Source organism: Cibotium barometz, chromosome 22, assembly GCF_041138505.1.
Source record: "Cibotium barometz isolate CiBa-2024 chromosome 22, ASM4113850v1, whole genome shotgun sequence".
In the NCBI taxonomy this organism is placed as follows: domain Eukaryota; kingdom Viridiplantae; phylum Streptophyta; class Polypodiopsida; order Cyatheales; family Cibotiaceae; genus Cibotium; species Cibotium barometz.
Window position 1 is genome coordinate 22,293,184 of NC_141067.1, and position 144,179 is coordinate 22,437,362.

At 42.3% G+C, this 144,179-nt stretch overlaps 1 protein-coding gene across 1 annotated transcript; it reads right to left on the reverse strand.

Moving 5' to 3' along the window:
• Positions 1-24,473: 24,473 nt before the first annotated feature.
• MAD1 (mitotic checkpoint family protein) lies at positions 24,474-112,583 on the reverse strand. Its single transcript, XM_086816524.1, has 17 exons — positions 112,318-112,583; positions 97,928-98,027; positions 73,106-73,266; positions 72,810-73,007; positions 72,347-72,439; positions 71,897-72,019; positions 70,630-70,877; positions 70,379-70,550; positions 69,017-69,166; positions 67,650-67,727; positions 66,791-66,941; positions 32,779-32,854; positions 31,996-32,065; positions 31,769-31,900; positions 31,648-31,686; positions 25,185-25,291; positions 24,474-25,068 (listed from the first exon to the last, which is right to left on the reverse strand). Exons 1-16 carry the CDS (start codon positions 112,510-112,512, stop codon positions 25,202-25,204), a joined length of 2,076 nt encoding a protein of 691 aa, XP_086672650.1. The 5' UTR covers positions 112,513-112,583; the 3' UTR covers positions 24,474-25,068; positions 25,185-25,201.
• Between the last annotated feature and the right edge of the window lie 31,596 nt (positions 112,584-144,179).

The following is a 144,179-nucleotide window of genomic DNA, read 5'->3' on the forward strand; positions in this document are numbered from 1 at the left end:
CATTTCTATTTGAATCATTGTAATATAACCATGTCATTATCCTAGAAAGATATTAAAAAGAAAAAAGTATAAAAACCTTCATAGAGGAAGTTGATAGTGATATGACATCAATTGTACATAAAATAATGATGTTGACATCAATAGAAAAGAAAAATATTTTGTTATTTCTATTTGAAGCATTGCATTACAATCACGTCGATTGTCCTAGAACGAAATAAAAAGCAAAAAGTACATAAACCTTCATTAGAGGAAGTTGATGGTGACATGGCATTAAGGACATTATATATTGGGCAATATCAGATTATAATATGTATGTAATTTCAATGCTACGTACACATTATCATGTAAATTTGCCAAATAAAAAATTCACATTTAAACGCAAGGGAGATAAGATCCAACATAAATATATTTGTTTGACTACACAAAGTCAAGTAGAGGGACAAATAGATGTCATTCTAAAAAACAGTCTTCTCATTAATACTGTCATTCAATTTAGATACCAACTAAAAGAGATCCTTTTCATTGAATAATATTTTTACTAGGTTCTCCTTTTTTAGAGTGGGTTTGTTGTATAAACATGTTACGGTTCACATCCAGCCCAAAAATACACAAATATACAAAATATAGGTGCTTACATGCATAATATAATCTACATGTAATTTGAAATTTCAAACATGTGCATGCTATATTCTTTCCCGTAGTCACTCTATATCACTATATGTAGTAGTGATTCCTTAGTCACTCTATATCACTATATGTAGTAGTGATTCCTTAGTCTTAATTATAAACACTTCCATATGTCCAATCTTAATGACCAAATGCTTGAAGACAGTAGTTGTCTTCAAAATTGCTAAATCTATCCTCTTAACTACTACCATATCCGATATGCCACTTCTATACCTTGTTTAGACTGATGGGTTGCATCATTTTCTTGTTAGTGTAATCCCTTTTAAAACATAAATCCTTCAACCACCAGTGCTTCAATCTCATCCAAAGCAAGGTTTATACCTCTTTCAGCTAGCCATATAAGTGGGGGTATTATAGGTGATTGACAAATAGTATTACATGCTCTCCAAGTGTGATCCACCTCGCCCACAATTTTTGATGTTTTTCTTACACTTGCCATCTTGGCACCCTTGGTAGGTTACCTTGCCATTTAGAGGTGTTCATCAACGTATAGCCCATATTGAGTCATGGATATATCATTCTTAACAATTTCCTACACCTCATCTTCAATTTTGCAAATACTTCTTCTTATTGTGTTTAATGTATAGCCTATATTGAGTCATGGATATCATTCTCAACAATTTCTTGCACCTCATCTTCAATTACAAATCCTTCTTCATTGTGCTGACCACCTTGTGTAGCTATAGGAATGGGGGGTGAAAAGTTCAATCTCCTAATCTTTTTCTTCTGTGGCTAACCAATATAGTTTGGTTTCTCATGCATTAGCATACCACTCACTGCTTCTCCCACTAATCTAGTGATTGGTCAAGCCTTCTTTGTGATTAACTTTGTTATTGTAGGGCCTTCACCATGATATTTACCTTGCATTAAGGCATGTTTCTTTGTGGATTGTAAGAGAGAATTAGCGAGATGTGAAACAATAACATCATATAAACCGATGGTTCCCTTGAAACCCTCTCCTATCAAACCAACTTGCATGTTTGATTTAAGCTAGATTTGTGGTTGGAATATGTAACAAAGTGGTATCATCCACGTTCTACAAAAAAAGATTAATATAATGTATAAGGATCCAAAGGGAAGAAGTATTACTTACTCCTACAAGGTGCTTCCTCAAATGGGAGTTTCTTATATGCAACCAACCAGCAATCAATGGCTGGTAAGTTTCCATCAGACAACTTTCTTGTTCATCCACCATAATCTAGTGTAATTATACTTTGAAAGTGTCTCTTCTTTGATTGCTCAATGCACAATGCCAATGACGATAAAGTTGCTTATGCTCGTCCTTGAGAATTCTCGACTACATATTGAACTACATGGATATTTAAGCTTTGTTTCCCACTAAAAAGACATGATCGCTCACGACCTTTCAATTTATTTTTTGGTACATTTTTGTAGATTGCCTTTACTACCCTCTAATTATCTCCTGCTTCATTAGACATAAATCTATAAAAAATTGGTATAGGAAAGTCTTTATGTACCACCACATTATTGATAATCTCCTAGAATAAAACTTGTGCATCTGTATCTATTTCATTTTGCAACAAGGGAAGAAATTGTCAAAAGCTCTTGCAAGCTACATGTCGTCATATGACAGTTGTAAGGAAGTAAACAAATTTTAGGAGTTCTACAAGATCATCGTGTACCTTAGATCATACACATGTGCAACCGTAACTAGGCATGTTCCCCTTAATGTACCATCAATCTACTCCTATGTAGGTCATTGTGGGCATACAATAGTACATTGTATTGTCACAATCTAGTTTTATAGTAGAAGCAAGCTAGAGAGCCATATCCATCCAATGTTAAACTAAGCAAGGGAAGGTTTTATGTGAGCTTTCCTGTTATTTAAAAAAATAAAAAGTTTTAATAAATACTTTTATCAATTAATGTTTATTAAAATTGAATTAAGATATAAAGATTACCAATCCATGATGTTCTATTGGGTGTGTTGCTCATAGTCGTGCTTCCATACAAGGTATAAGTGTACTCAAACAAACCTCCATAATAACTCTTCCAGACTATTCTGGGAAACTTTACATGACTCTCCACAAGTTTTAGCCAATAATGCCCATCGTGTGCTTGCCATTATGTGCTTGTTTCATTCCTTACATTGGAGAGAATGAAGAATCAACTACCCTAGGTAACTAAAAAGACACATTTCCATTATAAATTTATGGAATCTCATCCACTTATTTAGTAAGTGTGCAAGCTAATAATATTTTATGAACACTTGCATGAGATTCCATAGAGAATAAGTATTTTAACACACTCTTCTGATAGGCTATCTCTATATATGCTTTAGACAATGTAGGAGATTCTTCTATTGTGAGATCAATAATCGGTTGCTTTGGTATACATTGTATTGATACTTGACTTCCCTACTAATGGAATCATAAGGCATTTTGTTGAATCAAGGATATAATATGGTTCCTCTCTAATAGGTCTTGCTGATTGGATTGGTATAAGATAATTTACACCATTCTCCTTTGGTTTGATATATCAAATACCTTTAATTTCAAACTAGATTGGTTAGATGAAATTCCAACATAATCATCCGATTGAAAATGCCCTTGCACACGCCTAACAATGGGATCAGATTCTAAACCCCCAATAATAAACATGAAATGTTATGTTCTTCATCTCAGTAAACAAAAATAAAAAAAGAGGAGAAGGAGATGCGTATGTTTATAAAGTATTGTTCAACCTAATAAACAAAAACACAAATCAAAAAAAGAGGAGAAAGAGATGTGTATGTTTGTAAAGAAACACACAACCTAGAAGTACATAGTTATAAATAGAAAAAGAATTTAAGTTTACAAAAATGAATCCAAAAAAATAAAGAAAGAAAAAAAAGAAATTTAAAATGTATAAAATAATATATAATAATTGACAATAACTAAAACATTCTTTCAATCATTGTAAGTGATGTCATCGGTATAAGAGTCCAAAATTCATTTTAGTGAGAATATTTGATATTAAATGTAAAGATAACTCTGATGTAATTTAATATTTTAATTGTAAATATAAATTATTATTTATTTTTAATATAAATTAAATAATTTATTAAATCTATTTTGTAGTCTTATTATATATTGGTTTGTGGCAATATGTAGTTTTTTAGAATTCAATACGCTCTCAAGTCTAGGTACTTCTCTCTCTCTCTCTCTCTCTCTCTCTCTCTCTCTCTCTCTCTCTCTCTCAAGTCTAGGTACCTCTCTCTCTCTCTCTCTCTCTCTCTCTCTCTCTCTCTCTCTCTCTCTCTCTCTCTCTCTCTCTCTCTCTCTCTCTCTCTCTCTCAAGCGAGAGGGGTGATAAATTGGGAGGGGGCGGGTGCTAGCTACCCTGAGAGGGAGAGAAGGGTGTAACAAAGTGGAATGGTCTCATATGAATAATGGGCCCAAGGCCAATTGACCATGTCCATGACAACACTTATGATAGTGTGAAAGGGGGTAATGTATATAGGCCACATACACCATATTTTTGGTACCTTTTGATAATCATGAATACACAAGTCTCTTACTCTCTCTTCTCTCTCTAAACTTAGGTTAATCATCCTAATCTAGACTAATCTAAGGTTAATTAGGCTAAATCTAAGCTAATCTAGATACTACTTTTATCATTGCTATTAGAGCCATGTCTTTGATCCATTTCCATCTTAGTTTCAAGAAAAATTGAGGAATTCTTGGATTTCTTGATTTTCTTGATCAAGAAATGGAGACATGATGATCTTGTTTGAGGGGAATTGATCTTGCTTGAGTGGAATTAATCTTTTGATTCACCCTTTTCCTAAGTTTTGGGGCCATGGATGGCAGAGGACCAGATTTTGAGGGATCCACCTTTATTTTGGGGTGGATCTAAGTTTTGGGGCCATGGATGGCAGAGGACTAGATTCTGAGGGATCCACCCCTATTTTAAAAAAAATCTTGGGACCAAAATTGGAGGAAAACTACTAATCTTGATTAGGGGATTAATCTAAAATGTTTAATCTTCCTCTTCTTTCTTGCTTGATCTTGAGGGAAAATAGGGTTCAATCTGGCTAAAATAGAAGCAATTGACATAGGGTTTTGCTTAAGCACATCAAGATCTTCCCAAGGAGCCCTTCAATTCGTGTTTCACAACCATCATCAATGGGGAATCCGGGTTCCATTCGCGTTGAGTTTCCTTCATTCCACACCGATTTTCACCTCAAGTTACAAGGAGAGGTTTGATTAAGCTTGGAAAGAAGCTTAACCAAGCATTTACGACTCTCAACTTGACATTAGCTGTAAACAAGCCAGTTGGAAATAGTGTTTTCACGGGATCTTCTTCATGGTAATCTATCGGCAACCTGAGCATAATATCAAGGTTTTGCATCATCCATATCACTTGGCAAAGGTTCTATTGTGGGAATAAAGCCTTACTGGCAACCTAGAGCATCGATTATGGCCGTTTTTCTTACATTTTTCCTTCTCTTGTCTGCATGATTTAGCACCTAAGGAGGGAAGTGGATTTCTCTCAAGCATTCTACAAGGATTAATGCTTAAAGTGTTCTCCTACATGACACAAGGCATGCAATGTGTGATTAACATGTTTCTTTGCTTAAGACTTATAAAAGGGGTTGTAAATTTTTCTATTAGGGTTTTTTGTTACCAATGGTGAGTGGTTACAAGTTATATTGCAAGAATTAAGGCATCTAGAAGCATTAGGAGAACCCTAAGCAAGATTCGAGCATCCTTGTCATTTTTGTGGAAGCAATTTGGGGATTTAGTTCTATTTTCAGAATTTCTAGGCAATTAAGGATCCCCATGGTTTAATTGGTGGCATTGAACTCCTTTTATCCATTGTTTCATGCCATTGAAAAGTTGTAGATGCCATTCATAGCCATTTTCATGCTATGAGATGTCACATGACATGCATGAATCATGCTATGGATTCATATGAGTATGGAATGAAGATGTATGCCATTGATCATGTGATGAAAATGATATGAGGTATGCTATATGCTCTTGTGAAGAGGCACATGTTTGAAGGGCAAGTGATTGAAGTGGTACTTGGAAGACATCTTTATGAAGTTCACCCTTGCAATCCTCATCATCATCACCATTAAACTCTTGTATTGATGGAAATTAGCATGCATCTATAAGTGCCATTTGTAAGTGAATTCTTACTTCTACTATTCTGTTGCAAGCTATTTTCATTGTAGAATCTAGTGGTAGAGGAGTACCTTGGCATATAGGAGGAGAGGCCAAGGGGAGAGTTTGCTTGAATCTTCCTTGTCATGAGTGCCTTGGTAAAGCAGTAAGGAAGAGGATTAGGTAAAATGGTGGTGAAGACTTGGCCCCCAAGCCCTTGCTCTCGGATTTCAAACTTGAGTAAGGGGGTTAGAAGAGCTTGGCCAGGAGATCGGCAAGCTTCAAAGCTTTACATCGACTTCCAAGTGCTTATAACGAATGTATTTTGTTGGGCAAAGATTTGGCAAGCATGGGATATAGTGTTGTAATTGAATTTCAATCGAGTTTATATTGAGATTTTGTTGCAAAAACAAAGAAGGTGCTGTCAATTTTTTTTCTTTCCAAAAAGCACTTATGCAAGGCACTTGAGCTTACATTTGGATGCCAAGATACAAGTTGATATGGTTCATGCCTTTAAATGGGTCCGAGACATTGCTAATGCAAAGGGGAAGTGCAGATAGAAATTGGAGAGAATCTTGATAATTTTCTACTACATCACTAAACCCCAATTTAGTCCAAGAGGGTTAGGGATGCTTTCAACCTGTTTGTATAGCTTCATTCTACTCTCCAAGGGCTACGTTTAGAGCCCTCAAGTGTTTGATTTGGACTCTGTTTACTTCTCCAATCGGTAAGTCTACCCGCAAGACAAAAGGGGTGCCTAGTTAAAAACAGACTTAAGTGGGAGATTTGAGCATGTTGGAACATTGCACACACCATTAGCTTCCCGAAAAACTAAGGGATCTTGATTTTGGCACCGTTGACTTGGTCAACGGTCATAATTGACCAGTCAAAAAGATGTCAAAACAAAGGATAGTTGGTGGTCAAATGTGGCCAAGGCATTGACATGGATGCGTAGGGCTTGTTGAGAGAATTCCATCAAGCTAAAGACTTCCAAAATCGGCCTCCATTAAATCAAGATTTGGTCACTTTGGTGAAAAAGTTGACTTTTTCGAAAAAAAAACACATCAAAACAAAGAATAGTACAGGGTTGACTAGGTCAAAGGCAACTACATACATAGATAGAGCATTGAAATACCTCTCTATAGAGCCAAAGATCATTCAATTTAGAGTTTGGGAACCCTTCCAAAAGTCTTTTGAGTAACTGAGATGATGCCGAAGGCCAAACTCAACAAGGGGAACTACAAGGAAGCTCTTGAGTACGAAGCGGGCACATTGGAAGCTAGGCAAGAAGCAAACCAGGTTGCTCAAGGAGCTTTGCAAGAAGAAACTGGTGGCAACACCAATGAAGGAATGCATCAAGAGGCAAATGTTCCACAAATACCTAAAGAAGGTAGGGACATGAACATGAATATGTTTAATCTCATGCAAACTATAATTGAAAGGATAGACCAGAGATTTCAATTCATGGTGGACATGTTTGACTCTATGAGCAAGGAGTTGCATAATGGGATCTCAAGCTTGAGGCAAGATACGGATAAAATCAAAGAAGATTATGGTGGACCTATGTTCCATCCATATGCACCAAATGATTTTCCACCAATGGGGCCACAAGCTTATGGATCTTTTGTGGGACTTTCACATGGAAATGCTGGTAGTATGCACCATGCTGATGGGAATCATGGATCTATTCTTGGAAATGACAAGATGCCTCCATCATTGATGCATCAAGGTGGAACAAGTATGCTCGGTATGCCTATGCATGGTCCTATGAATGGGGTTTCATCAATACAAGGGAGAAATGTGGACAAAAGCAAAGGCATAGTTTTGGAAGAATCAAGGGTGAATGGAAATTGAAATCATCCACACATGAGCGGACAACACTTTGATGAGATGGGTCATCATCCACACATGAGTGGGCAGAACTTTGATGAGATGGGTCATCATCCACACATGAGTGGGCAGAACTTTGATGAGATGGGTCATCATCCACACATGAGTGGGCAGAACTTTGATGAGATGGGTCATCATCCTTCACACATGAGTGAGTAGTCATCACTTTGATGAGATGGGTCATCATTTTAATGGGATGGAACTTAATCATGGTAGATCTCATCACTTCAATGAGTTTGGGGAAAATCATGTTAGACCAATGGAGCATCGATCACATGTTCATCATCGAGGTGGTGATGTGAAGATGAGTTTAAGGGAGTGAAGGACAAGTTGACTTCTACTAAGTTCAAGGGTGAAGGCTCAACTAATGAGGAGTTTGAAGAATGGATTGATAAGATGGAGCTTTACTTTGAAATTAGTCCTCGTAAGTGATAGGGCCAAGGTTTTGTTTGCTACTTTGCATCTAGAAAGTTATGCCCATGCATGGTTGCGGCACTTGAATGCTCATGGCTATTTGATCACTACTTGGGAGATGATTTCAAGAATGAGATGAGGAGAACCTTTGTTTCATCCCTCAATAGATCAAGGATGGTGGAGAAATGGGATGATATCTCACTCAAATGGGTAATGTCAAGGATTATGTGCACAAGTTTATGAAGTTTTCACTTCATCTGTAAGGCTTGAGTGAAGAGTACAAATTGAGCAAGTTTATCAAAGAGCTACAAAACAACATCAGGGTTGATGTGGATGCTCAAAGGCCCGACACTATCAAAGGAGGCCATGATTCTTGCAGAGATCTATGATGCAAAATATACACATGCTAGTGTATCAAGGCATGGATTTAGGGTTGATATTGGCACTTCAACTTTGGGCAAATCTTCAAGTGGAGTTGCTTATCGTACGAGTCCTCCTAGATTCCCAACCGTCTATGATGGAAGAGGTGGAAGAGGAAATTTCAGATTTGGTAACTCTTTTTCTTAACCTCCAAATGGTGATGGGGATCAAGTTGATGGTGGCGAAAGAATCTAACAAGAGCAAGGTTTTGGGAGAAGATCGTATTAATGACTTGAAGGAAAAGGGTTTGTGCTTCAAGTGTGGTGACAGATGGAACAAGGATCATTGGAAGGTTTGTAAGGCCAAGAAGATGACCCTAAGTATGATTCTCATTGAACCTTGCCATGAAGACATTAAGGAGGATGTGGATGAGTATGAGGAGTTCTTTGAAGATGCCAACAATGAAGTATGTAGAGAGGGATGGTGAATTTCCTTTTGATCCGGGTGGATTAAAGGAGGGAGATGACTATGATGATGGGTTACCAATGCCTATGTGTGCTTATCATGACAAAGACAATATGGCTACCCTATGCAATATCTCAAGTGATGCCTATGTTGGTTGCAAAGGAGCCAATACAGTAAGGTTGAAGGCATGCATTAATGGAAGGGTGGCACATGTCTTGATTGATAGTGGAAGCACACATAGCTTTATCAACACCAAATCCATGTGCAGTCTTAAATTATAGCCTGTACCTCTATCTTTGTGGCATGAGATTCAAGTGGCTAATGGGGCAAATATGGATTGCACAATGGTATGTAAGGATGTGAGGTTGATTCTCACAAATGATTACACTTGCAAGGCTCATTTACTTGTATTGGATATGAGTCCCATTGACATTGTTTTGGGATGCGATTGGTTGGCAACTCTTGGGTTGTTTCACATGAATTTAAAGCAAGGGTATATGAGTTTTATGCATGAAAACCATGAGGTTACATTGATCAGAACTCATGTGCCAAGTATCAAGATGATCAATGCCACACAACTCAAGAGGGAGCTAAATAAGATGGGATACATATACATTTTACAGCTTTGCAAAGAAGAAAGCAATGAACAAAAGGGTGAGGTTATGCATAAAGGTATGAAGGAATTGTTGAAGAGTACGAGAATGTGTTCCAAATGCAAAAGTTCTTGCCGCCCCCCACAAAAAAGGGAGGTGGATCATGGGATAGAGCTTGAGCCGCATACCAAGCCCATCAACAAACTACCTTATAGATTGTCAAAAGTGGAGAAGGATGAAGTGGAAAAGCAAGTGCAAGAGCTTATGAACATGGGATGGGTTACTAAGCAATCACCATTTGCATCACCCGTACTCTTGGTCAAGAAGAAGGATGGCACTTTTCACATATGCATGGATTATAGGGATTTGAATAAGTCTACAATCAAGAATAGATTCCCCATTCCATGAATTGATGAATTGCTTGATAAGTTGAAAGGTGCATGCTTCTTCTCCAAGATTGATTTGAGATCGGGCTATCACCAATTGAGAATCAAGGAAGGTGATGAGTATAAAATGGCATTTGGAACTGACAGAGGTCTCTACCATTATTTGGTTATGTCGTTTGGGTTGTGCAATGTGCCGGCAACATTTCAAGCTTTAATAAACAAGGTGCTTGGACCTTTCCTCTACAAATGGATGCTTGCATTCTTTGATGATATCTTGATATATAGCAAAGGGGAGAAGGAGCACTTGATACATGTAAGGGCTATTTTGGATGCTTTAAGAGCCAACAACTTATCTACAAAGGAGAACAAATGTACATTTATGACACAAAAGGTTGAGTATCTTGAACACTATTTTTGGAATCATTACTTGTATGGGAGTAATTTCTTTGTAAAGAGTGATCATAGAGTGCTTCAATATTTCTTTGTAAAGAGTGATCATAGAGTGCTTCAATATTTCTTTTCTCAACCTACACTCTCTCTCCCAAGTAAAGAAGGTGGGTGGTTATATTGCAAAATTATGACTTCGAGATCTCTTACATGAAAGGGAAAGAGAACGTTGTGGGGGATGCATTGTCACACATATGGGCATGTAGATGCATGGCAATATTGGAGGTACATAAAGATTGGATTTTGGATATCCGAGAGAGTACCTATTGGATGAGGAAGTGGCACCAATTTGGCAAAAATTACAGCAAGGATTCCATGATGATTTGCTACATTTTCAACTTTGTATTGGACTCATCTACTACAAAGGCAAAGTCTACCTTGTGCCTACATCAAGCTACAAGAAGAGGGTGTTAGAAGAGATGCATTCTTCTCCATTATTGGGGCACATGGGGCTGAGAAGGTGCGAAAGAGTTTTTATTGGAAAGGAATGTGGAAAGATGTGTATACTTTTGTGACAAGTTACTTGCCTTGTCATCAACAAAACAAGGATCCCAGGCATAAGCCCAGTGGTTTGCTTCAGCCTTTGCCTATTCCCGATGGTAAACGGACACAAAACTCCATGGATTTCATCACGGGGATTCCTCATATACAAGGAGGGGATGGGATAGTATATATGTGGTGGTAGACTGCTTGACAAAAGTGGCACATTTTATTCCTTCCAAGGTCAAGTTTTCAGCATCTATGGCTGTTTGCAAAACAGTTTGTGGATCATGTGTTCAAGTTACATGGAGTGCCAAAACAAATTGTTAGTGACCGAGGTGTTAAGTTTATGAGTTCATTTTGGAGGACATTGTTTGAGATCATGGGGACTGTTTTGACACCTAGCACCGCCTATCACTCCAAAACTGTTGGACAAACCAAGAGGGTAAACAAGTGGGTGGAAACTTACTTAAGAAACTATTGCCATGATACACAAGGTGTTTGGGATGAGTGGTTGCCGCTTGGCGAGTGGTTGCCGCTTGGCGAGTTTTGTCATAGTAGCGCGTGTGCATCATGAGACCATTGGCATGTCACCTTTTTGAGACACTCTATGGGTACAAAGTGAATATGCCAATGATGGTTCAAAAGCAAGAAGGGGTGAATCTTAATGCAAAAGAGGAGATGGAAAAGTTGGATGCATTCTTGCAACAATGCAAAGCTAATATGAATCAAGCTCAAGAAAGAATGAGACATTATGCTAATGCTCATCAAAGGTCATTGGAGTTCATGGAGGGTGATTGGGCATTTTTGAGGATTCCCAAGACAAGATATGGTTCTCTCAAGGGCATGACAAATACCAAGTTAGGTCATCGCTCCTATGGGCCATACAAGGCGGTGAGGCGTGTTGGTGAAGTTTTTGATCAATTGGCACTTCCACCAACCTCAAAGATTCATGATATATTGGATGTATCACATCTCAAAGCTTACCTTGGGCTAGAGGTGTTTGTGCAAGATAAATTACCTCTAGTGAATGAGAAGGGAATGATTGAGTATGTGCCAGAAATGATTTTGGGTACAAGAGAAAGAGTCCTTCGCAATCGTACATTAGTGGAGTACTTGGTAAAATGGTGAGGGCTACCTAAGAAAGAATATTCTTGGTAACCCGTCTCTACATTGGAAGGATGTGAAGGGTTATTGGATGCATTTTGGAAGTTTAACGAGGGTAATGAACAATGAATTAACTTGCTGGAAATTACCATAAATTCACTATGGACATCCCTATAACCTTGGAAATTGAATGCATAAGGATTGGAAGCTACTCAAGGTTCTTATGCCATTATGGGAAAGAACTTATGGCTTGTTTTGAGGACTTATTGAGCAGTTTATAGCCATATACATGCGATTTTGGTCTCCTATACATGGTGTGAGTATGAGCTTCAAGTTTGACATGAGTCCATTGACATATACTCCATCCATGAGGATTGTAATTGTATATATCAATGGTTTGGAGGATAAAATCTTTTGGGTGGGGATGGTTTGGAGGATAAAATCTTTTTGGGAAAGAATTTATGGCTTGTTTTGAGGACTTATTGAGCAGTTTATAGCCATATACATGCGATTTTGGTCTCCTATACATGGTGTGAGTATGAGCTTCAAGTTTGACATGAGTCCATTGACATATACTCCATCCATGAGGATTGTAATTGTATATATCAATGGTCTGGAGAATAAAATCTTTTGGGTGTGGGGATGGTTTGTAACAAAGTGGAATGGTATCATATGAATAATGGGCCGAAGGCCAATTGACCATGCCCATGGACAACACTTATGATAGTGTGAAAGGGGGTCATGTATATAGGCCACATACACCATATTTTTGGTACCTTTTGATAATCATGAATACATAAGTCTAAAATTCTCTCTTTTCTCTCTAAACTTAGGCTAATCATCTTAATCTAGGCTAATCCAAGGCTAGCTAGGCTAAATCCAAGCTAATCTAGATACTACTTTCTTTTAAGGGGGTTGGTAAGCACCTACCCCCTCCCGATCGACCGGTTAGAGCCCTCCCGCGGGGTGTGGCTACAATGACAAGGAGGAAGGCCTCTCGATGGTTGGTCACAGGAGGGGCGACCCTCTCTCCCTCTTGATTGTTGGTCAAGAGGAGGGATGATCGACTAGCCCATGTCCGATAGGTCGAGAGGGAGGGAGGGAGGGCTGGGGCCAACCGATCCACTATCCCTTCCTATCATTCGATAGGGAGGGCTGGGAGGGTGGGGAGGGGCCGGTTGAGATCGTCCCTCCCTACCGAGGCTACTGGGAGAGGGAGGGAAGGAGGGCCAACCAACCAGTCCCTCCCCATTGACAAAAGGAGCCGGGGAGGGAGGGAGGGGTGGCGCGAGAGGCCGGTGCGGGGGGGGGGGGGGGGGGGGGGGGGAGAGGAGGCATGGGAGGGAGGCTAGGCCAATCGACTAAGAGGACCCTCCGATGGACAGGGGGAGGAAGGCCTCATGCGGGGGGGAGAGGGAGGGGTGGACTGATCCAACTGCCCCCTTGCCCATTCCCCCTCCCATTATACATATACATACATACATATATATATATATATATATATATATATATATATATATATGCTTATAAGACTTCTTTTCGTACACAAATGAAACATTATGAGTTTTTAGTAATGCCATTTGGACTTACTAATGCACCGGTTACATTTAGTCGTATGATGAACGGTATATTCTTGGAGCACGAAAATTTTGTAGTTTTCTTTGTGATGACATCTTAAGAAAAGATGAAGATGAGCCCAAGAAACACCTAGAAATAACGTATTGTGTCTACCGAAGGAATTCGTGTCGATCCCAAAAAGATAGAGACCACTAGATCATGGCCAAGATCAAAGAATATTCATGAGTTAAGATCTTTTCTTGGTTTATGTTCTTACCCACTTACCCACACACCTGTATTAGCACTACCAGATTTCATTAGACCATTTTTTGTGGTAGTGATTTGACTGATGCTAGTGGACATGGTATGGTGCTGTGCTCATGCAAGAGAATCACCCAATTGCTTTTGAAAGTAAAAAATTGAAACCATTTGAACTTAAATATAGTACCTAGATAAAGAATTAATTGATGTTTTTCATGCATTAAAGATTTGGAAACATTATCTTATGGGTTCTAAGTTTATTATTAAAACTGATCAACAAAGTATTCAACACTTGCTTTCACAACCTTTAATATCAGATAGACATATTAAGTGGGCATGTTTTATTCAAAGTTTTCAGCCTACTATCCAGTATAGACTTAGACATGAAAATGTTGTAGTTGATACTTTGAGTAGGAGACCTACCATTAATAATATATTTGATATTGAAGGTATCTCTTTTAATAACATGAAGGAAACATATGATAATGATTCTAATTTTTTTGATGCATACAGTAAGTTGAAAGATAATGATTGGTTACCACATTTCGATTATTCCTTTAATAGATGGCTTTCTTTTCTACCAAAAGAGATTATGCATGACTAAACCACTTAGGAAAACTATTATTGAAAAGTTTCATCAATCTTCTTTTCGTTTGTAATAGAGGAGCAACATCTACTTTGCAAATAGTTGCCAGAGATTTCTTTTGGCCTACTATGCACAAAGATGTTGCTAAGTTTATTTCATAATGTCATGTTTGCCAAAAGATTTAGATTCATAAAGGAAAGAATTTTAGTTTACTTATGCCTTTGTCTATTCCAGCAAACCACAGGAACAAATAAGTAGAGATTTTATAACTGGATTTCCTTTGACTTCTAACAAGAATGATATAATTTGAATTATAGTCAATAGATTTAACAAACATGCTTATTTCATCGCTTGCAAAAAGACATTGACTTTATATCAAGCTGCACATATGTTTATTAAACAAGTGTTTGTACATCATGGTTTACCAAAGATTATTGTTTTAGATAGCGATATAAAGTTTTGTAGTGATTTTTTGACTACATTGTTTGATAATCTTAGAACAAAACTTGATTTCTCTACTGCTTTTCATCCTGAATCTATTGGACAAATTAAAATAACAAATAGCATAATACTTGATTTGCTTAGATCTTATGTCTCATCTCAGCCTAAGCAGTTTACATATTTTACAATTTACATATTGATTTTTCTCTCACTCTGCTATTAAAAGAAAGCACCATTTGAGATAGTCTATGGTGGTAAGGCTTTGCCTACTCCTATGACTAGACTTTCTCATTCTCTATAGAGGCTACAGATTCCTTTGTTAGAGACTTTAACCAACTTCATAAATTAGTAAAGTCAAGCCTTCAAAAAGCTCAAGAGAAATACATGAAGTACGCTAATCGTAAACGCAAACATATCATCTTCAATGAAGGTGATTATGTGCTTCTTTGTATTGAGAAAAGGAGACTAAAACCTGTAGAGACCAACCTTGTAGTTAAGTTAGCTCCTAGATTTTACAGACCTTTCAAAATAATAGCAAAGATCAATGATAATGCATATAAGTTGGAGCTACCTTCTACTTAGCATATTCATAACTCTTTTCATATTAGTCTTTTGAGACCTTTTAGAGGACCTCCACCATCTTATCTTACGTTAGAACAACCTCTTGAATTGGTAGATAAAGAAGAACATCTTGTGCTTGAGTATATTTTTGACCATGAGACCACCACTACTACTCACGCGGCGGCGAGTAACACTAATGTTAAATACCTTGTGACTTGCAAGAACCATCCTATTGAAGATGCTAAATGGATGCCAAAAAAGTTATTCCATTCTTATTACCAAAATCTCATCTACTCTTTTCATCCATGCACTTGAGGTCAATTGCAACCCGAGAAAGAGGGAATATTAGTTGTAACCTCTTTGGGGACGCCCATTATTTTAATTCAAAATATTTTATTTTGGATGCACCTTTTATTTATATCATTTACCAGGATTAATGCACCTTTTATTTTATTTTGGATGCACCTTTTATTTATATCATTTACCAGGATTAATGTGTTTAATCAAGCTGTGTGTGTTGGTATGATATGGTTAAAATTAATGTGTTTAAGCAACTGTGTACATTGACTATTATTATTTTGGATGTAGGCGAATAATGAGTGGTAGATTATGTGTTAATTGTTGTGGGTGGAACATGTGTTGGACCACTATGAGATATTTTGGAAGACATGTGAACACCTTTTATGGTTTCATGTTTAGGTATCTATATTTTTGTAAGGGTAAGGCCTCATACCTTTGTACATATCAAATATTATTTTTATACTTTTGGTAGGTCCAAGACTTTATATTAATGCTTGCTATATTTTTGTAGAGCTTGTACACTCATAAACTCAAAAGCACTTTCTTGTGCTTTGTTTTTGGAATTATCTTTTTGAAAAGCAAATGTTTTTTCTAATACATATATAAATATGGGAAAGTGGTACAAGGGTGACACTCTACCCAGAGAGATTCAACCCACTCGTGTGTTGATGGTGACCTCTATTCTATTCTCCATCTCTCTCTTGTTTATTTAAGTTGATTTATTTAAGGTTAATGCTTTCAATTTATGCAAGTATATGTTATGCTCTATTTTTTGTGTTGAGAAATTAGAGTTTCCTTGTCCAAGTGTCTTAAGGTCTTGACATTTTGTGACCTTATCAACTGCCATCACTTGTGGCTTTTTTCTCTTCTAGTTGTGCCTACTACACCATATTCACTCTCGATTGATTGGTCTCTTCGCTCTCACCCAACCACCCTTACAAGAAGATTGGAGAGTTGTTTTTCCTATTCAAGAAGATTGGATAGTTGCTTTTCCTATGACCCGGACATCTATAGTAGTAGCATAAATCTTTGTCCGATGAGCCATACCTCCTTCTGCCCTGAACTCTTTCGTAGTACAATCTTTGCACAACAGTGGTGGTGGATGATTATTGCATGCTAGTACCACTTGCTTCACTGCATGGCCTCTATTCTTTCCATTGTATCTATAGTTTGTTATCATCATCATGTGGTTCCATTTTAGACATATTTGGCTTGTCAACTTGGCTGTGCACTCTTCCTTGAGTTGCCCTTCTTGCCTACATCACCTATAATACACTCCTTCCCAAAATCTGAACCCATTCAAAATCCTAGCACTTTTTGGGGTAGACTTAGATATGGTTTGCAAGGTCTCTCATCTCATGGAGGAGTAGCACCTTGCTCTCTACATTCACCATTCGCTTCTTACCCTTCTTCTTTTTGAGGCTGTCTGATTTGGACTCCTCTCCCTAAGTTGGCTACATTAGATATGTCGGCTAGGGAGAGGCTGTGTTTGCATTGAATTAGAGTAAAAGAAGAGGTTAGATTGTTTGAAACTCTTTGAAGGTACCTACAAGGTCATTGATGGTGATCTAGGCAATAGGTCATTCCATGGGCTAGGCTTATGCCCACCATAGGTCATTAGAGATGTACCTAGAGGATTGTCTCATTTACAAGGTTAGTTGTAGGTGCATGTGTTCATGCATGCTGTGGAGATGCAAGACGTGAAAAAAATTTGGTGTCCTTTGTGAAATGTACAAGTGATGTGCATGGGCGATGGGAAAAAGGTGTGTGTACTCCTCCAATCCTAAAGATTTCTCTAGCTTAATTGTTTTTGTGAGACTCTCTATATTGTTTTCCTGAAAATTAAACATCCCTTTTCATGGTGGGGAGTCGGGGTTATGAGATGCTCATGCACGGAATTGATTTTTTTCCAAAGCCACAATGGACCTAGGCAGCCTTGCGTAATGAAGCAAAAAATTAAAAATAAAAATAAGGAATGTTTGCTTTTGATGAAGATATTGAAAAACTTGTACAAGGCTGACAAGGCCAAGAAGAAGAAGTAGGTAATGGTCAAAGGGTCCTTGGACAAATGGAAGAGCCCCGATCTCTAAGCACCAACCTTCTCTCAATTGTCTAACCTTGTTGTTAACCAAGCATCTACATAGTGGGATCCATGGAGCTAACTTCTCTTTATTCACTACTATCATCATCTCATCAAGAATTTCCCCACCTTTAGTCCTCTCAATGGTGCTAACTTCTCTTTATTCAATACTATCATCATCTCATCAAGAATGTCTCCACCTTTAGTCCTCTCAATGGTGCTAACTTCTCTTTGTTAACTATCACCTCATCAAAGATGTCCCGACCTTCAGTTCTCTCAATACAATCTATGATCACCTTTGAGCCCTCATCAATTCCATCCTTCTCTTTATGTGTAGAGATAAAGAGAAATTGATAGAGCATCATTATGTGGTGCAATGTATTTATCAAGGTCACAACTAAAGGAATATCCACATGAATTCATTCAATCTTATTGGGTTCTAATGGGGCCTCATCAAGTTTAGAACCCCCACCCCATGTTTGAAGATTGAGGTAAGTTCTCTCTTTGGTTCTTGAAAAATAATGACACTCTTTTGAGATATTGTTAATGGTGGTGGGAATTAGATGAATGCAATGTATTTATCAAGGTCACAGCTAAAGGAATATCCACATGAATGCATTCAATCTCTTTTGGTTCTAATGGGGCCTCATCAAGTTTAGAACCCCCCCTCACCCCCCACCCCATATTTAGAGATTGAGGTAGTGCTCTCTTTGGTTCATGACACTTTTTTGAGATATTATTAATGACAAGGCAAAGAAGAAGAAGTAGGTAATAGTCATTTAACAGTCCTTGGACAATGGAAGAAGCCCAATCTCTTAGCATCAACCTTCTCTCAATTGTCTAACCTTGTTGTTAACCAAGCATCTACATAGTGGGATCCATGGAGCTAACTTCTCTTTATTCATTACTATCATCATCTCATCAAGAATGTCCCCACCTTTAGTCCTCTCAATGGTGCTAACTTCCCTTTATTCACTACTATCATCATCTCATCAATCAAGAATGTCCCCACCTTTAGTCCTCTCAATGGTGATAACTTCTCTTTGTTAAAAACTATCATCTCATCAAAGATGTCCCAACCTTCAATCCTCTCAATACAATCTATGATCATCTTTGAGCCCTCATCAATGCCAACCTTCAATCCTCTCAATACAATCTATGATCATCTTTGAGCCCTCATCAATGCCAACCTTCTCTTTATGTGTAGAGATAAAGAGAAATTGATAGAGCATCATTATGTGGTGTAATGTATTTATCAAGGCCACAACTAAAGGAATATCCACATGAATGCATTCAATATCTTTTGGTTCTAATGGGGCCTCATCAAGTTTAGAACCCCCCCTCCTACCCCACCCCATGTTCGGAGATTGAGGTAAGTACTGTCTTTGGTTCTTGAAAAATAACAACACTATTTTGAGATATTGATAATGGTGGTGGGAATTAGATACAAAAACTATCAAACTCATATAGATTTATTAGTGGTGGATACAAGGTCAAACACTTATAGGAGCTATTATATGGCAACCTTCAACCGAATTTGGTAAATCAATGATGAAACCTTCAAGTTAATATCCAAGAACGTTTATGTAATTTTTATGAAAATTCACTTATGGACTCACCATTTGAAAGTATTGGGGACCCTTTTGCCAACAAAATGATGCCCAAGTAGTAACATGTGGTAAAAGGGATACATAAGATTGATGGCTAACAAGAAATGATACATGTAAAGGTGGAACTTCCATCATTCCCTAAGTAGTAACATAAGGTAAAAGGGATACATAATGAGAGAGAAGATTTATGGCTAACAAGAAATGATACATGTAAAGGTGGAACTTCCATCATTCCCTTAAGAACAACATAAAGAGCTATATTTCATTCAAAGGAGCTAGTAAACCTCTCTCTCTCTCTCTCTCTCTCTCTCTCTCTCTCTCTCTCTCTCTCTCTCTCACACACACACACACATTACACTATGACCATTATTAGGTTTTTTAATAGATTTATTAATCATCATAAATGAGGTGTTTCTAATCCATACCATACTATGGAATAGATGGTTAGGCTACTTTAATTATGCTTTACTGAGTGTAACACCAAGAAACCACATTCAAGTGGCTTACATTGTTTGTGTGACCTAGAATGCTTTAATTAATAGATGTAGAGGAGGTTATGCCAAGCTAACATGCTCAAAAGTGGCAAGGTACAAATGTGGGAGTAACACAACACACTTTGGCACTTGTGCCAAATGGCTAAGGTGGCTAGCATCATCTAGGTCAACAAAATGGTGCCCATTTAAGCTCATCTCAAGAGGCTAGGTAGCATGCATAATTAATTTGGTGCTCACTCGCATTTTTGAGATGCTTCTACTTTGTAGCCTCTATGAACCAACTCTATGAACTTTTGTGTGCTCATTGAGCTAGCTCATTACTCTATGGTTAGTAGCAAATAAAATAAAGTTTATGGACCTTCCCTCTATAAATATGCACCATCATATTAGTGGGGGGTAGTGGATTACAAGGGAAAAAAAGCTATGACAAGGACCTTAGGAGGAAGGCATGCAATCTACAATGAAGAGGAAGGGCACAACGGCCTAGCTAGGGCCATGATTAGCTCAAAGAATTTAGTGCAAACAAGGATAACTCTAGCAATGCTATGAGATCAAGATACACCTCTAGTCTTTGCTTTAGTAGAATGTCTAGCAATTGGCAAGTTTTCATCGCATCTAGTTAAATTACAAAGGGTTTGAGATGTAGAGCTGGGGCTTTACAAAGGTGGCCATATTGGAAAGTTTTCACCGATTGGTTCAATTACAAAGGGTTAAAGACATTGAGTTGGGGCTTTACAAGGGTCTCCATATACCATATATTTATAATACTGCTTATTGTTGATTAGAAAGTTAGGAGTTGAGAGGTGTCTCCTTGAGGCACGATGACAGTGAGACGACAAAGGCAACACATAATGGTAGTGTATTATTTATGGCTAAGAGATTAGTGCCTATATTAATATACATTTTAATGTTTAGACAATCCTAATGAATAGATTTCATTTGAGATGAAATAGGACAAAGAGAAAGAAGCAAGGTGGTGGTTCATGGTATACAAGGACGATATAAAAAAGGACCCTTTGGTGCAACCAAGATAAAAACCTTAACCTAAACCATTTTATAATGTGATTGATATTATAACGAACTTGCCATCAGAGAGCAATCTGTATTCTGCTTATCATATTGCTTCAGCCAACCAAAATGTGACTGAGCCTACCAATTATGTGATGGAAATATTTTATTTGAGTTTTCTCAAATTGAATTTGGAGAATATGGAGATCAAGTTTGATGGCCATGTTTGGAGGGAGGTGATTACTACACATATCTCTAGCTTTAATGGAATAGTGCATCTTAGAAGATGTGGAAGTTACTTAGTGTGTGAATAGATCATACTTAGTGTGTGAATAGATGTGGAAGCTACTTAGTGTGTGAATAGATCATACATGATTTTAGTGTGTCTGTCTTTGCTTGTGAATGTAGACTATTAGTGGAAGGAGCTATTAATCCCATCCCAAAATGGGTCAACAATTTTTATGGTCCACATCTTAGCCCTCTCCAAAATCTTGGTAAAACCAAGAGTTGCCACACTGCCCATGTCATGTCATGGTTCACACACCAAGGAAGAAATTGATGGTTGGTAAACATATGTGCCCAACATGCCCCTTCTACGAGCCTAGAAACACACACACCTGTATGCTAAAGCAAGTCCCCACTCTACCTAACCAACCCTCTAGTCTTCCATAAAAGATAAGATTTGGAGAGTTGAAGATAGGAGGAGCCCCTTTACACTATATACAAACTTTCATCTTCCACATAAAACCTTCCGTATCATCCAAAATGGAGTTTGTAACACTATACACACTAGGACCCAAAGTTTAGTACTATGGATGAGAGGTAAAATGATAGATAGAAATAGGTATAAGGTAGCGTGAAAAATAGGCATAAGTAGAGTCAGCATACCTATCTATGTTTTAAGCTACATTGGCCATGTCATATGGGATTACGTCTTCCACAAATGTCAATGTTAAATTGAATCAGAGAGCGGGCTAGCGTAGCAAAATACAAGGAGAAGGTTTAAGGATAAACCAGAGCAGAAAGTGTATATTCTTAGGGTACAATATGGAGTCAAAGGGTTACCAACTATACGACCCAAAGGTAAAGAAGATAATTGGAAGCCGTGACGTGGTGTTCCATCAAGTGGAGGAGAAGGCTCCATCCACACTATCCTTCAACAAAGAAGTGGCCTAACAGGCACAACCACCAATACGAACTCCACAAGAGGTGAATTCATCAAGTCAAAGGGTTCAACTTTTAAGAGACATTTGCATAAGACGATTAAATGCCATATTAATAAAATTTAAGGCATTGTTTATAGAGCCAATTGACGAATCTAAGATGGCCATCAAAAATAATGGCTGCTTCCATGAGCCGCCAAGGTTATTACTATATGATCAATCTAGATAAGGTCTATGTGGCAAAGCCACGTGGGTTTGAGATACTCGGTTTAGAAAACAAAGTGTGTACACTCTGGAAGGCATTGTATGAGTTGCCCCTCGAGCATGGTACCAATGGTTAGATGCTTTCTTTGTAAGTATTGGTCTTTCTAAAAGCCCATTAAATGATGTAAATTTGCATATTTTCTTTGAGCAAGGCAAGTACATGATCATTGTCCTATATGTGAACAACCTCATTATGGCAGGGAACCATAAAGAGAAGATCTGAGAGATATAGGGCCAGAGGCTTTGGGGGTCTTGGTGGTTTCACTAGGTATGTCACTAAAGGTTATGGTAAACCACTCTCTTTTGTTCTCATCAACATTTTTTTCTCTAATGCTCATGGCTCTCCATGCATTGTCGAACTTCATGACATGCACATCAAGATCTTTAGTCTTCTTGCACTTGAATCTTGGGAAGTTTGCCTTCTTGCTGGTTGCCTTTAGCTCTTCTGGCTCACCCTCGAAGGCTTCGTCATACTATTGATCTTGCTGATGTACTTGAACTTTGTCAACATGCAGTTGATTCAACCAATCCTCCTCGAGATTGTTAGCTTGCAAGACAGTCCCTCAACATTGTTTGGCTTACCCTTATGTTCATGGAATCTACCAATGACTTGTGACCAACTTGTATTGTTCATGGACCCTACTAACGACTTACCCTTATGTTCATAGACTCTGCTAATGACTTTTGATCAACTTGTATTGTTTCGTTACTCTTCACTGCCTTCTTGATTTACTTAGTATGTCGAATACTCCCGAGCAAGATCACCAAAAGCGTTGGGGATCAACACAACAAGATAGTCAATAGGCTGCAGGCCCGACACGGGTTTTCAATGCCTAAAAATGCATGAGCACAAACATGAGAGGGGATCAAGAGAGTAGTAAAATGCACTCATGTGATGAACAGTCAAACATTACAAATATAGAATGGAAGAGATTGAGAGTCAGATTGGTTTTTATTTCAAACTAGTGCATGCTCATATACAAGATGTTTGCAATCCAACCAATGCTCTACTATGAAGAATACTCTAAGCTCTAGGCTCCACTCACTGCTACACTACTTAGGACTGTATATATGTCTATCAAAACCATTCGTTTCAGGTGACCATTGTGGGGATGGACTCCAACAACAAATCCTATTATAAGTCGAGATCTTGCCACTTGCAAATCTTAAGGAGAAAAGTATAATCCCATCTAGCATGATGTCAAAGACACCACAATGGCTTTTTAAGGTGAAACAAAGGTCTCCCAAACCCTATCTTCATTCACCTCATCAATAAGCTCTATTCAAATATGGACTATAAGATTGCTCCTTGATATTAAAATCCACAACCTAGATTGTAAAAAAAGGGGGTGAGATTCAAGTCAAGGCTTACAAAGTGAGGTGCATGATAACTTTAGTACCACTCCAATGGTGCAAAGGACCAAAAATTAAAATCTCCATGGGCTTAGAAAGTGACATCTGACAAGAAAATTGAGTTGATCTTATGTGGCAAGATTAGAATAGTGATAGAATGAAAGCAAGTGTAGGAGACACTATAGACTTGTTCTAACTTTTCTAGGGTTGGGATTTGAAAAGCAAGAGCAATTGAAGCTCCAAGATAACAATGATATGTAGGAACGAGGAGATAAAGATATGGGCAACCTCTAGAGTCTAGGCTCCCTACAATTAGGGTTATTGGTTGATGGGCCCCACTCAATATATAGCACCATCAGCAATAGGAGAATTTCAGGTGGTCAAAATTATTTTTCTCATTGAAGGAGAAAAAGGCTTGCCAATGGTAGGCTAGAAAGAATGCAAAGTATGTATCACTACTTTTGTAACACTATTAGAAAATAATACTTGTGGTGGATGGTCATAAAAAGCCAAGTTCATATCTTGTACCACATTTAAAGTCATCAAATCATGAAGGAAAAGCACCTTCATCTTCACATGTAAAGGACTGCCAGAGAGCATCTGTGGTAGATTTCAGACATAATCAACCAGAAGAAAAACCAGTCTTCCAAACAAATATCCTTAAAAGCTAGGTTGTTTCAACAACCAATCACTAGTCTTTGATGCCCGTGGTTAGGGATCAATCACTTTGTGTCATTGAACTTGCTGTCTAAAAATTGATGCACTCTCTCATTTCAATTCCAAGGAAACTGGCCAAAGTGTTGTAAATTATATCACATAATCTTCATGAAGAAATACAGGAAAGAAATGAAAAAATTGAAGCAAAAAGGTCTTCCAAATGCTAACAGGAGAGAAATGGTGGTGTTGTTTACAAAATGTAATGTCAAATATCAATGATAGTCCCTCAATCTAGCATCTCAAATCATCAGGAGTGTTGAAACAACTAAACTTTCACAAAAAAGCTTCCACATTTTCCAGGATGTTCTCATCATCACCGAGATCACCTAGGGTCATGCAAGAACATTCTGATTGGTCAAAATCTGGCCCTTAATTTCCATCAAATCAATCACTTGCATAGCTACCTTGTTCATTATGTATATTGTGGACAATTGCTGATAGTATTGCAACCTAGCTCCACATTAAAGTTCAACAACTGATTGGCTACAACCATTGTAACCTAGCTCCACGCTCAAGCTCACCAACTCATTAGCTACAGCCATCTGCACCAGAGCCTGAGACTTTCTATAAACTCTACACACGTATATGTTTTTAGATTTTTTTTAGAAACAGTGCATGTGCTAGTATGCACGTGCAAGGGAAACTCAAAATAGCCATATTCGTATGACGAATTGCCTCAAAATCTGCATACAAAAGATGATTCTCTGTCTTCAAGGTGACAAACAGGAAGAGCCTGTATGAAAAAGACACTCTGCTGTGTTAATTTTGACCTTGCAAAGCTCTCTTTGATGACTAAACATGCAAAAACAGTGCCAATAGAATGGTTAAATTAATTATTACAAATCTTACCCCTTTTCAGAACTTGATCAGCTGAGGGTAGTTTTATTGAAGAGTTCCGAAGTCAAATTTGCTGTAAATGCCGGAATCGAATTGAACTTTTTCAAGTAAACATCCACCTGACAAGACACCAAATCCTCATTTGAGTTATAATGGAGGATCACAGTGCAGTTCTTATTTCTAATCAGCATCTATGCACCCACAGAGCCAGAGGGCAATTTTGGACTGATATTGCTGTGTCCCTTCCTACCTTGGATTCTTGGATTATTGGAGGATATTTCAATAATCTTGAATCTCAGGAAGACTTGAGGGTGCAGTATCTGGATAGAGGGGAGCCAGGCAATGGATTCTTTTGTTGGGATTGCAGCGGCTGAACAGGAAGGTCGGGATCGATTGACGTTCTCGACACATTGTTTGGATAGTCGGCATGAGACCTCCTTTTGCAGACTTTCTGGCAGTCTAGCATTCTCTTGGGGCTTTAGGCAGGCAGCTAGAGAGATTGGACAGATTCTATGTAGATCACTGGGCTGTTGCCAGAGGTGGCTCCATTAACATTCAAGCCAGGACCACTATGTCAGATCATGCGCCAGTTCATTTACTGCTTGACCCTCCCTCTGTGTCCGCCTTGTAGGATCCCTGATAGTTTATTCCAGCACGGGGAGGTCAAGGAGGCGCCTAAGCACGGATGTCACTATCACATGTCCTTCTTGCTAGTCTTGACATGTGTTTTCTTGATTTCTTAATTCAAAGAAGATTTGGTGACTATCAAGCTGGAGCTCTCCCCCCCTTGAGAGACTGCACCTGCCCACCTCTCCCTATCTTGATTGTGTGCAGCCCCCCTTTCATCACCTCGCTCCAGTGCCCTGCCCCTGTTCGCCTGAACCTGCCCGCTCACCCCCCCCCCCCCCCCCCCCCCCCCCGCCACGCCTTTCCTTGCACACCCCACCCACCAGCACCCCCCCCCCCCTCTCACCTCTCCTCCTGTCCGCCGGCACCCCCTCTTCCGCTTTCTGCCAGCGCCCCTTCCCTCCCTCTTTGCCCTCACATCCACCTCCCTCCCTCTTCGCCCTCGCATCCGCCTCCCTCCCCTGCTCAGCTGACTCCCTTACCGCCTCGCCTTGTTCCTTCTCCGCCTCTGACCCTCCCGTAGCTTGCCTGGCTATGAGCCGTCACCCCTCCCTTCCATGCTTCCACCCCCTCCCCCCTCCTAGTCATTATGGCTTTCAGGAGTTTTTTTAATCTGTGGCAAGTTTCGGCATCTTCTAGTCTTGAACCCCCAGGAGGACTCCACGGCAGCCGCTCTGCTCTGTCATCCCCAACCCAGCCCGCCATCCCTTGCGTCTCCTTCTCAGAAGAGGATCTCCAACTCCTCGCTTCGACAAACGCTTCTTTGGAAGCCTCCACCTTGGTATGCAAGATTGTGGATTGCCACCTCACACGCGGGCAGTTTTCAAGGATTTGTTACAAGCAAGCCTTGTTGGCACGACTGGAAAGATCATTGACATTCTTCCCTTGGAGGTACTATCAGGTCGAGTTTGATTCACTTGTTGCAGTTTCAGACAGAGTTGCAGCAGCTAAGCCCCGTCGCACCACGTACAACCTAGGCCTTCTTTGCAAGGTGGCACCACGGCGTCTGACCCTTTGGCTAGCGTCTCAGGCTTCCCTGTGACAATCTACTTTCCAGGTCTAAGGAAGTAATACCTTCCTCTCCCCTCAGTGATAGGTGGTGCTATTCAGAGAGTGATGGAATTCCCCCCACTGCTGCTTCGGTTCTTGCACGGACAGCTAGGATTCCATCCCTTGATATCTGCATTGCCTCCCCAAACTCAGTGCCTCACACCATTTCGCTACCTAGTCTACAAGGGGATCTGATTTTAGTACTCTAGCCTCCCAGGCCAATGTTTCATCTGTCGCTAGATGGGACACCTCGTTAGAGTTTGTCCTCGTTAGCAGTCCAAGAGGTCGCCTCCAATTAGCGCCCCCCTCCCCTCCGGGTCCCAACTCAGACCCTCCCCAGGGGGATGGGCGGGGGGGGGGACAATCGCCAAATACGAGAGCATCAAGCCTCAGCCTCGGTTGAGACCAACGCAAGAGAATGGTAGACCACTAGCCCAAAGCAGAACCGCCAACCAACTCCGAGAGCAGAGCGGCGCTGACAGGCGCGCTAGGCTGGCAAGATCCAAGAGGATACGGTTATATAAGAGAACCCTTTCAAGCATTTATCTCAACAGCCCCTCAACGGTGATGCCCCCCCCCCCCCCCCCCCCCCTCAATTCCTTCAAGAACCCCCCCCCCCCCTCCCCCCCTGGAGACCGTTATCTCGCCGAGATCCCCTCCAGGTTTTCAGTCGCCAGACCCGGGGTGGAGGCAGACGGCCAGCTTAGTCCACTGTTTGATTCATCGTTTTTTGGAGCTGGCAGAGATCACCATCGGTGCCTCTTCAGCACGGGCTTTCCCTCCCAAGTCACCAACGGCCCCCCCAGGGTGTTAGGACAACCAATTGACTACATTTTTTCCGGTATCTCCCCGTTGAAGGATCTAGTATATTCAAGGAGACGGTGGCTCCCATTCGCATGTGTCATGTTGTACCACTTCAGATCGTCCACCCCAGAGAGTGGCGCCATGATCTCCTCCTTCCCACCGAGTGCAACACAGGGGATGGACTAGAGCACAAAGTCAATGTCCACCGCTATACAAGGGCATGCCATGGAGCTTTCACATCATCTACACGACCTACGTACCATTGATGTCCTTACCCACCTCTAGCCTTTGGCTTGGATGGAGTTGGACGGCTCCGGGCGGCCTTAGGGATCAGGCAGAGGAGATGGTGTCCTTCAGCCTGAAGGTGCTGCTTTTTGTGTTTTTTCATGTTTCAATGGCAGTAGCACTTCCCCCCTCCTACAAATACCTGCACTATGATAGGTGGAGTCCAAAGTATGCATACTCTAGCGCTTGAACAGAGTGGATCCACATGGAGGCCAAGATACATGCCCATCTGGCGCAGCTTCGCCCCAAGACCGACAGTGATTACTCTCCATCGAAACCCACGCCCAAGACTATTCGAGTGGAGGGCAGTTCCGACGGTTCCGACAGTTCAGCTTCCCACTGCTCTTAGTTATGCAGATTGTCTCATGGGCATTCATGGTTTGGGGGGCCCACAATGCTTTCAGAGGCGTGGTTCCTTAGAGAAGCTCCACAGAGCAATAGTTGGTGGACATTCTCTTCATTCGGGAGCACCATCTTTCAGAGGGACGTACCCGCCGTTGCAGGAAGATCTTGCAGGGCAAGAGTCACACCTTTTGGTCCCACTCTTTTGGCCCCTCTGGGACACAGGGTGGAGTATGCATTTCTGTCAGTGAGCAGCTTTTGCCAACAGCGGTCGACTTAGGCACCAATGTCACTGGACGAGCTCACCGGGTGACCATTAGGATTGGAAATGACTGTGTGGGCTTCTTGAATGTATGCACACCGACCGTTGTAGTAGCAAGTAGAACCACCTTCTAGAGTACAATTCGTCAGCCCCTGCCGTCGCAAGAAGATTTCTGGTGTATGGGTGGGGATTTTAATATGCTAGAATCAGCCAATGACAGACTCGGAGGTAGTGTGGCTACAATATCAGGTACAAAGTACTCTACATGGGAGGAGTTGATTTTGGCTCTCAGGGGATAGGGCCCTTAGCATCTTCCAGAGTTTAGACACTCCCCAGAGTTTGTGTTTCTCGAGATCTGACAAGAGGAGTATTGGCCCTAACCTATCCAGATTACATCAGTTCTATGTAGATGAGTGGGCTTGTGGTCATGGTGGCATGGTGGTAGACTCAGGCACCATTGTCGCTGGACGAGCTCACTGGGTGACCATCAAGATTGGAGAAGACTATGTGGGCTTCCTGAATGTATACACACCTAACGCTGTAGTAGCAAGCAGAACCATCTTCTGCAATACAATTCGTCAGTCCCTGCCCCTGCAGGCGGATTTCTGGTATATGGGTGGGGATTTTAACATGCTAGAATCGGCCAATGATAGACTCGGAGGTGGCGTGACTATAGTATTAGGTACAGAGTACTCAGCATGGGAGGAGTTGATTTTGGCTCTCAGGGGATAAGGCCCTTGGCATCTTCAAGAGTTTAGACGCAGTCCCAAGAGTCTGTGTTTCTCCAGATATGACAGGAGGAGTACTGGCCCTAACCTATCCAGATTACATCGGTTCTATGTAGATGAGTGGGCTTGTGGTCATGGTGGCATGATTGGTGTTTGGCTGACACTACTTTTTCGGACCACGCACTGGTTATTCTCTCCCCGGATGACCCCTAGAGGGAGGACATACATGTGAGTACCCGGATTCCTCATAGCCTCATCTAGGACCCTGAGAAGCATCCGCCGTAGGCGTCTTGGACGCTGCAAACCTTGGTGAGATTAGCAGTCTATTACAGGAGGCAATGCAGAGCAGATTGGCTGGCTTCCGAAAGCAAGAGAGTATCGCAAGGGTCTTGCTTCTCTACGGCAGCTTTAGGAGAGTGCCTAGATAGCTTGTGGATTGAGAGTCAACTGGCCACCCCCCGTATAGAGATCAGATCCGTAGAGGAGCGGCGGGTGGAGTACGGATATTATGCCATAGCCCCTTTTTGGACACAGGAGAGGGAGACAAGGTCACTAGATATCTCTTTGAGATTGCAAGCCCACACAAACGGAGAGAGGGTATCCGGATGGATCCATTGTTACAGACCCCCCTCATATGAGAGCCATCGCCACAAATTTCTTCAACACTCCTCATGGGTGCCCCCATTTCCTCATAGGTGCTAGATGCGCGTGAGAGGGTGTGGCAGCATACGAGAGAGGTGGTCCCTCATGCTCTCAAGACTTTCCTCATGACCCCCTTCACATCTGAGCAATTGGCAGAGGCTATGACGGCATTACCTAGGGGAAAATACCCGAGAAAGGAAGGATCTCCAGCCGCCTTATTTGTACATCACTGGGATCTCATGAAGGCAACCTCAGGGCTGCCTTCAACGAGATAATGGTTACAAGAGCCGTGCCTGAGAGATTGTCTGAGGGTTTGATCCACTTAGGAGGGTGGTGATAGACTGTAGATTCAGCACTGGAGACCCATCACCCTCCTAGGGACTGCCTACAAAATTCTGGCCAAGGCCATCAGCTGCCGGAGACTACAAGCCTTGCTCCCCTACTTGATTCAAGGTACACAGACAAATTTTGTTCAGAACAAGGCATTTGCAATGTACACGCCACTCTTTCTCATACCCAATACATAATATTACATAGAAATCCTTGGAATCCTTCATGTGAAACAAGATATTTGGAGCGGAAGCATCATCAAGCCGAAGGTGAGCTGCCAAGCTGCCAGCTTCTCATACATGTTTTCCAAATTGCCATTAACCTCATGAGAAAGTATTCACATAAGCATTAGCTTCTTGTACAAGCCCCTTCCCGGTGAGCATTAGTGGCATACCAAATGTCAGGTCCCACTTGGATAAACACCACACATAAGCACTATCTTCTTGTACAAGCCCCTTCCCGGTGAGCATTAGTGGCATACCAAATGTCAGGTCCCACTTGGATATACCATACATTGCAATAAAGAAGCCTCACTAAAAGGAAACTTTTGGTTTTTTCTTTTTTTTCAACTGGCCTTTGGCCCAAGATCCTCCCATAGTTACCAAATTTCACCGTCCATAGACAGCCGTCCGTAGGCGCTTATTTATCCACCCGTAAGCGATGTCGCAGAGGAAGCACCAAGGGGGGTTTTGAACCTAGGACCTCTTGGTCCTAGGCAAACACCTTCACCACTTGAGCTATCACCTCATTGGCAAGAAACTTTTGGTATTACAGTACCATTTTCTTTCTTAGGAGGGTTTTGGGTCCCTCTCAAGTTTTATTCAATACATTACATAGGTTAATGCTTACAATTACAAGAATACATGAACAGGTTGAATGCAAAGTATTTCCCGCACAAGGGTTCAGGTGCTTAGTGATTGCATAGGGATTCTCTTCATTCTTTGCATTGATAGATTCAATGCCACCATACTCAGTTATACATCAGTTCCAAATTATGCAGTCACTCTCTCTTTAGTATGTTAATGATGTTCTCATGATTCACTTTGTGGAAGATGCCTAACGATTGATGGCTTTCTTGGAAGAGTTTTGTACTCATGAGCTCATGGTCACTACACAAAACACTAAGGAAATGTTTACTAGAACCTTGACAGGCCCTTTCTCAATCATACTGTACCAAAACCAGGTAGTCAAATGGTAAACACCTTGACCAATTTATCAGAGTGGAAAAGAAGTTGGGGTTGTGACCCCAAACCTTCATGAAGATGCCCAAATGTACAGTTTGAGAGTTTCTATGTAAAGTGGACCTGCAAAGCTAGATTACACAGTTTTATGTGCATAATTTTATGCTCCAACATGCTTGAATGAAGGTGCTTGATAATAAGTGGGAGTAGGTCAGAGGTCTAACCATCCTTGATAATTCTGGGGAAGATGTGTATTCATTTGCCTGCAAAGAGCAACATTTAAAAAGGTTAGCAAGCAAACAGGTTATGAATGTTGAAGTAATTAAAGCCTTAAAGCCAGCTTACCAGAAGGTTCATATGGTTGGATTCAAACTGAAATTCTATTGTTTCATCTTCACTTTGTGCATATATGGACTGAAGAGTGAACAGCGTGACTGTCATGCCAGTTGACAATTGCTGCTCCTCACTCATTTCAACCTGTGAACACAATAAACAAGGCACTCAACTCAAGCCAAGCAGTGCCATCTTAGATCTGGCTAGCTCAAAAAACATGTGCACACAGCTACTCTTACCGTGTATCCAAACAATAAGCAGCATGCTTGCCTGAAAACAGATATCTTTTCAGCAAAGACTTTCTTGTACCTGCACAAAGATTATCAAGTCTCAGTAATGAACAAGCCCATTGGGAGGTCTTCAGAAGGAAATTGATTTTGCAAGAAACCTCCATCTGCATCAGTGAGGACAACAACTCATACAGAGGCACACTAGAGCCCGTTAGTTTGAAATGCCCATAATGATGGGAGACCAGACACCAGATCATCAGAAGATGTCCGATGATTGGGCAGAGCTGCTATGCTGTATTGTTCAAACCGTAAGGGATTGTGTCAATGGTTAAGCGTGATGTATTCACAAAACACATGCAGATTAACAAGGCCTTCTCAACCTATCTTCCTTGATGCTTGCTACTTTCCTCCAAGTGGATGCCCCTCTTTCAAAAAGAACATCAATGACAAGTTGCTAATGTACTTTGTCTATATCAAAGCGTTGTGTCCACACGAACACAAGGGGAGGTATTTCTACTGGGGGACTTCAATGCAAAGACAAACTGATCAGTTGAATCACTTGGCCATGATAAGGATGCCTTCAATTGATCCACAGGAGACCAGGTTATAGATGATAGAGAGCACATGACTGCATAGCTTTAATCAATTCTGGCACTCAAAGAGTGATAGAGCTGGAGCATACATCACCAAATTGAACTGTGGTAGGTACAAATTCTGTCCCATGGTGCTCATGAAGAAAACAAGCAGCTACAAGAGAAATAATGAAAACCAATGCAGTCTCATCACCCTTACCTAGCCTCTCGTTTCTCAAGAGAGTTGACTTGCTCCCGTAACAGTGACAGTTCTGCATTTCTACTAGCTGTAATCCCTGTGAGAAATATAAGCAGCATGAATGTAACAACCGTTTGCATTGCACAAACACACAGATCATAATAATCTGTCCCAACACCCAAACATAAATCATTACAAGTGGCGTACATGTCATGCATGTATAACAATCTGCATTTCCAAGATAATCAACATAGCAATAAAAGTATAAGCATTTTGTCAGCGAACACTCGCCCAAGAGAATATTGTGCCACACTGCCCAAAAGGGGGTGTGAGTTCCGATTTGACACCTGTACAACATGACTCAAACAATAAAAAAGTGTAAGCCTTTTCTCCTCCAGAGAGGAGGAGAAAAGTGATTACACAGAAAAAGAGTCTCTTAATGAGCAAAGCTTTACTTTATCCAAGTACAAGCTCTTCACTAGGGTTTTGAAAGAGTCCAGACTCCTATGTAGTGACCCAATGCTAAATTATCATGAGCACAGGAGTAGATAGATGAAGAAGACAAAATAGAAACATTGTATGCATATGTTGCAAATGTGCATGCCTGCATAATTAATTGAAAACCATAATGAGAAATCCACAAAGTGGTTTCCCACCACTCTCCGCATGGTCAATGAATCATCCTAGAGAAGGAGGTCCGATGCCATAGGATGCACTAACTTAGGAATCAAGTGAATCAAGCCCTTTGAGAGCCTCTCTGGCATGGCACCTGTGATCATAATCTCATTGAAGACAGCTCAAAGGCCACCTTCCATGAGGTCCCAATGGCGAAGAAAGAAGGAGACTGGAAGCCCGTCTGCCCCTAGGAAGTGCCGTCAATCCCTCTGCCAACTCCTCAACAGTAAATGGTGTCAATAAGAATGACCGAAGAGAAGGGGGAACCACCTCCTTCGTATGGCGCCAAACCCTCTCGCGTGCATCCACCACCTGTGGAGATGCTGGGGCACCTATGAAGAGGGATCGAAAAAAGTCCATGGCAATGGCTCTCACTTGGAGGGATGTGAAACAATAGCTCCATCCGAGCCACGCAACCTATGAATACCGTCTCTCCTCCTGTGGGGGCCGGCTATCTCAAAGAAATCCCCTGTGACTACGTCGCCTGCCTGAGTCAAGAAAGAGGCCCTGGCATGATACTTGTACTCCATCCTCCCCTCCTCTATGGATCTAATCTCTGTGCGAGCGGCGGCAAGCTGACTCTCGATCCACTGGGAAGAAAATCCAATCCCGCCCATATCTGCTCTATCCTGTTGCATATCTCAGGGTCCTGAATGAGGTTGTCCGGAATCCTCGAGAAAAAGTGATGAAGCCCCATAGACATATGTGGGCTGGTTGACCCTTAATTTCCACCTTGCTTGGAGCCCCTACTTTCGCTTTCTATCTATGAACTCATAAAGCAGCCCAATGGTACTCCCCTCCATGTTAGTGAGCTGAAGGACGCTATACATGGGCTGAAGTGCCTTCACAAGCCCCTCTGCATCCTGCCACCAAGTATCTCTCATGACCATACAAGAGAATGCTATAGACTTGGGCTCATCCTTGTCCTCCCATGTTGTCCACTCACGACACACAACAGTGCGCAATAAGCCATGTCGCACTCTCACTAGTCTCTCTACCATAATGAACATATATGCAAACCGAGTTTTGGAGGGCTTTAGAAGCTCAAGATCACTGCTGGCCCTGTACATGCTCAAAACCTTTGGCCTCTTTGTGACAAAGTTCACCATGCAAGATGCAGCTGAAAATACATGGCTCATCCAATCAAGCTTTCCCACATCCTCAATCATCAAGTCAAGGCTATGTGATGCACAAGGTGTCCACACAATATTGGGGAACTCCTCCTCTAACATCATGCCAATGGATACACAATTTGACCCATTGTTCGTGATCACCTGCACAATGCTATCAAGGCCAATTTCATTGATTGCCTGGCGCATGTGGGACATAATAAACTCCCCTGTAACCACTGTCCCTACCATCGATGCATCTATGGCATGAATGAACATTGTGCCTTTGCAGGAGGACACAAGTATGTTGTACACATTTCTCTTCGGCACATCTGTCCATCCATTACAAAGTACAACCATACTTTGTTCAAGTGGCCTTGAGAGGCTCCATCTCCATCTCCACAGCCAGTTGCTCCTTCCGAAGCTCAGCAGTGCGCAATGTTTCATACGAGGGACCATCCCACTCACACCCAATGTGGGAGATGCTCTGATTGCCTACTTCCATCGAGGAGTCCTGACAATGTGGAAGGACAATCCATGTTGAATAAACAATTTCATCAACTCCCTTGTTGCCTCTTAGCTAGAACCACCCCTGGTATCTCCTTCTCCGATAGTGCGAGTCCTCTTGAAGACACTTTGACGTGCTTCACGCTCTCCCAGATTGGGAATATCCTCGAGAGGGATACCTACCTACATGGCCTTCCAAGCCTCTAGGCTATCATACATTTCTTGTGGCACATGCTTACATGGCCCAATGCCAAAACCCTTTGTTTGTGATAAATGTGCCTTCAACCTGGTGACACTGCTGCCATGGTGCTTATCTACACAAAAGTTGCATTTTCACTTTCCGGAGCCCGAGCCACCATATCTAGACTCAAAGGTGACATTGTTCCAAAGAGAATCACCTATTCCAGGCCCACAAGTGCATCACCTAACATAAAGTAATCTCATTTTATGAATTTAATTGTCATCTTGCAAATTGTAAAAACGCTCCAAATTCACCCTATATTGCCCAGGGCAGGTAGCCTTAGGCCTCAATAGAGCAAGGAGAGGAAGATATGCAATAAATATCAATAAAGAGAACAAAATGTGCTTCTTTGTGAGTTGTGCAGAGAAAATATACATAAAGCAAAACAAAACATTATCCCTTGAAAAAACCTCCACAGGGCCCAAGGACACCGAGGAGCACAAGGGTTGATACAGGCACTGATTTATTAGCGAGCTGGTACACAAAACGACGAGCAACGTGTAGGCGGCCACCACTAGAAAACGCGCACCGAAAAAAAGGGACGAAACGATGAAACTAATATATATGTAAACACTCTTAGTAATGATGGGCTGAAATTTTTGCAAGAGTACAATGAGTTCTTCTTATCAAAGATACACTATCCTGTACATATTGTGTCCAAAGATGGAGTGCGGATGGATCCTGCAAAGATTGATCCAATTCAGAATTGGCCTGAATTAAGATCAGTGCATGAGATCCGTAGTTTTCTTGGATTATGCTTTTACTACCACAGGCTCATTTAGCACTTTGCATGGATTGCTTCTCCATTGCATGACTTGACAAAGAAGAAGAAGGCTATATTTAAATGGATTGATGCACAGAGAGATGCATTCCTCAAATTGAAAGATGCAACTACACATGGTCCAGTGTTGATCATTACATATTTGCAAAAGCCATTCACTGTGGAATGTGATGCATCTGGAAACTGCATACGAGCTATCCTTAATCAAGAGAGACATGCTATGGCTTATGAGAGCCATAGATTGCATGAGCTCTGTCTTGGCATTTATGAGAAAGAGGTCTTGGTTGTAATTCATGCACTAACCATCTGGAAACATTACCTTCTTGGGACTGATTTCACTGTGAAGACTGATCACCAGAGGTTGAGGTACTTTCTTATCCAAACAAAATTGTCAGAGAAGCTCTATGTGTCAAGAAGACCATCAAAACTGAGCATATGGTTAACATATATCTTGCACAAGTGTTCAAGCATCATGGAATGCCGAAATCCACTGTAGGGGATAGAGATCCCATGAGTACAAGTCTCTTTTGGCGGGCCTTGTTTGATAATGTGGGCACCAAATTGAGCTTCCCATCGACTTATCGCTCTCAAATGGATAGGCAAAGTGAGGCTACAAATTCAACCGTATTAGACCTCTTGAAATGTTATGTGGTGGATCAAAAGTCTTCTTGGAAGAAGTACTTACAGCTTGTGGAATTTGCATACAACAACACGGTGCATGCATCTACAGGAAAGGCCCCATTTGAGATTGTTTATGGTAAGGCGGTTTTGCCACCCATCCTTCGCACAAAGGATGAGATGTTTGCAGCTGATGAATATGTAGGAGACTTGGATATTTCCTTTACTCAAGTGCAGATAGCCATTGCAAGGTCACAAGACAAACATAAAAAGGCTGCCGATAAGCATATAAAGCAATTTGATGTCAAAAAGAATGATTGGGTATTGCTGAAATTCGAGAAAGCAAGACTTGGAAAAAAGCCTGCCAAAGAGGGTGCATACCCTAAACTTGTAACCAGGTACTATGGGCCTTTTTGAGTAAGCAAGAAAATCAATGAAGTGGCTTTCAAATTGGAATTGTCTAGCCATTGGCACATACACAATGCTTTTCATGTGACTCTCCTTCGCAAGTGTAGACACATACAAAGATATGGTGTTATAGGGTAGACTAGGACTTAGTCTATTTTTCATGTTCTACTTGGGTACTATATATACCAAGTAATTTGTATCTCATTCTATCGAACATCTATTGGAGCTTTCCTGTGTGGAGCACATTCGTTCACTTGTGTTCACTACTTGTCTCCATCTTGTTCCTTCATGTGGTATCAGAGCTCCCGTCACTAGAACCCGGATTCTGCCTTGCTTCCCATCACCCCGCAAGTTCCCCAGTGTTCCAGTGGTGCTCGTGATCCTGTTTCCAGCCGGTTCATCACGAAGGTTGCTGCGTTTCTTCTCTTCTTGAGGTTGCCCAGCATTCAGCCCTCTTTCTATGCTTACCAAGAGCAGGTCTGTTGTTTAGTTTGCGCATTGCCGTGCACGCGCGCGCGCAATTTACAGATTGTTTGGTGGAGTTAAGCTCCTAGAATCAATCTCAGTGATCTGGAAGCTGTGTAGCCAAGTGTCTTGGTGTAATACCCCCCTTCCGGAGAGCTGTTCGTGCACTCAGAATTTCATTCTGAGCTAAGCTTCAAAAGTTGGACTTTTGTGGACTACGAATTCTTACAGTATTCAACTAGTCTTTCTTCGTGCTACTCTCGTCTCTTTTAGCCTCTTGTTCAGCACGGCTTTGCTCTTGGTAAGATTCTACTTCTTCCTTACAGGAACTCGGTGAACAGGTACCTATTGCTTGGACAGGGGATTACCAAAAACCGAGCACGGAAAAACCGAGCGAGGACCCAAACCGAGCGGCAAGAGACCGAGCAAGCTCTTTTGACAATGTCATTCAGAACTCGTAGTCATATCTTAAAGTTTTAGATTCTCAAAGAAAGTGCATACACAAGCCTAGTAATGGAACCTCACAAGAACAACACAGCAACAAGAGACCGAGCAAGCTCTTTTGACAATGTCATTCAGAACTCCTAGTCATATCTTAAAGTTTTAGATTCTCAAAGAAAGTGCATACACAAGCCTAGTAATGGAACCTCACAAGAACAACACAGCAACAACTTACAACATAGCAACAACTTATTGACATTAGCAAAAGAAACTTATAATGTCTCAATCAAGAAAGCGCAAACATAATTCAAAATGCAACTCTGTTTTAATGAACCAAAAAAGGAATGACAACATATAACCATGTATAAGACACTAGAAGAAGAAATTACAGATGTCCGAAAAGTTACTGACTTATTTATGGCGCAAACCTAATTTCTTGCTTTACATAATTTCTTGCTTCCCTACAATTTTCGCATTTCCGCAATGGATCAAAAAATCCAACCAAATGCCAAACATCCCTTATACATTCCTTCTATATAACACTAGTAGAAGGAATATTGCGGTGTCCCGAGAGTGCTTGACTAAGCTCTAACTTTGTAATTGCAGCTTGGTGCATAAATTTATGTATTGCAGGTTGCAAACCAAACACCCTAATGAACACAAAATATATATGCTCACATGGCACGTACGACTCTTTTTTCAGATTCCTCAAAGCAAACTCTGGACAAGAGCACCTTGGAAATTCGCATACATTAACCGCAAAGGAGATTCCAGATTTCTTTGAATCAGTTGTTGAAATCCAAAAAATGTGTGACTCTGCTTGACTTACAACTGTCTCACACACTACCTCTCCTTCCATTATAAGTGCTCTGTTGATGCAATCTTGGCTTGCCTTGCTTATCTTCTCCTTCCATCTTACAATGCGGCCATCACCTCTGCTGGTTGGGCGAACATTGCATGGTGTTGTCTGAATAGTGGAAACACTGTGTTTTACACTCTCCAAAATAAAACCCGCGTTGATGAGTTTGGTTGTCTCTTCCGTAGACAAACATGTGCCTCTAGCAACCTTCCAAAGAAGAGGAGCTGGCCCACAAGACTTCTGAATCTGCTCATCCACTCTAGCTGAATGAATTACACTCGATGGACAAAAGTAGAACATCTGCCAACTCTCCTTATCCTTATAAGGTCGACGTCCTTTGAAGCAAGGTGCAGGAATACTGAAACCGATCCCGTCAAGTGGGAAAGACTCAGTTGGACACCTACACGTTTAATAGCACAACTTTAAAACCACAAAAATGAAATGGACAACTTAAAACAACTTGAAATTTAAATGAACAGAAATGGAAAGATGGACACCAGCACTGGGGCCGGAACGGGCCGACCCCCCCCTCAATATATGATATATTTATTGGGAGTATTTAAAGAATACAATGCTCCATGGGTTCTGAGAACCAGATGATGTCCATGTACATATGAAAACAGTATTAAACAAATAACTCGAATTTCGATGTAGAAGCTCGAAGCAGATTGACCACTAGTGTGGTCCAATCGCTACGGTCCTGTGCTTTCACTGGACTCCGCGGAGAGCACCACACTGGTGTTCCGAGACCACGCACAGACAGGCGCTCTCGTACTAACGCCTGGCTCTCCCGATCTCAGCACCTTTGGACCGAGGTTCGCCCATATAGCTTGGACAACCCGGCACCGAACGGGTGTAGGCCGAGCAGGACGAATCTTTTACCAGATTTAAACATATAAATGCTTTACTCAAATCTGAAAATCACTTACTTGTAGATGGTTGATAGGAAACCAATACTTGTGGTTTGCTGAGGATGAAACCACCCTTGTTGAAGAAAGAGTAGCCTCGTAAAGACTCACCAAGACAAGTACCACTGATGAAGATTCAGCCGCCTGAGAGTATGGGAGAAACAGCCACTAGGAAGCGCCTGGTTGCAAAGAGCCGGCTGGCTGTAGGATTAGAGGCGTAGCCCTCAAAAGGTGGCAACTGCTGTGCAGGGTAGTCAGCCGCCCGTTGAAGAGGGAAAAGAGAGCAGTTTGCAGCCTGCAGATTACACCAGCGCACAGTAGAGGGTAGCGCAGCCGGTAGGTAACTCCAGCGCACAGAGGGCAGCGCAGCCTGTAGGTAACTCCAGCGCACAGAGGGCAGCGCAGCCTGTAGGTAATTCAACGCCAGCAGAAGAGATGGGAAGAGTCGCCTGTAGAGGGGCAGTTGCAGCCAGCCTATGGAGGAGCAGCCGCCTCTTGTGTAGCTGTAGTATCCTGAAGCAGCAACAAGGTGAACTCCAGCCGCCAGGAAGCCAACGAAGGTGACTCCAGGTTGATGATCATGCGCCAAATAGAAAAACGATGCATTTACACTTGAGAGAGAGGGATTTCTTTAATAAAATTTAAGTGAAGGTTTCACTAAAGTTTTCCCACGCATGCATGAAGGGGACTAGTGGGGGTTGGTGACCATGCCCACCCCCACACTCACCTAAAAGTGAGGCTCCCCACCTTGGCCCCAAAGTGGGTGCCCAAAGGGGGTGCCCACTTTTAAATAAGTGTGGACCCCTAACCTTATAAATCAAAGGGTTAGTATTTAAAACATTAAAACAAACATGTGCGATATACTTACCACCTGTTCACATGCACTGAAACTTGTCAGAATACAGGGCACACTTCACGACTCACTGGCAGGCGTCCCCGCTCAGTAAGTAACACGTCAGGCAGGCAAACACACGAATACATGTCATGCGAAAACAGTTTCAAGCATACAAAATATGTGTGCATGTGCAAAAAGTAACATGGACATATCTCCCGTTCATGGAACATGTACAAAATATCTGTCGGCACAAAACTGGCACGACATAAAAACATAAAATCCTGGTCTTCCTATGGAGTGACAGTCCCATAGGTAAGACACAGTTCCAGGCACGAGTTTCCCTAGGTGTGACAGTCCCATAGGTAAAACACGGCACGAATACTGGCTCTTCCATGGCGTGACAGTCCCATGGATCGAACACAGTCCAGGTCATACACGGGTGGCACTGATCTGGCTCCCGTCCATACGACACCATCCTGCTAACACACGGGTGGCACCAGTCTGGCTCCCGTCCATGTCAGCAAAATACTGGCCTCTTCACACGAGACACTCGCCTGGCCTCAAGTGAACGAGACGCAAAAATGTGGGAATGGACCAAATGGTCGGCCAATTGGTGACAGTTACAGTCCCATAGGTAAAACACGGCACGAATACTGGCTCTTCCATGGCGTGACAGTCCCATGGATCGAACACAGTCCAGGTCATACACGGGTGGCACTGATCTGGCTCCCGTCCATACGACACCATCCTGCTAACACACGGGTGGCACCAGTCTGGCTCCCGTCCATGTCAGCAAAATACTGGCCTCTTCACACGAGACACTGGCCTGGCCTCAAGTGAACGAGACGCAAAAATGTGGGAATGGACCAAATGGTCGGCCAATTGGTGACATCCCCCCGGGCTTCTAAAGAGTTGACCTCAACTTAAAAGCCTCAAGATATGCCTGCAACAATTGCGGATAATCTGCAAAATAATCCTCATTTACCCACTTGGCATCAATAGGCAAATAATTCTTAAACTTCACAAGGTATCTCCTGGAAAGCTTTCCTGCAGGTAGCTTTCTCTCCTTGTGAAAAACAATCTGTTCTGGCTGGAGGATCTCCTCAAGCTCTTCAATTTCTGGCGGATCTTCTGTGACAGGCTCATCAGGATCTGGCCCCACATATTTCCGAAATAGACTCACATGAAAAGCATTGTGAATCTTCCAATGACTAGGTAAAGCAAGCCTGTATGACACTTCATTGATCTTGTGAATCACCTTGAAGGGTCCATAATAGCGAGGAGAAAGCTTAGGATATGATCCTTCTCGTCCTGGCCTCTTCCGAAGCCTAGCCTTCTCAAATTTCAGCAATACCCAATCACCTTCTTTGACTTCCATGTCCCTTCTATGCTTGTCAGCAGCCTTTTTATGCTTATCCTGAGATCTTGCAATGGCTGTCCGCACCTGACCAAAGGCAACATCCAAGTCACGAACATATTCATCAGCTGCAAAAATCTCATCCTTTGTACGAAGGATGGGTGGCAAGACCACTCTGCCATAAATAATCTCAAACGGAGCCTTTCCTGTGGAAGCATGGATTGTATTGTTGTAAGCAAACTCAACAAGTGGAAGATACTTCTCCCATGCACTCTTTTGATCTGCTACATAACACTTCAATAAATCCAACACAGCTGAATTTGCAGCTTCACTTTGGCCATCCGTTTGGGGATGATAAGCTGATGAAAACTCAAGCTTAGTACCCATATTATCAAACAAAGCCCTCCAAAATAGGCTTGTAGTCCTGGGATCTCTATCCCCAACAATGGATTTAGGCATACCATGATGCTTGAAAATGTTAGCAAGAAAAAGCTTTACCATATGATCAGCTTTAATGGTTTTCTTGACGGGCAAGAAGTGAGCTTGCTTGCTAAACCTGTCCACAATAGTCCAAATAGCATCATTCCCATGCTGGGATCTAGGCAAATCCATAATAAAATCCATCGTAATACTTTCCCAAGGTTGCGAGGGAATAGGCAATGGCTGAAGCAAACCTGGAGGCTTTTGCCTGTCAAATTTCACCTTTTGACAAGTAATACATGCACGCACATAAGCCTCAATATCTTTACGCATGCTTGGCCAAAAGAAATACCTCTGGATCATGCGAGTAGTAGGCATAATACCTCTATGACCAGCATAAGGTGGAGCATGACATTCGTCCATAACCTTTGGACGCAAATCCTTCACCACACATAGGCAATTATCCTTCATGAGATAACCCTCATTGATAACATAAGAGGCATGTGAATGACCAGCCATCAAATCAGTCCATATATGGCAAAAATCAGCATCCAAATGATACAAATCTCTCATAGCAGATAGATCTCCATGAGAGGCCACTGAGACTGCAGCAATATAAGGCCTCCTAGATAGTGCATCGGCCACCACATTTTTCTTTCCTGGAGTATGCACAATCTGAAAATGAAACATGGAAAGAAAATTCGCCATTCTCATTTGCTTCTCTGAAAGCTTGGTTTGAGATAGAAAGTATCTCAAGCTTTGATGATCTGTCTTGACCACAAATTCAGCCCCAAGAAGGTAATGTTTCCAAATCTTTAAGGCGTGAATTACAGCCAAGAGCTCTTTCTCATAGATATCCATATGAAGCTCAGCATCATGCAAACGACAACTCTCGTATGCAACTGCATGCCCTTCTTGATTTAGGACAGCTCCTATGCAATCACCACAAGCATCACATTCAACCACGAATGACTTGTGCAAGTCAGGAACAATCAATACTGGACCACATATGATCGCATGCTTGAGCTGCAAGAAAGCATCCTGTTCCTTTGAAGTCCATTTGAACACAGTTTTCTTCTTCGTGAGATCATGTAGAGGAGTGGCAATCATAGCAAAATGCCTTATGAAACGCCTGTAGTACGAACATAATCCCAGAAAACTACGTACTTGATGTACGTTTTGCAATTCGGGCCAATTCCGAATAGTCTCTATCTTTGCAGGATCCATTGTAACTCCATCTTTGGATACAATATGTCCCAGATAATGAATCTCTGAAAGGAAAAACTCACTTTTCTTGGCATTGACGAAAAGTTTGTGCTTTCGCAACTCTTCGAACACTGTGACCAAATGAGTTCTGTGTTCCTGCTCATTCTTGGAGAAAACCAAGATATCATCAAAGAAGACTCCTGTAAACTTGCGATGGGATCGGAATATCCTATCCATCATACGATTAAAAGTAGCAGGAGCATTGGTGAGACCAAAAGGCATTACCAAGAATTCATATAATCCGAAGGCTGTCCTGAATGCAGTCTTATGGACATCTTGTGGCACCACTCGGATCTGGTGATAACCACTCTTCAAATCAAGTCTGCTAAAGCAAGCTGAGCCATCAAGCTTATCCAAGATATCATCAATACGTGGAATTGGGAATCTGTTCTTGATGGTAAGCTTGTTCAAAGCCCTATAGTCCACACACATACGGAATGATCCGTCCTTCTTTTGAACTAGAAGCACAGGAGAGCAGTAAGGTGAGGAACTGGGCTGAACCAAACCTTTCTCTAAAAGCTCGTTTACCTGCTTCATAATTTCTTCTTGTTGTGCGGCACTCACTCGGTATGCGGGTTTGTTAGGTGGAGAACTACCTGGCACAAGATCTATGCAATGATCTTCGGGCCTTTGGGGAGGTAGTTCACCTGGCAATGAGTCAGCAAAACAGTCTTTGAATGCATTAAGAAAATTCAGCCTATCATTAGACATAGCATCCACATTTTGATGATTTGGCACAAGATTATCACGCACAAAAATCAAGTACGCTGAAAGACTCTTTTTCATAGCTTTATTAATCTGGATGTGTGATACAACTGGGATAGAATCCCCTTCTTTGCCAGCATCAATAAAGTGCATGCGGCCTTTATGCATAAAAGAAATCATATTGGACTTGTAGTCTTTGCGGGGCTCAAGCCTATGATGCCACGGCTTGCCCAACAATGCATCACATCCATTCAAAGGAGCAACTAGAAAATGCTCATTATCTAGATAGCCCTGAATATGAATACGCAACTTCCCAATCAAAGGGGTAACCTGCACCTCTTTGCCAATAAATGCAGCTTCAGCTTCAATCTGAGGTCCCATGCTTTCAACCTCAATTCCCAATGCAGCTGCCATTTGCATAGAGATGAAATTGTCAGTTGCACAGTCATCAAACATGAAAAGTGCGGGCTGATCCTTGATTTGCCCCCAAGCCTTGCAAACCATTCTCTCTTTAGCATCATGACCTGTATTACCTTGCACATCAGGAACTGCATGAACATTTGCTTTGGTGTGCTTGTCCTCGTGCTTTGGTTTGCGATCTGGGCATTGCCGAAACATGTGGTCTTTGCTACCACAAGAAAAGCATTTTCCATCCTTAGCATATTGCTCTCTTTGCTCCGGAGTTAATCCAAATTTGTTCTTTCTTGGGCCCTGTTCTTTATTTTCAGCTTTACCACCCTTGTAAGGCTCCCGAAAGCTCTTTTTAGATGGCTGTCCGCCCTTTTGCTGATTTGGGACAGCCTTGTCCTTTGCTTTGGAACTTCCTTGATCCTGCTTGATCTTGAGCACCAATTGCTCTGTAGCAAGGGCAGAAGCTGTGAGTTGTTGCAACGTATGTTTTGGGTGCAATTCAATACCCGATCTGTAAGCAGGTTGCAATCCAGAACGAAACTTCCTCTTTCTTTCCTCCTCAGAGATTAGCATGAAGGGAGTCACTTCCAGCAACACTTTCCAAAATTTGTTCACATACTGTTGCACACTCTCATTATCTTTTTGTTCCAGCCTATCCCACTTTTGAGTGAGAGTTTGCTCTGCATTAGGTGGCAGGAACTGAGCATAAAATCTGTCTTTGAATTCCTTCCAAGTAGAGATGGGATCCTTGGTGATCTTTTCGGTGATCCACCAATGGGCAGCAGTGCCTTTCAGAAACATGCTAGCATGGCGCACCTTCGACTTTTCTGTAAAGTCTTCATCGCTAAAAGCAATGTCGAACTGTGCCACAAACGCTAACACCTTAGAAGCATCGTGTTCACCATGAAAGACATCAAATTTGACAGATTTATCACCTGCTTTGAACTCCTTGAGCTTCCTGGTATGAGGCTCATGGTCCTCTCTTTTTCTTTTCCCCTTATCCAACGGGGTAGCCCTGTCTGCATGGGCTCCATGGGCCGTCATAGAAGCTTCATGGGGCACGGTGGCATGTGCTCCACGAACTCGAAGCTCAGATGCATGTGACTTACCTGCATATGGCATGGTCTCTCCATGAGACAACTCAGAAGGCAAAATTTTTCTGGAAGCAGACCTGTCACCATGAGATACATATCTTGCATGCATGTGACTTTCGTGCCCTCCATGAGCACTGGCATACATATTTCTGTCAGGCTTAGTGCCTTGGGGAGAGGATGCATGTCGAGAGGTGACAGTCACCTCTTCCTTTTGCATATAAGATTTCAGCCTCTGGGATGCAGGATCTCCATGCTTCAAACGAGGTGGATTTCTGAATTTTAGTTCTCCGTCATCCCTTTGCTATCACCTTTGCGAAGGAGATAGGCAAGTGCCAACTCTCTTGGTTTCTTGCCCACTTCACGAGCCATAGATTCAAAGGTTACATCAACCATAGCATCTGCCTTCCTGGCTTCAATAGCACTTTGCAGATGAGGATCTTCATGCAAAAACTTCAATTCTTGCTCTTGAGCCTGCAAAAGTTTTCTCATATGTTCCATTTCAGCCCTCATAGCATCAGGGTCTTGTTCAAGCATAACTGTCTTTCCTGGAGACAGTTGACCTTTGGATTCACTATCAAGAACCCTTTCAAGAGGCTTGTGTCTACCTCGCAGGGCATCAGACCCACGAGAAGCACTAGAGGGACCCCTCGAATTTGGTACTTCCAAAGGGTTGCCTTGGCTGTCCATTGTGTTCAAAGTTTGCTAAAAGCGGGATGTCCAGTACACAGGTTCGTTTCCCTACTAGGAAGAGGGAAACAACCGTGCTCTGATACCAATGAAACCGATCCCGTCAAGTGGGAAAGACTCAGTTGGACACCTACACGTTTAATAGCACAACTTTAAAACCACAAAAATGAAATGGACAACTTAAAACAACTTGAAATTTAAATGAACAGAAATGGAAAGATGGACACCAGCACTGGGGCCGGAACGGGCCGACCCCCCCCTCAATATATGATATATTTATTGGGAGTATTTAAAGAATACAATGCTCCATGGGTTCTGAGAACCAGATGATGTCCATGTACATATGAAAACAGTATTAAACAAATAACTCGAATTTCGATGTAGAAGCTCGAAGCAGATTGACCACTAGTGTGGTCCAATCGCTACGGTCCTGTGCTTTCACTGGACTCCGCGGAGAGCACCACACTGGTGTTCCGAGACCACGCACAGACAGGCGCTCTCGTACTAACGCCTGGCTCTCCCGATCTCAGCACCTTTGGACCGAGGTTCGCCCATATAGCTTGGACAACCCGGCACCGAACGGGTGTAGGCCGAGCAGGACGAATCTTTTACCAGATTTAAACATATAAATGCTTTACTCAAATCTGAAAATCACTTACTTGTAGATGGTTGATAGGAAACCAATACTTGTGGTTTGCTGAGGATGAAACCACCCTTGTTGAAGAAAGAGTAGCCTCGTAAAGACTCACCAAGACAAGTACCACTGATGAAGATTCAGCCGCCTGAGAGTATGGGAGAAACAGCCACTAGGAAGCGCCTGGTTGCAAAGAGCCGGCTGGCTGTAGGATTAGAGGCGTAGCCCTCAAAAGGTGGCAACTGCTGTGCAGGGTAGTCAGCCGCCCGTTGAAGAGGGAAAAGAGAGCAGTTTGCAGCCTGCAGATTACACCAGCGCACAGTAGAGGGTAGCGCAGCCGGTAGGTAACTCCAGCGCACAGAGGGCAGCGCAGCCTGTAGGTAACTCCAGCGCACAGAGGGCAGCGCAGCCTGTAGGTAATTCAACGCCAGCAGAAGAGATGGGAAGAGTCGCCTGTAGAGGGGCAGTTGCAGCCAGCCTATGGAGGAGCAGCCGCCTCTTGTGTAGCTGTAGTATCCTGAAGCAGCAACAAGGTGAACTCCAGCCGCCAGGAAGCCAACGAAGGTGACTCCAGGTTGATGATCATGCGCCAAATAGAAAAACGATGCATTTACACTTGAGAGAGAGGGATTTCTTTAATAAAATTTAAGTGAAGGTTTCACTAAAGTTTTCCCACGCATGCATGAAGGGGACTAGTGGGGGTTGGTGACCATGCCCACCCCCACACTCACTTAAAAGTGAGGCTCCCCACCTTGGCCCCAAAGTGGGTGCCCAAAGGGGGTGCCCACTTTTAAATAAGTGTGGACCCCTAACCTTATAAATCAAAGGGTTAGTATTTAAAACATTAAAACAAACATGTGCGATATACTTACCACCTGTTCACATGCACTGAAACTTGTCAGAATACAGGGCACACTTCACGACTCACTGGCAGGCGTCCCCGCTCAGTAAGTAACACGTCAGGCAGGCAAACACACGAATACATGTCATGCGAAAACAGTTTCAAGCATACAAAATATGTGTGCATGTGCAAAAAGTAACATGGACATATCTCCCGTTCATGGAACATGTACAAAATATCTGTCGGCACAAAACTGGCACGACATAAAAACATAAAATCCTGGTCTTCCTATGGAGTGACAGTCCCATAGGTAAGACACAGTTCCAGGCACGAGTTTCCCTAGGTGTGACAGTCCCATAGGTAAAACACGGCACGAATACTGGCTCTTCCATGGCGTGACAGTCCCATGGATCGAACACAGTCCAGGTCATACACGGGTGGCACTGATCTGGCTCCCGTCCATACGACACCATCCTGCTAACACACGGGTGGCACCAGTCTGGCTCCCGTCCATGTCAGCAAAATACTGGCCTCTTCACACGAGACACTGGCCTGGCCTCAAGTGAACGAGACGCAAAAATGTGGGAATGGACCAAATGGTCGGCCAATTGGTGACAGTTACAGTCCCATAGGTAAAACACGGCACGAATACTGGCTCTTCCATGGCGTGACAGTCCCATGGATCGAACACAGTCCAGGTCATACACGGGTGGCACTGATCTGGCTCCCGTCCATACGACACCATCCTGCTAACACACGGGTGGCACCAGTCTGGCTCCCGTCCATGTCAGCAAAATACTGGCCTCTTCACACGAGACACTGGCCTGGCCTCAAGTGAACGAGACGCAAAAATGTGGGAATGGACCAAATGGTCGGCCAATTGGTGACAAATACCCTTTAGTGGCCCTTCCTTCTTGTCAAGAACGAAAGCTCCACAGCGTTTGGCTCTCCCTTCCAAAATACCCCAGCATGTAGATTGACATTTGGGTGGTGTACTCCGGATAGCCCATTCTTTCACATCAACCTCACTCTCTTTTGGGGTCCCATGAATGCATGAAGCACCCCCTTTTGGTCTTGGAACATGAATAGTAACGTTCTCATATTCTGGCCGATGACTATCTGTATCAAGTATAATTTTTGCATCCATTTTTCTTCTCTTGCGCATCACACTTTTCAGGACTGTCCTCTGAACATGTGGAGCAACAATATCTTGTTCCTCCAACACTGTTGATGCAAGGTCCACAAGATTTTTTTTTGCTCGAACCCCTTCGTCTCCGGACATAAATCTTTTCTTAATTTGATTTAAACCCAGCCCATACCTCTCATGTGTTCCTGTCAAGTAGGCCTTATAATGGACACTTTGCAAGACTGACATGGCAAGGTCTCCAGAGCTGAAGCAGAGAACAAGCTAACTTGTTGAGCGTATCCCAAAGCTGCTCGCATGGATGCATGCTTAGACTCTGAGAGATTAACCGTAGGCACAAATGGACCTCCACCCCCTTGTGTCAATACCCATTTTGCCCAGTGAAATCCCCGCACCTCCCACCAAGATAACCATGTCTCTAATGAATGTAGCTCTGTCTCATGCGCATGTCCCAAACTCCAAAATGTAACAAGTTTGTCCTTTGCTGATGCGGCTGACACTTCACTTGGTGCATCTCTCCATCGTCGACACAAATCCTTATGCTCTTCTTGAAATTGTGGTTTGATACAAATTCGTGTATGTTCCAGCATACTCTTTTCCCAGTGAAAAGAACACGAGCGTTCCTTGAACATCATCACATTCCTTTTACCTTTATTGAAAACAGTACGCACTGCAAGCCAATTTGCTTGTGCCTCATCAGCCATGAAACCTGCAAACTCTGCACTCTCAAATCCACATTGCTGCAACCTTTCATTCATCAAAGTCCAAAATAAAACCTGTGCATTTGTATTCTCCACCTTGAACTCACCTACTGCAATTGTAAGCAATTCTCTGACAAAAGGGTGGTATACATGTGCACTCATTGTGGTCCAGCCACTTGTCCTGTGCACATGATCAAAGTGGACAAATTGTTTCTCTAATGGTCCACATGGCCTCATTTGATTAACCAAGTCGATCCCACTTCCAGGACCCACAGAGGACATCTTAAATACATGAGGCTCCACATTGCTTGCCAGCTAGTTTGGAAATAAGAGGCTATGAAAGAAAGGGTATCGCCTATTTGTTTTCTCCTTAAGATCCAGTAATGCTTCGAGCCCAAGAACCGATCCCTTCACATTTTGACGGGCAATATCCATGGATCTCTGAATCCTAATCAAATACCAAAAGTCAACCATTGCAACATGTGAGTTTCAAAAAAATGTAAACAAAGTTTAGACCTAACCTTTTTCTTTGTACAAGTGGTGTAACTCTTTCCAGAAGCTGCTCGACCCCCAAATCTCCCATATCAGGAGTGATATCAGTGTCATCAAAGAGCATGTCGATAATTATATCTTGAGCTACACCTGTCTCAACCTTTTTACACTTTGCATATAGGTCATGGGAAGCTCTATCTTGCACCAAAGTATGCACAAAAGTCTCATTTGTTTTCGACACCCCAACTGCCACCACTGGATGCCTGTGACTACCTTGATGTATGACACATCTTGTTGTAGTAGTTCTATCTGTAGGGTAGCAATAATAAATAGAAGACTCACACACAGCCAAGCATTCCGGTAAAGTAGAGCAATGTCGACAAACTAAAGTGCCGGTTTCAGAACTTAAAAACCCAATTCTGGGCACCTGTTTAAGTTTTCCCTTCCATTAAGATTGATTGCTTCCCTTCGTCCGCTCATAATAAGGGCACTCCACATTACAACATCTTAGATGCCCCCCACAAGAACTACGCCTAACAACACCATCAAAACATTCCTTTGTACATGTGTTATACTCCACCCACCCATGACCATCATATCTTTGCTCCATCCCAGTCATTGGCTTACCTTGTGGTGCAACAGGGAGCTCAAAAACAATATCCCCATCGTACTGTGATGGAAGTTCATCAACTTTCCGCACTACACTGCTTTGATTCTCCATGGATAAGTTATTAGTACCTAAGGAGAAGTACTCTTGAAGCTCCTAATATACAAATAAAAATAAATACATATATAAATAATACGTAATATATAAATAATACATAATATAATACAAATAATAAATAATAGATAATATAATAGAGATTTATATATACCAATAGAGATTTATATATACCAATAGAGATTTATATATATAATATAATAGAGATTTATATATATAATATAAATAATACATAATATAATATAATAGAAATCTCTATTGGTATATATAAATCTCTATTATATTATGTATTATTTATATTATATATATAAATCTCTATTATATTATGTATTATTTATTATTTATATTATATTATGTATTATTTATATATTATATATATAAATCTATGGATTTATCGTCTTCCCAGTTCGCCTCCGCCAAGCGTTTTCTCCGTCCAAGCTCTGCATCCGCCAAGCGTTTTCTCCGTCCACGCTCTGCATCCGCCAAGCTCTCCGTTCCCAGGTAAGCTGCGGCCCCTTCCATCCCTTCCCGTATGGGCTTTCTTGCCCTTGGTGGCAAGGGGCTAAGGGGATTATGTTGTTAGAAGAGGATGCAGTTGCTTGGATTTCTACTTCTTGTTTGCGTTTCCTGACTGCATGAACACCTTGGTAAAGAGGGCCGAGAGAAGAGCCGAAAGAAGAGCCGAGAGCCGAAAGAAGAGCGTGTATTTTAGCATGTGTGGGTCTTAGCCCCTTCCCACAAGGGCAAGAAAGCCCATACGCCAGCGTATGGGCTTTCTTGCCCTTGGTGGGAAGGGGCTAAGACCCATACATCCTAGATCTCAAAGGTGGTGAGATACATCCTAGACCTATACATCCTAGGCGATGCCTCATAGAGGCGAAGATGTGTAGTTAAGCCATAAGTGATAATGGATGCTGAATGGATAATTTGTGGAGTTTCTTTGTTGGGAGATTTATGGGAGAATTAGAAATGGACATGGGGAGAAAATTAGTTGCAGAAAATCCCTCTTAAACAGGGTTGTTTTTGTGTATTTCAAGTCTTGATTTTGGAAGGTATTTCCAGAGATTTTTGTATACCGTAATACCTAGCTATATGCCTTGATGTGAAGATAGTTGGAAGAGTCAGCCACGGGCTTTGGTGATGCATTACTCAGCCCGATGTCATTACAAAAGTCAACAGTTGACTGCAGATCCGCATGCTCATAGGCAAATTTGAGTGTTAATTTGGTTAACTCAGAGTGTTCTTTTATACATGTGAATGGATAGGCTGATGCACAGTTATATATACAGTTGATATGAGTGGTTGCTGAGAGTTTGGTATACATTACTCACCTAAGAGAAGACTGTAAAGTCAAGGGCTTGCGTGTATTGTAGGGGCTTGCATAGCATGTGTGGGTCTTAGCCCCTTCCCACCAAGGGCAAGAAAGCCCATACGCCAGCGTATGGGCTTTCTTGCCCTTGGTGGGAAGGGGCTAAGACCCATACATCCTAGATATCAAAGGTGGTGAGATACATCCTAGACCCATACATCCTAGGCGATGCCTCATAGAGGCGAAGATGTGTTGTTAAGCCATAAGTGATAATGGATGCTGAATGGATAATTCGTGGAGTTTCTTTGTTGGGAGATTTATGGGAGAATTAGAAATGGACATGGGGAGAAAATTAGTTGCAGAAAATCCCTCTTAAACAGGGTTGTTTTTGTGTATTTCAAGTCTTGATTTTGGAAGGTATTTCCAGAGATTTTTGTATACCGTAATACCTAGCTATATGCCTTGATGTGAAGATAGTTGGAAGAGTCAGCCACGGGCTTTGGTGATGCATTACTCAGCCCGATGTCATTACAAAAGTCAACAGTTGACTGCAGATCCGCATGCTCATAGGCAAATTTGAGTGTTAATTTGGTTAACTCAGAGTGTTCTTTTGTACATGTGAATGGATAGGCTGATGCACAGTTATATATACAGTTGATATGAGTGGCTGCTGAGAGTTTGGTATACATTACTCACCTAAGAGAAGACTGTAAAGTCAAGGGCTTGCGTGTATTGTAGGGGCTTGCATAGCATGTGTGGGTCTTAGCTCCTTCCCACCTTGGTGGGAAGGAGCTAGGACCCATACATCCTAGATCTCAAAGGCAGTAATGCTCTTCCATCTCGGCCTCCGTCTCCACTCTTGGGTGGTGAGATAAGACCTGGATCTGCCCCTAGCGATCTGCACGGCTGAGGGATTAGTGAATCTAGAGAAGTACAAGGCTGTTTAGGTTACTTATATTGAGTTTGCCAGTTTCTAAGTTCTATGTTTCAGATGTTGTTTGTTTTGTGTTTGATTAATGTCTTCCTAGGTTTCTAAAAGAAGACATAAAGAACAAGTATTGTCTCAACCCGCTAGCAGCACTATGCAGTCCATGTGTAGTGAGAAAGAAGAGGAAGGAGAAAATGAGGTGGTGGAAATTATGAAAGGTGGAGATGTATTGGCTAAATGCAGGGTTTTGGATGTTTCAAGGTGCCCACCCATTCCCCTTTGTAGGATGTTTCCATACCCTAGGGTTCGAGGTTTGAGAAGCGACACTTCGCTACTCAAAATAGCCTTAGAGAGTGAAACTTACTGTCCAGAGAAGGGTATTTTCATTGTCTCTGTTGTCTCCCCTTGTGGTGTTGCAATTCCGGTGACAAGTGAGATGAGGGCTTCATGGGATGCTCACTGGCAGGCTATAGATAAAGAGTTTGAGAATGAGTTGAGAACCAAGAAGGGGTTGTCTTTTCTTTCCAATAAAATGTTCTATGTGTGGGAGGGGAACCATCGCACAGTGGCTTGGATGGAGCTCATTACAGAGAAATATAAAAATGATAAAGAATGGCATTTGAGGATCTTTAGCACTGTTGTTGATCCAACTAGACTCAGTGAAGTCTCCTTGCTTGCTGGCTTTCTTCGCATGAATGAGTAAGTTCCTCTCAAAACACAATGCGCATGTGATCCTTCTCATTAAATGCATTTGTATTAAAAAAAAAAAATTTTTGGAAGCTTGAATGAGCATGCAGTCATAGTCACAAATCTGAAGGATACATTGGTCAATGCTGCAAATATTTGTGAGTGTGACATTAAATCCTATTTACAAGAGCAACCTGCTAATGTGGCTAAAACCTTGGAAGCCAAAAAGAAGCTTGAATCAAAGACTTCACCCCCATGGTATCCGCTGGCTAGAGAGGATTTGGTCCAGCTTGTTTACCAGGTAGATATATATTTGGGCTCTTTCTTGTTATGAGAGGATTAGAAAGTATGGCATGCAATGATTTCCCCAAAATTTTGTAGGTTGAGTTTCAAAAGGAAGTAAGGACCAAAGTAGCTGAAGTGACAAAAGGTCTAAGTACGGAGGAGAGGGCTTTAAAAGAAAAGGATATCTCCACTGAGTTGCGACGAAAGTACACTGATCGTATGCAAAAAGTATTGCAATGTTTGATTTGTTTAAAATTATTATTGTTGTGTTTGTCTCCTACTAATATGAAATGGTTTTGGTGTATTTATTAGGTTTTGAATATTATTAATCCATCCCTTGGCAAGGAATGGAGAGAAACTTTGTTTTCTCTTCAATTTGATGGAACGGACACCATTGTGGGTATTGAAAAGTTGAATTTGATAGCAATCTCTTCTGTCAGTGCGGAGAAAAAGATAACTTGGTTGAGATTGCTTGAGAGTTCAAGATCTGTTCGCAATACCCATGGTATGCCATCAACAAACACAGAGTTCAGAGCGTAAGAGTTTTTCACTTTTCTAGCTTTATCTCTATGCTTCATAGAAAAAAATTGTCTTCGCTTTGCATGTTTTCGTGCCTTTCATTATTTCTATCATTGCAGGTGGTTGTCGAGGAAACTGTTGCTGGACATGATAGAAAAGAATGCACTTTGTTCTTTGGAGCAAGAGATAAGAATAGCAGCTACCACAGAGCATCCAATTAATTTGCCCGATGAGCCATCTCTTCATGATTACTTTGCATCCATACGATATGAGGGTAGAAAATATATTTTTGGCAACATTAAGAAAACTGGTGCTAAAGAAAAGTCCAAAAAAAGAGGGTCAACCTATTCAGTCCCATCTTGATGCAGCCGCTTGTCGGTTGCTCTATTGGTTGGTTTTCTATTTTAATGCCTTTTGTTTGACATTGCAGTGTGTAGTTTGTGTTGGCTTGGATAAATTATCTTTGAATATTCCAGGTATTTTTTGCACTTGAGAGACCTCAAGCTGCTTGTTGATTTGCCCAAGGCTTGTAAAACATGGGTGGATATCACTAACAAAGAGTCCACTATGTATGAGGAGAATATGATTGCTCTCTCACCTTTTGAGATTGAGACATGCCCTTGGTGGATTGACATGCCCTCGCCCCATGTATTGCCAAGTGAGAAAGCTAAGTTTGAGGAATGGCAAAAATCAAAGGGAAAGGGTGCAAGTGGTGGCTGTCTGAGTCAAGGTAAAGTGGCTTCCACAACTGTCTCCTCTCTTTCCTTAAGCTTTACTTTTCTAACAAAGAAGTGGTTTTGAAGGTGATCAAATAAGGGGCAAGGAAGCGCAAAGGGGTGAGCATGCTCAAAGAGGCAAGCAAGCTCAAAAGGGCAAGCAAGCTCACATTAGTGAGACACAGAGTACATGTGACTTTTGCTTAATTCACTTTGCATATTCATGTCTAGCTATCTATGTTGGATACTTTATATACCTTCCTTGTAAAATAAAGATTTATGTTTCTTTGTTTGTTTTGTTTTAGATCATGAAATTTTTGTTGATGACAATTCACCACCACTCGATGTTGGTATGCATGGTAGCTTTCATAGTGGTATACTTCTTTTTATGGATATACGCAAGTCGATTGTTTTGTATGTTATGCTTGTTGTTCATTCATTATACTTGCCGTGATTATTTAGGTCCATCCTCACGTCCTAGACCACCATCCCAAAAAGAATATGTGCCACTCTTGTCCATACAAGGGGGGGCTTCTTTGGATCGCTCTATCTTTTCATTTGGATGTGGAGATTATATTTCTATGGGTAAGGATTTTGCATCCTCTATTAGGAATGAGGATTATGCAAAGATCCATACATTTTTTTCTGAAAACAATAAATTGGGGGTTGAGTATAAGAAAAAGAAAAAGACGGTGGCATGGGCTGCTGACTTTGTGCTCTTAGATCTGCCCATGGACTCTGCACATGGACGAGACGGTGTTCCATTGTGGAACAAAGTGTTGGAGAATCATATTCGGCATGGGCTTGGAGTGGCAACAGCTTGTTTGGTGGACTCAGGATGGGTTGTTTGTCTTGCCTCCATTTCAGGTGATTCTTTCAGTCAGAAATATGTAAATAGGATTGTTAGGTACTTGTGAATAAGATTGTTAGGTAATTGTCAATGTTTAAAATGTATTTCTTTCTGTCAGGGGACTCTCCCTCATGGGTGGAGAAATATGCCCCGCGGTGTGAGCTGGAGATTGTGCGTAGATTCATAGTTGAGGACTTAGCCTTCATGGATGAGGTTACGATTGAGGGTATTGCCGTAGAGGTATTTGACATGGTTATTGACACTTAGTTTTCTTGGTGCTTTGTTGTTCTTGATTAGTTTGTGACATGTCTCTATTTTTTGTCATTATTGTGCGACAGATGGATGCCTTCTACTTGTACATGCTACGACGTCGAGACTACATGGCCTCTTTACGTCTTCAGGAGAGTGCTACATTACGACATGATCATGGTGTGCAGTTCTCGCGGCATGTCATTCGTCACTATTTGCTAGATACTGCGAGGGTACTGGAGGTTGGCGAGGAGGCACATTTGAGATCAGGTGTGCAGCGAAGTGTCGGATTTGTGCGATGCTTTCTAGAGGCTCTTTGTCCTCCCAAAGGATTGGCTTTGGAGATGGGTAGTGGTACAGCCCCTTTGATGCGTGCATGCATCGCATCTGGCCGCCCCTGTTATTCTGTTGATAGTGACCCTGACATTGTTGGTCGCATTCTACAACCTTTGGTAGAGGGACCTTCTGCAGGTACTAGAGATGAGTCCAGCTCAGACGAGGAGATTTCAGAGAGTGACCCAGTGGATGATGCATATGGCTACCCTTTTGATTAGTATGGTTACTACTATTGACTTATGTTTTGTCATGGTTTGTTAAGGTTACTACTATTGACTTATTTAGGACATTATATGCACTCTAGAAGGATGATATGCTTTTGTGTGAGAGTTTTTGCCATGTGCTTTGAAACGTTAATGAAATGCGGTTTATAAAATTCTTATTGTAGTGTACTACCATGTTATGCGGAGGAAGTTGTTGGAAATAAGTGCACACTAGGTGTACTATTTCTCTAGTCTAGTCTTTGTGTCTTGAGTCTAGTGCCATGTGGCACCTCTACATTTATCCCATAAGTGAGTCTACTCAATCTTGTACTTCTCACCTATCTCTCTCATATTTGTCTATGCTTTCATGCTATCTACCACCATTGATCACCAATGATGTAGATCATGGGATAATATCATGTCTATTTGTCTACATGGACTTATCTGAGTCCCTATCCAAGAGGCACCCCTGCATTACCCACTCTAGCAGGAGGATTGACATTGAGGAGGGATTATCTATCTAGGTCCATCTCTTTGTCTATCTACAATCAGTCAGTCTCTCTGTCTATGTGTCTACCCTGTGTGTCTATCCTGTCACATGTCTTTGACACTCTATCTATCAGTCTATATGCCTCTATTTTGTGGATTAGCTACCCACATTCTCTTGGCATTTTTCTGTCTATGTCCCCATTTATCTTCTATTTGTCAGTCTCTCTCATGTCTATCTGAAAGTCTCTCTCTCTGTGGGACCACTCTACTGGCTGATTGTCTCTCTCTCTCTCTGTCTATGATCCACTCTTGTCCCTACCCTTGTGGACCCATATGAGGATATCACTTGAGGAGGGGTGTCTCAGGATCTTTTGTCTCTCATGTCTTGTCTCTCAGTCTATCAGTCTTTATGTCTGTCTTTTAGTCTTGTCCATCTTGTCTTCTAGCTTGTCTCTCAATCCTTGTCTAGTCTCTCTGTCTTGGTCTTATCTTTTGTCATGTCATAGTCTTGTCTTTTTGTCTTCCTCCTAGTGTCCACTTAAGGAGGGTGTTGGAAATAAGTGCACACTAGGTGTACTATTTCTCTAGTCTAGTCTTTGTGTCTTGAGTCTAGTGCCATGTGGCACCTCTACATTTATCCCATAAGTGAGTCTACTCAATCTTGTACTTCTCACCTATAAATTGTAGGTGTCACATCAATAATCAATCAATCTTGTGTCTTGTCTACACTCATCTCAAGGTATGTCTAAGCTTTGTGTTTCCTTTTAGTCTTGCTCTCATTTCAGTTTCAGTTTTAGCTTTGTCTCTCCCATTTTTTCCAGCAGAAGTTGCAAGGGAGATGAGCAAGGATGCCTCGTATGATACAATCAAGACAAAAACCAATAAAGGGAGAAGAGTGGGATGTTGTTTTGTAGATGATGAGTGTGGAGAAGAGAGGGTGTGAAGTGTATTGAGCTTTTGGTGTTGTGTTAAGACAATGACTATTGTGCTAAGACTATGAGTATTGTATGGGTTGGTTTCTCAAATTTGATAACCTCGGGTCTTTTAATCTCTATCATATGGTTTAATTATCAAATTTGAGCATGCATGGAGTGTTTTTTTATCGCTTCAGGTCGTGGTGTTGTAAGGTTTGAGAGTTTTCAATAAACAAGTAGAGTAGATAAGAGGTGTGATTTTGGTTCAATAGTGGTTGAATTCTATCACTTCTCTTCGTGTTGTTCCTTTTTACTGCTCCGCTCGGTCTTTGCATGCTCGGTTTTCTATCTCTGCTCGGTTCATGCATGCTCGGTTTAAAGTTAAACTCGCTTGCACACAGTTGCCAGCTTGCAATTTCAGATTGTGTTGGCAGTGATTGAATGCATTATTGCACTTGAGGTGCACTTTCAGATTTCAGATTTGGGTTGCAGAGGTTGATGCCATTTGCAGTGATTGCATAGAGCCTGTTTGCTCTGGGTTGCATTGTTTTTACTTGCAGGTATTTGCAGTCAGTTGTTTGTGAAGTCACCATGTCTCTTTCAGAGAGTTTTGGCACCATGACCGAAGGGGATAAGTTGGAAGGTCCCAACTATGCATTGTGGTCATTTATGCTGCGGAATATTTTGGTTGGCAAGGGTCTTTGGGACATTGTGAGTGGAGATGAGACTAGGCCTGCTGCAGCATCTGCTAGCACTAGCTCATCCACTACAAGTCAGACACCTTCTACTCCTCCTGCTCCATCTACTACTCTTTTGGATGAGCAGAAGAAGTTTGATAGAAGGGATGCCCAAGCTTTGTCACTGATTGCCCTCTCAGTGAAGAGGCACATTATGTCAACCATTAAGTCTTGCAAAAGCGCCAATCCTGCCAAGGTGAGCAAGCACTTTTCGGAGGGAAGGGCAAATTTCAGCCCAAGGGAGGTAATTTTCAGAAAAAGAACAGCCATGCATATCAGCCCAAGAATGAGGGGAATGTAAGCAATAATGCTAGTCAAGGACCAAAGAAGAAGGGCAGATGCAATTACTGCTAGGTGCTAGGTCACTACATTGCAGAATGTCCAAAAAGAATCGCAAATGAGAAGAAGAGGCAAGGTACAAACAGTAATTTTGTTGCTCCGGCTGAAAACTCAAATGCCTCATCTCATGCTCATTATGCACAGAATGACAAGGACTTTGCCTTTGGTGTAATGGATCATGAGATCATTGACACAAGGGGGGAATGCAGTGATTGCAGTGCACATGCCCATGCTCTTATTGAGCCAGTGCCAGAGACACTTGATGCATCTTTGGCTACCACTGACACATGGTATTTGGACAGTGGTGCATCGAGGCACATGACACACCACTATTCCTTTGGATGGTTCAAGGAAGAAACAATACATCCGTAATGTTTGGTATGTGCCGGATTTGAAAACGAATCTCATTTCAGTTTCTTCGACCAACACACGTTGGTGGAGTTCCAGGATGGCCAATGCCGGATCAAGGATCCCAAGAAGGGCTATGCTATTGTGGCTACAGGTACTTATGAGAAAGGATTGTACAAGCTTGATGCTCAGCCCTATACTCAGCATGCTATGGCTGTATCATGTGCTTCTTAGGGTGATTTATGGCATGCAAATTTTGGCCATCTTCATCACAGGGCATTGACCTACTTGTATAACAACAAGATGGTCATTGGGATGCCTAAATTACAGCAGCCAGCTCATGAAGTGTGTGAAGGGTGTGCTCTTGGAAAATTACACCACCTACCTTTCAAGAAGGATGGCAAGGGTGATGTCAAAGCAACAAGAGTATTGCAGATAGTGCACAGTGATGTGTGTGGCCCCATGAATGTGACTACTCATAGAGGGGCAAGGTATTTTGTTACCTTTATTGATGATCATTCTAGGTTCACTTGGCTTTTCCTCATGAAGCATAAATCAGAAGTATTTTATTGGTTCAAGATATTCAAGGCTATGACTGAGAATCAAACCAATTCAAAGATACAAACACTTTGTTCAGATAGAGGGGGAGAGTACACTTCAGATGCCTTTGAGGGGTACTTGCAGGAATGTGGCATCAAGCATCATTTGACAGTGCCGTACACACCTCAGCATAATCCTATTGCCGAAAGGAAGAATAGGACACTCATGGAGATGACTAGATGCATGCTAAAATATAAGAAGATCTCAAAGGGATTCTGGGGAGAGGCCTTTACTACAGCCACCTACATTTTGAACAGATGCCCAACCAAGGCTTTGGTTGATAAGACTCCATTTGAGGCATTTCATGGGTACAAGCCAAAGGTTCATCACTTCAGAATTTTTGGATCGGTTGCATATGCTTTAGTTCCAGCCCAACATAGAACAAAGCTTGATGACAAGAGTGTCAAATGCATATTTGTGGGATATAGCCTTGAAAGTAAAGGATTCCGTCTTTATGATCCTATTACTAGAAAGGTTATCATAAGCAGAGATGTTGCTTTTGCAGAGAATGAAGTAATGCAGCCAGTCAATGTGGACTTGCCACCATATGATGATGATGTACCTCTTGATATAATTCAGTTTGAGGATGATGAAATGGGTTCTCCAAAGGTTGCTTCTTCTTCCTCACCCAGTTCAGCATTGGTGCCACATGTTGAGGGTGTTTCTCCCTCAAGTGTTCCAGATGGGCAGCCAGCTAGTGGGGACGGACAGCCACGTGTTCAGCCACATGTTTGGAAACATTACCACTGTCGTGCAAAGGATGCCACACCCAGTGGTACAGCCAGTGGTAACGCATAAATTTCAGTTCCAAAATGGGCACGGTTGACACTTAGAACACCAAGGATCAGCCAGTCTTAGGGAGAACCAGGACAGCCACAAAGAATGCCCCATCTCAGGTGAATTATGCATTGATGGCCTCAGTGATGGATGCTGAATTAGAGCCTCAGAAGTTTGAGGATGCAAAGGGACATCCCACATGGCAGAAGGCCATGGAATCAGAGATTAGTTCCATTGAGAAGAATGCCACATGGGATTTGGTTGATAGACCAATTGGGAAGAATGTTGTTGGCACAAAATGGATCTATAAGGTTAAGTATCATGCAGATGGTACTGTTGAGAAGCACAAGGCAAGGTTGGTTGCCAAGGGGTATGCTCAAGAAGAGGGAATAGATTATGAGGAGACTTTTGCTCCGGTAGCCAAGATGACTACCATTCGTTCCGTCATCTCTCTTGCTGCAAGTTATGGTTGGCCCGTCTTTCAGATGGATGTCAAGACTGTCTTCTTGAATGGAGATTTGAAGGAGGTTTTTTATGTGCAGCAGCCCCAAGGATTTGAGGTTAAGGGACAAGAGCACAAGGTCTGCAGGCTACGCAAGGCGTTATATGGGCTCAAACAAGCACCTCATGCATGGTATCACAAGATACATCAGTATTTGCTGTCCCAAGGCTTTGTGAACACACATACAGAGTCTAACCTCATGTTCTACAAGAAAATTCAGATTTGCTGATTTTGGTGCTTTATGTGGATGATATATTACTCACTCGAAGTAATACACAGCAAATTGCAGCCATCAAGGCCGCCTTATGTCAGACCTTTGATATGACAGATTTGGGTTTATTGCATTATTGTCTTGGCATTGAGTTTTGGCAGACCCAAGAGGGGATATGCACGTCACAGACAAAGTATGCTAAAGGTCTCTTACAGAAGTTTAAGATGGAAGAATGCAAACCTGTGGACACTCCATTGGAAAAAGGCCTCAAGCTTACAAAGCATGACACAGTTGAGAAGTTTGATGGCACACTTTACAGGCAATTAGTGGGGATCCTCATCTATTTGTGCTCTACCAGGCCAGATATTGACTATGCTACAGGGTTGCTTAGTTAGTTCATGCATTGTCCCACAGTCACACATTGGAATGCAGCCAAGAGGGTTCTTAGATATCTGCAGGGCACTCTTTCGTTTGGATTGCATTATGTTTCGGCTTGTGATGTTTCTTTGAGTGGTTTCACGGACTCAGATTGGTTAGGGGACATGGATGATAGAAGATCAACAAGCGGATATTGCTTCTCATTGGGTTCAGCATGCATATCTTGGCTCAGTAAGAAGCAAGACCGTGTTTCTCTTTCCTCAAGTGAAGCAGAATACAAAGCCGCAAATGCAGCCACTACAGAGGTTATGTGGTTAAGGAAGCTTATGTATGATTTACATCATGCACAGGATGGTGAGGCCAACTCTATCTTTTGTGACAGTATGAGTTGCATTGCCACTGGGAAGAATCCTGTGTTTCATGCCTGCATGAAACACATTGAGAATCATTATCATTATGTTCGGGATTGTATACAGGATGGCTTCATTGACCTCATCTATTGTTCCACTGAGGACAATGTGGCGGACATCTTCACTAAAAGCCTGTCAGCTCCACTTTTCATGTCATCGACATGGCTTGGGGATTCGAGATATTATAACAATATCAAGGGGGTTGTAAAATGATATTGTTATTCATGTGTTACCCCATAGGTTGCTATATCCTAATGGATGAATTTGTGCAACCATGGTACTTTAGGTGCCCTAGGTACTACTGAGACGTTTCCAGAGTACTTCAGCCATATCTTTGAGGGGGGATTTGTAGACACATACAAAGATATGGTGTTGTAGGGTAGACTAGAACTTAGTCTATTTTTCATGTTCTACTTGGGTACTATATATACCAAGTACTTTGTATCTCATTCTATCGAACATCTATTGGAGCTTTCCTGTGTGGAGCACATTCGTTCACTTGTGTTCACTACTTGTCTCCATCTTGTTCCTTCAGCAAGTATGTAGGACCGGAGCCCAATGAACCAGTCATTCAGGATCCACCAAAAGTGGATGAGCTTGAGGAGATTTTGCAGCAAGAACAGATTGTCACAAGAAACGCAAGCTTACTCGAGGCAAAGTTGTCATGCGTTACCTTGTCAAGTTCAAGAACTATCTTCCCATTGATGCTAAAAGGGTAAATGAAGAGTTCTTTAGAGATTGTCCACACTTGCTTCAGACGTATTTGAATTCTTTTCAATTGTGGATGACTTTTTAGAAGTCGGGAGGGATGTGTCACCATTTGACCAACCAACTAGTCTACCCGTGCTTTCTCATCATGTGTATCCATTGGATTGGCGTCCGTGGCTGTTGTGTAGGGGATTGATGCCACTCATGTGATACTGTGGATTTGACTTTTTGTTGGGACTTGTGCCATATGTACATGCTCGAAAATGCTTGGAGGATTGGTGTTCCATTGGATCTGGTACCTCGTGTACTTGCTTGGAACACGTCTATTTTGATAGTCTCATGAATGGGGATTGTCCATACTAATGGAGCATTGCATAACATCTTTATGTGCTTGTTTGCAAATTGAATTTGCATGTTGTTTTCATGCTTGCTTAGCCAATGTGTAGTTCTTGGGTAAGGGAATGCTCGCTCGTGAACCGTGCACGTGAAACTATCGGCTGACATGGTTATGTCGCATGTGACAGGTGGTAAGTATTGGTCAAAACCTAGCCTTAAGAACTAGCATTAATTTATAAGTGAGTGTATACATACTTTATTAAGTTTTGGACGACCAAAACTCAATTATAGATTATGACTAGCCTTGTGTTCGCACACGCTGATGTCCCGAGAAGAACAAAATTCAATGTCCACAACCCAAACCTTATCCCCTTTGTTCAAAGAGAGCAAACAGCCATGTGTCCATCCCATCTTGTACCCCAACTCACTTTCCCTCTCTACTTGACACCCAACGTGGACATCTCATCGTCTCTCTTCTTTCTCTCTCTAGAAGTTAGTGCCTCCCTTCATGAGGCCTTTTGGTTGTATTTTCTACACTTTCTCCTTCCCTACACCATATCCAAGCTTGCTAGTGTACCCAGGTCGTTTTCACTCTCCTACACACTCCTAATAATTGAAATTAAGCAAAACAACCCTTTTCTTTACTGTAATTTCTAGTCTTTTGGCTGAAAACCCTAATTTCAGCCTTCCTTTCTCAAGCTAAACCATTGGGGAAGCTTTTCCAAGGTTCCCTGCATCCATTTGAAGACTGATCGCGATAGATTGAAGATTTCAACACTCAAGACGCTTCCATCACGAAGACTTCCGTTGACATCGACTCTACTTGCAATTCGTAAGCTTTAATGCTCAATTACGGAAGCAAGTAGTAAGAGGGAAGAGTAGGACTCCATGTTTACATACCTTGTGTAGTGCTCTCTTGTCCTACGTACTCTCTTGGAGATTGTATCTACCATATGCGGCTGGAACAATAGAGAGCAGATGGTAGGAAACATGGGCACTTGAGAGGGTAGTGTGAGTTGAAAGTCTTCACTGACAACCATATTGTTTACAATACTGTATTCATATGCATTGATATGGAAATCTTGTCAAAAATGCCCATGACACTATGTACTTGATTCTCCCAAGATTAATATACACTATTTGAGGAAGGGGCCAGCCGTTCGAACTCATTGTGCGTCTCTTGTCAATTCAGCAAATTACGTCTTGTATTGTGCTTGTTGTCCATTACATCTCAGTGTATTTAAGTGTATTGATTAGCATTGTGTTCAACCAAACATTCCACACCGACCGATGAAATTACAGCATCATTCCCAAAAGATGGATCAGTAAGGGCTGTCCAAAAATTACAGCTTATACATAATGATGTATGTGATCCTATGAGGACACCATCTATCAAGGATACCTCTATTTTGCGACTTTCATTCATGACTACTCCAAGCACGCATGGGTGTATCCTTTGAAGCAAAAGTCGAAGGTCTTTCTATGGTTAAAAATGTGTCTGCATGCAAATTTGGTACCCTTCATGCAAACCGAGGGGGGAAGTACTTGTCGAAAGAGTTTACTGCATACAAGTCTGAGAGAGGTATAAAACACCAATGCATGATGCCTTACACACCTCAGCTAAACGGTGTCGTAGAGAGAAAAAACATGTCTCTCATGGAGATGGCACGTTGCAGAAGGAACAAGATTTATCTCACAAATTTTGGTTACAAGTTGTTACATGCGCCACTTATGTGATCAACACGTACCTCCCACCAAAGCCCTGTAGACATTGACACCTTATGAAGCTTGGATTGGCAGGACGTCCTTAGTGACTCACATGCGTGTTTTTGGATGTCTTACTTATGCTCTTGTGCCTGAGCACGCTTGATGATAAAGACAGTCAAATGCATTTGTGTGGAATACAGTTCGGAAAGCAAGGGGTATAGACTAGACCATTTGGCTACAAAGCAGATTTTGGTGAGTAGAGGTGTTTTTTGTGGCGAACTCAGTTCAGCCCATGCTTTCATGCAAAAAACTGCAAAAAGTTTGCCCACATCTCTTTGCTACACTCCTTCCCCGCCCTATTGCACATATTGGGAAAGTTCCTTTGTGGTTCCTACTGCTATAACTCTTACTGCTGTTTTTTTATAAAATTGGGACTAACCATGTGCATGAGTTTTCTCAAGATCATACACAGGCTGTGCCAGGTAAATGACAGAGAGCTAGAAGAAAGAACATAGACCTAGGAGAAAGAAAAAGAAGACCAACTGACTGAAGAGACTTGGGGACATCGTGACATCCAATGACACCTGATAGTTTCATCACCCACCTAATTGAACAAAAGACACGATCCAGTGGATACCAGAGAACAAGACCACCGTACCTCCCAACAATCCTCAGATGGGTACCATATTCTGACGACATTCGATATGAAAGACCTTCTTCAAGAAGCTGACAGAGGATTTTATCAAAAGGATCCCGCATTGTTGAAGGATGTTCCAACGACATTTCTGACCCAGTCATCAAGCTTCGCAGGAGGGGATATCATGTGCATCCCACACTTGGATGTAGCCGACATACTACACCAAACTATGCATAAGTGCATGTGTGTGGGTGTGTAAATGTTCACGGTGGAATGTAATCAAAGACAGCTTTTTTGTAACCTTATGCATTTTGTGATTGATGTACAATTTTCTGCTATTTTCACAGAAATATGAAATATGTGAGCTCCATTAATTCAATTACCTTTATTTGAAGATGAATTTTGATGCATGCACTTGTCTGCATCTTCAAATAAAGGTTATTGAATTAATAGAGCTCACATATTTCATAATATTTGCCTTATTTTGCAGCTTGTAGAACTATTCAAAGTACCTGTAGCTCAAAGTTAAAGAACGTACCTGAGCTCGCGGTGTCATCCTGTAAGGATTTCACCTTTTCACGTAGGCTCTGGATTTCTCCCAGTAGAACCTGCTTTTCAGCATTAATGTCCAGGTTCTCCACCATACGAACAACTTTGGTGGAAGAAGGGTCATAATCCCCACGTCCCAACTGCAGCACAAGCAAATATGTATATTTAGAATATAACAAACTACCCCTAAATCATAGTAGTCAACTAATAGGTAATAGGTTTCAATCAATACACACAAGATTAGCGTGCCAAAAGTGAACATACGGGTTTGAATACACATTATTTGATATTATTCTGAGTCTTAAAGATGTCAAGCAACAACTTCGTGCATTGGCATACCCTTACTGAAACATGAGCACAAATGATGACAATTGCCTCTCCTTGCTAGTTTTTCACATAGCCTTCAACATCGAACAGAAGTGCTAGATGAAGTTGTGGGCCACCATGGCACTATCTGGTCACATGCACAGCTACGACAACAACACCGGGCCCTCACAAGAGATTTCACAGCATTATTTAAAGTAAAACAGGGCTGCGCCCCTTCTACATTTTCTCTGCATAGATGAGCTGCTTAGTTGAATTTATTTATTTTTTTGAGACACGAGACCCATGGCATCAGCAGACACCAGTGTCTCAATACTGCTATGCAAATGTTTATTTCAGCATCATTCCTATCAAGTATCAAAGTACAAGATGAAAGAAGTGTCTTTCTCTGAAGAAGGGAGTGAAACATCTGACAAAAGATCACCGATCCATCACCAAGACAGTTTGGAATACAAGATGAAATCATGAGACGACACAGAACAAAATGAACCTTCCAACATGCCAGCAATCTCAACAGCAAGTACCTTCAGTTCTGCCTTTGCAAGCTCAGATCGTAGAAGATCTCCTTCTCGTTGAAGATCTTGAACCAAAGCCTCCAATTCCTGTTTCAGATTAGGAAAACAATAATTACAAGAAAAGCTGACATCAAAGCAGTAACCTCTATGAAGTTGACTAGAGATTTGCTAGCTCTAAACCATAAGCCTATGTAAATCCAATCCTTTGCTATGACTGTAGCGGTAAACAATATAGACATACTCAACATAAGCACAGATTACAATACAAAGTTAAACAAACAGAGGGCTTCCTTTGCAAGATTAAGAGAAGTTTTGTTTTACTAAATGTTGCATGGACTTTTTCCTAGAGCGATCAGATACTGCACATACTCTTGCTTTCATCTAGAATAGGATTCACAGACCTTCCAAGACTTCCTAGTATGGACAAGAAACGTTCTTGTTGTAAAAAGAGCCCTTTCTTGTCCAATACAGGCTTTGATAATGTGGGGAACCACTGCATTCGTGGGTGGGTGTATCCAATAATTCTAGGTCTTGTTATAAAAAACGTTATCCTTACTCCAATGGGTAGCCTTGGTAGCTACTGTGAGGTTTAGAGATCTCATATACAGACACCATTGAGGGCACCCAGATTGTCCACGTTCACATTGTCAATTATTTGATCAGATACTGCACGCACTCTTGCTTTCATCTAGAATAGGATTCACAGACCTTTTGGCACAACATCAGGTAGGACTACTGGTTGCGTTTGGAGGTTATCTAATTATATAGGCTTGTCATACTTGGTCCAGTTAGGGCTGTGCAAGTCCTGCTGGTTCTCAAAGACAGTGTTGAAGTCCAGATTCCATGCAATCTTCGCTTCTAAAGATCTACTCACACAGCTTCCAACTAGTGACTTCACCGTCTACTCACATTATCCATGCCCAAGTGGTGCATGGTTTTTATGAACATATGTCCACTCAATGATTCACTATCCATACAAAGCAACGGTGGTGGGCTTCCATCACTTCTAAAAAGGTGTAGTGTCCTTGCCCCTGATGAAGGCTAGCTAGTTCTGAAAAGTGAACCATGTACTCATATTTTTCTCAATCACCTTAAGCAGCAATGTCACATAAAATCATCATTTCAACTTGCTCAGAGAAACCCAAAGAAAAAGCAAAAGAGGTAGCTCATTAGGCAAGTGTATCGCTGTAGACAGAAATTATTGGTTTAATCTAGCCCACTTCAACCAAAACTTAACAGCTTAAGATCGATCACCTATTCCGTTGGACAAAGATCTCCAACCTAAGTGCAAATGTACCTACCACTAAACTTACAAAGTGGCAATACAGTATGGATTTTACATGAAAGTTATTTGAACTTCTGAACCATAAGAGTACCTGGAGGCGCCTTTCCTTGGCTTTTCCTGGTGTATCTATTGCTTGCATCCCAACACCAGATTTGTTTTGAGACGTAAGAATAGCCTCTTCCTCATCGTATGAAGCAAGGATTGATTTCAAGCCATCTCTTTCTTTGGTGAGCAGTTCCACCTGCAAAAAGTCATAGTTATAAACTATCAACACAGAAATATCACATAGAAGCATTTACATCACACGAACAAGAAAAGTGGAAACCTACATATAAACTCCTGAACCCTACAAACTGAATGCTATGACATCTTTGATAAATTCCAATGACTAGAAGTGATTGCCATCTTCTCATACAGATTGTCTGACTTTAAGTATTTGTTAGAATGTCAAAAGCAAACCTTGAGCTAGATACACCACCTTCTCGGATTACGCACCAAATTTACTGCATCTTGCAGACCCTTGGCAGCAAAATTGTTCGTTAACAGCCAGGATCCCCGACTCCCTGGTCCGAGACCCAGAGGTCTGCACTCAGGTTGAGATCTGCAAGACCTCCTTTCACCCTGGTACAGCTGCTGCAGCCTTGAATGGTGCGCTACAGGAGATCAGCTTATTACATGACAAGTTGAAGACCTTTCAAGGTAGGAGAGGAGCCTCCTCTGCAGCCTCACCTCCCTTCAACCCTTACAAAAGCAGACTCCGGATACTGCCTAGGCCAATGCATGGACGAAGGGCACCATTGAGACCCAACGGGTAAAGTATTGTCACCATGCCCGAGCTTCTTTCTGGACCAGGCTGGGGACAAAGTGACTGGGGAGACTTCTTTGCCTCATCTGGCCGAGGAGGGGTTTGCCACTTTCACGGTGGTGGAGTCGGACCCCCCCAAGATCCACGCCGTTGCTTCTAATTTCACTAGCTCCACTGGGTGGACCCTCTCTCATTGCGTAAAGATCAGGCCCATCGTGAGTTTGACAGCACACGATGGTTGTTGTCTCGCCAGGCCTTATAGAGCTTCCCCTTCACTGTAGGAAGGAGATCTTGAGTGGGCACTTTCCCACCGGAAGTGCCAAGGCGACGATGGGTTTCCTGTCTCCCTCTTCCAGCAACATTGGAATCTCATGAAGGCTAGCCTACAGGCGGCGGCCTTCAATGCATAGTTATCAAAACGTAAAAACGCAAATGCAACGGCAGCTAATGCAAACACATGAAAACGGTTTTTGTAAACGTAAACGGATAAAATTGCCACGTCAACAAGAAAACTGGCTTTTTTCCTTATGTAAACAGATAAAAATACCACAGCACACCATCAAAAAAAAAAAATAGAAACACACATATATATGAGGTATATAAAGGAAATCTCAAGAAGATTGCAGGGTCTGAAGTTTGTGTTGATACCTTCCGCTTCAGCCTTTTATTCTGCAGGGCTATCTCATCAACCGCTTCTTTCGTGACATTAACATTGTCTTGAGCTTCACATCTTACAGTATCCTCCTTTTCGAGAGCAGCTTGTAGTTTCGTGAGCTGTGCTGTCAACTCTCCAACTCTGGCCGTTGCAGATAGAACCTCCCTGTGAGCAACAGCGACATTTTTCTGAAGCACATCACAGACTAAGTTCTTACAGAGCTAGCATAATTATCCTCATTTACCTTTGCAGGTCTCCTATCTTCCTCAGTATATCATCGCGTCTCTCAACATCTGGAATCTCATCAATCAGACTCCTCCACGAGTGCAGTTCCCTTTCAAGAGATTCCACTTGCATCTCGCGATCTGCAAGCTCTTCCAGAGCAGCTTCTGCTCTTTCTGCTCGCAGTCGCTCACTTTCCAGCTTCTCCTTTAGCAGACTAATGTTTGCATGAAACTTTTTCATCTTCCGAGCTTCTTCCACATCAGCCTCCTGCAAAACCCACCAGTCATTCCAAACATTCAAGTTTAAAAAAACACTAGCAACCTCTGTGTGAAAGCTTAAATGCTTTTGAGATTCATTCTAACATCAACTACCCTCCAAATACACGTGTTCAAAGCACTAAAGAATAGAATGCATCAACTACCCATGTTAAATGCTCTTGAGATTATTCTAACATCAACCACCCTCCAAATATACATGTTGAAAGCACTAAGCGTCTCCACACATGTGTCATATGTAAAAGTGAGCTGAAAGGACCAGCAAGCCATATGGGGAATGCACATTATGCCCACCTTAAGAGATGGCATGCCTTGTGACATGTCCAGTATCCAGAGGCATATTATATGCTTTTCTATGGAGGGCAGACTCTGGTACAAATGGGGTGTATGTAATAGCATGATCTTTCCACGCATAAGGTTTATGCTCCAAGTGCAGAAGGAATAAGCTAGAGATTAAAGCAAATTCAAAGTTGTAAAATCAACAGAGCATTCCTTTACCATGAGCTCATAGTTGAAGGCAAGAACTCATGCAACCTGCAAAGAAAACAAATCAAACTAATGGCAAGGGTGCTAAGGCCCAAAAATCATGCTCAAAAGAGAGAATCAAGGATGGTAAAACAATAGATTAGCCTCAACAAAAGCTACAGTATGCAAGAAAAGTCAGCTCGTAAGGCAAGGGAGACGGGACTGAGGTACAATCAAAAAGCAGCTTTAGAAGGTTTGCAACCCATTGGTCATTGACACCCTTAGCCGGGTCATCTTTATAAATGTATGGACATGATTCCATTCATCAATCCTAGACTTGCAATCGGTCAATATGGATCCAGATATTCCTGAAATTGCATGCAAAATATGATACACTTCTTGGCCAGAATTGCACAGGAGATGTTTTTTAATAGATGACCTAATACGATCGAATTGCTAGCATTGAAACAGATACCCAACTACAATGACAATACAGCACATATGTGCAAAACTTTAATTTGAAAGTTTTAGGTTAGCTTGTATTACAAAGCTCTTCAATTCGTCCCTCAGATGCTTGATAACCAATTCTAGTTCCTGATCATGCGACGACGAGACTTGAGCTGTAGCCATCGCAAGCTTCTGCGATAGGTCATGTTTTTCATCCAAGCTCTGCAAACAAAAGATGCCAAAGCACATATAAGTCAAAATTCTGAAGCACGTTCACAACATGGGATGAACAAGGGAATGGGATGAGCTCTGCCCATTCCCACTCAGAATACTTGTGGGCTGCCAAGCCACAACCGAGATTATGAGACAGGATTGGGACGTAGCGAGTCCATTCCCGTATGTCACAAGCAGCCAGGAGGAGTGTAGCAACTGGCATACTGAGAAGTCAGTTGACACAGAATGTCCAGGCACAGCACTTCCAGGCCTGGCTGACGTGTCAAAATCCTGCAGTCATTACCATATGCAGATTCCCTAGAAATACATGCCCACCTCCGACAAGCGCTGTTGCAGATCTTCACATTGAGCTTTTAGAAGTTGAACTTCAGCTTCCGCAAACTGCACCCTGGACTTCTCAGCAGAATTCTGTCAAAGGCAAAAAAATATGACCTCCATAAAAACCATGAGGCTTAGGGTGAAATACAGATTAAGGTTGAACAAAAGGACTAAGAATTTTAAGAAAGAGGAGAAAGGCTGACGAGGATTACGAAAAAAAAAAAAGTAGAAGTAAGGAATGATTTAAGGATAAGTGGAATTTGGAAGAGAGAGATTAAAATAATATAGATAGGGACTGAAGTTAGTGACAAACATGAATTAAGGAAAGAATTAAGTTACAAGTGGATTTCAGGAAAGTAATTATAGATAAAATTGCTAGAAACTAGTGAATTAGGAAAAAAAAGTGGATTAGGAAAAAGCTTGTGCTTCAAGGCTACAAAAGCCACCAGCTTCTACTGACCTCTACTTTTGTTCTAGAGACTATGAACTGAGAATCTTTCTGTACTCTTCTCAAGCGTTCTTCCAATTGTAAGATTTCCCTTTTTGATTTCTCTGCATTTTTAGCTGATGCATCTTCCAGAGATGCAATTCGATTAGCTGCAGCATCCACCTTCAGTTCCGCTTCAACACACTGCCGCATTTCTCGCTGCAGCTTCACCTACACAAAAGACACGCACAAAATTTTTTACTTTTTTGTTTACCAGAAACATCATCTTCCCTGTCACCAAGGCTCAACTCAAAGGGAATCAACAGCACCTCAAGGTCCTCACACCGTTTGAATTGCATGCGGAACCTCTCTTCAGCCTGCTCGATTTCTAGCACATATTTCTCTTGTATAGCTTTCTCTCGTGCGCTTGATGCTGCCTCTTCTTGTTCCAGCCTCTTAATGCGCTCCAATAAATCTTTTTTTTCAACAACTGAAAAACAAGGAAAAAACATCTATAGACGGCCTACTTTTGCTGGAGAAATGAAATGAAATGAAATGATATATTAACGTCTCTAAGAGGCCATAATGGCCTATGAGACCAAAACTGAGAGTACATCTTCTAAAGAGGGGAGGAAGGAGGAGAGAGAGAGAGAGAGAGAGAGAGAGAGAAAAGAGGGGAGGAAGGAGGAGAGAGAAAAGAAAAGAAGAAGCAAAGAAAAGAAGAGAAAAAGATATTATTAACATCTTCTAAAGACAGGTTAGTATAGATAGAGGTTACTACTTGGATTATATAGAGGTTAAAATAGATTTTAACCTCTATATAAGATTTTTATATTATTTTTTTGTGGAGGAGGAACACACTCTTTCACCCCTGTGGAGTGAGAGGTGGGCCAGAATGGAACCCAGGTCCTGCGAGGAGAAAGATGCCACCCTAGCCACCCCACTATTGTCCCCACCCCCAAATTGATTAAGATTAATAGTTAGGTTAGTATAGATGTTACTATTAGGATTAGTATATATAGTATGTACTAAGATATATGAGAAGGTGGAGTCATGCTTGAGTAATCGTGTTACCAAACAAGCCATCTTCTCCTTACTGCACCAAGGGTGGATCTAACCCTCCACCCCCAGCTCCTAATCTATTGCACCATGCCACACGTGACTCCTACAACTCCTCATACATAGATGTTTGACTTCAGGTAAAAGACCATCAACATACCCATCAATACCATACACACATGAATAAACAGTTACACAAGTGTAAGCATGGAAACACAATTAAGTGTGACTGAAAGCACTGTGCTCGTGTTCAGGAGAGGGGTGTCAATGAAGTCAAAATAGAAGTAGCGCTAACGGCTCTGTCAATGAGCATTGGGTGCCCTCTACAGCAGATCCCTTCTCCAGCACCGCCTCCAACCTGACCGTCTTCTCCTTTTCTACGTTCATGAACATGTTAGGATTTCCCTGTATCAAGTGTTCAGTGTGTTTCTGCCCAACCAGCATGACGTTGACTCGAGTGCCCAGCAGGTGAACAAGTCGCTACCATCACAAATTCACCTCCTTTAGCCAATGTCATCACACTAGCTTGAATGACCTATGATGCAGAGGAGGTAGTATACTAAGAGTGATAGGGAGTGAGAAGGTGGCACCATAAGTGTAGAGGGGGATACGACTATACGCGCAGAAAGGGGATGATAAGTGCATGAAGGGGACGATAGGCGAGTGGGTGATAAGAGGTGAAATACAGTGATAAGCTAGGTGATAGGGAGCGCGATCAGCAGGGGGTAAGGTCGGTGATACGGAAGTGGCAAGGCAGGAGATGGTGCGAAAGGAAGCCGAGCCGAGCCTCTGGTGCCACATCGGCACCCTGTAGACTGGTTGCAAAGAGCGCCAAGTAACCTATGTGAAAGGCAAGCCACTCAGTGACTGTGAAACGGCTGCCCTTGCAACGGCCAGTTGGTGTGAATGGGCACGCAAAGCGAAGACTGGTTAGATGGCGCCCAGTGGAATGGCCAACGAGGACAAGACAAGGTGCTAGGTAACGATCATTAATGGCGATCATATACAGGATGTTGACTCTAATACTTCTAGTGAACCCAAGGCTGCAAAAGCCAGAGAGGACCTAGATGGTCAGCTTCTATAGTTATACAGATAATTTCCCCCTGTGGGCTTCCAGCCAAAGGAGGCTAGTGGGCAAGAGAGGGGACTGTCACAAGCCCTGACTTTTGATGCATGGGACTAGTGTGTCGGAGTTCCAAGCAAGTAAAATATCTGGCGAGACAAGTTCATTTTGGTAGCTGGAGCTATGGACTCGATGTGTTCCAAGTCTATTGCTTGGTGTAGCAGAGACTATGGACAGGATGTGTTCCGAGTTCATTTTTCAAGGTTTTGGGACGTGATGTGTTCACAGTCCACTGTTGGGGGATTATGGGCGTGGTTTGTCTAACAGCTCATTCTATATACTTGGAGTTCACTGCACACTAGTGTGGGAATTCGGAGCAAAGCAAATTTCTTTGATGTTCAAGGTGGCATTTTGTTTGGAGGAGTTAGGTTGGCAGGTGCTCTTTCCGCAGTATATCTCGTATCTGCAGTATTGGAGTGTCCATGGTTGCATCTTCATCAGCTTATCTTCTTTAGACTTTTTTGCACACTATGAGCTACAGAGGGGTGTTAGAATTTGTGCATCTCTTGTGTTCAGGGATGTGGTCCTTTTACTGGACACATGTATTTTCCCATTTATGCTAGTCATTGTTGGTCATGCCCACCCGGCCACTCCCGGCTAGTTCAGATGTGAACCCAGCTTACTCACGGGAATTTTTTCCCTGGGGCTGGACACAGGTTTTTTCCCCGTGTGAACACACTCTTGTGTGTTGGGCACTTAGCCCTAGGCTTTTTAGTACTCATTTGTACTTTCATTTCAATCATTCAACGAGTACATCTTTCCAACTCCCTCGCGTTTCTTGGTGTGCTTGAGCTTGTGTGTGTGTGTGTGTGTGTGTGTGTGTGTGTGTGTGTGTGCAAGCTAGTTGCTCTCCTACCCAACATTGGTATCAGGGCTTGGTTAGGGTTCCTACTGCCTACTGTACTAAGCACTGAACACTGCTCGAATAGCTGTTGTGCATTGCCCCCCCCCTCCCCCCCCCCCCTTGAAGCGACTGTACCTGCGACCTGTTGTACCTGTGCCCGACCAACTGCTATGCGCCCCTGATTGTACCTATTGTGCTGCGCCGCCAATTGCACCTGTTGTTCTGCGTCACCGACTGTACCTGCTGTGCGCCGCTGTCTACATCTATTGTTCAGCATCACCTTGCAGCTTCTACACAGCACCGCATTGCCCTATTGCCCCATGCCATGCCCTGCACCGCCCAACTGCTACACCACTTCTACCGCCCTACTCTGCTCTTTGTAGCCGTGCAACTACAGATGCACGGACAAATTGAACTTGACGAGCATCCACAAAGCTGATGGAGTACAGATCTGCAAAATTTGGGACATTTGACATTTTTCAAAAAATTCAGCCCTTACAAATTTACAGGTTTGTGGGATTTGCAGATTTTGACCTGAAATTGCACATTGTCTGCTAAAATTTGGGGCTTTTCACCATTGAGCCTGCAATTGAAACATTGGCACACACTGGCATTGATTTCAGCAGCAAAAATTGACACTATTTGCAAGTCTATTATAGATAGTTGCAGGCATTTTGGGTGTTACAGGCACATTCACTTGGCATTGGGGCATTTCCCCCAATTTTTGGACATTAAAGCATTGGTACAGGTGACAATTGCCCATTGTGGACACTTTGACAAATTTGCATTATCGTGCAGTACACTTGCAGATTTGGGACATGCATATGTATTTCTTGTGGTGAAGGAGTTCCCTTTCAATCCATTGATTATCCTGCTATTTATTTCCCACATTCTTACAGTTTTGCTGGGCATTGCCTACTCTTGTGGTGACCTGTGAATAGATTTGCTGTGTTGTCATGGCCAACAATAACAATGACCTCTTTGGCATGCTGTCTCAAGAGGACAAACTCAATGGGGATAACTACCCTATGTGGGCTTATATGATGCATCATGTATTGGTTGCCAAGAATGTATGGCTATATGTAGATGGCACTGAGGAGCGTCCTCTCACACCTGCTCCAGCGGAAGGTGAAGTGATTCCTGCTCACCCTCCTACAGGTCCACCTCCTCGTCCTCCTACCCAGCAGCAGCATACTTGGGATGCTAGGGATGCTCAGGCCCATGCGTTGATTGATCTCTCGTGCCGCAGGCATATCAATTCCGCACATTCGTTCTTGCACCACCGCAAAGGATGCTTGGGATACCTTGGCGGCGTTGTATTCAGGTCGCAATGAGGCTCATGTAGCTTACCTTCATGGCAAGCTTGAGACTGACCGCATGCTTGAAGGTGACTCTATCGATCAGTACCTTACGCATGTGAAAGACCTTCGAGAGCAGCTCATTAACATTGATGAGGTCTTGACAAATGGCTATCTTGTTCAGACAGTCTTGCGTAATTTGCCTGACTCTTATCAGACATTTGGCACCACTTTGCGGTTGTTAGCTAGCAACGCACCTAATGTGGTCACTTTTGACAACCTCATGACTCTCTTGCTCAGTGAAGAGCAATCCCGTTCCAACAGGAATAACATGATGTCTGCTAAGTTAGCAATGACTACTCCCTTTCGTGGGAATCGATCTGGGCCTAAACCTAGCCCATCGGACCCTCCCAAATCAGAGGACAAGCCTGAAAAGAAAAAAGCACTGTAATTATTGCAAGAAAACAGGGCACACCATAGCGAAATGCAAGAAGCGTATTGAGAGTGAAAAAAAGAATAAGCTGGCATCTTCTTCAACAAGTGCAGATCGCTCTACATGTATCAACCTTGACCATTACACCTTCATCACCTGCAGAGATGTCTTCTGATGCCGTTGCTTTTGATGACTATGCTCTATAGTCAGTACTTCTTGCTATGCATTGTCTCGCAGATGCATTTCAGGGGGGGATTTTACTTGCCCACATGTAGTTGGTGATGCCTCATGGTCACTTATGCTTGTTGACCCTTATGCTTGTCTATGCTAGACACTTTCTCTTATGTGATGTCTACTGGAGATGCCTTTTATGTTGCTTTTCCTTGCAGCGGGATTGTTTCTACAGTGTTGACGTTGCCACTTTCTCACATGTGATGTTTACTGGGAGTGCCTTCTACACACTTGGCCAGTGCTGGCTTGCCCTCATGGTTTTGACATGTCACATGTATATTACTCATTGTGGGATTATGCATCTTTACACTTGCCATACATGCCACTGATCATGGCATCGCTGAGAGTTTGATCATGGCATCGCTAAGAGTTTACCCATCCTCTCATAGCATTGGCTGATGCCCGACCCGAGCCCCCACTTTTTCTCCTGATTTTCAGCTTTTCCCATTGCTGAATTTTTACTTTTATCAGCCCTACCATTGCTGATTTTTCTGTATTGGAAGATCCTGTCACACAAATGCTCACACCGTCTTCTGTATCCTGAGTTTCGTGAGTTTAGCAATCCATTTTAATACTTCAAACTTTAAAGAGATGAGAGAGAGATATATGAGAACTGTACACCAGATTGGGTCCCGAATTACCCACTGAAGGGCCCCCTATCCCGATAACGAGATAGTATTTGCTTTATTTCTTTAGAGAGAATGACTGTGGATTGTAGATAAGCCAAATGCAAGATCTCGGAGGATCGGAAGCCTGGCTGAACTATACACGGCTATAGAAACACCTCGATGAACTGATCTCGAGCCTATGCACTCTTCCCAAGGGCATGAGGAATGGGCTGCACACCTGAGGCTAAGAAAAGGAGATGGTGGACTGTTCTAAGCTATGTTAGAATGCTGTAAATGCTTATGAATGCTTGGTTATCTTTACCAGAGGGCTGGTGTATGCCTGGATGATGTACTGAAGGCTGGTTTTACTGATGTGAACTGCTGTAGGATTGAAAAACGCATGGAAGAACTGCTAGAAATCTGCAAACGCAGGGCTGTAGAGCTGTTTTCTGGCGTAGGATTGATGCTGGACTGAAATGCAAGCTACAGGGGCTGCTGCTGGACAGAAACGCAGACTTGAAGGGGCTGAAGATCTGTAAACGCAGCCTGTAGGGGACTGAACTGCAGGCGACTGGTTCACATGCAGAAAACGCAAGTGTATATGCGGATTTGGGGCTGTAAAGGTACTGTATGGCTGCGCTTATGGTTGTAGGAACTGCTGAACTGCATGCGTTGGAGAACCAAGGTTGGCTGAAGCAAACTCAAGCACTCCAAGGGCTGGATGAGACTAGTCTAGTGCTGAAGGCAGGGGAACTCCTAGGGCTGAGGAGGAAAGCTCTTAGCACACTGAAGATTGAGTGAGAAACTAAGCCCTATGCAAGCCTATTTATACTAACTAGTGTCACCATTTGGCCACCCGAATGGTTCACTCTTGCTTTCACACTATGTACATATTGGATTGGTGTCCATGGCTTATGGAATGTGCCTATGCATGTGATTGACACGTGTCATGCTGTATAGTTGGATATGATATTCCGCTGGGACTTGTGCCTTTGTGTACATGCCCGGAAACGCCTGGAGGATTGGCTTTCCACTGGGTCTGGTATCGCATATACTTGCCTGGAAACGCCTGGTCTTATATGGTTTCATGAACAGAAATTACTCATGCCAATGCTGCATTGCATAGCATCTTTATGTGCTTGCCTGCAAATGAAATTGCATGCTGTTTTCATGCCTGCATGACCTATGTGTAGTTCCGGGCTAGGGGACGCCCACCCGTGAACCGTGCGTGTGAAACTGTCTGCTGACATGGTTGTGTGGCATGTGAACAGGTGGTAAGTATTACCCAATCTAGGCTCAAATAGCCCTTAGGACTTGCCCAATATTTATAAGTGAGTGCGTTCCCACTTCATTAAAGTTTGGGCGTCCAAAAGTCACTTATAAATTATGACCACTTCCAAGTTCACACTCACTGAAGTCCCAAGGCGGACAAGACTCAATGTCCAGGACCTAATCCTCCCTTTTTACTCATAAATGGGCATCTCCCCATGTCCCTTCACCTGATTGGACCCCAATTCACTTACTTATTAAGAGAAATTCGTGTTTTCTCTTCATGAGGATTTTTGGAGGCTGAAAACTCTGTTTTTTTTCCACCATTTCTCTCCATTTCCAAGCTCTCCATAGCCATACCCAACTTGCTAGGGTGTTTTCCAAGCTTCCAAGAGTGTTTCTAAGTGCTAATCACTCTCCTACTCACTCCCAATGACTGAAATTTAGCAAAACAGCTCTCATTTTTGCTGTAATTTCTGGTCTTTTTGCTGAAAACCCTAATTTCAGCCTTCCTTTCTCAAGTTGAACCATAGGGGAAGCTTTCCCAGGGTTCCCTTCATTCTCTTGAAGACTTTTGCCGCGAAGGATTGCGGCAAATCGAAGATATCAACGCTCCTAAAGCTTCCAACGCGAAGGTTTCCGCTTGCAACAACTTCTATGAAGACTGGTAAGCTAATTGGACAATGTGTTGTCATTACTTATTCAGTAGAAGGGCAGGACTCCTTGTTTAGCCGCCCTGTGTAGTATTTCTCTTGTCCTATGTGCTCTTGAAGATGTTGCTACCTTGCTTGGTAGAACATAGAGCCAATGGTAGAGAATATGGGCACTGAAGTCGGGCCGGGCATCAAGGCAGCTCCTTGGTGATCTACATCGACATACCATTGTTTTCTAAATGCTGAATTTCTTTTTTTTTTCTTTTTTTCTTTTTTTCCGAGAAAAGATCCTTTCATTAGTTATATAAAAACGCCCGTAGGGCTACAAAAGATCTCTCCTGCTCATAAGAGAAGCAGAGCAGTGAATACAGCAAGGCAGCCCGGGAGACTCTCCCTGCATCAGTACAAAGGACTGAGGGGCTAAATCATACAATAGGGGGGGGGAAAAGCCAAACAGGTGGCCTGTAATGCCAACGGGGGAGAAGGGGCCGCTGCGCCAGGTGGTGTGAAAGGCCTGGCGCCGCAAGATCGCCTCATCCGATGCGGTCATACTGTCCTCGCAGGGTGTGGATCAACTCCTGCCAAATCCCCCGTACAGTCTCTACTGGTGGCTCTAGTCTCCCCTCAAAGGCCGTGAAACACCGGGCCCTCCAGGTGAACCAGATGGTGAGGCTGCTGAGGAGCTCCCATCGTAAATCCCTCTCCTGTGTCCAGCTGGCGGACGAGAAATCCGGTGCCGGAACCAGGCGAGGCTGGCCCCTAATGAATCTGATGGCCTGACTGTCCTGCTCCATCTCATAGCCCATAGCAGCCCCTAACGAAGTCGACCAAGCAGCGGCACCCCACGTAAACATACCCTCTGGAGAGAGGGAGGCCAGAATACGCAGCATCCGCAGCCAAATCTGTTGCGCCTGAGGGCAATCCCAAAGGCAATGTCGCTGTGTCTCCATAGGGTGGCCGCATCGGACGCAGGCCGCCGGAAGACCGCTATAAACAAGCCAGGTGCCAACTGCTGAGCCCCTGTGGGCGAACAGCCACTGGAAAGTCGAGATCCTGCGGGCCTGCCGACTAGCCCAGAGCCGAGCCCAAAAATCCTCCAGGAACTCCTGTGAGAGTCCCTGTAGCCGCCAATGCCCCGCTGCAGCTGGAGAGACCATCCTCCTCGCCGTCAAAATATGCCGCCCCAGCCAAACTGTATACTGGAAAAAGGTGATCTCTGTGGCCTCAAGGGATGCATAAGGATCATGCCACTCGTACTCCCCAGGGTCCCACTGTAGCCGGGCCAAGGGGCGCGCTGCATATGCCCATATGCGCCAATCCGGGAGCACATCTGCAGGGTCGGGATCAATATGCCACTTCCGAGAAGCGGCGGCCACTACCCGTATCCTCTGAAAGGTGCACTCTGCAACCAAAGGCGACTCCACCTCCACTCTCTGAAGTCTGCCCTCATCCTGAATCTCATAGTAGAGGCATCTGCCATCCTCAGTGCAAGCTCTGATAGCAATCAAGATCTCCAACCGCGTAAAGGTTAACATCCACTGTGGGGCCACTAGCTCGAAAGGCGTGAACCACTCCTCTGTGAGTGCCTCCTGAATATCATCCCTCATAATCAATCCCCCTCTAAAGTGACTCAGCCTCTCCACCTAGATCTCCTCTGGGAGACTGCAGAAGGCTTGCCAGTCTCCAAAACTACGTACTGGGCCTGCCGCTAAGGGTCCCCAGGCTAGACGAGGCCGAGAACCCAGCATATGACCCTGCTCTGTGCGAACCGCTGGGCTCCAGATGAGCGGCTGTCTGGCCCGCTCCTCATCACAAGAAGGAGGCCGCTGAGAGAGCCCCGGTCTCAGCAGCTCCCAAGCTCTCAGGATGCTCAAAGCAAATCTGTCCTCCCATCCTCTACTGAGGCCTGTCCTCCTCATCTCTATGAAGATCCAGCGAATCTCTGGTGCCCAAGTGCCCCCTGCTGGGGGAGTCCGAGCCTGCAGCCGCTGCAAGAGAAGCTCCTTCCAAGGCTCAGCGCCTGGAAGCAGCCCCCGAACAATAAGCTTCCCCCATAAGGCTCTACTCTGATCGACTGGATCTATAATGCCCAAGCCTCCTTGAGCCAGCGGAAGTGTAATAACTGCCCATGCAACCTTTGCCCGGGCTGGCTGACCGTCCCGCCCAGACCAAAGAAAGTTCCTGATCAGCCTCTGTACCTGGCTGATGCAAGAGCTCGAGAAGGGTCCTCAAGCATGTTGAAGTCTCCCCCGACACACCAATGTGCGGCCTCTGGCAATGCATCCGTAACCTGGGTCCAGAACTCTGCTCTGGCACTAGCATGATTGGGCGCATAGACGTTGAGCACGCCCAATAGCTCATCATGCATCCTCAGAATGACATACTGTGCTCTACCAGGCACAATGATCCCTTGATCCACAATGGCCTGCCGCCATACATCTGCAATGACCATGCATACTCCTCCATGTCCACCCAAAGGACCAAACCCTGCAGACCAAAAGGTGTCCCATCTACCAGGCATCACCGAACCATATCTCCGGATCCTGCTCTCGCCCAAGTGGTGCTCCTGCATCATCAAAATATCAATGCTGCCACCAACCAGGCATCTCTGAAGCTCCTGCCTCAAGCAACCACGATAGCGTATAAAATGTGCTCTGCCAAGGCCCTGTACATTCCATGACATGATCCTCATGGATGACCTGCTGAGGTGGATGCTGTCTCAGCCGTACGACGGGCCTTCGCAAGCGGCTTGGATGGAGAGTAGTCCCCATCCGAGCGGCTGCGAATCTGCCCACCCGGCGTACTGCAAGAATCACGGATAAGGCGCCAGTGGGCTGTGGCCCATGGCGACTGCCTCCCGCTCTGACAGAGCAACCTCGTGTATACATACATATCCAGGGTCGCGTGCTAAGTCTGCCACTATGCAAACGACCAAATGACGAATCCCTGAGGCATCCACACTCCTGGGATCCAAGAAAAAATGAGCCAACTCCCATAGTCGGCCTATCACATCTGTCACCTCCAGATCGCTCACATGATGAGAAAACTCAACTGCCTGAGTCTTCAAAGTGCTAAGAGCGAGCTCTAGAGTCCACTCCCGGTCGCAAGGGCCACATAGAGGGAACGAGAAGGCCACCGCTGAATCAAGTGCCTCCTCCCCGCGGGCCGGAGGTATCACTACATGAACTCGGATGGGTGCTGGCTCATGGGGGCCCTCTGCTCCAAAAAGCCGTGTGAAGGCGTAATCAAAAGCCTCCGAGCGCTGTCTAATGCCAAGGCGACTCAGCCGACTGCGGATAGATGATATCCGTGAAGCCCGAATTGGCATGGTAGGTCTCCTCTGTGGTGCTCGAGCGAGGTCGGTGCTCAGCGCCCTCCGGACTGCAGGTGAGCGCCAGGGGACTGCCAGGGCCTCCCGGGAAGGTGAGGCGGGCGGGGGGGAGGAGGGGGGGGCGAGGGGGGTGGAGAGGGAGCCGCTGCCGAAACCGGAGCGGGGACGGGAGGAGGCGAAGGTGGAAGCGAGGCGGTGGGAGGGGACAGGGGTGGGGGGGGGTGAAGGAGGGGGTGCTGTCATCTCCTGGTCCTCAGTCATCGCCGCAGGGGTCTCCTCCTGGAGAGGAGCAAAGCTGTTCCTCACGGGAACCCAGTGAGGCTGAGACTGTGGCTGCTGCTGCAGCGGTCTCTGAGTGTGCTGCTGCGGCTGTCTCCCTCGGCGGCGCCCCTATCCAGGCTGCTACTCCAAGGTCTCTGTGGCCTGAGCAGGTGTCCCGGAGGCAGCCTGCCGAGCCGCATCTGTGGGCGGGCCATCCGGGGCCTGCTGCTGTGGTGAGGGTCGGGGTCTCCTGCGAGGGCAGGCCTTGGCCAGATGACCGACCTGCCTGCAAATGAAGCACTGGTTCGGGAGCCCCGAGAACTCCACTCTCTGATCAATCCATCCCCCCCCCTATCCTAGGTAGCTGAATGACCTTAGGAAGGGAGGAGATGTCAGACACCAAAACTCTGACCGAAGGTAGCCCAGCTGCTCTGGCCACCACTGAAGCTGCTGTTTGGCCAGTCTCTAGTACCGAGCCCACCAATGCTCCTAGCCTAGAGAGGAGCGGAAGATACTCCCGGCGAAGTCCAGGGAAGCAAACTATAACATGAAAAAGGCGCGCTCCCTGCTCAGCCGCTGCTGCTGGGTCAAAGCCATGCTGCCAAGGTCTGAAGAAAGCCCGGGCACCCCTGACGTCAAGGGAACTCATGGCAAGGACCTTGGCCACGCTCTGGGCGGTCTCGAACTCGATCTGGTAATGTCCACGGCCCAGTAGCTATACGTCCAGGATCTTGCCCACATCTGTAAGAAGGCGGGCCTGGAGAAGATCCCGGATATCCCCTCTACTGGGGCGAGTGCCGACTATACGACAGATGGTGGAATGAGCCTGGAGGCGTTCCACCTCTGCGGTGAGGCTCGCTTCCTCTTCTGGCGAAAGAGAAAGCCTGATGGGGGTGTCCTCAGGGGCGGGCGAGGGGGCTGCGGATGAGTCCCTCTGAGGCGAGGCGGGAGGAGCCTCCATCAGTGTCTGAAGCTATGGCGAAGGCGAAGGCGAGGCGAAAGCGGAAATCCTGCAAGAACCAAGCTGCACACAGAGAGGCGGAAGGCGAAGGCCGGAGAAAAAACCCCCTGGGGGCGGTAGTCAGCAAGAAAAAGGAGGGGGGGGGGTGAAGCGGCTAAGGAGAAACCCTGGGGGGGGGGGGGGGGGGGGGGGGGCGGGCGGGAGCTGCGCGCAAGAGGGGAGGGGTGGAGAAAGAGCTGGCGGAGGGGGGGGGGGGGGGCGGGGTGCTGCAGAGTGAAGGTGGGCGCGAAAGAAGGGGGGGGCGCGAAGGCAGGCGGGGGGGGGGGGGGGGGGGGGGGGCAAAAGGAGGGGCGGCGGGCAGTGCAGCGAGGGAGGGGGGCGCAGAAGCGAAGGCAGGCGGGGGGGACAAGGAGAAGGCGCGAGGAATGAGGGGGGGCGCGAGGAAAGAGCAGGCAGGCAGGCGGGGGGGCGCAGGTGTGCAGGTAGCGCGAGCAGGGAGGGGGGCGGGAGCTTCAGCGAGCCAATACCTCTGCAGTCTAAATGCTGAATTTCATATGCATTGGCATGGAGGATTTGGCAATGGATGCCCGTGAAGCTATGTATTGAATTTCTCCAATAGTAATACAATTTACTCAAGGGAGGGGTCGGCCGTTCTGGCTCATTGTGTGCCTCTTGTCAATTCAGCAATTTACTTCTTGTATTTGAGCAAGTGTCCTTCAAATCTTAGTGTATTTAAGTGTATTGATTAGCATTGTGTTCAACCAAGTTACATTGGTATCAGAGCATACGGTTCTCTTTCACTTCTATCGTGAGAGACGATCACCGTGAACACTAGCTATCTCTACACTTAGAACATTATGGACAGCCATACAATGAATGTTGGAGATGCTAATACAAGAGGCAGGGACAATGAAATGCATGCCTCCAATGCTTTACAGGATGAGCAAACTCATGTGGTGCACAATAGGGACCATGAATATGTGGGACAGCCGTCCCGTGGCAAAGAGAAGATGCAAGAAGAAGAGTCCATAGTCTCGAGGGCTGAACTTACTCGTATGCAGGCTCTTCTCCATGCACAACAACAAGAATTGAATCTCTATCGCCGCGAGGATCCATTGGTACATGATCGTTTGAAGGCCAAGAAAGCTGAATCTTATATGGATCATGCAATGGCAATGATTGCTCAAGAGTTGCACATGCAACCGAGGGATGCAGCACGTGCATACTTGGCTCGTACCGAGGATGCCTATGCAAAAAAGGCAACCATCCCACATGTCTTGGAATCCCCACTCGTGCCCGAACAAGAACTTATGTCTAAGAGGATAAATCTCCATGCTATGGGAGAGAAACAATCAGTAACTTTACGCCATGCAGGAATACCTCATGTAGCCCGTGAAGGATACAATGTTTATGGCAGTGGTCAAAATGTATGTCAAATGCCATTGCCGGCTGAAAATGTGCATGCACAACACATGCAACATGGGCTGCAATTTTCTGTTGGTGCAGGCATTCCGCGTATCTCTCATGCCACTCATGCCTTCGAGTGTGCTCGTGAGGGAGAAGTTATGGCTGAAAATGTATCAATGCATGTTGAGGGGCCAGCCATGCCTCATGCTTACAAGGCACATGTATCTATGCCTTATGCATCACCTTTTGGTCCAAAAATGATGCCAGTCCCACAGGGGCTGTCCCAATGGACAAACATTGGGGAAAACATGTTGAGATGCACACACATGCATAAAAGTCTCGTGACTTCAAAGCCGGAGACAAATCTGTGAAGTTTGACACATATCATGGAGAATATGATGCATCAAAGGCACTTGCTTTTATTGCCCAGTTTGATATTGCTTTCAGTGATGAGGATTTCACTCAGAAATCCATGATCCGGCATGTAAGCATGTTCATGAAAGGCACTGCTGCCCATTGGTGGCTCACGGAGAAGCTCTCACCGAATCCTGTTAGATCATGGGAAGAGTTCAAGGAGAGGTTCTATGCTCAATTCTTGCCTCCCAATGCATTGAATGAGATAACAATGAAATGGGATTGGGTAAAGCAAAATGAGAGGGAATCGGTAAATGCATATGTACAAAAGTTTTGGAAAGTGCTTTTGGAGGTGTCTCCATTTATGCATGTCACCGAGACGGAAAGGAAGAGAAGGTTTCAATCGGGATTGCAACCCGTGTACAAAGCGGGATTACAAATGTATCCTGGTCATACCTTACACCAATTAATTGCAGCCGCCACCGCCACCAAGCAATTGGAACTCAAATTGAGTCGATCCAATAAGGCTAAACCCTCATTTCAAGGCAAAGAGAGGGTTGTCCAAAACCTGCAAAATGATGGACAGCCACCTAAAAGGGACCAAAACCAAGCCAAATTAGGTCCAAAAGCTGAAAATAAGTTTGCTAAAAAGCGCCCTTATAAGCCAGCAAACTTTGGTCTAGGAGGAGCAATATATGCGTGAAGGCAAATGCTTTACTTGTGGCAGCACTGAGCACATGGCAAGAGCATGCCCAAATAAGAAGAACAAAGCTGAAAATGCTAATGTACCGAAGCCTAATGTGCATATGGTTCCGGATGTGCAGAGCAATACTTCACATGATAGCAAAGATAGGGTTGTATGCAAAGCTTGGGGACAACTTAAGAATCAACCCGCTTTGTTTATGTTTGATGATTATGCAATGGAGAATTTCATATCCACTCAGATGGCAGCTGCTTTGGGTATTGAAGTGGAGGACATGGGTCCTCAAATTGAAGCAGGGGCTACCTTTGTTGGTAGAGAAGTGCAGGTCATGCCTATTTTTGGCAAGTTGCGCACACATTCAAGGCTATGTGGATCATGAGGATTTTCTTGTGGCGCCTTTGAATGGCTGTGATGTATTGCTTGGAAAGCCTTGGCATACACGTATTGATCCGTGCAAGGCTTACAAGACTAACAGGATCACCTTCATGCATAAAGGCCGAGAACATGTAATTGATGCTGGTGAAGAGGGTGATACTATTCCCCTTGTATCTCATGTACAAATTAAGAAAGTAATGAAAAAGAGTATTTTTGCGTACTTGATTTTTGTACGAGATCCTGTTGAGGAAAATAATGTACATGTAAACACTCTTTGTAATGATAGGCTGAAATTTTTGCAAGAGCACAATGATTGTTTTGCTGATGAGTTACCAAATGAGTTACCACCTGTACGATCGGAAGATCATCGCATTGATCTTGTGCCGGGTAGCTCACCACCTAATAGGCCAGCCTATCGTGTAAGTGTATCCCAAAAAGAGGAGATCATGAAGCACGTAAATGAGCTTCTTGAGAAGGGTTTGGTTCAGCCAAGCTCTTCCCCATATTGTTCACCCGTCCTCTTGGTTCAAAAGAAGGATGGATCCTTTCGTATGTGTGTGGATTATAGAGCTTTGAATAAGCTTACCATCAAGAATCGGTTTCCGATCCCACGCATAGACGACATCCTTGACAAGTTGGATGGATCGGCATGCTTTAGCCGAATTGATCTCAAGAGTGGATATCATCAAGTGCGTGTAGTGCCTGAGGATGTACACAAAACTGCTTTCAGGACAGCATTTGGGCTTTATGAGTATCTTGTTATGCCTTTTGGTCTTACAAATGCCCCGGCTACATTCAATAGAATGATGGATCGCATATTCCGTGGGTACAGGAAATTTACAGGTGTCTTCTTTGATGACTTCCTAGTCTTCTCGAAGACCGAAGAAGAGCATAAAGCTCATTTGGCTATTATTTTTGAAGAGCTCCATAAGCATAAACTCTTCATAAATGCAAAGAAGAGTGAGTTCTTCTTGTCAAAGATACATTATCTTGGGCATATTGTGTCCAAAGATGGAGTGCGGATGGATCCTGCAAAGATTGATGCAATTCGGAATTGGCCCGAATTGAGTTCGGTGCATGAGATCCGTAGTTTTCTTGGATTATGCTCTTACTACCGCAGGTTCATTCGGCACTTTGCATGGATTGCTTCTCCTTTGCATGATTTGACAAAGATGAAAGCCGTGTTCAAATGGACTAATGTAGAGAGAGATGCATTCCTCAAATTGAAAGATGCAACTACTCATGGTCCAGTGTTGATCGTTCCGGATTTGCAAAAGCCTTTTTGTGTGGAATGTGATGCATCTGGAAATTGCATAGGGGCTGTCCTTAATCAAGAGAGACATGCCGTGGCTTATAAGAGTCGTAGATTGCATGATGCAGAGCTATCTCTTGGCATTTATGAGAAAGAGCTCTTGGCTGTAATTCATGCACTTACTATATGGAAACATTACCTTCTTGGGGCTGATTTCACTGTGAAGACAGATCACCAGAGTTTGAGGTATTTTCTTACTCAAACTAAGTTGTCAGAGAAGCATATGAGGATGGCCAATTTCCTCTCTATGTTTCGTTTTCAGATCTTGCACACCCCAGGAAAGAAGAATGTAGTGGCCGATGCATTGTCACGAAAGCCGTATGTAGCAGCTATCTCGGTTGCCTCTCATGGGGACTTGTCTACCATGCGTGATTTGCATCATACGGATGCTAATTTTGCCACTATTTGAGCTGATTTGATGGCTGGTCATGCACATGCCTCATATGTGATCAAAGAGGGTTATCTCATGAAAGATAATTGCCTATGTGTGGTGTCTGACATGAGACAAAAGGTTTTGGATGAGTGCCATGCTCCTCCATATGCTGGTCATAGAGACATAATGCCTACTACGCACATGATTGAGCGGTATTTTTTTTGGCCAGGTATGCGGAAGGACATAGAGGCACATGTACGTGCATCACCTGTCAAAAGGTCAAATTTGATAGGCAAAAGGCACCAGGTTTGCTTCCGCCGTTGCCTATTCCCACGCAGCCATGGGAAAGTATTACAATGGATTTCATTATGGACTTGCCACGTACCCAACAGGGTAATGATGCAATTTGGACAATTGTGGACAGGTTTAGCAAGCAAGCTCATTTCTTGCCGGTCAAAAAGACCATCAAAGCTGAGCATATGGTTAAAATATACCTTGCACAAGTGTTCAAACATCATGGAATGCCAAAGTCCATTGTGGGGGATAGAGATCCCAGGACTACAAGTCTCTTTTGGCGGGCCTTATTTGATAATATGGGCACCAAATTGGACTTCTCATCAGCTTATCACCCTCAAACGGATGGGCAAAGTGAGGCTGCAAATTCAGCCGTGTTGGATCTCTTGAAATGTTATGTGGCAGATCAGAAGTCTTCTTGGGAGAAGTACTTACCGCTTGTGGAATTTGCGTACAACAACACGGTGCATGCATCTACGGGAAAGGCCCCGTTTGAGATTGTTTATGGTAAGGTGGTTTTGCCACCCATCCTTCGCACAAAGGATGAGATTAAGAGACTTGGATATTGCTTTTGCTCAGGTACGAACAGCCATTGCAAGGTCACAAGACAAGCATAAAAAGGCTGCCGACAAGCATAGAAGGCAATTGGATGTTAAAGAGAATGATTGGGTATTGCTGAAATTTGAGAAAGCAAGACTTGCAAAGAGGCCTGGCAAAGAGGGTGCATATCCTAAGCTTGCAACTAGGTACTATGGGCCTTTTCGAGTGATCGAGAAGATCAATGAAGTGGCTTTCAGATTGGCATTACCTAGTCATTGGCACATACACAATGCTTTTCATGTGAGTCTCCTTCGCAAGTATGTAGGGCCGGAGCCCAGTGAAATGGTCATGGAGGATCCACCACAAGTGGATGAGCTTGAGGAGATCTTGCAGCCAGAACAGATTGTGTATCACAAGGAACGCAAGCTTGCTTGCAGGCAAAGTTGTGAGGCGTTACCTTGTGAAGTTTAAGAACTATCTTCCCATTGATGCTAAATGGGTAGATGAAGAGTTCTTTGGAGATTGCCCGCAGTTACTACAGGCATATTTGGATGCATTTCACTTGCGGACAACTGTTTAGAAGCGGGGGGGAATGTCACCATTTGGCCACCCGAATGGTTCACTCTTGCTTTCACACTATGTACATATTGGATTGGTGTCCATGGCTTATGGAATGTGTCTATGCATGTGATTGACACGTGTCATGCTGTATAGTTGGATATGATATTCTGCTGGGACTTGATATTATCATGCTCGGAATATCTAGAGGACTTGGCTTTCCGCTGGGACTTGTGCCTTTGTGTACATGCCCGGAAACGCCTGGAGGATTGGCTTTCCACTGGGTCTGGTATCGCATATACTTACCTGGAAACGCCTGGTCTTATATGGTTTCATCAACGGAAATTGCTCATGCCAATGCTACATTGCATAGCATCTTTATGTGCTTGCCTGCAAATGAAATTGCATGCTGTTTTCATGCCTGCATGACCTATGTGTAGTCCCGGGCTAGGGGACGCCCGCCCGTGAACCGTGCGTGTGAAACTGTCTGCTGACATGGTTGTGTGGCATGTGAACAGGTGGTAAGTATTACCCAATCTAGGCTCAAATAGCCCTTAGGACTTGCCCAATATTTATAAGTGAGTGCGTTCCCACTTCATTAAAGTTTGGGCGTCCAAAAGTCACTTATAAATTATGACCACTTCCAAGTTCACACTCACTGAAGTCCCGAGGCGGACAAGACTCAATGTCCAGGACCTGATCCTCCCTTTTTACTCATAAATGGGCATCTCCCCATGTCCCTTCACCTGATTGGACCCCAATTCACTTACTTATTAAGAGAAATTCGTGTTTTCTCTTCATGAGGATTTTTGGAGGCTGAAAACTCTGTTTTTTTTCCACCATTTCTCTCCATTTCCAAGCTCTCCATAGCCATACCCAACTTGCTAGGGTGTTTTCCAAGCTTCCAAGAGTGTTTCTAAGTGCTAATCACTCTCCTACTCACTCCCAATGACTGAAATTCAGCAAAACAGCTCTCATTTTTGCTGTAATTTCTAGTCCTTTTGCTGAAAACCCTAATTTCAGCCTTCCTTTCTCAAGTTGAACCATAGGGGAAGCTTTCCCAGGGTTCCCTTCATTCTCTTGAAGACTTTTGCCGCGAAGGATTGCGGCAAATCGAAGATATCAACACTCCTAAAGCTTCCAACGCGAAGGCTTCCGCTTGCAACAACTTCTATGAAGACTGGTAAGCTAATTGGACAATGTGTTGTCATTACTTATTCAGTAGAAGGGCAGGACTCCTTGTTTAGCCGCCCTGTGTAGTATTTCTCTTGTCCTATGTGCTCTTGAAGATGTTGCTACCTTGCTTGGTAGAACATAGAGCCAATGGTAGAGAATATGGGCACTGAAGTCGGACCGGGCATCAAGGCAGCTCCTTGGTGATCTACATCGACATACCATTGTTTTCTAAATGCTGAATTTCATATGCATTGGCATGGAGGATTTGGCAATGGATGCCCGTGAAGCTATGTATTGAATTTCTCCAATAGTAATACAATTTACTCAAGGGAGGGGTCGGCCGTTCCGGCTCATTGTGTGCCTCTTGTCAATTCAGCAATTTACTTCTTGTATTTGAGCAAGTGTCCTTCAAATCTTAGTGTATTTAAGTGTATTGATTAGCATTGTGTTCAACCAAGTTATAACTAGAGGCTGGTCAAGTTGGCTGGTCATTTATTTAATAAAGTTTATATTTATAAACGACAATAAATGCTAAATAAATACCAAAAAATATGGAAAAATACCAGATAAATCCTAGTAAATTCCCTAAGGCTTTTGGGATGTTCTAAATGATGCACAGGCATATGAATGCATATTATGCAGAATGCAGAGTGCTTTCTGATGCAAACCCTAAGGCTTCTACTGACTCTACATGCATGAATGATGTCATGTGCATCAACAATGCCATGGACTTTCTCAAGACTAAATCCAGAAGGGGCAAGCAGATAAAGACTATGAACCAGTAGAAGATGGACATGGAGCAGGACTTGGAGCAAAGCATGGATCAGAAGGGCTGTCGGCTACATGGAGGATGACATCAGCAGTACCAAAGGGCTGTCGGCCGCCGCAGGACAGAAGGTGCTGGCAGCAGGCGCATCCAGAAGACCCAGTCGGCTGCATTAATTTGATTTTATGAATTAGTAACTGGCCGACCAGCAGTCGGCCAGTTTCCCACATGCTCCAAGGCCTATATAAAGGCACACTTGCTCTTTGTTTGAGTCATTCAACCCACTAGGGGTTTGGATCAGTAGGGTCCTAGTCTAGGACAGATTTTGGGTGTGTTATCACCTTTTCAAGAGGGCAGCCAAGGGCTGCAAAGATATGTACCTTTTTGTACCATAGTATATACTGAAATTCCAGCACTTCTCACTCTCTCTCTCTACTCTCTCTCTACCTGCGTTTTTGCATCAGATGGTGCGTTTTTGCATCAGAAGGTTTCCAAGAGTGTTTAGGGCTGAAAGAAGACTACCCAGAGCTTCCGCGTGTTACATTGGTATCAGAGCATCAGGCTCAGCAAAGCTAAACACTGATACAGTCCCAGATGATGGTGTACAGGTCCAAGGTACAGGAAAGTACACGGATTCGAAGCCCAAGGCGGGAACACAGATCAGGAAGAACTCCCAGGAGGTTTGTTGGTGGTGTTCCACAGTGCCAGATGGAGATGGCAGTTCCGTGAGCCAGATGGGTTCTCAGGTAACGGTCCCAAGGGAGGTTGATCCTCCAAGGGTGATGTGAGAGTGCCAGACTCAGTTCCAGGAACGAAGACCAAGACGGTGATCAGAGTCAGGGCAGGAATGGATTGTGGACTAGAGGAAGACCAGATGAATAGATCTTCATCAGAGACAGAGTGGTTTGGAGAACAGACCGGATTTTCAGAGAAAAAGGTTTGCCAGGGATGGATGATGACAGAGGGACTTCGGAACAGGATTGGGATGATGACAATCATCCAAGAGCAGGTTGGATTCCCGTCATCAAGTTTAGCAGAGGGGGATGTCATGCAGCAATGCCATGGACTTTCTCAAGACTAAATCCAGAAGGGGCAAGCAGATAAAGACTATGAACCAATAGAAAATGGACATGGAGCAGGACTTGGAGCAAAGCATGGATCAGAAGGGCTGTCGGCTGCATGGAGGATGACATCAGCAGTACCAAAGGGACAGGACAGAAGGTGCTGGCAGCAGGCCCATCCAGAAGACCCAGTCGGCTGCATTAATTTGATTTTATGAATTAGTAACTGGCCGACCAGCAGTCGGCCAGTTTCCCACATGCTCCAAGGCCTATATAAAGGCACACTTGCTCTTTGTTTGAGTCATTCAACCCACTAGGGGTTTGGATCAGTAGGGTCCTAGTCTAGGGCAGATTTTGGGTGTGTTATCACCTTTTCAAGAGGGCAGCCAAGGGCTGCAAAGATATGTACCTTTTTGTACCATAGTATATACTGAAATTCCAGCACTTCTCACTCTCTCTCTCTACTCTCTCTCTACCTGCGTTTTTGCATCAGATGGTGCGTTTTTGCATCAGAAGGTTTCCAAGAGTGTTTAGGGCTGAAAGAAGACTACCCAGAGCTTCCGCGTTGAATGATTCTCTCCAAGTGGGTTAAGGGACTTGACTGACTAACTGACCTGCTAAGGCTGAGGAATGACCTACGTAGCTCGTGCCTGACTTATCCTGGACTGAGGATGTACAATGGGGTCACGGCGTACGACAATTATCATCCTACTGGGTTCTAATACTGTACAAATGTTGCACTGCTGATGATGAGCCATCGTGTCACCATGCACTGAGTGCAGAGTGCATGTGACATTCCCTCCTGCTTAGCTTGGCGGCAGGTTCATGGCTTCCAAGTAGTCCGCCAACAACTGGGGATACTCCTAGAAGAACTCCTCGTCGAGCCATACGGCTTCGTGGGTGCCTCGATCTCAGAATTTCGTATAGAACTGACATATCCGTCAACCAGAACCATGCTTCCATCGATGAAGAAGAATCTGCTCAGGCTCAATAACTTTAGCTTCGTCTACCACGTCTTGCTGCTGTTCATCTGAAACATCAAACACTTCTGGACGAACATATGGTTTTAGCCAAGAAACATGGAAAACATCATGCATTGTCCAACTGGTAGGCAACTTTAACTTCATGGAGACATCACTTAACTTTTTGACTATTGAAAAAGGGCCAAAACTACGGAATATACACAAATAGACCCAATCCCCTTTCTTGAAGTGGATATCTCGTCTAAACTTATTTACCTGTCTGTGAACTGAATAAAGGCCAAGCTCAAAATTGAGGGCCAAACTGGAATGAGTACCAAACTCTGCGGAATTGACATACTGATCTTTTATGCTATTTAAGTCTTTTCCAAGGATGTTGAGAATGGTAGACTCCGGACTGGTCTGGATGGTGGTCTTTCTACTAAGAACATCTGCTCTACTGGGTTATGCTGACCAGGGATGTACTTGATCATTCCTCCAAACTGGTGGAATAGCTGACCCTGTCTAGTGTGCTAAGCACTCCACTGGGCACTTGGCATCGTCGGGAGCCACTTAAGTGCTTTGTGGTCTGTGATGACTGTGAAAATGCGTCCATAAGGAACAGGTTTCAAATGTCTGCAAGAACTGAGAGCTGTTCTAGCTTGCCCGTGAAAGTCTTGGAAAGACAATAGGGAAACTTGCTAGGAGGTTCTGCTAACTGCGGGATACTGGGTGGGAGATCATCCTTAAAAATGTCTGAATGAGAAAGGAGATTTGCCAACTGAAGGACTTTAGAAGATGAGACAGCGGTTATCGATGAGATAGAAGCTGTCTGAGCATAAATCAATGCTCCTTCTACTGCTCCCTTGCACATAGCTCGTCGAGCCTGGAGATGAGGTACTAAGACAGACAACAGTTCTAGCTCTAGTTCAGGGGGTAAGGAATCTAAGCCTACGAAGACCCCTGAGGAAAAGGCTCAAGCAGGCATCACTGGAGGCTATCTTCCTCCAGAGGAGCAAAGACAGTATCAGTCAGAAAATCGATGTTTTTTCTGTCATACCATTGGGCATGGTAAGAAGGATTGTCCAAAACGGCAAGCGGAGCAAGCCTCTAAAGAGCCTTCTGCCACAGTTGCCGCAGTATCCCCCGCTCCTCCAGACCCGCCTACTACCACCAATGCAGTTCAGATCTTACCTTCTATGCATCCCATGCCATCCGTGGTACTTGATGCTAAGCAGGAGGGTGAGGCAACAACCACACAGAAAAGCCTGATCCGAGCTTATGGCTCTGCCAAGGGCCAACAGTTCATAATCTTTTTTGACATGGGTAGTTCTGAGGACGCCATCTCTCCCCAGTTGGCTACCAACATGAGCTGTACCTTAGTGTCCTATCATTTGGAGGTAGACGGGTTTGCACCTGGTCTCCCCACTCACATATCTCAACAGGCACAGCAGTTTTCTTTTCAAGTTCAAAAGGCCTCATTCCAGCGAGATTTCATTGTCTCTCCTCTTTTGGGATGTGACATGATCTTAGGAATCCAGTGGTTTCATCAGTATGAGCCTATTCCCAATTGGGAGCAGGACACCTTTATTATCTCTAAAGGTTTTCCTGAGCATGTCATGATTCGAGGGGATAGGAGTATTCTTGGCGTTCCTATGATTTTGTCTTTATAAGACGAGTTACCCTACCCCTATTGGGGTTTGGTACTGGACTGTGATGACTGCTTGGGCTTGCCTCCGTTCATCTTCATTTCTTCATTCTGAGCGAGTCAGAGCCCGGTCATATGTATTTGGTTCAAAGTTACCACCCATATGGAGGTTTCAGCCAATTCCAACTTTGTTTGGGAGTTGAACTCCTAGACAGCTTGGATATCCTTTCAGATCCCTGCATTCTATTCTTTGATCGGATTCAGATCAAGCAGTAAAGCATCATGTTCAGCTCTTTTGCCATCATTGGTTGTGTTTTGAACCTGTTGTCGCAGCTTCACATCATGTCTTTTTTCAGGGCAGTCTTGAGGGGCCAGGGCATCTGGCTCCCTGAAGGGATTGTGCCAATCCTTGATAACTCTTAAGTGTACAAGGAGATAGCGGGTCTCAGGTCTGGGGGACATTTGCCTGGTGAGCTTTGGTGACCCACACATGGGCTCTCTGTCCCTCATATGTTGAATAGGCTGAGTATCCATCACAGTCACTTGGGAGGCCCCAAATAAGTCTAAACTAGATATTTTAGTCGTATCCTATTGATCCTGTCTCCATGTCTGTAGCCTCAATAAGGCTTCCCGGTGACAACACAACTCTAGTAGGTGGAGGCCCAAATAACTCTAATCTCGGTAGTGCATCACCTGTCTCAGAGGACCAAATCTCTCCCTAATGAAGCTCTCCTGGTATCTCATAATACACTGGACATCTGAATAGATAGTGTTGAATACAGCCTCAGACCCAATCAATCCACACACACACACACACACACAGATTAACAATTTTCGAGGCCAAATACAGCCTGTGAGACCTGATCAATCCCCCCCGCCCCCCAAAACACACACAGACACACACACAAGAATAATGTCTTTTGAGGCCAAATACAGCCTGTAAGAACCAGGGGGAAAGAGCGCACACATGCGAGAGAGAGAGAGAAAGAAAGAAAGATTTTATTAACGTCTTCCAAAAGACCGAACTCGGCCTATGAGACAAATCGGAGTACCTGTATGGGGTATCCTCTGTCATCCCAACAAAATGAAAAAGTACTGAACAAAAAAAAAGCTGAATCTGGGTGTGCGGGGGATGGAGCTCTACTACTAGGAGAAAAATGCAAAGCTATATGCATGGAGTATACAATCATGATATGCAACCTAGCTAGCTCCATCCTGTACCATACTGGGGGTATAGAATGGTATACATCAGTGAAGGGGGTGTCCACAGCTCCCTGAAGAACATGCCTGGGTGTGCTCTGAAGCGAGCCAGTCGCTCCGCACCCTCTCTGTGAAACTGAGCTGAGAGAGAGAGAGACGATGTGACAAAGGGGGAAAAAAAGAGATGAAAAGGGAGAGGAGAAGTGAGATTCTATTTCAACAATTTTTAGTAATCTGTAATTATTTTTGGCTTTGCTAACACGAAATTCCACGTAGACCATCCTTATACAAAGGCAGGCCAATAAGCATACTAGGCACAGAACATAATTCATTGCCAGGAAATGGAGCTAATACCTGCCACTTGAGCTGAATTTTTTAGGGATTGAACTTGTGATGAAAGCTCCAAAATCTTCTCTTCTTGATCGTCTAGATTCTCCAAAAGCTCAGATTTTACCTGAACAGAAAAAGTAATCATAAGCATAGAGAAGGCAAGTCCTCGATTTGAGACCTCTTCTTATACTAATCCCATCAATAACACAAGGTTCAATCACTTCTCCACATATGAAGTGTAGACTAAACCATGATTAAGACTAGAACTGAAGTGCAAGCCTACACCATGCAGTGGATATGGAGACAGTCCATGAGGACAACACATTATGAGTCCCTACACATGAGGTTGTTTTGTTGCCTACTCTATTGTACATAGAGGTTCTACATAGTACGTTGGCCTTGTTTTTCTTCAGCAGCTAGTTTTCTTAAAATCCTATCTTGACATCAAATTAACTCATGGATCACATGTAACATCCTTTCGGCCTCATTGACCCTTCAGGTTCATAGACGATGATAACATCTCCAGTCTTTTGTAGATGCACGCCACAGATACCTCACAGTCCCCCATCACAAGTTTCTTTCATCCGACTGAAGATGCAAGCCCCCGCCAATGACCACGAGAGAGCTCTAACCCGGATGCCCCAACTCGACGCATCAAGCACCACACATTGACAGTCCATGTTGTGAGAATATGTGAATACGAAGCGGAAGCAAGTAGAGATCAAACAAGAGAAAGTAGACAGCCAAGTCCAACACTATTGGATGAATTATGAATGAACAATGTACATGCTTATATACATATCTGTAGAGCCAGTCGGCTGTAGCGAAAAAGCTACTAATTTGGACAAATAATAAAATGCCTAAAAAAGCCTAAAACTAAGCTATAAAATCACTGAAAATATGGAAACATCCCTAATAATATCATATAAATATTTGGATAAAAAGTGGCATAAAATGGAGTAAAATGGGCTAGAAATGACATGTCCAAAACCTCCTCTCAACTCCAGCACGGGGATCCGACTCCCATACAGGTTAGGAGCTGATCAATAGTATCTCGAGGAAGATGTTTGGTAAAGAGATCAACAAGGTTATCCTGAGAAGGACAATACTCTAGTGTAATGATACCGTCGGCGACCATCTCACAAACGACGTGAAAGTGGACCTCAATATGTTTGGTCTTGCCATGAAAGGATGAAGTTCGAGCCAACGCCAAGGCACTCTGACTGTCAGTAAGAATACGGATCAGAGAATCCGAGAGTACATCAAGATTTCTCAACATCTGGAACAATTAATAGCTCACAGAGTGCAATCTGTACACCTTACCCTCGTATTCAGGAACCTGAAAACTTTGAGGTTGTTCGACATACAATTAGGGATATGAACATACGCATCACCACCGAAAACCCTGAAATGACAAACGAAAGGTTTCTGTCCAATAAAAGCCTCCTCTGAAGTCATATGAGAAACTGCTTTTGTAGGAGAACAGTTGATGATGCAAACAGTAGTGCTCACAGATTCTCCCCAAAAAGAGGGAGGAAGATCAGAAGAAGAAAGCATGGTATGGGCCATCTCCTGAACAATCCTATTCTTGCGTTCAACCACACCATTCTGCTGAGGAGTGTGAGGTGTGGAAAATTGACGGCTTATACATTTTTGTGAGCAAAAATTATGAAAGGCTTTGAAGATGAATTCTCCTCCATTGTCAGAGTGGACTTGTCGAACCTTTTGTGTGGTCGCAGTCTCGACCAAATTCACCCACTCTTGGAAGCGGGAGAAAGCTTGAGATTTTTCTGCCAAGAGATAAACCCAAACTTTGCATGAGTAATCATTGACAAAGTGCCAAACAATGAAAGAGAACTGAAGTTCACAAATACAAAATGCACAAGAACTGAAGGAAGATCATATACACCAAAAGGTGGTTACAAAGCTAGAATAGGTAGCACGAGGCACACCGTAGGTGCAACCAAGACCCAAACACAAAAACAGAATGTTATGCATAGGGAATGCAAGATGGAAAAAAATGCAATGCAGTGGGTTTTCACATGAGCCATGCCCTCATGGGGTTTTCACTGACTCATGTGCCCGATACAATGATGATAAAAATGTGAAAGGAGAGGAAGATCCCCCTCTCAACGTGCGGAGGATGATGGTGGTGGACCAATGTCGATCCGATCGCGAAGACACTCGAGGATGGGGCGGTTGACGGACTTTGTAAGCATGTCTGCATGGTTGTCCGCCGTAGGAATGTAGTAGGGTCGGACGGTACCAAGCTCAACCTGTTCCCTGGTAAAACAAAAATGGACACCCACATGCTTGGTACGGTTAGAAAAAATAGGATTGCCACCAAGGGCAATCACACTCTTACTGTCGACGAAGATGATAGAAGCGGTGTCAATGGGGACGTGCATCTCCGTAAGAAGCTGACGAAGATACATAGCCCCAGTGGTGGCGTCATAGAGGGCCCGGTTGTCATGTGCATGATCAATGCCATGTACCTTCTCAGGGCTAATCCAGAAGGGGGCAGCCAGTAAAAGATTAGTAGAACTAGGATTTAGGAGCATCTGGTGCAACAGAGGCCAGTGTGGACTTGTAGCAGGGGCATGGAAGGAGAAGGTGGAGCTGTCGGCTGCTTCCAAAGGTGGGCGACTGGACCAGTTCAAGGCGGCTGGACCAGATCAGAGGCGGCTGGTCCAGATCAGTATAACGCAAGATTTGTATGGCTTTTTCTCCACGATTGCTAGCCGACCAGCAGTCGGCCAGGTCTACAATTGTCCCAAGGCCTATAAATAGGCGCATATGCTCATTGTAGTCACCATTCAACCCTCTAGGGGTTTGGGTCAGTAGGAGTCCCATAGGGGGACAGTTTTGGGTGTGATTCACCTTTTATTCAAGGCAGCCTAGGGCTGTGTGTAAGAGTACCTTTTTGTATTATAGCAATATACTGAATTTCCAGCCATCTCTCTCTCTCTCTCTACTCTCTCTTCTGTCTGCGTTTTTGCATCAGCATGTTCTAAGTGGTGTTTAGGGCTGAAAGAAGACTCTCAGAGCTTTCGCGTGTTACACCGGTATTCGGCTTCAGCGAAAGAACCTGCAACAGTATCCTGCTTTTTGCTAGACCAAGAGAAAGGGGCAGATCCGAGGGAGTACAAATAACCACCGTGGGAACGTCAAGAATCGAAATCACCAGCCCAGTCGGAGTCCGTGTAACCACGCAGGGTGATCCCACGACTGTAGTGAAGTCCATACAAATAGGTACCTGCTAGATAGCGAACAACCCTCATTGTTGAACTCCAGTGTGGCCCCTTGGGAGCATTAAAATACTGACTTAAAATGGATGTGCAATAGGATATCTCAGGACGAGAATTTGTGAGCCAGATAAGTTAGTGTTGACCGATTCTGACCAAAGGCGTTTAGGCAGCTCAGCTGCAAAAAGCATGGAGCGTGCCATATCCATCACAATTCGGTTCTTGTGCTCGTCCACTCCATTTTGTGAGGGAGAGTTGGTGGAGGTGAGTTGGCGTTGAATGCCCTAGTCTTGTAAGAACTTAGTAAATTGGTGGGAGATAAATTCACCACCATTGTCACTACGAGCAATCCCAATTGCGACGCCCATTTGATTAGTGACTAACCGAAGCCATGTGGAAAAGTATTGGAAAGCGTCGGATTTATGCTTTAGGAAATATACCCACATGTACCTTGAATAATCATCAACAATCAGCATGTAGTCGCGAGATCCATTCAAGGAAGGGGTTGGGGATTGGCCACTTAAGTCAAAATGAATCAACTTGAGGATTCCCGAAGCACGATGAGTAGCATGTTGTGGGAATGGGGAGCGATGTTGCCTACCCATTTGACAGGGCTGGCAAACATCCTTTGTCAGTTTGAGGCTAGGTCTACCTGCAACTAACTGGTCTCGAGATAACTCGTAGAGTGTGTCATAGGATAGATGACCATAGCGAAAGTGCCATAGTCGTCCAATGTCGAATGGAGCTCGGGTCACATAGGCACGAACTCGATGAAACTCTAAGCCATCAGAAGAAGGCTCAGTTAAAAAAGTAGACATCCGGTACAAACCATCCTTCTGAGCTTGACCTCTGGCAACAACAAGACCAATAGTCTCTCAATTACCTCGACAACTCGTTTGTTGAAGTAAACTCCACGATCGAGTTGCGTCAGCTAGAATACAAAAAGTGAGTTGAGACCTAAATTAGGGACAAGATAAACATTATCCAAGGTAGCCTGGTTGGGGCCAGTGTTAGTGTCAAATAAGACGGTGCCAACAGATTTGATGGGCATCATTGTGTTGTTGCCACATCGAACTTCTCCCTTAGCGAGACGCTGAGAGATGAAAATGTCAGCATTGCGTGCCATATGGTGAGTAGCTCCACTGTCAACTACCCAAGTGACCGGATGACCATAGGGAAGAGTTGGATGGGCCTCAATGATAGGCACAGAAGGATTGTCAGGTAGCTGACAGATCTGAATGAAGGCAAAGGCTTTCCCCCGCGGAGGGCCTCAACGCCTCGTCTAGGCCTTTGTTTCTTCTTCCTTCTGGAGGAGTGGCCAGAGTCAACCTTAAATGTGACCTGAGCAATATTGGCCGAGGGGCCGGGATGAGGTAAGCTGAAGAGCGGTGGAAGCCCTAAGAGGCCTCCTATGGAAATGAATCCCGATGTTGCTTTCCTTGTAGACAAGTTGAGCAGATGCCAGACATCCAAGGTAGTAAAGGCAAGCCTTCCACCATGTGGTGGGAGACAAAAAGCTCCAGTGAAGAGAAGGGAAGATGCCCATAGCGGGCATGCCAAAGAGTAGTATCCTCCTCTGTAAGAAGAGCCTGACGAGAGACTAGAAGTTAGAACAAATGAGAGTGATCAAGATTGGGTTCCTCTTGAAAATTGGTGATCTTGTAGAGACCACCCTCTTGTATGCCCCGAGCGATAATCCTGTGAGAATATCTGTAAATGATCTCCAAAACCTAATCATCGAAGTATAAGTCATAGCCTTTATTTATGGGCTATCTTGAAGATTGAAAGTAAGTTTTTGGATAACTCTGGAACATAAAGAACATTCTCCAAGTACTTGGGCCTCCCTAAGGGAGTGACTAGAGAAATATTACCCATAATCGGTGAATCAACAGGTTGATTGTTCGCAAGTCGGACCTGCAAAGATACAGAGTGAGAGTCCTCCAAGATATCCTTGTTGTGAGTCATGTGAGAAGTAGCCCGGAATCCACAATCCAATCCTCAAGAGAGGTAGTAGTCCGTGCCTCAGTGGATGAGGTACACTCTTCGACTAGAACAAAGGCCACATCTTTGTCTTTGGGTTTGGATTCTTTGTCGTAAAAGTCCTTCTATTTTGACTTTTTCTCCTCGTCTCTCTTCTTCTTGAAGCAATCAAGCCGAAGATGACCAACCTTGCAATAGTAGTGGCATTTCCTCTCTGTAGATTTGCCCTTTTCTTTTCCTTTATCTTTATCCTTAGAGCCCGAAGCACCTCCTCCTTGGATTTGCCACCATTTTTATTACCTCCTTTGGGTTGCCACTTGGGCTTTCCTTTGGCTGAAAAGGCTACCTCGGTAGGAGAAGAGTCAGAGATCTTCATGAGATCTAGCATGTCCTGAAGCATGCCAATCACCACATCCACTGGGAGAAGAACAGGGTGAAAGGCAATGGTATCCTTAAAGGATTGATAAGATGGAGGAAGTTTGCCCAGTAACTCAATGACAAAGTCACCATCATCGAGAATTTGGACTCCCAAGATGGCTTGTTGTTGACGGATCTTCTCGAATTCTTGCACTTTGGCCATGACATCATCAATCTTGGGAATCTTCAGCTCATTGAGTTGAGCTTTTAAATGAAGCTTGTGGTTGTAATTGTTTCTTTGAAAACGGGCTACAAGTGCATCCCATAATTCCTTAGAGGTTTGGGAAGCTTTATCCATACCAAAAAATTCCAAGAGATCTGGCTGGTTCAAGTTGTAGGAGATGACTATGCGAGCCCGAAGATCCATGCTGGTCCAAGAATTCACAATCTGTGGTGACTTGATTGCGGGATCGGGCTTTGGAGTAGAAGCATCGACGAACCGCCAAAGATCAAGACCCACCAGAAGGTTAAAGATGGCATCCTTCCACTGGGGATAATTGGAGCCATTAAATTTGGAATCTTCCTCCAACTGGGGAATCGTACAAGTATTTGAAGCCATCCTCTACATGAAAACTCCGCTAAAGCGTAAGAAAACACAGCCTGCAAATCTGAGAAGGCAGGAAAGAGAGAGAGGGTTCCGAAGCAAGAGGGAGAGAAAGGGTAGGAAAAAGAATGGTAGAAGAGGCTGTTAATTCAGCAAAAATATGCCTATGGATGAGAACACAACCAAAAACCAACCACCACTAGCCAAGCATAAGCTGAGGTAAAAGTAGAGGGATGAAGACGGGAGTCCCTCCCGATGCACAATGAAGGTTGGGTGGCTGTGGCAACTAGAACCTGACGTTCTAGTTAGTCCGGGGTAGGGAGGCAGCTCTCCAAATTCCCAAAAGAAAATGCAGCCTGTAGATAAAAAACGCAGCCCACCTCCTCTGGGAAGAAACAGATATAGGTGCTGTCCAGCAAATCCTCAGTCCTAAACCCGCTCTAATACCATGACAAAGTGCCAAACAGTGAAAGAGAACTGAAGTTCACAAATACAATGTTACATGCACTGAGCTTGATCATGATAACGCACAACAGGGCCATCTTTATACCTTTATGTGGTGAGAATCTTTAGCATCCAATTTAGAGAGTAGAGAGAGAGAAGAGTGAGAATATAGAAGACGACACAGTATTGGGTCTCAATTACCCACTGAAACCCCCTGCAAGCAGGGGTATTTGCTTATATTATTCTTTGGAGAATGTTGTACAATGCTTGAGTAAACAAGCGATAGGACTGCCCAACGCAAGGACGAGGAAGACCGTACGTCGGTTGAGTATCCACCTAATCCGAGGCTCTGCTGAAGACGCTTCTGGCCACTGATGCAAGCCCAAATAGCTGTAGGACTGCACATATGCTGGCTGAATGTGAAGAGGAGCTCCCTTGTTGCCTAGAGTTAATTGGATGTTGTATGCTTTTGCACTCTGCTGAATTACCTGAATATTTTCTGTGGGACTAAGGCCCATGTATTTATAAGGCCTCCTAATGCTAGTCAGCTGCTTGAGAAAGCTGTCGGCCTGCTGGAGTTTTCCCATGACTGGCATAAATGCCCAGTCGACTGATTTCCTACTGTGACTGCTATTATTTTCCCTATCGGCTGCTAGTCGGGCTGTAGGGCTGGTCGGCTGCTGGCTGACCTAGTCTGACTTGGTCGACTCATCACCCAAGCCCACCAAAGGGCTGGCCGACTGTATGGCAAGGGGCTGGATACCCTTTGCAAGGCTAGCCCACATTGGGCTGCCTTGGGGCTGGGCCCTTCTATATGAAATGATCCTAACAATGCATCTATGGCTATGGCTGACAACTACAAGCACCTGTATGATGAATTCTCCAAGTGAGTTAAGAGAACTGACACTTGACTCGCCTCTAAGGCTTAGAGACTGACCTACGTAGCTCGTGCTTGACTGTCCCTAAACTGAGGGCTCACAATGGGGTCACGGCATACGACAAATATTCCTAAAAAAGGTGCTACTTATGTACAAATGCTCAACTGATGATCATGCCAGTGTGTCATCGTGTACCCCAGTGCAAGGTGCACGCGACATACAGGATGCACAGGAATTGAAGGAAGATCATATACACCCAGAATATGCGGAAAATGAGATGACGCAACTAAGGGCAAAGCCCATGCTTATATAGCACCTAGAAAGCCCAATCGGCCAACATAACGTAGGCCGACTAGAGCATAAAATGGAACATGCCAAAAAAAGGTGCCAAAAATGTGGAAAAAATACCCAAAAAAATATGGGAAAATTTCCCAAGCTATGGGAGGTCCTCCAAAGGTGCAAAAACAACGGGGAAGCACCCAAAACAGTGGAGATGACCCCTCCAACAATCAGCAATAATAAGCATAAAGTACCTAGCTCATCCTAGGGTAGTAGTCCACATGGAGCCACACAGGTCCATATGAATGAGCCCCAGAATATGAGAAGCCTGATGAGTAGCCTCATGAGGAAAGGCATCTCAATGTTGCTTGCCATGAAAACAAGCCACAAGTGGAGTGGGAGGGGTTCACTGGTAGAAGACCCTCGACCATATGCTAAGAAGACAACATCTACAAAGAAGTATATTTCATATGCACGAAGTGAGCATGCCACAAATCCGTATCCACATGAGCTACCAAGGCATGATAGCTGTGAAGAAGTTGCAACGGATGAGATTGGTGTTAGAATTGTGCATCTCAGTGTTCTGAGGCTTCTACTATTTATTTGACATTTTATTGCATTTCTCCTATTTATTTGTCCTATGAGCAATCGGCCAGCCCTAGAGGCAGTCGGCCAGCTCACTGAGGCACTATATAAGGAGTTCCCCTTTATTCACTTCTTCATCCAATCCACTTGCACATAGTTCAACATCCAGTTGCTGGCCATTGCCATTGTAAAGCTTTAGTGCTGTTATAAAAGGTGATCTTGACCAACTCTCTCTATCTCCTTTGCACTCTCTCATAAGTTTATTGTCTATGTTTCCGCCTGTGCTTTCTCCTTCATGGAATCATACGCTTAGGTCCAGACTGCTCCAAACCCTACAAATCTGCCCACTTCTGCTGTTCGTTTTGCCCCCATCACTTTTCCGGCTGCAAATCAATCCATACAGTTGCTGGCTGTGTTTTGCTCTTCAGAAGCAAATCTTGAAGTATTTTGGCTGTGTTTTCTCCTGCAGAGGCTATCCGGCCAATTTTGGTGGCTGCGATTTTTTCTACACAGGCAAACAGTGGAGTTGTGGCTGTGTTTTCTGCACCAGCATCAGATTTGGTGAGTTCTCTTGCATGTGGAGTTGCCAGACAAGTGGTTGTACATTTTCTTCTTCCTCCATGAGTCCCTGCCCTTCCGCTAGGAGGTTCCCAGTGGATCTTGGACTGTTTTGCTGCTGTTTTGCCTCTTTCTCTCTACGGTTTGAGAGGGGGCTGATTGTTCCTGGTGCCTCGCTTCATTGGAAAGCATTTGAGAGAAGTGTTTGAGAGCTGAGATTTGTTCTTTGCTACTGTGGATATGGCTCCCCCTGTACGAACAAAGATGACAAGCTGAAAGGACCCAACTACACTCATTGGAAGCTTCAGATGCAAGTCTGGTCCGTCCACAAGGGTTTGTGGGACATTGTTCAGGACACTGAAAGGAAGCCCGAGCGTCCTCAAAACTCCAGGAGGTAGACTCAGGATCAAGAGGATGAATTTGCTATGGAATTACAAGACTGGGAGAATCGGGACTTGAAGGCACATTCTCTGCTTGTGCAGACCATCACTAAGGAGGTCTCACCACAGCAGTGCAAACTCTCTCTAGTGCTCATCAGGTATGGTCAAAGTTGGAGGATCTCTTTGCTCGAGATTCATCGATGAGGGTAGTTACCTTGCAAGGGCAACTCTACAGCTTGTTATTTCTTGAAGGCAAGTCCATGCAATCTTTTCCCATGAAGGCCAAGGTTATCCATGACCAGTAACTGGCTATAGGTGCTGCTTTGTCCTCTTCTCAGAAGGCTGCTCTTATCCTCACCAAGCTTCCTCCGGACTATAATGTTATTTCTCGATCTTTGCGGTGCCAAGTAACTTCCACTCAGCCGGATTTTGACGTTCTCATCTCACAGGGTAAGTTGAAGGTGTCAGTCAACAGTTTTGACCAAGCACTTTCCTCAATTCATAAGAAAGATCGGAGTCATTGTTTCTCTTGCAGAAAAAGAGGCCATTTGTCCAAAGATTGTTTGTCCAAGAAGAAGGACAAGACCAAGGGCAAGGCTTCATCTCAACGAAAAGGCAAAGACGCGACACATGATAGTGATACAGATTCTAGTACCACTTCTAGGGCTCCCAGGGCGCTTCTGGCTCAGGAGACCCCAGATGGAGTGCTTCTCTAGTACACATGCACCTCCCCCCCCATGTGCTTCTAGCCAGAAGAGGCTTGTGGGCGGGAGAGGGCTGATTACAGTCCCACCTACTGGTGCATGGGAACTCGGAGTTCCAAGCATTAGACATCTAGCAGGACATGGTTATCTTTGGTACATTAGAGATTATGAACTGGATCTGTTCCAAGTTCATTGTTCGAGGCTTTTGGGACATGATGTGTTCCGTCCACTATTGGGGATTATGGACACGGTGTGTCCAGCAGCTCATCATCTATCTTTTGGAGTTCACTGCACACTTGTGTAGGAATTCGTGGCCAAGCAAAGTTCCTTGTTGTTCGTGGTGGCATCTTGTTTCGAGAAAACAGGTTGGTGGGTGCTCTCTCCGAGGTGATTCCCATATTCGCGGTGCTGGAGGGTCCATGGTTGCATCTTCATCGACTTATCTTCTTCCGACTCTTGCACACTATGAGCTGCAAAGGGGGTGTTAGAATTATGCATCTCAGTGTTCTGGGGTTTCTACTGTTTATCTGACATTTTATTGTATTTCTCCTATTTATTTGTCCTGTGAGTAGTTGTCCAACCCTAGAGGCAATCGGCTAGCTCACTGAGGCACTATATAAGGAGTTCCCCTTTATTCACTTCTTCATCCAATCAACTTGCACATAGTTCAACATCCAATTGCTGGCCATTGCCATTGTAAAGCTTTAGTGCTGTTATAAAAGGTGATCTTGTCCAACTCTCTCTATCTCCTTTGCACTCTCATATGTTTACTCTTTATGCTTCCGCCTATGCTTTCTCCTCATTGTATCATACGCTTAGGTCCAGGCTGCTCCAAACCCTACAAATCTATCCACTTCTGCTATGCGTTTTGTCTCCATCACTTCTCCGACTGCAGAACAGTCCATACAGTTGCTGCGTTTTCAGTACCTTGTTGCATTTCTGGTCCAGCTCTCTTCTGGTTGTTGTCGGCGGCCAACCTTACAAGCTGTGTTTTGCTCTTCAGAAGCAGATCTTGAAGTGTTTTGGCTACATTTTCTCTTATAGACGCTTTCCGGCTAGTTTCAGTGGCTGCGTTTTCTTCTACAGAGGCGAATGGTGGAGGACTAAATCAAAGAGCCACCAAAGTCCTTCAACTAATAAAGACCACCGTCTTGGATACCTGTGGCAACAATCTGCAAGGCGTTGGTGTCGATGATCTCAAGGACAGAACTATTGAAGTAGACACCATATCCTTTCTCCACAATCCGAAAACTAAAGAGGAGATTGTTGGAGAGCTTGGAAACATGAAGCACAGCCCGAATGGTAAACGGCTGGCGGCCCGGGGAAGAGTTAAGTCACACATTGCCAGCCAAAGAGGCCTCCAAGTTGGAAGCATCATCAATGGACACCGTCGAAGAGCGGGAATGGTCCTGTCAAGAGTCATGTGAGTAGTACACCCACTTTCAATCACCCAATCCGTAAGATGTGCAGTGGAAGGAACAAGAGAGTTAGAGAGAAGCTCCTCAATACCGATGAAGACAGACTCCTTGGTGGAAGAGGATTTTTTAGTTTGGTTGGTGGATGAAGAGGTTTGATTGGGAGGCTTCTTAGCAAAACCACCATCTCTCTTCTTCTTGTGACAATCAGGCTAAATGTGACCTTTGAGAGTACAATAATGACAAATAAGCTCCTTATGAGTGGGATTGTTGACAAGTTTGTAGTCACCTTGGTTGCTCGTGGGAATCTTGGACTACCATTTGCTTTTGCCCTTAGCTTGAAGAAAGGTCTCGGATGTACCCTAGCTAGTCTTCTTTCCCATGGCCCTATCCTGAAGCATGCCAACAATCGTATGTGGATGTAGAAGAAAGAAGTGATATAGTATCACAAAAAGTAGAGAAAGTCTCGGGCAATTTGGCAAGGAGCAATTGACAAAGTCCTTGTCGGTAGCTTTGCTCCCCAAAGAGACCAACTGCTTCTCAACAATTATGAACTCTGTACCAGAATCCATGATGTTAGCAATATCAGCAATCTTCAGATTGGAGAGCTAATTCTACAAGGCTACCTTCTGTGCAGAGTTATCACAGTGATACCTCCTATGGATGGTATCCCACAATTCTTCTACAGTTTCTTCATCATTGTCATCAAATTGATGAGCAATAGAGGATTTTATGTTGAAGAAGATAAAGGCATAGCCATTGCATCTTTGTCAACCCAGGCATCAATCTCAGCATGAGGAGAAGTAGCATGAGGAGAGACATCAGTACCAGAAACAATACCCCATAGCCGATGATACTGAAGGAGAGTCTTCATCTAAAGTACCCAATCAAGATGATTGGTTCCATCTAAGATGGATTCCTTGGAAAGTTGAGGATGGATGAAGAGATAACAATTGGTGTAGAAGCCATGGAACCCTCCTCTTCAACGAGTAGCAAGAAAAATCTACAAATAGGAATCCGGGGGCCGCCTACTCTCCCTAGAAGCTAGGTGAGGGGTTGGAAAGACGTAGAAGGGTGTAGAAGCTAAGAAAGCTTGGCTAGAAGGGCCTAAAAACACAAGTTTTAGGGTTGGCCAAGATGAAGGAAAGAGGCTGAAAATAGCCTAGAATCAGTGCCAAAAGAAGCACCGGTATGTGCTTGAAAACGCAACCACCAAGGGAGCAAAGGAGAAAAAACATAGGCTGAAAACTCGTATTGCTAAGTTGTGGAAGCACAAGATCTCTGATACCATGTGAGAATATGTAAATATGAAACAGAAGCAAGTAGACATCAAACAAGAGAAAGTAGACAGCCAAGATTGATCCAACACTTCAGCCAAGAACTGAAAATATTGAATGAATTATGAATGAACAATGTCCATGCTTATATACATATTTGTAGAGCCAAACGGCTGTAGCAAAAAAGCTAATAATTTTGACAAATGGTAAAATGCCTAAAAAAGAAGCCTACAACTAAGCTATAAAATAGTTGAAAAATATGGGAAAATCCCTAATTATATCACATAAATATCTGGATAAAAAGTGGCATAAAATGGAGTAAATGGGCTGGAGATGACATGTTCAACACGTGCCACCCCAGCTTCCAAGCGTCTCCCTAGACACATACCATCAACTTTCATGACCCTCATGTGCCAGTTGTCTAGAGGACTCCAAGGCCAATCGTGGGAGGTGATCTCTACGCAATGTGTAGATCTCTGTACCAACAACTACTATGACCCTCATGTGCCAGTTATCTAGAGGACACCAAGGCCAATCATGGGATGCGATCTCTATGCAATGTGTAGATGTGTTGCATGTATGTGACAACCTAGAACAAGACATCTATGATGACGAGAAGGGCTGATCCGAACTTGGCCAATACTATGGCATGTCGCAGAGATGGCTTACCCCTGATCATGCATGAGAGCCTCATAATCTACGGGCCCTCCACTCTCCGCCAATCCTTCTCTCCCAAGTCTAGCCCCCCAAAAAGGCACCCCATACATCATTGCCAAGTGAACCAAATTGTGAAATAACTAGGATCTAGTACTAGGTTCTTGGAAGTAGACCTGAAAACATTGTCTCTCCAAACAAGCAAGGACAACATATCCCTACGCCCAACCTGCTTCAACAACCAACCGCATGCTAAAAAGTGGGCCAGTGAAAGTGATCCCCATATATACATATGATTTGACCAACTCAAGCTCATGTCCTATGTATGTGAAGGAGTATTTGGCTCCAACCAGATCACTATAGACTGAGTCAAGGTCATGGTAAAAGTGAAGGCAAGTGAAGGTGGATGTTGGGGGATCTGGGGTGTGTGGCAAGGGGAGGCAAGAGAAGGTGAAGGCTAGGTATGTGTGATCTGCCCTAATGGGTGGTGGTGGGATGGTGAAGTGGCGGGCAGGTGCTTCCAAACAAGAGAGTGCTAGGCCATGACGGCAAGGTAAGCAGGTAGTACTTTTTTCCCAATTTTGTCTATCCCTCCCCCTAGACTATGATAGGAAGATAGCCCCTTTTTCCAATTTTTCTTATTGTTTCGCCTAATCTATCTTCATTTCCTAATGTATGTATTTGGGTAATTACATCATGCATGATGTAAGTATGTGGGTAATTACATCAAGTATGTATGTATGTAAGTATGTTGGCGCTCACATTTTAGCATGTTTCTCTCTTTAATTTATATCCCTATCATCTAAGTATGTAAATATGTAAGTATGTGGGTAATTAGTTAATGAAAGAAGATCCTTCTATTAGTTAATGAAAAAACAGCCAATGTAGGCGATTACATTATGAATAGCCAATGTAGGCGATTACATTATGAATGGATGTAAGTGGGTGATTACACAGTATGTTTATGCATGTGGGTGTGATGTGCAGCAAAAATGATAACAAATGAAATGCCTTCAATAGATAACCCTGAGAAAGACAGATGATAAAAACGCACCATCTGTTTGCATTTGTAGCTACAACGCAAGGACTCTCCATGGGCATCTGCATCATCGCAGTCAAAGTGGATATCAATGTCGTCGTAAAGCACCGGGGGCGCAAGGGGAAGTTTTTGAAGGGAAACAAGCTGAGACTCCGGCTCAGGAGAAGGAGGGCGAGGGCGCTTATTGGGAAAGGGGGTTCGGAGCATCATGGTGGATACCGCACAGGGTACAGAGTTCAAAGGGCGATATGGATGGCGCCAAAAAAGTATGGAAAAGGGAGGGGGTCTTTTATAACCGAGGGTCGTTTATAAGTAGACTAGGACTCATTATCCTCACCAAGAGGGGGAGGAGGGGGGTGTGGAACTATCCAATAAATGTTTTGATTCATTTAATCCAAGATAATATTCCTTTTTTTTTCGTACACACCCGGGGCCCACTCAAGTGGGTGGAGCCGATTTCCCCTTCCAACAATTAGCCAATTATCATGGTCGGGCAAGGGCCACATACCATCGGGCAAGAGCCACAAATTAGGCATCCCCCATGACCACCGCGATGAGTCGAGCACTGGAACAGCGGAAGGGTCTCGTCTGGATCCTCCTATCTCGGGTGATGTCACTCGAGTGTTCAAGGGGCAAGAGCCCGAGCAACCAAACACATCAAGCGAGCATAGGTGTCCCTTTATAACATGAGAGAGCCTAGTGGGACTTGAACTCATAACCTAGAGGTCACAAGTCACAAGCTTGACCACTACACTAACTTAATCCAAGATAATATTCCTATTACATTTCCAAAAAGTTAAAGCCAACTAAATATTGCATCTGTAGTAACTCGCCACCTACAATAGCTCACAATTATATGCAGCAAAAACGGAATTCTTAAGCAGTAATCACAATGGTCTATATTTCTTTATAAATCTCTCTCTCTCTCTCTCTCTCTCTCTCTCTCTCTCTCTCTCTCTCTCTCTCTCGTCATCCACCCTCGCCCTCAGAGATTGAGGCCCTCCACCCCCATCAGTTGCTCGGGGTTCAAGATATTCTTTGGTGCCACAAGGAGGCACCACCACAGGAGGTGGATATCATGGCCTTATACTATGTCGAGAACACACGAGGTTTGTGTATAGGGGACCTAGGTAATGTAGACCTTGCTTTTCTTTCTTTTCATGTAGTGTTAATTTTGGGATTAGTGTAAGTGTTTAGGATCGGTTTTATTTGTATACAAGGGACCTATGTAACGTAGACCTTACCTTCCTTATTTTCATGTTGTCTAACATTCGGTTTACACGTGGATATCCTTTACACATGTAACATCTTTCTGGTCTCATACACCCTTTGGTAGATGCTAATTAATCTCTCTCTCTCTCTCTCTCTCTCTCTCTCTCTCCAACAAAAAGTAGATAATTCCTTTTTTCTCTCCCACCCGTATTCTTCCTCCTCCCCACTCTCTATAGAACCCTCCTTCTCCGCATAAATTTGAAACCATATAAATTTTTCTTGGATTTTTCTCTTCCTATTAGGAGAAATTTGAAAAATTGGTAAGTTTTTCAAATGTTTGAAAAGATGTGGTGATAGCTCCACATGGGTGTGCATACAACATAATGGACATGTTTAATTATTGGTTTATTTTATTTAAAAACTCCATTCATGTGTGACACGTGCTCACACATGATGGAGACATTTACATGCATGCACATGATTTAAAGAAAAATATATTAAAGGGGCAAGCAAACCAAAACTAGGTTCCATCTACAAAACTCTTTTAATGAGATCAACTCTTCGATTGTAAGAGCAACTCCATAATGTATGTGTTCTCCAGTTTGTGGTGCTACTTTGATTGTTTGTGGTAATTTTTCACTTATTAGTAACACTCCCAACCAATGAACATGTTGAAAATCAAATGATATTAAAGCCAATCCAATGATGAGAAGAAGTTCAATAGAGCTTTAGACTAAATCCAATGATGAGAAGAAGTTCAGTAGAGCTTTAAACTAAATACAATGAAGTGTAACGATTCTAATGATATAAAAAAGTGGTTCAATATAATAATTGTAAGAAAGAATCACTCAATCCTGAGCATATCCCAAGCATAAAGGACTCTAACAATTAAATAATCTGTTCTTTATACTGCATGTACTCATCATGCTTATATACCATGCTCATTTGTCACCTAACTCCTTCCTATTTTTTGTAACTCCACATTATAACTTCAACTTGTTGATGAATCAGGGACATACCAAAGGTCACAATCTACTCCATAAATTCATCCACAAATGTTTAGAAGATATAATTTAAATCCAACTATGGGTGTGATACCCCTACCCCTCTATGTATATATAATCTAGTAGCGAATATCACACTAAGGGTAAAGTGACTCACTCAGGCCCTCGTATCACAATATCCTGATGCTTAGCTATTCTGTCAACTCCCCTAAGCTTGACTAGAACAATCCAGGCTAAACAAATGTCCTGACTCCTCGATTATGAAGGCAACTTCTCTATCCTTTTTTCATGGCTGTTAATCTAGACTACTCGTCCCAAGTTTCTCATTCTAAAATACAATTTTGGTCACATTTTGGAAAGTACCCCCAAAACTCAGATCCACCATGAGTGCTTGATCATTTTCTACTATAACCAGTTCCATAAGCTCATCCTAGCTCCATCCAATCCCATGGGTCTAGCCTTTCGCACGACCACTGGACCTATGGAGCCGATGTGAACTCACACACCCATAATTGAATTTACCATTTTAGCCCTTAATAGGATTCACAAATGCACTTCTCTAAAAACAATTATTTTTCATAAAAATAAATTAGCATACAAATCTTTCACATAACATCCATAAGTTTCACATATCCAAACGCATTACACAAAGTAACATATCGATGTCATACATCATCATCATCACGTACATCCTTGCACCACGATCGTGATCCTCAACAAGCATGCACTACTATCGAGCACAATCTCTCCTAGATATCGATGAGACCAGTGCATGAAGGAGCCCACATATGTCTCACATTCACCAAAGTCATGAAATCCTACTATCCAAGGAGCCACTTCACCCAACCATTACCAATCCCAAAAGCTCATACACTCCAAGTTTTGATGTGAGGGGCCAATACTAGCATACATACCACCTTGTCGCCTTCAATCAATCTGAAGCCACTTCCTTGTCATTACACACATTGTGCTAGGAGCCCACCCGCGTTCACGACCAAGAGGGATCAAGGTCTTAAACGATCGGCCTTCGTGTGATGCACTCTGCAACGAATAACATCCACATGGCAATCCATGAACCTCTGTGGTACCTTTACATGCTTCCACAAACAAACAACACATATACATCAAATGAATATGGTTAACACGATGTACCACTTGATTAATGTGACGTACAAATCTGAATGTAATGCTAATGGTCCACATGCAATTGAAACGACAAACAGTTGAGTTATTTGGTGTACCATTCCAAGATATAAAATATCTTTTTCACTATTCATTTTTGTTATGCACCTCACCTATAGTTAAGCTAAACCCTTGCAAAAGTTTTAAATTTTATTTATTTATTCACAATATGACTCATTTTCTAGCAAAATCCCATCCACATAACTTGTTGTGACCACATTTTTCACACTAATAATAGTTTAATATTGCTAATTTGAGAATAAGGCTTGATTATCTTCTTAATCCTAAATTAGTAAACGTTATTGCTTTGTACTATTTCTTAAGGCTTAATTTTTTGTTGATCTTAAATTAGTAAAGTAACCACTATGCTCCCATCCCATGCTAATATCATACAATATTATTTATAACATGCATATATCATATGTCCATCTCTCATATCACATATCATAAGTAATACATTAGTGTCACATCATTATCATAAATCTTCTTGCACCATGACCATGATACTTAGATGGGCATGATACACACCAATGATGATTGGAGGTACATGTATGCATGCAAAGAGGGATCCTGGGTGCACTTGCATGCATTATAAAGTCTCTAAGTTAGGCAGTAGCCTAGCTTACCTTGGTAAATACTCCAACTATGTGTATAGCCAAAATATCCAAAACTTTATAGAGAGAAAAGCTCCTGGTAGGTCACCCATCCTAGTTGTGTTCTTGAACATGCACACTTAATCTTGGAGTTTCTAAAAATGGTGAAGCCCAAAATGTGGAAGTTTTCTTGTAAATACTTTGTGCAAGATATTGAAATGTGCTTTTCTCTTTCTTTTTTTAAAAGATAAGCCCCTCTTCTTTTTGAGAGAAAAAGTGGAGGTTTTCTTGTGAATACTTTGTGCAAGACATTGAAGTGCGCTTTTTTCTTTATTTTTTAAAAAAAAGAGATGAGCCCCTTCACTTTTTTGAGAGAAAAATATGGGCTCCTTGTTGCTAGACAGAATAATTTTGTGCATTGTTAAGTGAGCACATAATGAATAAGGTGTTGATTTATCAAGCTTAACTAGTATTGCTGACATTAATGACCTACCTGGCTGATAGCTTTGTATTTATGCCACTAGCATAATTGGTGAGATTATGGTTAATATGGGATGATAGGCTATGTGATAGTAGCCACTTGGAGTACTAGAGTTATGGCATAGTTATAGCACCAACTCATATATAGTCGGGTTCACACTATGGACCAATTATTATAAGCTATAGTAGGAGAGTACTTTCCCTTATAGTATGTATTCTTATCGCTTTAATTGTATGGTTGTAGAGAAGAAAAGAAGATAGAAGAAAAGAAGATAGAAGAAAATTCACCCATCCATCTCCTTCTTGTGTCTTTCTCTCTTGTATGTGCGTGTTTTTCTTTATAAGGACTATTTTTCTATAGGAGCTTTGCTCTCCCTCTCTCCCATATTCTCTTTATGGTATTAAAGCTCTAGTTCATGTAAATCTCTTTTTGCTCTACCCGACCCACTCGGGCCCTCGTCCGCCACTTTCTTCTCTAGACACCCCAGCTCCACTAGACGGAGCTTGCTCTGGCTCGGCCAGCAGACCCGTGGTTCTTTACCGAGGGTTCTTGGCGGGAGGGATTGAGGCGATCATGTCGACCCGGAGCAGTAGCACTCTGTAGTAGCTGGCTCGGGGTCGCCAACACTTTTTCGTGTTTATCAATCCTTTTTTTTTGCCTTCTCTTCGAATCATCGGTGTGTTCATATAGCATGGTTTTGTGTATAGCCCCTGGAGACACGGGACCCACCGTCCAAGTTATTCCTTTTATTATTATTACTAGATCTTTTTTTTCGGTTGGAAACAGATTGGTACGAGGAAGCCCATCGTCCTCGCGGCGCTTTCACCTCTTGCCTATCGAAGTGATGTTCTTTCACCTCTCGCCTATCTAAGTGATGTTCTTGATGTTCTTTCACTTGGTAGGAGAACTTGTTTAGAGAAGGATTTCCTGCTTAGATGCTTTTAGCAGTTCTTCTCTACCAACTTAGCTACCCGACGTAGAGCTAAGGAGGCAAGCAAGAGAGGCAAGAACAAGGCAAGAAAGGAAATAGTACACAAGTAAAGGATTTTAGGGCCTTACTAATGAGGTAAGATGAGCCTAATCATCGGCAAAAGCAATAGCCACTATAAATTATTAGTTTGTGAGAGGACTAAGATAATCACTCCAACAAGCAGTGGCATCCCATGGATCTATCTAGACACATTTGAACAAGTTGTGGCAACAACTTTAAGAGCGGAGGGTTAAGAAAGAGCCAAGAAGAAGAAAAGAGCTCAAAAAGGCAAAGGAAGGTAGGAATCTTCTCACCACGAGATCAAATTCTAGAGAGGAGACTTCACTAGCTTAGACTCAAAAACTTATGAAATAGAAGCCCTAGAAGAAAAGAGGCAAAAAGTGGATGTTCAAGAAGAAATAAAAGATGCCCTAGCCAAGATAAGCGAAGGACACATGAATCAATGGTTCTTGAGTGAGGATAGATATCTAGTGCACAATGTGTAAGAACTAGGGACACGCTAAGGAAGAGTGTAAGATGTCCCTTCCTTAGGAATGTGTCATATGTGACAAGACAAATCACACCACAAATAAATGCTAGTATAGCATTGTTACTCGTCGATTTCCTTCTCAACGGAATGGCAAGACATCAATCTGACGTAACCAACAAGTTAGGCAATGCTGCTGTGGGAGATGTGTAGCCACTCGCCAGATCTTCTAGATTCGAACACGAACTCTAGAGTGGTCAGGGAGACTCTCAGAACACCGCTCAGCTTTATAACTTCACACACTCTCACTCTACTCTCACACCACTATAACTCTCTCACTCTGTTTCACGTGCACAGCATGTTTAGTAAAACAGCGACACAACACTCTTAATCAACACATAATAGAGAGTACACAGAGATAAAGTGAATGTCAACATTGCTCTTGTTTAATGTATTACTACCAGAATCAATACAAGTTCAATACAGAGCAACTCCTCGACACAAGGCTACGACCTCCTAAGAACTATGACTATGTTCACATTAATGGCTATTAAAACTACTAGCTGTGAGCTAACTGCAGCATGCAACCTTCAGCTAGTACATCCACTGCTAACCTTGCAGTAGTGACTAGCCATCTTTTTAAGCTTAGTCTTCTTGATCTTGGTAACCATTGTTTACTGTTGTGGTTACATCTCGCCACCTTCACACGTGCAGTATCGAGGTGGTGGTCACTACATGGAAGGTGGTTAGACTGAGCATTCTGTTGCCACTAAGCCGTTGGGCACAACAAACGTGAGAAATAGGAATCCAAGAGTAGCTGAAAAGCAACACAGATGAGCCCCATCATTGTTTATTAGGGGTAGATGTGAATCAAGTGGCAGTAGCACCTCAAAATGCTTGGCTATATAAACAAGGAAGAGGTGGAAGATTTGGTCCAAGAGAGTAGAATTAACCTACTATTACTATAATGCACCTAGACACGGAAGGGCTAACTACTTGATTTGGCAAAGATACCAGTAGGCGCTTTAAACCACAAGGCAATAGGGTGATGCATCCCAAGTAGGACAAGCACCTATAGTAAACATAGTAAGAGTAGAAACTTTAAGTAGGAGATTGTAAGAGGAGAACAAGGAGGACAAGAACCTACATTAAACATAGTAAGAGTTGAAACTATAATTAAGAGGTTGTAAGGGGAGCCCCAAGAAGTGATGGCTATGACCAGATCATAAGGTCGAGTACCAAAGACACCAGAAGATAAGTTAAAAACAGGTTGGCTAAAGCTGAAAGAATGGACGTGGTAGCATAGGATCTAAGAACAAGTCACCAAGTAAAAGAATCCCAAGGAGTTATCTAGACTATGTAAGAAAACCGTAACATGGAGCCAAACTCAGAACAATCTAGAGCAGAATGTTGTCCTAGACAAAAGAAGGAAAGGAATAGCTTCCATAGAAAGAGACCTGTGGTAAGGAAACCTCATGAAAGTGGAGAGGTGTTGGACTACCAAAAAGAGCTCGAAGCAATTAAAAGGGAGATGGGCAATGGTCCCATTAAAGATCAGAACCAACAAGAAATAAAGAGAATCACCACCCTAATCATGGAGAAAGGTGGAACCATCAAGTCTTTCCAAGAGCAGGAAAGAATTAAGAAGAGCCTAGATATGAGTTATGGGAGGACCTCAACAAGATGAAGCTCAACATTACATTAGACTGGTTCTTGTCGCTTGTGCTAGACTATAGGTAGAAGGTACTCTAAAAGCTTGTACGTCAAGACAAGTTGGTACCTCAAGACAAGCTCACAACATTGCCAATGATAGAGCTAGAAGCCACAATAGCTCACTACACCAATGTGGAGAAGGTGGCTGACTACGATATAGTAGTAGTTCTGAAAGCCATGATCAAAGTTGACAGGACAAACCATACCACATGTCATTCTAGATAGTGGATTTGGAGTGAATTTACTATTAGAATGCTTAGCCAATAGAATGGGCATAACTGTAATATAGCCATCACCATTCCATGTGAAAATGGCAAATCAAAGAAGAGTCTAACCAGTTGTGGGAATTATGAGAGGAGAGGAGAAATAGCAGGATGTGCCTTCCCTGTGCTGTTTGTTCCTTTCATATTGAGATCAGCAGCTTTAGATCTATCTTCAATGCATTGTGCACTGTTGTATGTGCATGACATCCTTTATCCATAATCTACCTAGATCATCATAAAATCTCCTTGTTATTGAAGCACATGGGTGGGCAGATGCTATAAGTGCAATAGTAATTCAACGTTATTCTCCATATCTCTTGCTTCAAGTTCTTTATCTTGTGAGCAAGTTTATCTTAATGTATTTTCTTACATAGTATTAGAGTTCAAGCTCTATACAAGCTTAGGGACAAGTGATTTGAAGAAATGGCATAATGTGCAGTACAAGAGCTTGACCCATTGAGATAGAACCAACTACAGAAAATTCCTTTCTAGATTCTTATGAATTATGGGTGATAGCTACTAGGATAGATGTGAAGCTAGGTCTAACTCAGGATCTGACAGATCCATTGCAAACAATACAACTAGATGAGGAGGAATGTAGATACTCTCTGTATCACCACCACCAATGTCATTAATTCTATGATACAAGAAGGAAATAATGAATTATACAAGGATTCAAAACCTTGAGAACTAGCTAACATTAGAGAGGATGATGGAGAACAAGTGATGAGCAATTTGTTAAAGCATGGAGGAGGAGGAGAGTTTCTATGATGAAGAACCAGTGAGGAGTTTGTTAAAGCATGGAGGAGGATGAGAGAGCAATACTTTGTTTGCCATCATCACCACCAATGTTAATGATTCATAACCTTGAGAATTAGCGAGCATCAAAGAGGCTTTCTATGATGGAGAACTAGTGAGAAGTTTGTTAAATTGTGGAGGAGGCGGAAGTGTCAACATCACTAGTGTTAATGATTCCATGATGACTTTGATTTAGATACGAAAATGCGACATAGGATTGGGTGGTTCTACTAGTATGAAAAAATGAATCAGATAAGGATTCAAAGCCTTGAGAATTAGCTGGTGTCAGAGAACCTTTTTGATGGAGAACCAAGCAATTTGTTAATGGGGATCAAGGATCTACAAGATTAGATGGTGGAAGTTGGGATCAAAAAGTCAAGTGACAATCTGGCATATATTACATTAGGACCTTGCCCTAGAAGAATGATAGCTTGGTCACCTTATTAAACACTTAGATGACACTCCTGCTCTAATTTTTTAAGATTTCAATGCCATGCTCATGAAGGAAGAGATGCGTTTGAAGAGTACGTATGGTGATGATCCTGCTTTCTCTTCTAGCATAAAGAAAGGTAAGGGGAAGGACTCCAATGACCTCTCTTCTTTTGGAAACAAGAAGAAGAATATAGTGAAATGCTCTACTGCTGTGACAAGCCTAAGCATATGTAGAAAAGTGGGAGGTATATGAAAAGAATGGTACTTTGAACATGTCAAAGAAGGGATTAAGTAAGAAGTAGGTTAGAGCTCTCTATGCCAACTGAAGAAATTTGTGCAAAGGTATAGCATTCTGTAGTACTCGATGGTTCATAGACCATCGACACAAAAATGGAGTGTCTTGTCAGAAGGATGAAGTTATCAGAGATGTCCTCTATGTACTAGATCTCAGTGTTTACCACCATAACAAATCTTGGCTAGAGGGTCCACTTTGATTAGGATGGTGTAATTATCTTGGATACCAATAGGAATATCAAACACAAGGCGTAACAATCTGTATGAGTTTATCAATGTTTTCTATACACCGATATGGGCACTAAGCAAGTCAACGCACAATATGGCATGAGAAATTTGGACACTTGAGCTATGTGGCCTTGAAAGAGATAGGCAGAAGAAGTTCATAGGCTAAGTCACCTACTTTCTTTGTAATCAGATATGGCCCACAGTATTTGGGGGATAACTTCTTGTACTTCCCCAAGAGATAGATAACTTCTTGTACTTCCCCAAGAGATAGAGAACTTCTTTTGGGGCGTACTCGAATGAAGACCATATCTGCTTCTTCGAATTTTCTGTCTGACCTGTTCTTATCTGCATACTGCTTCTGTCTATCCTAGGCAGCTTTTATATCCTTGTGGATTGACTGCATCTGCTACTCCATGTCGTCAAGCATCTGTCTAGACATCTCGACCCTAATTAATGGGTCGGACCAAGTTAATGGTGTTAGGTAGTCTTGTCCATATAGAGCTTTGAAATGGCTCATCTCGATACTTCGGTGATAAGAGGCATTGTAGGCAAATTCGACTAGGTGCAGATAGCTTAGCCACTTCTTGCCACAGCATGACTGAAGTATATCTTCAATTACTTGGTTCACCCTTCTGTTTGACCATCGGTCTCGGGGTGGTAAGCTATGCTGAGATCCAAGAAAGTTTCTACTACTTCGAAGAATGCAGTAGTCCAGAATCTTGACGTGAATTTGGGATCTCGATCACTTACTATTCTCCTGGGTAGGCCATGCAATCTGAAGATTTCCTTGAGGAACACTCTGGCCACATCCACTGCACTGTAGGTTTCTCTTATTGGAATCACATGGGTAACTTTGGTTAGTCTGTCAACTACCACGAAGATGGAGTTGTAACCTGATTGCACGGAAGGTAGTCCAGTAATAAAATCCATACTGATACATTCCCACTTCATCTGGGGGATGTCTAATGGATGTAACTTCCCAGGCATTTTTACTCTCTCGGCTTTGAGTTTCTTACATATCAGGCATTGACATACATGATTAAGTACATCCTTTTTTAGTCCAGGCCAAAAGAAGCTTTTCTTTACAGACATGTAGGTCTTGATGAAACCTGGATGTCCTGCTATAAGGCTATCATGGGCTTCATTCAAAATTTGACCCTTAGTTCCCTCATCATTGGGAATGCATAGTCTGCATTTGAAGCATAATTTTAGCAAGTGAAAACATTATTTCCCAGATTTACTTTAAAATTTTAGGCAATTTCTGCTGTTGTTTTATAAGTTTACAACAGCGCTCTGATACCAGCTGTGAGACCCCTCTGCCCCCTCCGCGCACTGGATTCCCGGTTGCTAGCAACGAAAGTAGCTTCATCTTGCGGGCGGCAGGGTTTCTCACTCGGGGCCTCGCCCTCGAATGTCCGAACAGGAGACTAATCTGGTGGTCATTCCGAAACCGAATCGGGAAAATTTTCCTTGCCCGGAAAACGGGGACGATTCCACGTTTTTGATTTTCTTAACGAATTTTCTAACGAGGTCAAGAGGCTAAACTATCCTTCAACTGATTAAACCAGATAGAAGGAAAACTATTACAGACTTAATTTGAAGAAATCGACGCTTTTTTCCTAATCGAAATCAGGCACAGCCGTTGATCTAATCATTGGAGAAGTCTTCAGGTTTTTATTTTACTACTCAAGTTCTAAGCGTATTCCTATTGTTAAATTTCATTATTAAAACTCCACTGATTCTAGCCTACTAACCCCATCCGACCCATGGGTTAGCCACCACCCAACCACTGGAATCGGTAGAACCAGACAATTACTCACCCACCCATAATTGAATGTCTTTCTTAACTTTTGCTTTCAAATATAGATACACACACACACTCCTCTTTAAAACTTTAACTTATAAAACAATCCATTGACAAACAGTTATTGGTTACAGATGTCATAATAAAATTTTCATCCAGTCCCTTGTTTCTAAAAAAAAACAGTATCACTCTGGACTCTCCATAGAGACCACTGGTCAGCAACATAAACGGGATCCAGTAACAGATTACAATAATCATTTCGTCCATCATACATATCTTCCACGACATACGCATGGGTGTCCTAGGCACCACGAGCCCGTGCATCGCCTGGTCAGAACCCTCCAGGATCCTCCTTAGGTGTCCTGGCACTTCACTCAGGGATCGCTTCGTCAGTCCTCGTCCATCGTACTACTGGAAGCTCACCATTTTAACCGTACCGAGGCTGGTCAAGACCTGGGCAGGCTTTACCGCGTGAGCTGTCCTTTGAATACTCCCCGCTAGCTGTTGCAACTGAACTTCCCTTAGAAAAACATATACCAAATGCTCCCTCTAGCATTCTGGTGTAAGACAGTCCTTTAAGAAAACAGGGTTTCTATGCAAGTTTTCAGTTTGATTTTCATTTGAATACAAGGAGTATTTCTTGAATCAGTATCCCCAAAACTTCTTGATCGAATTATTGAATTTCATAACAGAATTCCTCAAATTCTGTAACCTTGATCCACAGGTCGATTTGAAGGGTCTCAAACTTAGTTTCAGATTTGGTGGGAGGTTTGAGTGTATTTTTCTAAACTGGTCACATTTTCTTTCCTCGAAACTGACGAAAGAGTTTGGTCTTGGTCATAGTCTGATTCAGGGTTCGAGTCTGATAAGATTTTTCCTGAACTATCTCTCTCGAAAAAGTTTGATAATTCAGTTACTAAATTACTGAATTTCATTCTTTGAATATTCGCTTAACTGATTTCTAAATTAGTTACTAATTCCAATAAGGAATAAATTAATAATTTATCTGAATATTTTGACTTCGATAGATTTCCTGAATTTTCTTTTTATAAACCGTGTGAATATAAAACGATAGAATTTACTCTCTTAGAGTATTTAATTATTCATTTATCAATTTCTCATAGAATTTAAACATAGACTTTAAGAGAATTCTAATTTTGATATAAAAATTCTTTATGCATCTATTTATGCATAAAAATCAACTTCAATGGGAATAACACTTTTATAAAAGAAAATCCTTTTATGCATAAAATCAATTTTAATAGAAATAACACTATCAATTTTTACAACAATAACGCTTTTATAATAAAATTTCATTTATGCATCTTTCTATGCATAAAAATCAATTTTAATGAGAATAACACTTTTATAATAAACAAATTTCCATTATGTATCTTTCTATGTATAGAAATTAAATTCAATGAAAATAACACTTTTATAATAAAAAAATTTCCATTATGCATCTTTCTATGCATAGAAATTAAATTCAATGAAAATAACACTTTTATAATAAAACAATTTCCATTATGCATCTTTCTATGCATAGAAATTAAATTCAATGAAAATAACACTTTTATAATACAAAAAATTTTCCATTATGCATCTTTCTATGCATAGAAATAAAATTCAATGAAAATAACACTTTTATAATAAAACAATTTCCATTATGCATCTTTCTATGCATAGAAATTAAATTCAATGAAAAAAAAACTTTTACAATAAAATTTTTTCCATTATGCATCTTTCTATGCATAGAAATTAAATTCAATGAAAATAACACTTTTATAAAAAACAAAATTTCCACTATGCATCTTTCTATGCATAGAAATGAAAATAGCACTTTTATAATAAAAAAATTTTCCATTATGCATCTTTCTATGCATAGAAATTAAATTCAATGAAAATAACACTTTTATAATAAAAAAATTTCCATTATGCATCTTTCTATGCATAGAAATTAAGTTCAATGAAAATAACACATTTATTTTGAAAATAATTTCCATTATGCATCTTTCTATACATAGAAATTAAATTCAATAAAAATAACACTTTTATAATAAAAAATTTTCATTATGCATCTTTCTATGCATAGAAATTAAATTCAATGAAAATAACACTTTTATAATAAAAAAATTTCCATTATGCATCTTTCTAAGCATAGAAATTAAATTCAATGAAAATAACACTTTTATAATAAGAAAATTTCCATTATGCATCTTTCTATGCGTAGAAATTAAATTCAATGAAAATAACACTTTTATAATAAAGAAAATTTCCATTATGCATCTTTCTATGCATAGAATTTAAATTCAATGAAAATAACACTTTTATAATAAAATTTTTTTTATTATGCATCTTTCCATGCATAAAAATTAAATTCAATGAAAATAACACTTTTATAATAAATAAAATTTCCATTACGCATCTTTCTATGCATAGAAATTAAATTCAATGAAAATAACACTTTTATAATAAAAAAATTTTCATTATGCATCTTTCTATGCATAGAAATAAATTTAATGAAAATAACACTTTTATAATAAAAAGTTTTCTATTATGCATCTTTGTATGCATAGAAATTAAATTTTATAATTAATATTAGTGATATCCATGCATATTCATAGGTGAATATGTACATGGAGTAAATTAGAATATTTCTTTTAGAATGCACAAACAATGGGAATCACTCTTTTGGAATAACATAAAAACAAACTTTCTTTTCCATAAAATTTTGGAAAACTTTGCCATAACCTCCTTTGTATGGCTGACCATTTCTCATTTTTATCATTCTAATTTCAACTTAAATTAATCCAATCTAGATGTATAGGACTCTAATCTACACAATTTTCAGAAATCAAGAGAGTAAACAATAAGAAAAGTTTAATTTATCATTTAACTAATCTTTCTAGGATTAAGAAAGGCTGAATTGTAAAGAAGAGAAGGGTGGCCTTTTCATCAATTCATAGCATTAGAATTTACTTCAATCAACTATCAAACAAGAAAATCAAGAAAACCATAGATTTAAAATTAAAAAGTAAGAAAATTTAGCTTACATGGAGTTATTTAAAATTAAAAAGTAAGAAAATTTAGCTTACATGGAGTTGTAAGCTTTCCTTTGGCTTGAGGGATTGAGGGTTCTACTCTTGTTTGAAGCAAGAGTGGCCACCAATTACTTGGAGAGGATTAAGCCAAAAACCATTGAATTATCAAGAAATTTAATGTAAATGGCTCAGGGTAGAGTAACAGTGCATAAACACCATTAAGCTTTTACAAAGGGGGAGGCTTCTATTTATAGGAAAAAGTGAGCCTCAAACCAAGCAAACAAGTCAAATTTTGACCATTTTTGGGTCAGTTCAGCTATTTATCTCCTCCCTACATTTGGATTAATCTTATTGGTCCATCAGAATCTTAATCCAAAATTTTCAGAAAATCTGGACCCTTAGGCTAAGGTCTTTTGTGCACAGAAATTTATGCACCTTAGGAATTTCTTTTTAAACTTCTGTTTTGGGGGAATTTATTTTAATGAGAAGGGATATTTTTCCATCCAAAGATATCTAAAAATTAAATTATCTCTCTCTAGAATATTTTCTCTCTCTAAGATAAAACAGGTAGAAATAAGATCTTTTATTATTCTGAAAAGGGAATTGATTACAGGGAAGAAACTGGTCATCTTGAGGGGATGGGGAGGAATCTTACATCCTCTCCCACTTGAAAAACGCGAGATGTCCTCATCTCGCAAACTGGGGGTAATCCCGCATCAGTTCGGCTTCATTCTCCCAAGTGGCATCTTCAAAAGGATAGAACTTCCATTTGACTAATAATTCTCTCAGAATTTTGTTCCTGAGAACCTTCTCTCGAACATCAAGGATTTCTTCAAGTTGGAGTTCCATTAGCCCTTGGGTGTTGAAGAAGTTAAGAGTTCATCATTAAGCACATGATTCGGGCTCGGTACATACTTCTTAAGTAGGCTGACATGAAATACATTATGTACTTTGAGATGAAGAGGCAGAAGAAGTAGCCCACAATATCTAGGGGATAACTTCTTGTACTTCCCCAAGAGATAGAGAACTTCTTTTGGGGCTTAACTATTCTCCGGGGTAGGCCATGCAATCTAAAGGTTTCCTTGAGGAACACTCTGGCCACATCCATTGCACTGTAGGTTTCTTTTATTGGAATTAGATGGGCAACTATGGTTAGTCTGCTGTCAACTACCACGGAGATGGAGTTGTAACCTGATTGCACTGAAGGTAGTCTAGTAATAAAATCCATGCTGATACATTCCAACTTCATCTGGGGGATGTCTAATGGATGTAACTTCCCAAGCATTTTTACTCTATCGGCTTTGACTTTCTGACATATCAGGCATTGACGTACATGATTAAGTACATCCTTTTTTAGTCTAGGCCAAAAGAAGCTATGAAAGACATTAAAGGGTGTGCATACATTGATAACATAGATAGATAGATATATATATATATATATATATATATATATATATATATATATATATATATATATATATATATAGAGAGAGAGAGAGAGAGAGAGAGAGAGAGAGAGAGAGAGAGAGATAAAGTTGTTTATGATGATGATATGGACACATCATAGCCATATAGTTGTTGTTGTTGTTGATGATGATGATATGGACACATCAGAGCCATATAGTTGATGCTGATGATGGTTGGACACCATATCATTGCCATATGGGTTCATCGAGAGACTCTTAGGAAGAATAAGGGAAATGATTAGGAGAAAATCAAGTGAGATGTTTCCCGAGATGCCTTGCTTTCACTTGGAGCATGTGCTTGAAGTTCAATTTCTTTAGCTTATTCGGTATATATTCTTTACAGACATGTAGGTCTTGATGAAACCTGGATGTCCTGCTATAAGGCTATCATGGGCTTCATTCAAAATTTGACCCTTAGTTCCCTCATCATTGGGAATGCATAGTCTGCTATTATAATACATAATTCCTTCATCCAGGCTGTACCCTTGAACTTGGTTCAACTCTTGAGAGGAGTTTTGCTTTCCTGCATAAGTAGGGTAGCAATAGGGCCAAAGAATCTATCCTGCATGATTTTCTCTCTTGCTTCATTAATCAATGGATTTGACACCACTGTGATTGCAAGCAAGGAGGCTTTTCTGCTGAGGGCATCTGCTACCACATTTTCTTTGCCTGGGCGGTACTTGATTTCAAAATCAAATTCCTGCAGGGTGTGCATCCACCTTCTTTGGCGCATGTTGAGATCCTTCTGAGTGAAGATCCACTTTAAGCTTTGATGATCTGTCATCAAAGTGAATCTTTGACCCAGTAGGAAATGTCTCCACAACTTCAGGAGGACATAGACTACTGAAAGTAGCTCGAGGTCGTGGACAGCATAATTTCTCTCATGTGTTTCAGTTTTCGGGATTCATAGGCCACTGCATGACCTTCCTGCATAAGCGCACCTCCTAGGGCAAAACCACTGGCATCAGTTTACTACCTCAAAGGGTAGAGAGAAATTTGGCAATTTCAAAACGGGATTGGTTACCAAGGCGGTCTTTAGCTTATCAAAAGCGCTCTGACATCTAGCAGACCATTGAAACGGGGTATTCTTCTTGAGAAGATTAGTCAGGGACAAAGCTATGAGAGTATACTTAGGTATGAAAATTCTATACCAACCAGTTAATCACAAGAATCCCTTGACTTCTTTCACTGTCTTTGGTTCAGGCAAATCTATGACTGCTTGGACTTTTGCGGAATCTCGAGAAATTCTGCCTTTGGATACCAGGAAGCCCAAGTATTCAACATGGTCGCGGCAGAGAAAGTGCATTTGCTCTTTTTTGCAAAGAGTTGGTGCTTCCTTAGAATCTCAAGAACTTTACGGACGTGAGCTTCATGGTCAGCTACATTCTTTGAGTAAATCAGAATATCATCAAAGAAAACAAGAACAAAATCATCTAAGTATTCTTTGAGAATGTCTTGCATTAGGCGATTGAATGTAGCTGGGGCATTTGTCAATCCAAACGGCATGACTATAAATTCATAGTGCCCATAGCAAGTATTGATGGCTGTCTTTGGGATATCTTGATCCTTAATCATGATCTGGTGTAATACCCTGATTTGAGATCTATCTTTGTGAAGATCTGGGCTCCATTTAGCCCATCCAGAAGCTCATTAATTCTGGGGATAGGATACTTATTCTTAACTGTCAGCCCAGCTGATTGAGACCTATGTAATCCCCACACAGAGTCTTAATGCTCCATCCTTCTTTTTTTGAAAGAGAACTGGCGCTCCCCATGGTGAACACTGGGTCTTACAAACCCTTGTTCTAACAGCTGCCTAAGCTGTTCCTTGAGTTCAACAGCTTTAGGGACTGGCATTTTGTACATGCGCTGGGCTATTGGTTGAGCTCCGGGGTCAATTCTATCACATGATCTGCTTTCCAAATCGGAGGCATCTCAGTTAGCTCTGTTGGGAATAAATCATCATACTCAACCATTCTGGTTCTTTAGCCTTTAACTTTGTGTCTACTGGATTCATTTTGACAACATAAATGAGTTGCTTCTTTCTAAGTCCTTTCAGTAACCTAGAAGCTTTTACTAATTGCAGATCTAGGGATCCGAAAATTCCAGTTCCTTGAACTTTGTTCCCGTGAAGGTCACGGAAGGAAATGGTTCCATTGTGATAGTGAATGTCAGCTTGATTTTTGTGGAGCCAATCCATTCCAAGGATTCCGTCGAAAACTCCCAAAGGTAAGACTCTGAACTGGCAGTCAATTACATTCCCATCTAGATTAAACTAAATACGATCTATCTCATGGTGAGTGAAAAGAATCTTCCCACCACTGGCCAATTCAACTTGCATAGCTTTCACTGATTTCTGTTCTAAGACTAGCTTACGCAAGCATCTTGGGGAAATAAATGAATGAGTACTGGACAATTTGGCCCTGGTTTTCAATTGCGGCGGCATAAATCTGACCTCTTTCCTCTTCCACTACTTTTGCTATCGTAACTACTCTGATTGCTGCAGACTGGGGCGGAACTCTTTCTCTTTGGTTACCCCAATTCTTGGAAGGAGTTCTGAGATTACTCTGAATAGAAGAAGATGGCTGATGAGCTGGAGTCCTCTTGGGATTGCGTTCATTTTGGTGAGACGGACTGATTTTGACTAATACGAAGGGGCTGGTCTTTGCACTTTGGGTCCTTGACTTCCCTGTCCTCTTGACATGGCAGGAGTCGGGCAGTCTTTGAGCTGGTGACCGAAACCCTGACACCCAAAATACCTGTTCTCACTTTTAAGCTCATCCCTCTGAATCCTTGAAAAAGGTGGGGCTCTTGAGAAAGTGTTCTGAGGGAAGGGTCTTCCATCACTTCTGAATCTCCCAGTATCTTGATTCTGATTAGGGCCTTGCTGCCTCTTTGGGGGAGAAAAGTTTGAAGCACTTCCCAGGGTTTGGAACCTTTTAGAGTTTGAGGGTGCAGGCTTTGGCGGGACCTTAACAACAAATGCCTTGGCAAAGTCCATTGCCATTCTGATAGCTTCTGCCATTGAGATTGGTTTGGCATTTTTCACTAAAGTATCCATTTGCTCGTTTATCCCTCGAATGAATCTGGCCATCAGCTGCTCTTCATCCAAAAGTGGAGAATATTTGAGGAGAAGGGCAAATGCCTGATGGTATTCTTTAATCGTCCGGCTATCCTGCTTCAGTTCCAAGAATTCATTCATTTTGGTTTCCAGGAAGCCCGGAGGACAGAACCTCTTCCTGAGGTAAGCTTTAAGATCTGACCAGGTTTGGGTATTTCGGTCGAGATGGTTTGTCTCGCAATGGTTTCTCCATGCGACCCTGGCCGTTTCCACAATTTGTAATCTGGCGAGAGCCATCTTGCTCATCTCGATATAACCGGCTACATCATCTCGCTATAACCGGCTACATCAAAATACTCTTCCATTGCCTCGATCCATTTTTCCACTGCTTCTCCTAACTGTTCACTGTCACCCTTGAAGGGATTAGGTTGGGATCGTTGTTGCAGGGATTTACGAATGTCCGGATCTAACTCTTCATCATCGGAAAGAGGATCCGGCTGCCTACCATGGCCCGCGCGCCTCATGATTCTGACAAAACGAGATTTTGTCAACTTAACTTTGTCATCAGATTTATGACTATTTGATTTTTGAGATTTATTTCTTAAACAATTAAATATTCCATCATAACTCTTGAAAATTAGATTCACTCAGATAATTTTATTAACCAATATTCACAATCACGAAAACAATTTGGAATCTTTTGCAAAACATCATTTATTATATATAGAGCGTCTCGGCTCCAAAAGTCACCGCCTCAATCGCGTACGCATAAAAAGGCGTACTGCGATGGAGACATGCTATGATATACATGATTCATCACTGATAATGGTGCTGTAATTCTACTCCTAGGAATAAAGCGGCTAAGAAGTCTAAAAATACGGCAAGAAATTCTAAAATTTCGGGGTGAATGATCATAGAGTTGGACATAATGAATAACTCCTAGCCTTATCAAGATCATGGCTAGCGAGATATTCTGTCTGAGTCTCTGACATTAATTGGTATTGACGTTAATACTTTGCCCTCCAGAGAACCACATATGCTGATATCGCTCTACTGGATGAGGAAAGTATAGATCCTCAAAGTGACGAGCGAGTCTCACTCTCCTTTCTCGGGTTGTAGCGGAGTTGATGAGATTTTCGAAGGCAAAGGCGATCATATCCTGACTTGAGTCCAGGAATGCTAGACAGATTTGGGGTATCCATCTAAAAATCCAGTTCAATTTATGAATTCATTTTAAATATAATCTTAGCAAGTGAAAACATTATTTCCCAGATTTACTTTAAAATTTTAGGCGATTTCTGTTGTTGTTTCATAAGTTTATAACAGCGCTCTGATACCAGCTCTGAGACCCCTCTGCCCCCTCCGCGTACTAGATTCCCAGTTGCTAGCAGCGGAAGTAGCTTCATCTTGCGCGGGACAGGGTTTCTCACTCGGGGCCTCGCCCTCGCATGTTCATGAGACTAATCTGGTGGTCATTCTGAAACCGAAACCGAGAAAATTTCCCTTGCCCGAAAAACGGGGACGATTCACCTTTTTGATTTTCTTAACGAATTTTCTAATGGGGTCAAGAGGCTAAACTATCCTTTACCTGATTAAACCAGATAGAAGAAAAACTATTAAAGACTTAACTTGAAGAAATCGACGCTTTTTTAACTGAAATCAGGCACAGCTACCATTGATCTAATCATTTGAGAAGTCTTCAGGTTTTTATTTAACTACTCGAGTTCTAAGTGTATTCCAATTATTCAATTTCATTATTAAAACTCCACTGATTCTAGCCTAACCCCATCCGGCCAATGGGTTAGCCACCACCCAACCACTGGAATCGGTAGAACCAGACAATTACTCACCCACCCATAATTGAATGCCTTTCTTAACTTTTAGTTTCGAATACAGATACACATACACTCCTCTTTAAAACTTTAACTTATAAAACAATCCATTGACAAACAGTTATTGGTTACAGATGTCATAACTCAAAATTTCCATTATGCATCTTTGTATGCATAGAAATTAAATTTAATGAAAATAACACTTTTATAATAAAAAAATTTCCATTATACATCTTTCTATGTATAGTAATTAAATTTTATAATTAATATGAGTGATATCCTTGCATATTCATAGGTGAATATGTACATGGAGTAAATTAGAATATTTCTTTTAGAATGCACAAACGGTGGGAATTACTCTTTTGGAATAACATAAAAACAAACTTTCTTTTCCACAAAATTCTAGAAAATTTTACCATAACCTCCTTTGTATGGGTGACCATTTCTCATTTTTATCATTCTAATTTCAACTTAAATTAACCCAATCTAGATGTATAGGACTCTAATCTACTAAATTTTAAAAAATCAAGAGAGTAAACAATAAGAAAAGTTTAATTTATCATTTAACCAATCTTTCTAGGATTAAGAAAGGCTGAATTGTAAAGAAGAGAAGGGTGGCCTTTTCATCAAGGCATAGCATTAGAATTTACTTCAATCAACTATAAAACAAGAAAATTAAGAAAACCATAGATTTAAAATTAAAAAGTAAGAAAATTTAGCTTACATAGAGTTGTAAGCTTTCCTTTGGCTTGAGGGATTGAGGGTTCTACTCTTGTTTGAAGCAAGAGTGGCCACCAATTACTTTGGAGAGGATTAAGCCAAAAATAATTGAATTATCAAGAAATTCAATATAAATGGCTCAAGGCGGCAAGAGTAGAGTAATAGTGCATAAACACATATAGATTTTACAAAGGAGGAGGCTTCTATTTATAGGAAAAAGTGAGCCTCAAACCAAGCAAACTGATTCTAGAATTTTTCAGATCAGTTTGGTCAGGTTTTGACCATTTTTGGGTCAGTTCAGCTTACTTTTTGGAACTAGACTTGAAATAGGAGAGAGGAGAGATGAAATATCTCATTTCATTGATTTAAAATTGGGGGGTAATGAATAGAAAAAGGCACCTCCTTCATGAGGGGAGATCCCCACTCTGAGAGGTGTCAAAATTCAGTTTTTTAATTATTTTCTTTGGTCCTTGGTCCACTCTTCATCTTAGGTGAGCATTTACTCATTTTTGGGGGGTTTTTCTTTTATTCTTCAATGTATCTCCTCCCTACATTTGGATTAATCTTATTGGTCCATCAGAACCTTAATCTAAAATTTTTTAAAAATCTAGACTCTTAGGCTAAGGTCTTTTGTGCACAGTATAATTTATTTCTAATGCACCTTAGGAATTTCTTTTTAAAAAATCTAGACCCTTAGGCTAAGGTCTTTTGTGCACAGTATAATTTATTTCTAATGCACCTTAGGAATTTCTTTTTAAACTTCTGTTTCGGGGGAATTTATTTTAATGAGAAGGGATATTTTTCCATCCAAAGATATCTAAAAACTGAATTACCTCTCTCTAACAGGTAGAAACAAGATCTTTTATTATTCTAAAAAGGGGATTGATTACAAGGGAAGAAACTGGTCATCTTGAGGGGCTAGGGAGGAATCTTACATCCTCTCCCACTTGAAAAAAGCGAGATGTTTTTATCTCGCAAACTGGGGGTAATCCCGCATCAATTCGGCTTCATTCTCCCAAGTGGCATCTTCAAAGGATAGAACTTCCATTTGACTAATAGTTCATCTCATTAAGCATATGATTCGGGCTCGGTACATACTTCTTAAGTAGGCTGACATGAAATACATTATGTACTTTGAGATAAGAAGGCAGAAGAAGTTCATAGGCTAAGTCACCTACTTTCTTTGTAATCAGATATGGCCCACAGTATCTGGGGGATAACTTCTTGTACTTCCCAAGAGATAGAGAACTTCTTTTGAGGCATACTCGAATGAAGACCATATCTGCTTCTTTGAATTTTTTGTTTGACCTCTTCTTATTTGCATACTGCTTCTGTCTATCCTGGGCAGCTTTTATATCCTTGCGGATTGACTGCATCTACTGCTCCATGTCGTCAAGCATCTGTCTAGACATCTCGACCCTAATCAATGGGTCGGACCAAGTTAATGGTGTTAGGCAGTCTTGTCCATACAGAGCTTTGAAAGGGCTCATCCCGATACTTTGGTGATAAGAGGCATTGTAGTCGAATTTGACTAGGTGTAGATAGCTTAGCCACTTCTTGGGTTCCGTGCCATAGCATGACCGAAGTATATCTTCGATTACTTGGTTCACCCTTTCTGTTTGACCATCGGTCTCGGGGTGGTAAGCTATGCTGAGATCCAAGAAAGTTCGTACTGCTTCGAAGAATGCAGTAGTCCAGAATCTTGATGTGAATTTGGGATCTCAACCACTTACTATTCTCTTGGGTAGGCCAGACAATCTGAAGATTTCCTTGAGGAACACTCTGGCCACATCCATTGGAGTGTAGGTTTCTTTTACTAGAATCAGATGGGAAACTTTGGTTAGTGTATCAACTACCACGAAGATGGAGTTGTAACCTGATTGCATTGAAGGTAGTCCAGTAATAAAATCCATACTAATAGATTCCCACTTCATCTGGGGGATGTCTAATGGATGTAACTTCCCAAGCATTTTTACTCTCTCGGCTTCGAGTTTCTTACATATCAGGCATTGACATACATGATTAAGTACATCCTTTTTTAGTCCAGGCCAAAAGAAGCTTTTCTTTACAGACATGTAGGTCTTGATGAAACCTGGATGTCCTACTATAAGGCTATCATGGGCTTCATTAAGAATTTAACCCTTAGTTCCTTCATCATTGGGAATGCATATTCTGCTATTATAATACATAATTCCTTCTTCGAGGATGTACCCTTGAACTTGGTTCAACTCCTGAGGAGTTTTGCTTTACTGCATAAGTAGGGTAGCAATAGGGCCAAAGAATCTATCTTGCATAATCTTCTCTGTTGCTTCATTAATCAACGGATTTGACACCATTGTGATTGCAAGCAAGGAGGCTTTTCTGCTGAGGGCATCTGCTATCACATTTTCTTTGCCGGGGTGGTACTTGATTTCAAAATCAAATTCCTGTAGGGTGTGCATCCAGCTTCTTTGGCGCATGTTGAGATCCTTATTATGAGTGAAGATCCACTTTAAGCTCTGATGATCTGTCATCAAAGTGAAGATCCTTATTATGAGTGAAGATCCACTTTAAGCTCTGATGATCTGTCAACATCAAAGTGAATCTTTGACCCAGTAGGTAATGTCTCCACAACTTCAGGGCATAAACTACTGAAAGTAGCTCCAAGTCATGGACAACATAATTTCTCTCATGTGTTCTGAGTTTTCGAGACTCATAGGCCACTGCATGGTCTTCCTGCATGAGCGCACCTCCCAAGGCAAAACCACTGGCATCAGTTTACTACCTCAAAGGGTAGAGAGAAATTTGGCAATTTCAGAATGGGATTGGTTACCAAGGCGGTCTTTAGCTTATCAAAAGCGCTTTGACATCTGGCAGACCATTGAAACGGGGTATTCTTCTTGAGAAGATTAGTCAGGGGGGAAGCTATGAGAGCATACTTAGGTATAAAAATTCTATACCAACCAGTTAATCCCAAGAATCCCCTGACTTCTTTCACTGTCTTTGGTTCAGGCCAATCTATGACTGCTTGGACTTTTGCAGAATCTGGAGAAAGTCCGTCTTTGGATATACTAGGAAGTCCAAGTATTCAACATGGTCGGCAGAGAAAGTGCATTTGATCTTTTTTGCAAAGAGTTGGTGCTTCCTTAGAATCTCAAGAACTTTACGGACGTGAGCTTCATGGTCAGCTGCATTCTTTGAGTAAATCAGAATATCATCAAAGAAAACAAGAACAAAATCATCCAAGTATTCTCTGAGAATGTCCTGCATTAGGCGATTGAATGTAGCTGGGGCATTTGTGAATCCAAACGGCATGACTGTAATATCATAGTGCCCATAGCAAGTATTGATGGTGTCTTCGGGATATCTTGATCATTAATCCTGATCTGGTAATACCCTGATTTGAGATCTATCTTTGTGAAAATCTGGGCTCCACTTAGCTTGTCAGAAGCTCATCAATTCTGGGGATAGGATACTTATTCTTAGCTGTCAGAAGCTGATTTGAGACCTCTGTAATCCACACAGAGTCTTAACGTTCCATCCTTCTTTTTCTGAGAGAAAACTGGCGCTCCCCACGGTGAAACACTAGGTCTTACAAACCCTTGTTCTAACAGCTACCTAAAATGTTCCTTGAGTTCAATGGCTTCAGGGACTGGCATTTTGTAAGTGCACTGGGTTACTGGCTGAGCTCCGGGGGTCAATTCTATCACATGATCTACTTCCCGAATCAGAGGCATCTTAGTTAGCTCTGTTGGGAATAAATCATCATACTCACTTAACCATTCTGGTTCTTTAGCCTTTAACTTTGTGTCTACCGGATTCATTTTGACAACATAAATGAGTTGCTTCTTTCTAAGTTCTTTCAGTAACCTAGAAGCTTTTACTAATTGCAGATCTGGGGATCCGAAAATTCCAGTTCCTTGAACTTTGTTCCCATGAAGGTCACGGAAGGAAATGGTTCCATTGTGATAGTGAATGTCAGCTTGATTTTTGTGGAGCCAATCCATTCCAAGGATTCCGTCGAAAACACGCAAAGATAAGACTCTCAACTGGCAGTCAGTTACATTCCCATCTAGATTAAAATGAATACGATATGTCTCATTGGTGAGTGAAAAGAATCTTCCCACTGGCCAATTCAACTTGCATAGGTTTCCCTGATTTCTATTCTAAGACTAGCTTACGCAAGCATCCTGGGGAAATAAATGAATGAGTACTGCCTGAATCAATTAAAAGCTTAAATGACTTACCCTTATACTCAGCTGGAGAATGGATAACAGAGAATTGACGATTTGGCCCTTGGTTTTCAATTGCGGCATAAATATGACCTCTTTCCTCTTCCACTACTTTTGCTATCGTAACTGCTCTAGCTGCTACAGACTGGGGTGGAACTCTTTCTCTTTGGTTACCCCAGTTTTTGGAGGGAGTTCTGAGATTACTCTGAACAGAGGTAGATGGCTGAACTAGAGTCCTCTTGGGATTGCCCTGATTTTGGCGAGACGGACCCTGATTTGACTGATACGAAGGGCTGGTCTCTGCACTCTAGGTGTCCTTGACTTCCCTGTCCTCTTGACATGGCAGGAGTTGGGCAGTCTTTAAGCTGGTGACTGAAACCCTGACACCCAAAACACATGTTCTCACTTCTAAGCTCATCCCTTTGAATCCTTGAAAAAGGTGGGGCTCCTGAGAAAGTGTTCTGAGGGAAGGGTCTTCCTTCACTTATGAATCTCCCAGCATCTTGATTCTGATTAGGGCCTTACTGCCTCTTTGGGGGAGGAAAGTTTGAAGCACTTCTCGGGGTTTGGATCCTTTTAAAGTTTGAGGGTGCAGGCTTTGGCGGGACCTTAACAACAAATGCCTTGGCAAAGTCCTTTGCCATTCTGACAGCTTTTGCCATTGAGAGTGGTTTGGCATTTTTCACTAAAGTATCCAATAGCTCGTTCATCCCTCAAATGAATCTGGCCATCAGCTACTCTTCATCCAAATGTGGAGAATATTTGAGGAGAAGGGCAAATGCCTGATGGTATTCTTTAATTGTCCGGCTATCATGCTTCAGTTCCAAGAACTCATTCATTTTGGTTTCCAGGAAGCCCGGAGGACAGAACCTCTTCCTGAGGTGAGCTTTAAGATCTGACCAGGTCTAGGTATTTCGATCGAGACGATTTGTCTCGCAATGGTTCCTCCATGCGACCTTGGCCGTTTCCACAATTTGTCATCTGGCGAGAGCCATCTTGCTCATCTCGTTATAACCGGTTACATCAAAATACTCTTCCATTGCCTCGATCCATTTTTCCACTGCTTCTCCTAACTGTTCCCCTTCACCCTTGAAGGGACTAGGTTGGGATCGGTGCAAGGCTTTACGAACGTCCGGATCTAACTCTTCATCATCGGCGGCAAAAGAATTCGGCTGCCTACCATGGCCCGCGTGCCTCATGATTCTGACAAAATGAGATTTTTGTCAACTTAACTTTGTCATCAGATTTATGACTTTGATTTTTGAGATTTATTTCTTAAACAATTAAATATTCCATCATAATTCTTGAAAATAAGATTCACTCAGATAATTTTATTAACCAATATTCACAATCACGAAAACAATTTGGAATCTTTTACAAAACATCGTTTATTATCAAAAGTTTTTGATATATACATAGAGCGTCTCGGCTCCAAAAGTCACCACCTCAATCATGTATGCATAAAAAGGTGATACTGCGATGGAGACATGCTATGATATACACGTTTCATCACTGATAATGGTGCTGTAATTCTACTCCTAGGAATAAAGCGGCTAAGAAGTCTAAAAATACGGCAAGAAATTCTAAAATTCCGGGGTGAATGATTATAGAGTTGGACATAGTGAATAACTCCTAGCCTTATCAAGATCATGGCTAGCGAGATATTCTGTCTGAGTCTCTGACATTGATTGGTATTGACGTTAATACTTCGCCCTCCAGAGAACCACATGCTGATGTCGCTCTACTAGATCAGGGAAGTATAGATCCTCAAAGTGACGAGCGAGTCTCACTACTCTGCTTTCTCGGGTTGTAGCGGAGTTGATGAGATTTCTGAAGGCAAAGGTGATCATGTCCTGACTCTGGGAGAGTCCAGGAATGCTAGACGGATTTGGGGTATCCATCTAAAAATCCAGTTCAATTTATGAATTCATTTCAAACATAATCTTAGCAAGTGAAAACATTATTTCCCAGACTTACTTTAAAATTTTAAGCAATTTCTGCTGTTGTTTCATAAGTTTACAACAACAGCGCTCTGATACTAGTTGTGAGACCCCTCTGCCCCCTCCGTGCACCGGATTCCCGGTTGCGCAGCGGAAGTAGCTTCATCTTGCACGGGGCACGGTTTCCCACTCGGGGCCTTGTCCTCGAATGTTCGGACACGAGACTAATCTGGTGGTCATTCTGAAACCGAAACCGGGAAAATTTCCCTTGCCCAGAAAACGGGGATGATTCCACCTTTTTGATTTTCTTAAGGAATTTTCTAACGGGGTCAAGAGGCTAAACTATCCTTCACCTGATTAAACCAGATAGAAGGAAAACTATTACAGACTTAACCTGAAGAAATCAATGCTTTTTTCCTAATCGAAATCAGGCATAGCCGTTGATCTAATCATTTGAGAAGTCTTTAGGTTTTTATTTAACTACTCCAGTTCTAAGCATATTCTTATTATTCAATTTCATTATTAAAACTCCATTGATTCCAGCACCCAACTAGTGGAATCGGTAGAACCAGACAATTACTCACCTACCCAGAATTGAATGCCTTTCTTAACTTTTGCTTTTTTTCGAATATAGATACACACACACTCCTCTTTAAAACTTTAACTTATAAAACAATCCATTGACAAACAGTTATTGGTTACAGATGTCATAACTCAAAAATTCCATCCAGTCCCTTGTTTCTAAAGAAAAAAATAGTATCACTCTCACTGGTCAGCAAACGAGATCCAGTAAATAACAGATTACAATAATCATTTGTCCGTCATACATATCTTCCACGACATACGCATGGGTGTCCTAGGCACCGCGAGCCCATGCATCGCCTGGTCAGAACCCTCCAGGATCCTCCTTAGGTGTCCTGGCACTTCACTCAGGGACCGCTTCGTCGGCCCTTGTACATCGTATCGGAAGCACATCATTTTAACCGTATGGAGATTGGTCAAGACTTGGGCGGTAGGCTTTGCCGCGTGAGCTGTCCTTTGAACACTCCACACCAGCTATTGCAACCGAACTTCCCTTAGAAAAACATATACCAAATGCTCCCTCCCAGCATTCTGGCGTAAGTCAGTCCTTTAAGAAAACAGGGTTTCTATGCAAGTTTTTAGTTTGATTTTCATTTGAATACAAAGAGTATTTCTTGAATTAGTATCCCCAAAACTTCTTGATCCAATTACTGAATTTCATAAAAGAATTCCTCGAATTCTGTAACCTTGATCCACAGGTCAATTTAAAGGGTCTCAAACTTAGTTTTAGATTTGGTGGGAGTTGAGTGTATTTTTCTAAACTGGTCACATTTTCTTTCCTCGAAACTGACGAAAGAGTTTGGTCTTGGTCATAGTCTGATTCAGGGTTCGAGTCTGATAAGATTTTTCCTAAACTATCTTTCTCGAAAAGGTTTGATAATTCAGTTACTAAATTATTGAATTTTATTTTTTGAATATTTACATAACTGATTTTTAAATTAGTTACTAATTCCAATGAGGAATAAATTAATCATTTATATGAATATTTCGACTTCGATAGATTTTTTGAATTTTCTTTAAAACGATAGAATTTACTCTCTTAGAGTATTTAATTATTCATTTATCAATTTCTCATAGAATTTAAACATAAACTTTAAGAGAATTCTAATTTTGATATAAAAATTCTTTATGCATCTATTTATGCATAAAAATCAACTTCAATGGGAATAACACTTTTATAAAAGAAAATCCTTTTATGCATCTATTTATGCATAAAATCAATTTTAATACGAATAACACTTTTAAAATAAAAAGAATTTCTTTGTGCCTCTATTTATGCATAAAAATCAATTTTACAAGAATAACGTTTTTATAATAAAATTTCCTTTATGCATCTTTCTATGCATAAAAATCAATTTTAATGAGAATAACACTTTTATAATAAAAAATTTCCATTATGTATTTTTCTATGTATAGAAATTAAATTCAATTAAAATAACACTTTTATAATATTTTTTTTTCATTATGCATCTTTCTATGGATAGAAATAAAATTAAATAAAAATAACACTTTTATAATAAAAAAATTTCCATTATGCATGTTTCTATGCATAGAATATAAATTAAATGAAAATAACACTTTTATAATAAAAAATTTCCATTATGCATCTTTCTATGCATAAAACTTAAATTCAATGAAAATAAAACTTTTATAATAAAAAAATTTCCATTATGCATCTTTCTATGAATAGAAATTAAATTCAATGAAAATAACACTTTTATAATAAAAGAATTTCCATTATGCATCTTTCTATGCATAGAAATTAAATTCAATGAAAATAACACTTTTATAATAAAAAGAATTTCCATTATGCATCTTTCTATGCATAGAAATTAAATTCAATGAAAATAACACTTTTATAATAATAATTTTTTCATTATGCATCTTTCTATGCATAGAAATTAAATTCAATGAAAATAATACTTTTATAATAAAAAAATTTTCATTATGCATCTTTCTATGCATAGAAATTAAATTCAATGAAAATAATACTTTTATAATAAAAAAAATTTCTATTATGCATCTTTCTATGCATAGAAATTAAATTCAATAAAAAAAAACACTTTTATAATAAGAAAATTTTCTTTATGCATCTTTCTATTATGCATAGAAATTAAATTCAATGAAAATAACACTTTTATATTAAAAAAATTTCCATTATGCATCTTTCTATGCATAGAAATTAAATGCAATGAAAATAACACTTTGAAAGTAAATAAAATTTTCATTATGTATCTTTCTATGCATAGAAATCAAATTCAATGAAAATAACACTTTTATAATAAATAAAATTTCCATTATGCATCTTTGTATGCATAGAAATTAAATTTAATGAAAATAACACTTTTATAATAAAAAAATTTTCATTATGCATCTTTCTATGCATAGAAATTAAATTTTATAATTAATATCAGTGATATCCATGCATATTCATAGGTGAATATGTACATGGAGTAAATTAGAATATTTCTTTTAGAATGCACAAACGGTGGGAATTACTCTTTTGGAATAACATAAAAATAAACTTTCTTTTCCATAAAATTCTAGAAAATTTAGCCATAACCTCCTTTGTATGGTTGACCATTTCTCATTTTTATCATTCTAATTTAAACTTAACTTAACCCAATCTAGACGTATAGGACTCTAATCTACTCAATTTTTAGAAATAAAGAGAGTAAACAATAAGAAAAGTTTAATTTATCATTTAACTAATCTTTCTAAGATTAAGAAAGGCTGAATTGTAAAGAAGAGAAGGGTGGCCTTTTCATCAAGGCATAGCATTAGAATTTACTTCAATCAACTTTAAAACAAGAAAATCAAGAAAACCATAGATTTAAAATTAAAATGTAAGAAAATTTAGATTACATGGAGTTGTAAGCTTTCCTTTGGCTTGAGGGATTGAGGGTTCTACTCTTGTTTTTGAAGCAAGAGTGGCCACCAGTTAGAGGATTAAGCCAAAAACAATTGAATTATCAAGAAATTCAACATGGAGTTGTAAGCTTTCCTTTGGCTTGAGGGATTGAGGGTTCTATTCTTGTTTTTGAAGCAACAGTGGCCACCAATTAGAGGATTAAGCCAAAAACAATTGAATTATCAAGAAATTCAATGTAAATAGCTTAGGGCAGGAGTAGAGTAACAGTGCATAAACACCATTAAGCTTTTACAAAGGGGGAGGCTCCTATTTATGGGAAAAAGTGAGCCTCAAACCAAGCAAACTGATTCTAGAATTTTCCAGATCAATTTAGTCAAATTTTGATAATTTTTGTGTCAGTTCAGCTTACTTTTTGGAACTAGACTTGAAATAGGAGAGATGAAATATCTCATTTAATTGATTTAAAATTGGGGGGTAACGATGAGAAAAAGGCACCTCCTTCATGAGGGGAGATCCCCACTCTCAGGTGTCAAAATTCAGTTTTTTAATTGTTTTCTTTGGTCCTTGGTCCACTCTTCATCTTAGGTGAGCATTTACTCATTTTTGGGAGGTTTTTCTTTTATTCTTTAATTTATCTCCTCCCCACATTTGGATTAATCTTATTGGTCCATCAGAACCTTAATTCAAAATTT

Bases quoted from the DNA above. Each gene is read 5' to 3' on its own strand.
- MAD1 (XM_086816524.1), bottom strand. From the start codon at position 112,512: ATGATGCTCCGAACCCCCTTTCCCAATAAGCGCCCTCGCCCTCCTTCT. The intron at 69,167-70,378 runs GTATCAACACAA...GACTTTTTGCAG, and splicing joins ATAAAAGGCTGAAGCGGAAG to GTGGAACTGCTCACCAAAGA. The intron at 32,066-32,778 runs GTAAGGGTGATG...ATCTTTGTGCAG, and splicing joins CTTGAGAAACGAGAGGCTAG to GTACAAGAAAGTCTTTGCTG.